The sequence below is a fragment of the Drosophila ficusphila genome, unplaced genomic scaffold (assembly GCF_018152265.1).
Source record: "Drosophila ficusphila isolate 14025-0441.05 unplaced genomic scaffold, ASM1815226v1 contig_855, whole genome shotgun sequence".
Classification (NCBI taxonomy): Eukaryota; Metazoa; Arthropoda; class Insecta; order Diptera; family Drosophilidae; genus Drosophila; species Drosophila ficusphila.
In genome coordinates this window covers 1,199,823-1,305,833 of record NW_025064807.1, presented here as the reverse complement: position 1 = coordinate 1,305,833, position 106,011 = coordinate 1,199,823, and the positions used below count along the sequence as shown (strand labels likewise).

Sequence of the window (106,011 nt, the reverse complement as noted above, 5' to 3'; positions counted from 1 at the left end):
GTGGCTTTTGCGAATTGAACTTATTTATAAAATTTGGATTACTTTATTTATTTATTTATTGTAGATAATGAAAATAAAAGGGAACAACTGTAGCTGGTAATTGAGGTGCAGTAAGAAAATTATGATGACGTAAAAATGGAAATGTCCATGAGTTGCCTTTAGGCTTTGTTAGTTTGATAATAATACCATAAGTGCAAATATGTTAATAGCTTCAAATCTTAGAGTCACGGAACATGGCTTATAAAACACAGTCTGCTTTTTTAAATAATTGTAATTTATTTGAATTTTTTTTTGATTATTCCTCTAATTGAGCATTGGGTATCACCTTTTATAAATAGATATTATCATCATACTAGGGTGTTGGCGATTGCAAGCCTCATTTTAATTTTCTTTCCTAGTAATTGATCTGGGTTTTGCTTTAGTTCATATGCAAATACATTTCTGCCCTACGTTTTTCAGCTCCAGATGTTCGTTTGTCAACAGGTTTTTGGTCGGAGATGAACTGGAAGCCTCCGCGGTTTTGTCTTATTTATGGTCTGTGGCTGGTTCTACTAATAGCGCATAAATCTTATTAATGATCTCTGTCAAGTGAGCGAAGAAAACTCACCAGATCTGCATCCATACACTGCGTTTCACTTCTCGGTTCTAAGTCGGGAATTCTCGTTTCTCAGTTCCCTGGTGTTGATGATGGACATCAGCTTTCAGCGCTACCGTCAATCAGTCGGGCTGACAAAAAGTATTACCCTTTTCTTAGGAAATGTACAAAGCGATTCACACTATAATACCCTTAAGTTCGAAAAAAAGGAACATTACATATATTAAAATATTTCGTGTAAGCTATTTATTTAAAAAGATGTACATTGAAGCTTATAAAATAATACAAAAATCATTAATTTTTTTCTGAAAGAATATAATACATACATGCATAATAGAAATAGGTATATAATTATGTGTAGTAAGAGCTTAAATTTAGTTTTACTTAACTTAAATATATTTAAGAAACATTCAGCTTTAATTTAGTTTTAATAAAACAGTATTCTGATAGTTTTGTCAGCGTATTCTTTCATCGTTATAACTAGTTTGCAATCCATTTCACACTTTGTTGTGCAACACTTGAATGCTCCCGCCCTTCCAGAAAAGGGGCGTGGCCCGTGGGCGTAGCTGACTTCGCACCAGGCCAATAATCTTGAATAGGTCTGAAGAATTTTCGCTGTCTACTCTCTTTTCAGTCAACACCAATCGCAAATATACGACAGAGACGGCGCCCTCCACCCACTGCCCTGCTTTTCCAACAACAGGCCCCCTTCTCAAAAACCATTTCCCTGCCGCTGTCTGAATTTGGGATTTTTACCGTCGACACCCACGAATGAAATTTTGCATATTAGTATGTGTCGCATGAAATCAGATTCAGCTTCCATTTATACATATTTTTTGGTAATTCCTTATAAAAAAAAAAAAACAGAAGCTTTCTGTTTATTGTTTTCTGCTTTCTAATAAAGTTCTTGTTATCGTTGTCTAGTTTTTTTTTTACAAAAGCCATTAATTTTTGAATCTAACCCAAGCTTATGGAACCAATCAACGCTGTTTTAAGTAACAAGTAAAAAAATGGCAAATGCTGAATGCCTAAGCTTATTTTGCCGAGGAAAGATAATGACATAATTCCGTTGAACAGAGCGATCGTTTACTTATCAGCATTTTCCCCTGAGTTTAGTCGGTTTGTTCCAGTTTCCAGTGTGCGGTTTTTGTGTCTTTCGATCAGCCCACAGAATTGACAATTAGTGAAAGTGGAAAATGTCTGCGTGCATTTGTGGCTCTGTTGTTTGTTTACACCAAATATCTCTAAATGCCTTTTATGGCTCCATCGAGACCTTTCGGCCTTAAACGTGTGAATATTTGAGAAATATAATCTTAATAGTAAACAGTTTGCCTGCTGTTTTTAAAGGTATTCTTAAGTAATTTATATGGGACTTGGTTATACTTAACAAAGTAAATACACTGTTTGAATGAAGTTGTGCCCATAGTTTTTGTAGCTATTATATAGAAACTATTTCATTGACTTATGTGTTTTATGTGTATTGTTTATAGATTTCATATATTTACTTAATCGGTTTGCAGTTATTGCTGAACAGAATTTATTAATTCAATGTGTAGACAATAAACAAATTATCAGAGCTCCTAGAGCGCCACCCAATTTTCTTCATGTTCGATAAGGCTTTGCAAGTTGTGGCCACTGTAAATTGCGTGGGTGCCTTATGCAGCTAAAAAGGTAGCGATAAAGAGGGAATTCACAGACTTCTCGGCCAGCTGGCCTACTGAATCGAAACTGTGCCAGCGAATTGCAAGTAAATCAAACGCAGTGTACGAATATTTGGCAGCGAAACCAATCGAAACACGAGACAAGACGGCGGCAAGCGGCAACCTAAAAATAAATGCCATGACGGAGTCGACACTCAGATCAGACATGTGTACATACTATATATGCATACTATACTTTACCATATATGCAGCGGGAAGGGGGCGTGGCGGACAACGTGCCACAAGTTGCCAAGTTATTTTTTATAGCGTCTGGCAATTGGCGATGATGCAAGGCGGCGCATCTTTTCATGGTTTTATTTTACGACTATATTATTTGGCTGCAGTTCTTGTGGCTATTTTTTTATGACATTTTCTGCGGCTTTTTATGCGTGGGCTCTCATTGATATTAATTGCTCGGTTTTCCTTTGGCAAACAGCGCAAGTGTTTATTTGGCTTATGTCTTCCGGCCAAAATGGTAGAGAATATTAAATTGGTTTGTTCTTATGTTCTGGCTTACAGATGTGGTATATATCAACCTCGAATATATTTTATATAATATTAATAATATTTTTTAACATTATATTGAACTGATGTAAAAGACTGGGGTTACATTATGGTTTTATGTTTATTTGAATTGTTCTTTGTTTATAAATAAACGAAATTTTTGTACTTTATTAGTACTTTCACTTACTTTATTTCAAATATAGTAAAGGGCACACAAAGTTCCATCTCCAAATGAAAAGTGCATGCGTTATAAACTAGATATTTTCTGCCACATTTTGCGGGCACTTCATCTTTTGGCTTTGTGGCAGATGCCGGGGACATAAAGAACCAAAACTGTGTTAGTGTTTTTATTTTCGCATATGCATATATATTTCCTTTTATTTGGGGGCGCCAAGCCAAAGCCAATTTGGCGACAGTTGCTTGATGTCAGTTTTCCCATTTTCCACCCCTTGGCAATTTTCCCATCCTTATTTCGTGGGAGGCAACAAGTGTCTACATATTTCTTTTTTTTTTTTGTCTTGGCTGCTTTGCATTCGATGATTAATGCTGTTTATTTTTGGTGACTTGGCCAAGAGAATTTGCGGTTTTCAACTGGGTCAATTTGGCATGATATATATCATTCTCTAGCTCTCGATTTCTCAGCTGCAAGTTCAAAGCTCTCTAGCGACCCGGATGCAAGTGCATTAACAGATGCACAATGTTTGCAGCAAAATCTCGACCCAGACTCAAAAAAGATTCAAATCAAAGGCGCGCCCTACTATTTTTTATGTATTTCTGAGTCTTGAACTTTCTCTCGGTCTTCTCAATAGATTCTTTCTTTGCCCTACGATTCCACAATTGATTTGTTTTTATTCTATGACCCATATTCAAATGTGTAAGTGAAATAATTCATTAGGTCTTATAAAAATCAAGAAACTGAGTACTAATTTTGAATTTAATGCATATCAAGTACCAAATAAAAAAAAAACTAGATCATAATTTTTATGATTAAATATATATTCCATTTTGTCTTTCTGCTTCTTGTCTTTTTTTGACTCCTCTTAATCGCTCTTTAATTCTAGCACAATTAAGTTGTGTTTTTTGTTCTCTTTGTTCGTCCTGATAAGTTTATTATTGTTTGTCTGCCCAAATTGCCTTGGGTTTAGTTCTCCTGAGAAGTGGGCCCAGTAATTGCCTTTTTTTCTTTGAAGGACGCCTCAAGATATGCTTTGATTATTCCCGACTTATTTTGCTTATCAGCGGAAAAAATCCATGTTTTCTTCAGCCCTGAAAATATTATGTACATATAGGTACATATATATTATATTATCCCTTATTTTTCCCTTACAAATACTCATTGCGATAGCATTAATCTCTCAAATAATAAAAGAAAAATCTCGGCTTTCATTAAAGCAAAATAAATATTAATAATAGCTATTCCTTAAATAACTTTATAACAAATAAATATTTTCCGTTCAGTGTCGAAATATGAGGTCATCTACTCAATGACAAAAAAAATGTAGTTCCATGTTGTGTATATTATACAAGTTAACACCGGCCAAGCGCGGCAGTAACGTGAGAATAAAGGAGCAGTGACCGCACGCTAGCTGCCTCAACAATTGCTGCCGCTACCCCTTCCCATCGCCGCGGGCAATCGAATATCATCCGAAGTTTAGCTACACGTTAGCCCAAATATTCGGATGCGCTGCTATCAGCAGCGCGACAACGGAAGAGCACTGACCGATCGTTAGCTGCCTCGGCAACCGCTCTGCCAGCGTTATGAAGTCAACAAGTCACGCGAATTATATTTTAAGATTACTTCTATTTCAATTTTACCCCCGAGGCGGCAAGTCATCGATTTGTGAACTAATAAAAGAATTGTAACGTTAAAGCGCTTATTGTTTGATTTTAAAAGTAAACTCGTACGAATAAAGATTGAAGTTGTAGAAGGAAGGACGAAGGCATCAAGGACCAGAGTTACAAAGATGCAGAGTACTCCCCCACTGGCCATGACTGGCCATAACTTACATATTGGTAGTTCCTTTTGATTTCGGCCCATGCTGATAAGCGCATGGACATTGATACAAATACATATTTTTAAAAAAGGAAATTGGACTTTCTTTTGAATTTTCAAAAAATAACTCCCGATGCCTATTGGGTGGGAAAATGAGTATCAAATTATATCGACATTTTTATGATTAAATATAGGTATATATTACAAAGGTTGTCTAATGTAAATATCGCTCTGTTTTTTGTCATTTTTAGAATCCTCTTAAATGCTTCTCTATCCTTACACAATGAAGTTGTGTTTGTTTCCTTTCTTTGTCCTGATAAGTTTGTAATTTTTTGTTTGCCCAAATCGCCTTGGCTTTAATTATCTTGAGAACTGGGCCAGTAATAGCCTTCTTTCTTCCGTGAACGCCTCAAGATTTGAATTTCCCCGACTTTTTTCGCTTATAAGCGGAAAAAATTCATGTTTTTTTCAGTCGTGAAAATATTATGTATAATAAAATTATTTTTTTTATTTTGAAGCGATTTTTGTTCTTGTACGTCAATTTTTTTTGCCTGTTTTTTGAATTGCCAAAAAATACTATCGGATGCTCTTTGAGTTGGAAAACAAGTACATATCTGAAAATTAAGAGATACTGATACTGGTTGATTGAATAAATCTATGATGGATCAGGCCTTCTCAAACTGTTTAATTAGTTCGACTAGTTGGTCTTACCTGCGAATTAAAGACAATTTTCCGATTGCACAATCATATTATTACCGGTTGACCTCAGCGGTTAACATTCGGTTACCTCATCTGCATATGTGGCCCGCTCTCTCGATTACGAAATCTCAGACAACGGATTTTCGCATACATTTTTTCTAAGTTTTTTTCCTTTAATTTTGTGCATACAAATTGTTTAGTTGTTTTGCTAGCCCAAAGCGCCTTTAAAAAATATGTAAGAAAACTAGAAAAGGTACAAAAAAAAGAGAGGGAAGTAGCAGCATCAAAATATGAGTTTTATGCAAATTGCCTGGCAAATTTGTGATATTTGTGTCTGCGAGCGGTTTTCCTTTTGTCCTATCCTACACACTCGCCCATTTTTCTTTTTCCGCCGCCTCCCCCTCCTTCCCCTTGACCCCCTTGTAAAAACCCGGGCTACCACTTGTATTTTTCCGTTTTGCGGTTATTGTAAACCAATTTGCTTATGTGATTTGTCTTTTCTTCAGAAGGTTTTTCTCCTCCGACTCCTGTCTCTCTCTCTCAAACTTTATTACCCCTTCGGGTTGTGGGTTTGTGGGAAAGGTGAAAAGGGGAAAGCAAAAAGGGGAGGGGAAGGGGGAGAAAGGTGCTTAATAGCCCCAGTGTGATGTGTTGGCCATGGAAAGGTATGAGGTGTAGATCCTGACATTTGACGGAAATGTGGGTAACGTTACCTCATCTCTTCTTCTGGTTTTTCTTTTGGTTTTTTGCGGTTTGGTTTACAGTGAAACAGCAAAGATAAAAAAATGAGCCAAAAGCTCACTGTTCTAAAATTGCGTAATTTTTACAAAATTAAGACTCGAAACTATAAAAAAAAAGTTGGACATCGCAAAACGTTAAAAAACGGACCCTCATGTCTTCTTCTAGTTTTAATTTTGTTTTTTTTTTGCGGCTTACATTAAAAGAAAAGTGATAATAATATTGAGTAAAAAGCTCATTTTCTTAAGTGTGGCGTAATTTTAATAAAATAAAGTAAGACAGCTAAGTGTTTGAAAGCGGAAATGAGCGTTGATAGCATTTTAATTAAAACATGACTAGTGGTTTTAAATTCCTTTGCTAGTTTTATGACTTTAGCTGTGAGTATGATATTGGTGCATGACAGGATTTCATCTTTAAAAGGGCAACACTGATTCCGCAGAATGAGTAATCATTCGGTTCTTTCAAGTGTTGGTCTGTCAAGTGACTCACCGAGTCCCAATACTCCAATTTGCACGCTTTGTAATTGAATTGGTCTTGCGAAATTCCCCTTATGTTTGTCACTGCGTTTGCAGGTTTATAATTGCCGAATATTAATTTCGCATATTTATATGAATCCATAAGATCAGCATTTGGCTTTGAATTAATCTCGTTTTTTTGTGTTACAATTTCTGAGAATTTGAAGAGTGTACTTAAACACCTTTTGATTAAGATTTTTAGTCGGAATTTAATAATATTTTTAAAACCTTTTCTGAGAACTGAAAGTGATTTGTATTACTCATATCGTCTTACATCTTATATCAAAAATATTTAACACACACCGAAAATTTTAAGCTCTTAACGTCTTGCCTTTCCACACATATATTTTTCTTGAACAATTACCCATAAATGTGAGCCAAAAAAGAGGTTTTGACCTATGATATCGAAAGGCACATACAAACATACATTTAGGTGCACATATGCGTCGAAATTCAATTAAATCTGCAACGATGCCGAATTTCAATTTCGATTTTTGGTTTTTCGTCGTGTTATTTACAAGCTTTCAATTCAAATTCGATATTCGATAAATGACAAGGGGGCAAAAGCACAGAGCCACAGTGAACACAGACTGCAGATCGCAGATCGCAGAGCCAGAAACAAGCGCCAATGGCCAAGAGATTGCATCAGACATCCACATATCTCCTGGTAAGAAAAACAGGGGAGGAGCAGAGGGGGGTTGAGTCAGGGGGCCCGAGATTATGGGTACTCACATTCAAGACCAAATCAATGTCGAAGTCGCTTGGGAGCGAGTCTTGGCCTTTGGGGCGTTGTGCGGCTGGCAATTAAATTGCAAATAATAATTTTTATTACCAACTTGACGGCGACGACTGCGGTGGAAGACTCTCCATCTGCGACTGGGTTTGTGGCTTCAAATGAAATGGAAATCAATTGGCAAGAAACAAACGCGAAAGATGGGACAAATGCAGATCGAATCCTAGGTTACCTTTCAATGGTAAATGAATGGCAAAATAGTTAGTTTGTGAAAATATTCTTTTCAAACTATGGACATGAAATTAAATGGAAGATTTGACAATCTGAAGTAGGAAACAAGATCAATAACTTATTTGAGTAAATCGTAGAATTAATGGTTTTTATCATACCCATGTTTAGAATAATTTTATACTACAGGTACTTCTCCCGAATTCACATTAAGTGTACCTACAATTTCAATAAGAATTTCTTTGCTTAACTAAATTTTATAACTAGTCTAAAAAATTAAAAGCAGATTTAAGAAGAGTACAGAAAGGAGGGGCCAATATGCCATGTTAATTGAGCCGACTTTTGACGCTTTTGCGGGGGCGATTGGGTCGTTCGAGTTCGATGTCGATGTCGATGTCGATGCTGTGGGTAGATCTTAATAATTGGCCATTGGCTTTCCCATCTAGCAGTAAACCTACAAAATCTGCCCATTAAATCGAACCAAGAGCGTTCAATGACCCACGGATCCTCAGCTCCTTCCATACCAACAATCCTGTCAGTGTGTGGGTGTCATGAAAATGAAAATGGGGCGAAAGGTTGTTAAATGATTAAGAGGCGTTGCATTAGCAACAATCCTTTGGACTCCCCGATCTGCCGCCTCCTTTTTCTTGGGTGTCAGACGGAGACGACGGTGCATTAGAAAGTTCGTGGGAAGTCTTTTCAAGTGGTTTGCCGACACGGGAAAAGGGAGAGTGAAGAGGGAAGAGGGGGGAAGACTGCAGGAAAAAGGAGTGAAAATTAGGGTAGACGGAGGAAAAGGGAGGCTGAAGAAGTGGACCGGGTCTGGCAGAAAGTTTTCGCAGTCAGTGTGAAATGGTTTTCATAAAGGAAGTAAACCGAACCCTAGCGCACATATGCAAAACTTAAAAGGTGGTAATGAAAAGTGCTAATATACATACTAACATACTAGCATATACACTGGAGAAAGAATCTAGAAGTTAGATGACTTGAGAGGATTTTTTGTATCTTAAGATAATTGTTATCGTTAATAATTAATGACATTCTTATAAATATATCCTTTTTTTTTGTATAGAAGTACTTTGAATTATTCTTCATACATTTTATTATTTAATACTAAAGTTACCCAATATTTTAAATTTCAAATGGTATTCTCTTAAATTTGTTTATTCGATTTTTTCTGTGCATGTTTGTGTGTTTGTATATGCACATTTTATGTTAATTGAAGCAATGCGTCGATGGCAATTTCCTTGCATTTCTCCGCCTGCTTTCCTGCGTCCCCTTCAACTCCCCATTTTGCCATTTCCCATCTGCATTTCCCACTTTTAGTTATGTCAACTGTGAAAAGCGCGTGTGAATCCGGGAGAGTTTTCCCGGAAAAAATTACGTTTAAATAATTAAACAAATGAGACTGGCGACTAGCTGCTGGGGAATTTTTAAGAAGGCGAAAAACAAGACGAGAACGAATTTGGTTCCAATACGTTTATTGCTGCTGCCAGCTGCTTCGAGGTTCGATCGGTTTATAATCTCCCGAGAGCAGCATATCATTTCGCATAGCCACGAACAGAAAAGCTTATCAGCTAGATCGGCTATGCTCAAGCTTGAGTGCAACTGATAAGCTTTTGTACATTGGTTTAAGGTGATTTGTTTACATTCTGGCTGCATATATTCAATTCATTCTTTCTTTCAACTATCCTTAAAACTAACAATAAAACTAAATCTACTGCTCCAACATTCCGGCCCCGTTGAAGGCCTCCGGCGCTTTAACCTCCTCGTTAGGAGCGTTGCTTACTGGCAGCAATGCCAGCTTGTGGATGGCGCGCTTGATGACGCCTCCTGACGTCCGTACCTCCGCCACACGCACTCTTCCGTCCTCACCGCCTGTTGTTGCCACCACGCGGCCTGTGAGCCATCTTTGCGGGGGCATGTTGTCCTCGTGCACGAGCACCAGGCACCCGACCTCCAGATCGCGGCCCTCGACGCACCACTTGTTGCGATGCTGCAGGCTGGCGATGTAGTCCCTGGACCAGCTGGCCCAAAACTGCTGCTTGAGATCGGACAGCATTCGCCACCGCCTCAAATATCCGCAACTGGCCTTGCTGGAGATTCCGTCTGTGCCGGACTCTTGCGGCAGCGTGATCAGAGGCTGTCCGATAAGCAGATGTCCTGGAGTCAGGGCCTCTCCATCGTTGGGATCGTTGCCTGGCGACGCGATTGGTCGAGAATTGAGCAGCGCCTCTACCTCGACCAGATGGGTGCTGAGCTCGTCCGCTGTCAGCTTGGCGTTGCCGACTCCTCGCAGCAGCCGGTGTTTGGCGGCCTTGACTGCTGCCTCCCACAGTCCTCCGAAGTGTGGTGACCTCGGCGGTATGAAACACCACTCGACGCCTCTCTGAGCCGCGTATCCTCTCAACTGTTCCTGACTGCGGTGGAACGCTGCGCTCAGATCCTTGAGCACGTTGCTCGCTCCCACGAAGTTCGTGGCGTTGTCGCTGTACATCTTCTGAGGCAGCCCTCTCCTCCCGACGAACCTTTTAAAAACGGATAAGAAGCTGTCAGTTGATAAATCTACAACGAGCTCAAGGTGAACAGCCTTTGACGAAAAACACACGAAAACGGCAACATAAGTCTTGATAGGAGGTTTACCGCGGATCTTTAGTGACACATAAAATGGTCCGCAAAAGTCTACCCCGCAAACCAAAAAGGGGCGTGCTATCTTGACCCTATCGGCTGGCAAATTGCCCATTATCTGACCCATTAGCACTGGTTTGTATTTGAAACAGTGGACACAGCTACGGACAACTTTTGTGCACGCTTCTCGCGCATTGATAAGCCATATCTGCTGCCTCGAAAGTGATACCATCACTTTGACACCAGCATGGTAATGAGTACGATGCAGGTCTCGAAGAAACAGCGAAACAAATTCTGATTTTGAGGACAGTAACAGTGGAAATTTGGCATCATACGGTATTGGTGCATTTAACAACCTTCCCCCAACTCGGATTAATTGAAGTGTTACGCCTTCTAGTTCGCTTGTGTGTAAGAACGGATTTAGACGTTGGAGATGTGGGCTTAAAGTTTCAGATTTCTCTAACTTGACATATTCTAAACCAAAATCAGCTCTTTGATATATTTGGACCATTCTTAGAAACGATAACTTCAGTTCGTTGGCCGAAATAACAATATCGCGATTATTTTTCTTCCCTTGAATAAATCGATTCACATATGCCATAATCCGCAGGAGTTTATTGAATGACGAACATCTTCCAACAAGCTCAATGAAGACATTCGGTTGATTTGTTGTGACGGAACATACTGTCACGCTTTTCTTGTTCTCGGACAACTGTAACTCCGGTGAAACTTCAGTTTGATGAGAACGAGGCCACTCGTTAGGATGTCGGAGTAAAAATTCTGGTCCATTTTCCCATAGCGTACATTTTAAACCCTCTATATCTGTCCCTCGTGATACTAAATCGGCTGGATTATCTTCCGTGGGCACATGACGCCAGACAACATTCTCTGAGAGCTCTTGAATTTCAGAAACTCTATTCGCGACAAATGTACCTAGAGTGGACGGATCCCTCTTTAGCCAGTATAAAGTCACTTGGGAATCCGACCAGAAGTTGATGCTTTCAAACTCTAATTTGTTAAGCAAGGGAAATACTTGAGCCCATAATTTGGCAAGCAGATGCGCTGCACACAGCTCGAGCCTTGGAATCGATTTGGTTTTGAGGGGAGACACTCTCGACTTGGCGGTCAGCAGTCTCGACAAACTTTTTGTCCCAGCCACGGTACGAATATAAATGCAACAGCCATAGGCGTGGCTTGATGCATCAGCAAATCCGTGGATTTGAACACTGTCATAGGAAGACAAACAAATGTATCGAGGAATGGATATCCGGTCAATTTCTAATAAATTTTGTTTGAATTCATTCCAACTGGTATGTAAATTCATAGGAACCGATTCGTCCCAATCCAGTTTTTGTCGCCACAGTTCCTGAAGCAAGATTTTAGCTCTCGTGATCAGCGGGCACAACAATCCCAAGGGATCAAACAAACGGGCTGTGACGGATAAAATGTTGCGTTTAGTTGGTGGTAGGGACTGAAACGAATCCTCCAAACTATAATGAAAGGCATCACTCTGAGGGTTCCATCTCATCCCAAGCGTTTTCACAGACTCGGAAGTGTTGAACATAAGCGATTTTTCCGATCCCTGGTTAGTCATCAAACTTGGGTGATTTGTTGCCCATTTGGCCAGCTGGAAGCCACCTAACTCTAACACCTTGATCACTTCTTTGCGAATGACTTCCAACTCTTCTAAACTGTTTGCTCCTGTGAGCATATCGTCTACATAGAAGTCGCTTGAAATTACCTCTGCTGCGACAGGATGTGACTCAGAGTAAATTTTTGCCAATTCAAAGAGGCAACGAATGGCCAAAAACGGAGCAGAGGCTGTTCCATAAGTGACAGTGTTGAGGCGATAAGTTTGTAGAGCTTGCGTCGACTTTTCCCTCCACACGATAAGTTGGAAACTTCTGTCTTCATTGGCAATGTTAACTTGCCTATACATCTTCGAGATGTCAGCAGTCAAGGCATACTTGTGTAATCGAAATCTTGCCAAAATAGCGTAAAGCTCCCTCTGAATCGTTGCACCCACCATTAAAGTCTCATTTAATGAGATCGAGGTTGACGTTTTACTTGAAGCGTCAAAAACAACTCGCAACTTTGTGGTGCTACTATCAGGTCTCAGGACACATTGATGTGGAATGTAATAGTGTTGTCCTGGAGGAGGTGTTGGAAGCAGCGACATATGCCCAAGGTTAAGATACTCTTTCATAAACTCTTGATACATGTCATGTAACTCGCAATTATTTGCAAGCTTGCGCTCCAACGCAAGAAATCTGCGCCTTGCCGTTTCGAAGGATAAGCCTAAAACACTTGGATTTGTCTTAAATGGCAACTTTACCTCGAAACGACCTGACGAAAGCCTGTGTACTGTTTTCTCAAAGTGCTGCTCGCAAGCTACTTGTTCAGCTGTATACACAGCCTTCGATCTCTCCGGGACGTGTTCCAATTCCCAAAAACGTTCTACAAGAGAGTCGAGAGAACTTATATTTTCACTACCAGTGACGCTGCATACTTGAGCATTATTCGATACGCGTTGAGTGTACTTTCCCGAAACAATCCATCCTAAGAGAGTTTTCTGGATTGAGGGATATTCTGAACCCAATTTTATTTGGCCTACGCTGAGAAGTTCGAAAAAGGATTCTGCCCCAATTAGTAAGTCTACTTTTGCGGGCTTGTGAAAACGAGGGTCCGCTAATTCAATATTTGCTGGAATTTTCCACTGTGCACAATTGACTTCGTTATCTGGTTGATATGATGAAATGGAGCTTAATACCCAAAAATCAGTAGCGAAACTATGAGCATTGACGCGAGAATGAATCGACGTGTGGACTTTGTGCCGTACTACCGAGTCGTTCTTCCCTACAGTGGTGACATTCAAATAGGATTCTTTCCTGCGTAACCGCAAACGCTGTGCTAAGTCCTCGGCCATAAAGTTTATTTGAGACCCTGAGTCTAACAGAGCTCGTGCTAATTGAAACTGTCCAAATCTATCCCGCACCTTAACGACAGCCGTAGCAAGAATAACTTGGTCACTACTTGCAACATGACAAGAATGGGCTTGATTGGGATGATCAAATGCTACTGAAGATGCTTGGGCTTGCACTTGAGGAAGTGATCCCGAAGAAGTTGGTTGCTGCTCTACTCCGTATCTGTGAAGAAGTGTGTTATGAGGTTTGGAGCAAACGCGACACTTTACTGCTTTGCACTTCTTGACTGGATGACCTGGATTCAGACAATTAATACACAACCGATTGTGTTTTGTAAAATCGAACCGTTGGATCACTGACAAAGCCATGAAAGGTTGACAACTGCCTAAACTATGGTTTGTCGCTGAGCAATATCGACATTTTGATTCAGGTCTGCGATCTGTTTGTGTGCATGAGAAGGACGATTTGGAATATCCTCTATTGGAACCTTGGTTAGGCTTCCCTTTACTTTTGGTTGACTCTTCAGCAGCCAAATGTTGGTATCGCCGATTCAACAGAGTCGCACAATCAGACCACGTCGGCAACGTATTATAATCTAGCTGTTCCTCAAATCTGGATTTTGTTGTGTGATCTACTTTGGACATTGCTATGTGAATAAAAATTGCGTTGTTTATTTCTTTTTCACTACCCAGAGACTGTAACGATGCATAGAGGGCCGATATTTCATCTATAAGAGACCTCAAGCCTGATGCAGAGGGTTTTGATACTTGCGGGAGGTCAAACAGCTGAGAAATCGTGTCAAAAAAGATCAAACATTTATTGTCGTACACGTTTTTTAGACTAGCCAATGCCTTCTCATAATTTAGATCCGAAATTTGAAAAGCTTTCACAGTACCTAATGCATCATCTGTTAAACATGTTAGCAGATGGTTAAATTTCTCTATGTTTGTTAGAGATGGGTCGTTGTGAACTAAACTCTCAAAAAGACTTATAAAATTTTTGTAGTCGGAATGTTTTCCACTAAATTTCGGTAGATTCATTTTTGGTAACTGAGACGAATGACGATAACCACCTATATCACTTTGACTAAGTCTCTGAGGCTCGAATTCTCTCATTGCGGACCGATATAACGCTTTCGTAATTATGCACATCTCCTCAACAGACGCTCTTAAATCATTCACTGGATTTAGCACATCGATATCTCCTTGGATATCCATCAATTTCTCGCAATATGTTTCGAGAAGTTGCATTCGGTATTCCATTTGAAACCTATCGAATGAAATGGTTTTTTCCTCGAATGACGTTCTCATACGTTGAATATCACTCATCACCCTGCCGTGTTTTTGTAGGAACTGTTGGCTGTATACAGTTTGAAAGCCACTGCCGCTGAAACTGGCGCTAAAAATTAACTGATGCGTTGTTTTACATACATATGTACAGCATAGAAGCCACTGACACTTATATATAGCAGACAAATAACTGCTCTGCAACTGCACAAAAGGGAATCGAAAATTGGCGGCGAAACGCTGGTATGTTTGTACATATGTATGTAGATATAGCTGCACTTTTGCGGTTGCACCGTATGTATATAACGCACATAGAATTTTCAAATTTTCGTAGAATTTAAAACACCATAAGTTTTGTCAAAGGCAGTTCACTTTTTTATTAATCATTTGGAAGTTTGGGTATATTTGGGGGTTTAATAATATTTCCAATATAAGTACATAGGTGCCAAGAATTAATACCATGCTCACAAATTTTAATTTTTGGCACTGAATACCTGGTTGTTGTTAGGCATAATTTTCCAAGCACTTTCCTTTCAAGTCCAAACTGCGATCGCCAACAATTAAACCGAATTCCACCAGCTAGAATTTCCGCCAACAATTTACAAAAAACTAAACAAGTGCCGAGACGACGAGAGTGCACTGTTTTTTGTTTAATTTTTCCGACGCGAAAATTAATGCAAAACTAGCCGTTGTCCCTGCTCGGGCGCCAATGTGAATCCGGGAGAGTTTTCCCGGAAAAAATTACGTTTAAATAATTAAACAAATGAGACTGGCGACTAGCTGCTGGGGAATTTTTAAGAAGGCGAAAAACAAGACGAGAACGAATTTGGTTCCAATACGTTTATTGCTGCTGCCAGCTGCTTCGAGGTTCGATCGGTTTATAATCTCCCGAGAGCAGCATATCATTTCGCATAGCCACGAACAGAAAAGCTTATCAGCTAGATCGGCTATGCTCAAGCTTGAGTGCAACTGATAAGCTTTTTGTACATTGGTTTAAGGTGATTTGTTTACATTCTGGCTGCATATATTCAATTCATTCTTTCTTTCAACTATCCTTAAAACTAACAATAAAACTAAATCTACTGCTCCAACAGCGCGCTTGGAAAAGTGGAAAATCTTGAACCATTTCGCAAGAAGAACCGAAAACTTTTATTTCTGTATGGTTCACGTTTGTGTGTGGGCGTAGACCGAAATGAACTCGGGGAAAATGTGGGCTTGGTTCACATGCAGAATGAAGTGTGAAAAACTAAGAGGCCGGAGAAGTGTTCTTCACTGACGTATGGATAAAATGGGATTTTAATTAATAAATTCGAAAACCTGGGGGTTCAGTTTATGATAAAATTAAATTAGAGGTATTCTTTTATCTGATTTTATATATTTTATGGTCGGAAAAAATAGATATCTGATATCATTTCGTTTTTTAAGGAAGCAGTAAAATAAATTCTTTTATTTCTTATATGCATTTGAAATGCTGAACCCTCGCAAACAACTTTTTCTACCCATTTGGCAATCAATATGAGTCCGAAATTTATTGCCTTGCATATTTGGCCAACATACTTAATCGCCGCTTAAGTGTAATTGAGCCGAACAAACATGGAACACAACGAGACTCCCAAAACAACTAATCAATTATGATCAGGCCAAAGGCCCAAGTTGGAACATAACCGCTGCCACGCCCCTTTGACGCCCCGTGCGCCGCTTAAGTGAAGAAGAAGAGAGCGTTGCATCGATTCCCAAGTGGAACATTATCGAAACGATATATGAGCCAAACGAGCCGCACAATTTCCGGGGCTAATAATAAATATCAATAAGCCAAAAATTTATTACCAACTAACCGCAGAATTTGCAAAGGCTTCTGTGCATCTTCTGCCAACGAACTTCATCATTTCTTCCGCCTCTTTCTCTTGGCACTTGCCCTCTCTTTCGGCTGCTATCTTGCCTCTCTGTTTCTCCTGCCAAAGTTCCCTCTTTATCGCCTGCGGTGCCAACAAATCCCTTTGATTAATTCTAATAGCCTCAGATGTTCAGGCTCGACATCATTTCTTTCGTTTAATACTCAATTTGGTGTTGTCCTCTCCATCGTCACCCCTCTCGTTTGCTCCCTTGCCGTCTCTTTCCCGCCTATGTACCCCTATCTCCCTCACTCCTTTACAAGGCGTCAAGTTGTTTGCGTTTCTGTTCTGTGACTAATATGCAAACAAGCGAGCAAAACAGCAACAGCGGCACAAACTTGGCCAATAACTTAACTTGGCTCAAATGCTGCCTCCTGCCACATGCCACTCCCCCGCCCCCATTCGCACACACACACAGACACACTCTAACATGTCATAAGCAGTCTGGGCCAACATTTACGCACCCTCCGAAAAACAGAAAAAATAACTTAGAGCACTGAAACTTTGGATACACTTTGTTATTGGAAAACTATACATAGTTTGTTCAAAAGCGTTATTTTAAAACAAATTAAAAAAAGTGCAAAGATGTCAAAATTAATTTAACAAAAGCCTGATAATGTTTGTATATTTTAGTATCAAATAAAAAATTTGAAATATATGTTTAAAAAGATGTCAGTGAAATCGATATCTAATACTAATAAAAATAAAAAATAGCATCATATATGAACAAAAAATTAAGTTTCAGAATGCATTTAAAAATACCTTTTTAATATGATGTTACTAAGAATAAAATTTTTTTTTTTTTTTTAAGAAGCAATCAATCAATATAAATAAAAAATAGCATCATATATAAACAAAAAATTAAGTTTCAAAATACATTTAAAAATACCTTTTTAATATGATGTTACTAAGAATAATAATTTTTTTTTTTATGTTTTTTTTAAGATGATATCAACTAATATTGTATATATGTACGTTTATTTTTTATCGAAATACCCCCTGCGAGGGCATTAAAAGTGAGAGAAGTTCGGAGAACAAGTCCAAGAGCGTCGGGACCATAAAGATAAGATTAGCACACGATTCGCAACGTTCGCAGCTGTTGTTAGCATCTCGAGAAGTTCGAGTTCGATTGCTTTGTTTTGGGATTGCATTCAGCAGGAGAAATGTTAGCACACCGCAAATCAATGAAAGTTGTTTACGGAGCAGCACGAAAAATTCTGTACAGCTGTGTAACAATTTCTGTTTCTATAAACGTTATTGGTGAACTTCCATTTTTCCTTGACTGTACTTTATTGCTCATTTTAATGAAATTCGTTCTGTTGGATTTTATCTGCGACTCGTTTCGGTTTTCTCCTTTTTTCGCTGCGTTGAGTCAGGTTCATACTCTGAAATTTACCTCATTCTTTATTTTCGTTCGTGCCCCACATGCGTAACCCATCATAATGCCGCATATCAAGATACATTTGTATCTCGTGGAGCTCTGGTGCCTGTGTAAATATTTTTTACGAGCCCTTTTCCTTTTTCGCCTGTGTATCAATGGCTTTCGAGGAGTTGCCAGGATAATCGCGGGCTTTTATGAAGCCTTCTTCCTTTTTGCGTGCGGGTGCTTCGAATGTGCCTTTTGATGTGTGAAGCGTGCTTGGGCACTGGGGTCGATGGTATTTATGGGCCTAAGGTCAATGCTGAATAACCCGGCACGATCTGAAGACCCACACACACACTCTCCGAATATTTGGGACTATAAGCCAAGGTCGAGTATGAATGCGTAAGAAAACAAAGGATAGAGATTTAAGATTTTTCGAATAAATGGTAAAATGGTAATTGGGGAACATATCTGGAATCTTGATTTTCTTTTGGTAAAGTATATTTCTTAGTTGAACTGCTTTAAATCCGGATTATGTCCAAGTATTTAAATTATATTTTAAGAAACGTATTACCTAACAAATCAAAATATATACAATTTAGAACAGGAAAATAGTAAATAAAAAAACTATTCTTATTGCAAATTAATTTAGTGTTGATGCTTACGTGACTTGCTGCTTCAACGGCTTTATCATAATCAACAAATTTATTGGAGTTTGCTTAAATTACCGAAAAAATGAGTTTCGCCTATCAATAATGACCACAACAGCAATTAACCGCCATTAAAAATGCGGTCTGAAAAAATACTTAGTTGCAATTTACGCATAGACGCTTTTTCCACGCAATTAAAATCGGGCTCATAAATGCAAATTTGAAAATTGCATTAATGCTTAATTCTTTGCAAATGTTTGCAAATTCGCGATAGCAAAGGCGAAACAAAAAGTAATAAAAACAGAGCAGTTAAAAAAATGTGCACATAAATAAGCCGAAAACCTGCAGTGGCACATGTGTTTACATTTTGAATGGGATCGGAAATCTGTCCGAAAAAATAATTTGGTAATGCGGGAGATATTGATTTATGTACATCCACACTTGAAACAGGGGAAAAACTGCATTGTAGTTACAATTAAATTCAATAAAACGCAAAAGTACATGTAAAAACGAAACAGGATGGACTAAATTTTTCATTTTTTCAGTATTTAGTAATTTTTATGACTTTCTAGATTTTTGTTCACAGAGCTGTTTAACCGGAATTGATTATGATCATTATTATTAAGTGCAGTATTTCCTATTACTGCAACAACAATTTTTAAAACACTTTAGATTAGATTAAACATTGTATCTGTACAGATTATATATACTTAAATAGTATAATTTAATTAAATTCAATAAATGTCTGGTTTTTATTGACCATCTGCAATTTAAACCTTTAAATTATGTTCTGCTGTAATTTATCTATGCAATCCATTTATTTTGCACATATTGCCTCAGCAATTTCCCTTTCCTATTCGTCATATAGTCATTATGTCGGATCATATCGCGTTGGCAGTTTTAACCAGGAAATTAAATGCAATTTGGCGAGGACTTAAACGTTGGACGGCTCTTTATGTTAACTTCACCGGCCTGTGTATCTGTGTGTGCGTGCGGGAGTATCTGTGTGTGGATGAGTGAGAGAGTTTCAGTTAAAGCGGTGCGGAATTTTCCGTTTGTTGGAATATCCTGGTGGGAAAATGGAGGGATGTCACCCACTTGAAATTTTCTGTGTGTGTGTGAGGTGGGAATTAATTATGCAGGCATATCATGGCTACTCCTTTCTCTGTCCCTCTTTCCCTCCCTGCCTTCCTCATTTCCTCCTTTTCCGCACACATACAAGCTGCCTGACGTACACACACATACATACCCGTACCCACACTTAAACAGTTGTGTCCTTTCCGTGTGCGGTTTTAATTTGTGAGCCCGTGCCCGTGCATTTTGCCTGATCCTTTTCCTTTCCGCTGTTTGCCATTGCAATTTCCCCATGCCACGCCCACTCGCGCCCATCGCTTGTTGCTGGCTGGGAATTTTAGTTGCTTTTTTGCTTCAGCAGTATTTGCATTTCCATGTGATTTCACTTGGCTAGCAGAAATCGATGAATGGAGCGTTTGGAAAGGAGACTTCTGGAAAAAAGAGCTTTAAGGCTCCAAAATATTTGACAGACCAGTGGCGGATACAGGGGGCATAGGGCGATCGCCCCCTCAGCTTCTGAAAAAGGTGCTTCACTGGCGTGAACTTCGGAAACCTGCGTGTTACAGCGTGTCGCCAGTCCTTCCTTGCCCTACTTCTTCCCTTGTCTATCGCTCCTCCTAAGACTAACTAGCTTAGCATTGCTACATACGCATTCCGAAATCAGTATTCACATCGAGAGAGTTATAGAAAAGTTTTTAAAAAGAGGGAAAAGAATAATGGAATTCGCCATTTAGATTAAAATTAATTAATTTATTTGTACAGAGTGTTTTGAATAAAACTGCGTATAATTTTTGATTATTTGCCACCTGCTACTTGCATTGTTTAAAAAAATTTTGATCGCCCCCCAGGCAGATACCTGTATCCGCCCCTGTGACAGACAGCATTCATTGCAGTTTTAAGTCACTTAATTCATAGTGATATCACATTTTGAAAGCAAAAAAAATTATGGATTATTGAATTGTATTAAATTTCCTCATTTAATTTATTATAATAAAACAATTGAGCTATTTGTTAATTTTAAGTGTGTCAGTTATTTTTATTTTTGATCTGTTTCCATTTTATATCCATTTCTTACAACAAAAACTGGCTAGAAATCGCTAAGTCGACAGATCTTTGACGTTTCAACTAAGTGAGCTTATCTCCACTGCGGTTCCCTCGGCCACCGCTAGGTGGCGCTATCATGCTCATTGGACCTTCTGGGTGCACTCCACTTATAAATTCTATAAATTTTAGATCATAATGTGACCAGCACCCATCCCGCTGTGTGTCTGTGTGTGCGAAAATTACATCTGGGTGGCGGTGCAGGTGGGTGGCAAATGGGTGGCAAGTGGGTCAAAAGCCGAGCAACTATTTGTTATGCAGTTTCATTAGTACAAACTTTTCAGCTTAGACGCTGTCATTAGCACAAAATTGGCTCCCAAAATGAGTCCACAGGTTGTAATCGACAGGTTTTTAATGAGCAATTAGAAGGCTAGGTCAACAGAGATTTCCACGAGGAAACCATTTTAAACTAAGAGATAAGAAAGTATCATAAAAGTATTTGTTTGCAGATAATTTACATATTTGAATTAAAATTATAGTAATTGTATTTGTTTACTTTTCAGTACTTTATATATTTGTCTATGCTCATAAATAAATATTTTTAGACAACTCTTGCTTTTTATTGCCTTTAAAAGATATTACCATCAACTCATTAGCTGCAGTTTTTGCTTTCCCCGTTTGACTTTCCCTGTCTGGAAATCATTACACCAACTCCTTTAGCGCCAGTCTGCTAATTAACACTCATTCCATAACCCTCCTCCGATAGTAAAAATCATTAATTTTCCATTGTTGGACTTTGTTTTTGTTCACTTTCATATTTATTTGGATTTTTGCATAGTAATAATATGTTTCATTTATTAGTAATGGTTTGTTTTTCAGCTTAACGCTTACATTCGTTTTTTATACATTAAAATTTATGCTAAAAGTTGTAAATAAAATCATTGTGAAATGTAATCTTTCGTATATTCTGCTTGGTATCTTGTCGTAGCTTCTATAAACAATTACACAGATTTATTGAAATATTCATGCCAAATTTAACGTTGCATTGAGATTGCGTTTCTATATGCGTATGCTTATTTGAGATTGGGGTGCGAACTTGAATAAATATTTTACCTTGAGCAAATAGATTGCCCATAAACTATGGCAAACATGTGATAAAGTAGGGTAAATAAAAATGAGGCACTGGTCATTCAACGGCATTTGGTGTCTGGCTAATGGTAAATAAATTCACAATAATTAAAGCCCCAAAATTCCCACAGAAATAATTAATTGAGCTCATCGATCGCCAGCAGGCAAATATCATTAAAATGCAAATGCGACATGCAATATGGGAATAATTTCTCTGTCGCCAAATAATTTTGCGCCATAATCCGTGCCAAGTACATTTAAATTGGGTGCCTCCTAAATGTAGGTTTAATCTAAAATATATATATACAGTGCTCAATATCGGAACTGTTTAGTTCAACTTAAACTTAAGGGTGTGCACGAAGCAAATGATAATGAAATTTCGTTTAAAATCGGTTTTCCTCAAGATGTACTTATGCAATATTTAAGATTTTGTTAGTGTGTCTTAACTTTTCTATCAAATGCAGGAAAAAAGCAATATACTTTGTGGGCTAGTTGACGTTTTAACGGTTTATACATTTATCGCGCTATTTTTATGGGTTAATTTCTATATTTTGGGTTGTCCGCTTAAATGCCTTTGCTTTCGTGAATTGAATGGCGGAATTTACATACGATTAAACACTCGTGGCAATGGAAAAACAAAATTAAAATTTGACTAGAAATTAAATATGAAAATTTAATTTTGTTTTTTTTTTTGGGTGGTTTCTTTGTTAAAACTTAGCTTAAATAACATGAATAATATATTTGCTCGTAAATATATAGGTAAGTTATATATTTAAAATGTAATTTTAATGATTTGTTTTTGTTTTCTCGTTCGTGTGTTTATTATAATTAAATAACATAACATTATTTAGTTAAAACTAAAAACGCAGTCAATTTATATATTTGGAATTTCATTTAGCATACGCATAAAATACACATAATTTATTCGGGTTTGCTTACGGATTTGTATATTAAAACATTAATGAACAGTGCTACAGTTTCATATTGTTTTATGTGTTTTCCATTTGAGTAAAACATGCGCAAAAAAGTCTTGTTTCCTTTTTTTAGATATAGATTTTCATAAGTGACAATTTTTTTGCAGCTTATCGGATTGAGGATAAGCAGTATTGTGGTCTTAATACAATCTAATACACAATCAGCTGATATAAGTGTATCTTAGGCTAGGTCGATTTTTGGCAAGCTTAAAATAAATTATATGTTTTAAGAAAGTTCTTAATTGGTATTTGCTATGTTTGGTATTCTAGTTTTAATTTAAAACTGGAAAAATAGGTTTGTAATGAAAGGAAAATTTATTTTAATTATTTTCTGAACCAAAAAGAGTTGAGAGAATATTTTAAAGTTTTTAAAATGCCTTCTACTAATCGACCCATCCTCGTGTATAAATAGATTCTGCTTCGTTCTACTTTCGTATTGTTTTGTATAGGATATGCAACTAAATTCACGTCTCTCTTTTCGCTTTTACTCTAGACAGGAAGTGCGAGTTTTCCTCGTTTTCCTTTCTGTCTGGATTTGAGTTTGCCACAGACTGAATAATACTTTTCCCGGTTTCGCTAGCTCTTCCCCTGTGAGATGGATAGCTTATGACATGGCATTATAGGCGGGTTGTTCGTGTTGTTTGGGACAGCGACCGTGTTTATCCATGTAGGGACCAAATTCACAGGTGGGCGGTTTGCAGCGACCCTGTTGTATGCACCTAATTGTTTTGGAGAATTTAAATAAATCAGGATAGGGATTGTCATATTTTTGGGATTTTCGAACCACTCACTTTCTATCATTCATGGCGAAGTGCTCATTTCCCCTCTTTAACCAATCGCAATCGTAGTTTCCGGAACTGCAATCGCATCTGCATTGGCCGTCGTCCTGCAGGATCTTCTCGAAGCTCCGCGGACAGGTGCAACTCAGTATGGTGGCCCGCACCACCGACTGGCCGTAATTGGCCATGGCCGTCTCCTCGTTGAAATTCGATCGCTCGATGCAATGGCACTCCGTGTGATTCACAAAGGTTCGCTTCTCGATGACGCTGCGATGCTTGGGACTTTTCACCTGCGGGAAATCGGAAAATGGTTAAATCCTTAATTAAATGCCAAAAGCATATCATATCACACACATTCCCCTCCCTCAACCCACTCCACTTAATTATGGCGTTCAGAATTTGCATACGGCACTTGCATAATTGACCCCCGAACTCCATGACGTGTTTGCATGGGGCACATGCCAGATATATAGTAACATATATAAATTTGAATCTGGCAGCAGGGAGTTGACAGTTTGCTAAGCTGACTGCTCATCAAACTTGTTGTCATTGTTGCCTTGGCTCGTTGTCGTTCGGTTATTGCTACAGCTCTTGTAATTCTTAAATGAGTTGTCAGTTGTCAGCGCAGTGGCTTAGGTAATTATGAATGGGATTTAAATGCCAGTTATAGATTCGAAAATTTGTAAAAAAGAAAAAATAGCGGGGCTTACAGTAGAAACGTAAATAAAATGAAGAAATTTTTTTCTATGATTTGATCAGGAACTTTATATGTTTTTTCTTCAATTTTACTGCAGTGACTTAATTGTAATCAGCTTTAATATTTTTTCTTGAACTAATGCCATAAGCTATTTAATATTAATTTTTTTTTTTTTTTTTTCTTATTATTTATTTAGTGCAGAATCTGTACAGCAAATTAAAGTACTTAACAACACAGGTGTCACCAATGACTTTACAGTTCTAAATGATTTTAATGATTTTCTTCTTAAAAAAGAAATGTTCAGAACTTTTTATTGTAACAAACATTATTATAAAATTAAGTGCTTAACTTCATGCTTAACCATTGCGATTGTAATAAATTTGTATAAAAGTGATAAATTTTTTCCTTGCACAACATTGTGCCGTAGGTGCTTTAATCTGTGTAATAGCTTATTAGTATTCATTAAAGCTCCCTTTCCCCTTGGGAAAGCCCCTTTTTTGCTTTGGTTGGACGCCACTGACCGAGCGCCATTAACAGACCACAAAACTTCTACAGCTGCTGAGGCTTGGGATTGGATTGGGTTCGGGCTCCAACCCGCTCATCTCCCCCACCACCCCTCGTGTCCTCAATTTGCTGGCTGGTCTGTGGTCCACATTTCGCTTTCCTCCCCCCGTTTTCCCCACCCGAAATTGTGGGTCTTGTTGCATGACAAGTGCAAAATGATGAAATGCGTATGAATTGCATAAATTAAGTTGAATTCGTTTAATTAAAATAACAAGTTGGCCATTAATCAATCCCTGGCCACTCATCCAGTGAATTTCTTCGTATGTAAGGAGCGGACAATCAAAAAAGGAAACAAGGACAAAATGCCCAGAATGTGGCAAAAAATTGTGGAGAAAATGCTGTGAAGCATTCGAATTTTGATTGGACGCATCAAAGCAGAATGAACTAACAAACACAATAGGTTGACAAAACCCTGAAATGGGAAAATTTACTCGCTCGTTTCAGGTATTTATGAAAATGCTTCAAATTGGGTTTTTAGTTCGGTTCGCTGCGGTTCGTGTTGTGTAGTTTTTTGGCTTGTGGTGCGGTTTTGGCCGGTGGAAATGCCTATGCAAATGCATCTCAACCTGCACCAAATTAAAAAACTTTTTTCCCCAACCCGCTGCTCGCCTAAAAGTTTCTTGCTGTTCTTGTGTTTGGAGAGGCATGAAATTCCTTGAGAAGCGGGCGTTTTTCCTTACTAAGAGCAACAATAATTGCCGGAAACGGAAGTGCCAAGTGCTGGTGTTGTTATTTTACTTTGGCCAAACCACAATTGTGCAAAAAATTGCACTAAAGTGCTTCTCCTTTTTCTCCTTCGTTCAGTAAATATGCAAATCTCAGCCTACACACTGAAAAATAAAAAGAACTAAAAACTTGGTTATAATAAATATTTTCAGTCTTCAAACTAACTAACTACTAAAGTGTAAAGTAAATCATAAAAAATATAACTTTAGTTTAGTTATGCTTTATTTATAATTTATTTTTTGTTTTAATTTTCCCCTATAGAGAATGTGAAATTATAAATTGTAATATTTTAAATGTAAGTGCATCGTGCTGTATAACAATATTGTTTATCAGTGCTTTGGGAGGGGTTTTGGCGGAGGCTTACTTTCCAAGATGGCCTCTCTAATTGAGGTTGGGTCTTTATGCATGAAAATGCATTCATAAACCCCTTTTTGCCATTCTCTCCATTTCTCCCGAGACTGTGCGTGTGTGTCCGCTAGTTTCCCTGTGTGTGTGTGACCCAAGCAATTAGTCAGTTATTGCTCGGTTTGCCAGGGATTTTCCGAGTGGACAAAGGGGGAGGGGAAGGTGCGATTAAGCCAACTCAGTGGCGTGTTAGCATAAAATGTTTTTCCTAAATTTGCATCACATTTCTAGAGGCCTTCTTTGTTGTCAATTTGTTTAAAACAGTGCAACATTTTGAGAAATTGAGTCGAAAAGAATGGCACGCAGATTATTTTCTAAGTCTTTGAAGAGGAATTAAAATAAGTGTTGAATTAAAATTTGTGCCAAAATTTTCATGAATTCTTTTAAGATTGAATAATAAGATAATTTGCAAGTGAGTGAGACTAAAAAAAATTATAATATTATTTAGGTTTGAATACAACTTACTAAACCACTTCAAATGACCCTATTTAGTTGCTCAGTTTAAGCTTTAGCACACACAGATTCACAACATTACTAGAGTATATGTAGTTTTAACACATAAATGCTCACGTTTTTGATAAAAAACCAACCCCACATTTAAGACACCTTTTCCAACATTTTATTTTTGCATAAATCCAAAGAAGCGAGAAGTGGCAACTGTCATTTAGGTTGCTGATAAAGTTTCAGCAATTAGAGACGTTAAATAGGGGTAGATGGAGTATAAAAAGGTCGCATTGGGATTATGGAATGTGAAATCAGTTGACTAGAAAGAAAATATCTATTTTTGAACAATCAGTTATGGTAATGGTACAACAACAAAACTTAACAAGAATAGATGAATGCTTTGGCGAGCCGAAGCTTATATACCCTTGTAGTCATCACAAAAGTCGAACAAAATGCGTAAAGGCTCAAGAACATTGAAGTAATGGCGATTTTTCTATTTATTTTTTCATATTTTCACAGATTGTTCCTATGGCAGCTATATGATATAGTCGACCGGCTATCATGAAATTTATTAAAAATTTTATTTATACAAAATTAACGATAGAAAATTACTATAAGAGGCATGCCACTTTATGTCTGCCTGGTACTTCATAATTCGCTTGATAATATTAATTCGATAATATTTGTTCCGTTATTTTTTTTATGTCTTCTATGGAAGCTATCCGATATAGTCGGATAGCCCCTGCAAGGGTATACAAACTGGAACCTAATGGACGAAGAATAAATTACAAGGACTTAACTAAAAAAAAAAGTTTTCCTTTTGCTGATAAAATCTGTTCTTTCTGTATGCATTTGGTATCTGAGGGAGCTTTACTTTGGACCTTTTACCATCCATTTCAGGGCACTCACATCATAGCAGCATTAGGAAGCTTTTCCTACAGTATGGGAAACTGCTGCTTACCTCTTGCACCTGATTCCACCTGTTTACGTGCCCGTAATTGCATTTTCCACCGCATTTTACTCGACCTTCTCCTTTTTCAGAACGTGCATTTCTGCTTGGGAAAATTGCATTACGCAGTTCGGAAACCGGCATGGGAAGTGTCGCGAAAAGGGGACTTTTCCCGCCTTCTCACCCAAACTTTCATAACGAAAATCACTAGTTTCTCCTGTTACCAGGCTTTTCCCGTTCGCTTAACTCATGCCAGGCTTATTATGCACACGCCTTAAGCTGGCCACATTTTGTGGCAAATTAATTAAATCACCGAAGTTCACGATGGCTTTTAATATGGATGTCTATGCACAGTGAAGAAAATATGGCAGTATAACATAATATAGTAATATGGGGCACAAATATGGCTAGTTATTATAAATATTAATAAAAAAATTCTTGTCATCTGTTGACAGAAACTTAATCTGTACCTTTATTCTAAGGAAAACCATATTGCTATTTTTTTTAATATTACAAAAAGGAATATATCAAATAATACCAGTTATATCAATAAAAATATTTATAAAAAATTCTTTGCAATCTGTTGAGTATATCCATATCCTGCACCCTTTATCTTAGAAAAGGCAATAAAGTTATATTTAAAATATATTAAGAAAAAGTACATTTGTTTTTTTCTGCGTATGGAGGACATAGATGAAGAGTTGGCCATGGAGTTGGCCATTTGCCTGTCAGCCAATTGACTTTTACTTTGGCTTTGGTTTGCTAAACAAGCAAAAGTTTTGCCGGGTGTGTGTGTTTTTATTATTGCTGCTCGTGGGCGTTGGCTTTCACGTTTAGGAGGCCTTTGATTTCTGCCTTGGCTTTTCTAGTCCCCCCGACTCTTCTGCCAGTCCCACCCAACTGCCCCCGCCCCCTTTTTCTTCCTTTCAACTTGGGTGAAAGTGGAGGGCATTGAACCCGAAAAAGAGAATCCAGGAGGCGAAGAAAGGAGAGGAGACCGCCTCATAAATCTCACAACGCTTGCAACATGTGCCATAGTGTTAGTGTTTGTGTGTGTGTGTTGCGGTGTGTTTGGGGGGACAGAAGGGCGGGAGTGGGAGGCCATTGCCCTCTGCAGACTGCCACAATGCAGAACAACCCACGCCCGCTTCCTTCGCAGAAGCCTTCTCCCAAATGCAAAATTTGCGCAACATAAATTATGTTTTGTTAAAATGTTTACGCTTTTTTATCGTGCTGCTGTTGTTGGTTGCATCCTCAGCCCGGTTATCGCTCCTTGGCCCTCCTACGCCCCCATCTACCTTAACATTTTTTTCTGCACAGGAAAAAAAAGGTAACCAGTAAAAAAAAGTATATAGACACAAATATAAATAAAGATTAATAAAAAAAATAAAAATAATAATTGTTTCCTTTATCTGAAAGTTCCAAAAACTTTTTCATAAACGTTTTGTTAGGAATACAATCTATAAATGAATTGTTTGTATACATACATTGCTGACTATTTAAATACCTTAAATTTCTAAGAAACCATTGTTCTGTACGGAAATTCTTAACATATTTTTTGTTCTTTAAGTAAACCCAATAAAAAGCAATTTTAAATGCGTACAAATTATTAGGGAACATTGTTCTGTCCAAGCTATTGTTATAAATATTCAATTTATAGTCATTTTAACCTGTATATATTTTTGTGGCACAACTTTTCTCGCAGTGCATCGCCTCCTGTTCAGCTCTCCAGCTGTGTGTGTCTGCGTGTGTTTGCCCTGCCACTTGACACCTCTCAATGACAAACCGCTGAGTTGCTCCCTCCTGGCAGATTCTCCTCCATTCTTCGTCTCTTCTGCAGACTGTCCTGCTTCTTCTTCCTGTTCGGCTTCTTCTTCTTTAGAAGCAGATATTTTTTTTGCATATGTGTGTGTTTTTAAGCTTTAGGACTACCAACAGCTTTGGACACATAGCTTCAGCTTCAGTTTCCTGCTTTTGCTCCTGGGCAGACATATTTTTTTGCTCTATTTTTGAGGGGTAGTTAAAGGGCAAAGGGGATGGAAAGTGTGTGAAAATGGGAGGAAGCAGGGAATAGGAGTGGAAAGGCCAACAATGACGGACACGAGAGTTCCTTGGGGCCATACACTTTGCCGCCAACCGATTCCACTGAGCTTATCATGAAGTTTGCTCATGCCAAAAAAGAACAAGTTTATTTTAGGGATTTCCCAAAAACTATTTGCATATTTAAACTGGCCTAAAAGCCGACTTACTAGGTTCATAATTTCAGGAAACAAAAGCTGCTTTTAAATACTTTGTGCTTCCTTAAATGCTTTTAAAAATAAACTTATGAATTAATATAATATCGTTTTGTCTTGTTTTTCAGTAACCTCTTATTAAGTTTACCTACAAGTTGATTAAAACCTCTCATACCTATTGCTATTATGTATAAGACCTATACTTAATGATGCTCACAATTCACTTTCTTGGCTAATTTTGCCCCTCAAAACTTTGCTTTTAATCTAAATTCCAACTCCTTTATCCGCTTATCTATCTAGAATTTCCCATGTGTTTTTGCTCGAGTGCTGAAAATGTTAAATTGCCCTACAATAATTTGTGTGGTTTTGCCCAAGTTTTATTGGATAATTAAGTGGGGTGAGTTAACTCAACTCCTGCGACGCCCTTCTGCCAAATTTTGGTTCATGTGTGGGCGTGTTTGACTTGTTCTTAAGCATTTTGCGGTTATGTGTGCCCCAGACTATGGGCCATCTTCCGCCTCGGAGTGTGTGAACATAAATCTTGCAAGTGGAAACTTTTTGCGGCGAGCGCAGCATAAATATTTGAAAATTAAAAGCCATCCTCGCAGCCCAGAGTTACGAGTTCCCTTGCCAGCCTCTAATAAAAAAGTTGCAGCTGCAAAAACGCCGCCGCAAGAGTAAAATTTATGAAAGTTCTGCGAAGAAAGTACGGGGAAAATAAACACCCCACAAAGTCACTCATAATGGAAAACTAAACCAATACAGGCGAAACTATTTACGAAAATTGGCTTTATACCACCCTCAAAAAACCTTGGGATTTTTCTTAACAATTTATAAATTCTTTGAAATGTATGTATGATAACTATTTCATACTATAATAAATTATACTTTTTAGGTTCGTTAGGCAAGCATTTTACATTTATTTTGTTTGCATCTTTGTTTGAATTGAAACTAGGTTATTATTCAGCCAATAAATCTTGCAAACTTAATTACATCATACACCAATTATTTACTTTAAGCTACCAACCAACCATCAGATCGTCAAATATCCAATCTGAAGCGTATTAAAATTAAGCAAAATTAATTTCCTCCCTCAGAGCGGAGAACAAATGCTTAATTACATTCTCGATTTCAACATGTATTGAAAGCTCGTTACGTAACAAAAAGGCAGCCAGAACAATGAACGGCGAACGCAGCGGCAACAACGAGCAAACAATAATCATATCATGAGGCATAAATCACCAAACAAATTGAATTATCATTGCGTCATTAAAAAGCCATTTCAACCGAAAGCCGAAGCTCGAAAAAAGAAGTACTACGAGGAGTAAAAAAAATAAATAAAATGAAAATAAAGGTGAAACGATATAATTATGTTGCAATATGGCGCCCTCAAGCATGACCTACGCCCACAACAACAACAAAATAATAACAACAACGTCAATTACCATCGAAGGTAGGATCACACGAGCGAGATAGAATCATTCAGAAAGAGGGAGACAGGGACAGAGCATCGGTACTTAAAAGTCATGAAACGCAAGCAAAGCGCACACGTTCGCTTTCAAAAACCTTAAGCCCAATTACAATGAATGCGCTCATGTCAGAATGAAAATCGCTTTTCATTTGTTTTTTTTGTTGTTGTTGTTGTTGTTGCTGTTGCTGCACCCAAGCGCAACATTTGAATGAAAATCATTTTCATGGGGGGACAAGGGCGTGGTTTTTTGAAGGGAGTCAATGAAAAACTCATATGATAGGCTTAAAGAACTCATGTTGAAGAACATGTAAAAGATTTTGGTTTCAAAATCAGAACAAAAATATTTTAAAATTATTTAATCCAACAATTGAAAGATTTTCTGAAACACATTTTTACACTGCATTTATAAGTATATTAAAAATAAAGACATCTCCCACAAAATTTTAATTGCAACAGTGATAACACCTTACCAACTTACACATGATAAGAACTGTAAACTAAAATCCGATGTAAGTGTTCTTTCAAAAACTAAAAAGTTGCAATATTTTTCTACCATATTGTATGTTCATTTAAAAACTGAAAGAATTTAAAATATTTCTATTGTACGTATATATGCTTACAAAATAAAAATGTATTTCAACGTCAAACAAACTCTTCCAACCCTTTTTAAAATCTGTCAATTTGTAGAATTGTTTTATTTTTGTTAATTCTACTCACGAAGAAGTGCAGCTCGACGTTGTGGGTGCTCTTGGCGGCGCAGATCTGGCTTCTGCTCGGACAACAACCACTGTCCTCGCTGCAGCGGTGCAGGATGGTACAGTGGGGCGAGTAGATCTTCGAGGGGTCCTGCTGGACCAGCTGACAGCGCCGCTGGGGCACCCGGCAGGTGGCCTCCTTCAACACCTGGTTCATGTGGGCGTGGGCGAGGGCTGAGAGGGGGTTGGAGGGGATGGAAATTCAGAGGAGTTAGCATTAGATGACCTGTATCCCCAGGGGAATTGGGGGGATTAGCTCACCTCTTTCCGCTTTCAGCTTTTGAGCGTGCAGACGACGCGCTTTGAGTGCCGCCTCGGGGGATCCCAGCTGCTCCTCCTTCCGCTGACTTAGTTTTCCAGCCACGTAGTTGCGTGAGTAAATGTTCTCCGCATCCTGGAACGAGAAACAAGGTTTGCCTGCTTTAGTTATGCTAATTGATGGTTTTGTTTTGGGCTTCATTTTCATGACATTCCCCCATTTCTGTCTAGCCACCATATCGCCATATCGTCACTCACATTACGCATACGCCACCGGTGCCGTTGCCATAAAAGTCGCTCACATTAATAAAGCCCCCATTTGGGCCGTGTGATGACAATTTGTCACCGTTTTTATTGTCCATACAGGCAGGAAATAATGGGAAGGGGGAGGGAAAACACAGATTGAGGTAGCATGCCAGTGTAACATAAACGAGAAGTTGGTACCTCACAAACTGAAAGGCCAGCCGAAGTTCATAAACTAAGAATTCATGTGCACGCAGACGGCACAGAAAGCAACAGTCATATTAACAACAGCCACAGGAATGGCACAAAAATAAAAGGTATGGATATGACTGAAAATTACTCTACCTTCGAAGGGAATATATGGGTGATTCCATATCAGATTTACAGTCGATATTGAGAAATTCGATGAGATATTTTTTTCTTGCTCTTTATCGAAAATAAATCGACACGTATTTTTTATATGGCTCAGAAAATTTTTTTGACAAAGTTATGATTTTTTGAACTTTTGATGAACTGCCCTTTTTTTGATGACAGTCGCGTTTTCCAGCCCCAATAACTTGAAAACCGTACGTCGCAGGAAAAAATATATAGGAAGTAAAAATTTCATCCTTCCTTCTTCTTTGCAAAACTTTCGTGAAAAAATTTTTTAAACAATTTTTCACCACAAAAAGTTCAAATGTTTATAACAAATTAATTTTTTCCAACTTGGACCATTTTGATTTTTTTTTTCACAGTAAGGCCTTCAAATTCTTCTGATGAACATACTAAAGTTTCAGAATGGTATCAAAATTAGTTTTTGAGTTATAGAATTAAATAGCATTAAAAATTCATTTTATTGACCCTTACTATGCGCGCGCGAAGCGAATTGACGCTCGTTAGAGTCGTTGGTCGGCGCACGCCCTGAGACCGAGCGCGCGGACCGTGCATGATAATCTTTAAAATTCTGTAACTCAAAAACTAATTTTGATACCATTCTGAAACTTTAGTATGTTCATCAGAAGAATTTGAAGGCCTTACTGTGAAAAAAAAAAAAATTAATGGTCCAAGTTGGAGAAAAATTAATTTGTTATAAACATTTGAACTTTTGTGGTGAAAAATTGTTTAAAAAAATTTTTTCACGAAAGTTTTGCAAAGAAGAAGGAAGGATGAAATTTTTACTTCCTATATATTTTTTTCCTGCGACGTACGGTTTTCAAGTTATTGGGGCTGGAAAACGCGACTGTCATCAAAAAAAGGGCAGTTCATCAAAAGTTCAAAAATCATAACTTTGTCAAAAAAATTTTCTGAGCCATATAAAAAATACGTGTCGATTTATTTTCTATAAAGAGCAAGAAAAAAAATATCTCATCGAATTTCTCAATATCGACTGTAAATCTGATATGGAATCACCCATATATAAATAGTATTACAAGTTAAATGGAAAAATTTATACTTTTCAACGAAAAGAAAAGATTTTATTAAATATTTCTTGAAATCTATTTTAAGAGTGCAATTTTTTTATTAAAATTTAAGCATTTGTGAAGTGGGTTTAAGTGGTTAAAATATACTTTTTGGCTTTATTTTGGCTTCAAGTTAAAATTCCATTGTTTTAAAGCTTAAACTCCTTCCATAAGCCTCGCCATCAAATCGCTCTACCTTGACCTAAAGTGCAGAACAATGGGAACATGAAACAAATTGGCATTCAGGGCAATAAATACGACTGCGAGAACAATAGAGAAGAAATTGTCGGACATGGACATGGACATATAGCAACATAGCGATGCCCGGGGAAGAAGGAAGTCAACCTGGTCGAGAGTCAGAAACAGAACCAAAAAACCAGGCCCAGTCAACCACGAATTGGAAGCGAGACGGAGTGAAGTAAAAATGTTGACCAATGCGCACAATTGGCAATTTGTGAAGTTAAGCGAAATTAATGAGTTGGCTGCGGCCATAGCTCTTGCACAACAACAAAACCAAAATAAAAAAGCACATATATAAATGTGCAAAGATATATGGCAGTGTTGGTGAGAGCGAAAAATCGTAAATTGTGCAAGTGTGGGTGGGCCAAATGGCTAAATAAAAGGCCAACGTCCCGGAGTTTGAGGGCCTGTTCATTAGTCACACATTGAGGATATATATACTATTCATGTATATATGTGGTTCTAGGTGCTCAAGAGCAATTGGCATAAATCTTCGTCGCGCGGGCATTTGTGCGTTGTATTGCGTGTACAATCCCATTCTCATTTTCATTTGGAGGCTTAGCATTTCTGGTCCATTTGCTCTTGGCCGAAAACAATGGCTCTTTGATGTTGGTCAATGATTTTTAGCGGTTTAACCTTGAGGCTTATGAATGGGCCCCCCATTGTTGTTGCGTTTCGATGGATAAAGATGGTTGGGGAAACCCTGACAAGAATGTGGCGTTAATGCCCACTTCAATGGACCTTTGGCCTTTGCTTTACGGCCAGGTAGATTCCAATCTGCCCATTGGGTAGCATTAAAAGTTAATGCAACTTGATTGAAAAGCTTTGGGGAAATTCCTGCAAGTAAGTATCCACTTATTTGTAATGGTTAGTCGTCAAATACAATGTTATTTTTTTTGAATATCAAAGCTATCTTCAGTGTTATTATGTTGAGTATGAATATAAATGAGGAACTATTTCAGGTTTAACTGTTTGATTGTCAAGAATCAAAAAAAAAACTTGAATGATAGTTACAAAGTAAAAATACTTTTCCGCATTTCAATATCTTTTTAAATTTATCGCGTGAAAATAAGAAGTAAAAAAAATCCTCTACAGCTTTCTAGAATCCCAAGTGCTCCCTTAAAATCGTCAAACACCCAAGCGTCTGAATTTTTATCTCATTTCGCAAATTGCACTTGCAAAAATGATTTCGCTTGACCCGTATACTTCCGTTTTTCCTTCACTCCCCCTCAAAATCCTGGCGCATTGCAATTTAATTTATGTTTTTCCAGCTTCCTTTTCCCGCTGTTTTCCCCGCTTTCCCGCCCAACTGTTTACGACACTTCAGTCTGTGACGTCGGCTGAGACTTTATCACCTTTCGGTTCTCTCCTCGTTTGTCAACTTTATTCAATTTTGAAAACTGCACTGGCAGTCCAAAGGAGATTCGGAGCAAGGGGATATCCTACAAGCTGCCTTCACTTTCATCAAACTTCTGGCATTTGACGCCGCGCTGGCTGCTTATTAAAAACTCAAACGCCCCTCGAGGAGAGCTTCTATGCTTCTTTCATCCGCACTCCTCGTCTTTCCCCGCCGGCAGACACTTGGCTGTCGAGTTGAGTGCTGAAATATTGCAGGCTCCGTGGGGAATCCCCCCGATTCCCAGGCCATTCCTGTCTGGTTTGCTCCGTCTGCTGCTGTTTGTCATATTCCATTCCGGCGGCGAGTGGAATTTGGATGGGACGAGTGCCGATGAGATGGGTGCACCGAAAGAATTTATAAATCAAGCATTTATCAATTATTTTTCCAAAAGGAAAGTTGAACACAATAAAAAAAACCAAAGATGTATTTATGCTTACATCTGTCAGTTTATAATTATGGCGATACTTGTGTTCTATAATTTCCTCCAGAAACCTTTACCAAATTAAACTATTTCTAATATTTTTCTATTTAAAAAACTTTATTATTTTTGAACTAAAATCAAAAAATATTTAAAATTAAATTCCACCGTATAAATATAATTTATAAATAATCAACACTTCGTGATTAAAAAATTAGAACTGCACTTAATATTTTAAGATCAGATTAAAATAAATAGTTATTTATTGCACCTAACTCAAGTTATTTAGTTAACAAAGAGGTCCACGAATTTCTGCCTGTGTAGTTTCGCAAAGTGGAGCAGGAGAAGTATCCTTGATATCATATCAAAGTTGAATGCTTTTATTTATTAGCGGCATGCAAAATTGAGTCGGCGAACACAGCGGGAAATATGTGCTAGCAGAATGAAAATTCCGGCGTGAAGTGATTTGAAAAATGTTAGAAATTGAAATGTTCTCCACCATTTCGTGCTGCATACTTTCGGGGTACTCTTGTCAAATTGCGCATACGCCGCGTGTGACCCGGCGAATAATTTAAAAATATATTTGCATACGAAACTCGAATGAAAGTTGGCCAGATAAAAGGCGACTCAAAACCGGAAAGAAAAGTTTTGCATTGAAAAGTTTTTTGTGATGGAAAAGTGCACATACGGTATGCACCCGCAAAAAGGTTTTGGTTCGCTTGGGTAATTGTTGTTTACTCAACTAGTCTTCTCTTTCACCTGCCAACTAGCTGTCTCTTTCTACGGATTGTTAGCCGTTTTTGCTCTGATGCGTTTTGTTGCATATAAATTGTATTTGTTGAACTTTATAATGGCAATGAAGTTGATGTTTTTACGAAGCAATTTGCTTCAACTTTTCTCTGTCTCTGACTCCCTCTTTCTATTTCTGGTTTTCTTTCTCTTTCCCTCGTGTTTTTCTTATTGCTCTGCTATTCGCACTCAACTTCTGCCAAGTTTTCTTTTGAGGCTGGTCTCATAAATTTTTATTATGAATGCACATATTTTTCCAGGCTTCTGTTGCAATCTCTACCTCTCCCTCTCCCTCTCCCTCTTTATCTCTGTTCTTGTCTCTTTCGCACTGGATATAGCTGTCTCTTTTGTGGTGTGGCGTCTGCGGTGCAAATATGTGGCTCAGTTGGTGGCCGAGTTTGGTGCGGTTAATGTGCATTTGGCAGCTATTTTGACTTTCCACCATAAATTTTACCACCTAAAATCGAACTCTGGTGTGGCATAAATTAAATTGCTGAAAGCGATGCTTTTAAATACATATGTCAATTGAATTTCTTAGATGCAATATTGCCTGCTTAATTCAATAATAATTTGCAGTCTTTGCGAGCATTTATAATTTAATTAAAACATTCCCACTCCTTCGCTAGAACACACATCCTCGTCGTGTAATTTGCTTTATATACGAATTTAACCTTATTTATGTTGTGCCTGGCTCAGCATTTACGCAAATTTCCCAGGTGCCTTATTTTTCATTCACCAGCAACAAGCATTCTCGTAAAATCCAACAAGCCGAGTGTGCAGCTTAAAGTCCTTTAAGGCCAATGGCGAATGAATTATAAATGATAAACCGACCGAACGGTGGCAACCTTTAACAGTTTCACCTCAGATCTTTTGGGGCTCCTGAATCGTTTTCCAGCGATATGACCCTTGAGGGGGATATATATTTTACATATGTATGCACACGTTATATTTTGTTGCACATTCTTTCATCCTTTGGTCATTTCGGGTGTGTTTGTACTCACTACTGAGCTGTGCAGTTGGTTGGATAAGTTTGCAATCGAAATAAGGAACATTTTTCTGTAGGTTACTATAGGTTCACACAAATAAAATAAAAAGTGAATTTTTATCAGTAGAAGGATAAAAGTGTTGAGTAATTATGTTTCTTTAAAGTTTGTGTTATTACGTTTAAAGCAATTATTCAATTTATAAAACTAACTTGATATGAATAACATTTAAAAATTCTATTTTAGTATGTCCATAAAATCTTTATAATACAAAAATATGTATATGTTAATTATTATCGATTATTTAACGGTTTTATCGCCTATATATTAAAAAAAATTAAAATATTTTTTTCCCCAAGTTTTGAACTTATTTAAAGCCTTTTTATATGAAAACAGCTTAGATAAGATACCTTTAAAAGCTGAAAATATTTTTTTTTTCAGGGAACATACTAGACTTTGGTTAACCCCATTTCTTTCACGAAAGTGATGTAATTTCCCTGCGTCCCTGTCATTAAGCATGTTAATGTTGACCACGCCCATATGTGTACGTGTGCGGGGGCGGAAGGTCAGGTCAGCAGGGAAAGGGAGGAGGAGGAGGTGGGGGAGGGGGAGGGAGGGGGAGCTGGCGCGCTGTAGGACTGTCAGTTTGCTTGTCAGCTGCAGTAACGGAAAGCAACAACAAGGTGGCCCTTTGTTGAACATGGAAACCTGCATTACAATGCAACCTGCTGGGCACCCAACCCCTCCTCTCCCCTCCTCCTCTCTTCTTCTTCATTACCAACGCCCCGCCCCCAATTTGACCCCCTATCCAAATGAAGTTTGGCACACCCTGCTGCCATTGGGTAGTAACTGACCCTCGGACAGGAAATCCTCATGCTGACCCCGCACATCCATCGAACAATGGATGCCCACAATTTTATGCGTCTTTTTGTGGGTGGTAATGAGGTGAGGGTTCTGAATGTGGAACATCGGCGGGTTTAATCCATTCGGTTTTGGTAAGGGGAATCGAGAGATCCATCTGTTTGCGGACTTTCACTCACTGCAACTGTCTATCTGTCCGTTTGACTGACAGGAGTGTTTGTTTTGGGGCAGGCAAACATGTATCAAAGGGGTCAAACGGGCAGCTGAGAAGGATACCCCACAAATAATCAGGAGAAAAAGTGGCCGAGTTAAGGGCTTCTGACAGCTGTCAGTCAATGAGTCTGTCCGAATTAAACTAAAGATATGTCGGATATACAACACTATGCTTTACTAGCATTTGCATGTGTTTCAAAAGGCTATCGTTTTAATTGGAAGCAAGTTGTGGAAGTTATGGACATGCATTTGAATTAATACGAGTAGTTTTAATTGGATAAAGATTATACAACGTCTACGGGAAATTGTTGCAAATTGTAATATAGAATGTACAATTTAATTAATAAAAAAAATAAAATATGTTGATTGAAATATTTAATAATTTATTTAGAGTAATTGGTAAGTTATATAAGTAGTAAGCTGCAAGCTGCCAGAAAGATGTAAAAATTATTAAAGATTTTTGAACTCTTTAACTTCGTTGAAAAGTGCAGCCTTCTTGAGCAGACAGCACTTGAAACTCTCATTAATTAGCCGGCATTCCTGTTGGCAAAGAAAACCCCAACAAACCGGGACAACATTAATGCCGGCCAGCCGCAAAGCACCTTAACCCCCTGGTGCCCCCGTCGCAGTTAACCCAACTATTTTGCAATTCAAAGCTGCAAAAAACCACAGCGAGCGCCAAAAGTTTACTTTGCATGGAGATAAAACCACAGAAATACTTGCCAACAACTGCCTGCAATCTCGTGCAATGTCCCCTCTCCACCTTCTCCCCGACCACTTCCTCGGAAAATTTCGACCTGGACATGTCCGAGGGGCTTGGGGCTTTTCCAGGATACACGAGCGGAGTCGAGGGAAACTTACATGCAGCCAAAAAGTGTCAAATTTATGAACGGCTTGCTAAACAAATTTCGGAGCTGCAGCGGCAAGGATGCGGGGAACGGGGTTAAATCGAGGCCAAAGTTTAAAGCCTGCTTCTGGGCGTTAAAAAAAGTGGCCGAAAAAAGTTTCGACCCGGTCAGCAGTATACGAAAAAAACCGCAAACTGCGAGAGAAAGGAGTGTGGCCAAAAACCGAAAATGAATTTTCAGTGTTGCCAACTTTCTGCGGGGTGGCACCGGATGGGCGGTTGGTGGGCGTGGCAAAGTTACGCATATTATTTGTGCAACAACGCAACTCTGGAACTCGTAAACCGAATGCTGGCCCTAAACGTACGCCATAAATTCATTTAGCAAGGCAACACTGCCCATAAATTTCGACGCTATCGATTGCAGCGGAAATCCGAGTGGTGAGGAGGTGGAAAAGGGGGTGGGGAAAAGGACCAGCAAAGCAGCTGCAAAAAAATGAAATAAAAAATACAAGCTGCAAAGGCAACCAAAGCCAAATGCCGAAGGCGATAAAATAGTTTATGTTCTGTGCTTATGGTTTTCATAGGGAAATGTAGAGCATATCTGTTGAAAGCGAAAACTTGCCAGCAGAAATTATGTAAATTCTACTCATTATGAACTAAGAAATTTTGTTTAAAATTATTCAAATTATATTCGCAGATTTCAGCTCACAAAAATGTAGTTTTTTAAAATTGTATTTTTCTATTTTCAAGTATTTACTGGAGGATTTTGGTTTTAGGGTAAATTAAGTTTTCCATTTACTAACTCTGTTAATTTTTATTTTCACTACTTTCCGCATCCTTCCCTTTTAATAATTTTCCCCAATAAACTAGATTTATGTTCTGGCGGCCAATTGAGCAAAGCCAAATGGGGATTTTTCATATTTGGCCGAAACATAGCAAAAAAGAAAATCATAAACAAAATTAACCGAAACAAAAAGTATAAGTTCAAGCGGAAGCGGAAATGCGAGTGCCATTTGATAGAGAAATTTATTGCGAAAAAGTGGGGGAGAAGCTCCATTTAAAATTCCTCGTTTATAATGAATGTGGTAGCAATTAAATTCCAGGGAAAATAACAAAAAACCATTGAAGGTGCGACAGATGTCTCCAATTTAAATTGCCACTTCGAGTTTGAGTCCCAGTCTCATTATGACCTTTTTTGGGTTGCCGGCAAAACTTAATATTAATGACTTGCTGGGAAATTAATTTCTTCACTTGACTTTCACTCGTCAAAGGAGGGAATGGGATGTTGGCCCGCCGCCTTCAGTTTCCCGATCCCATTTCCAAGTCGGTCTTTTTTCTTTTCCTCAACCCCAAGTGGGTCAACATTGATTTCCGTCAGTTGATGGCCAAAGAAGCTGTCCAGCAGTTGGAAGCAGTAGCAGCAGCAGCAGCTCATAAATATTCCAAGCGGCACGCGCTCCTTGCCAAACAACCTTCCCGATCCCCCGTTTCCATCCCCCTTGTGGCACCTCCCCCTCCCCTTCATCCCCCCCTTTTGATCCACGCCTTAAAAAGTGGCAAGACGAGGCGACAAAGTTGTTCAGCATCGATATGTTGAATTGCAAGGGGGAAGGGAGAAAATATAACGAGACGCCTGCACAACTGCAGAATCTGCAGCATTGATTGAAAATAAATAAATTCGTTCAGTTGATGGTCAAGACGGGCAAGTAAAATAAAAATGAAATGATAAATAAGTTTCCGAGAGACCAGGGAATCAAGGAACTGGGACTGAGAAACGGAGAACACAACGCAATCGTTCATAAGAAATAATTTCAATGAGTTGTTTGTGTTTACAACAGAGAATGAAAGTACTGTGAATAAAATTAAGATGAAATTCTTTGAAAAATATCAGAAGAAATGGAAATTGTATATAAAACAAACGAATTATTCTGAGATAAAATTCACTAGAAATTGGCATTAATAAATAGTCACAAAATTGTAAGTAAGTAGCCACTTCTTAAAAACTCGAATCATAAACTTCATTTTAAAATTGTATCAACAATGCAATTAATAGCAGTGTTTTTCATTATTCTCAATTTCTGAAATTTCCAGCAAAGTACACCTTCTGTGTTTGTTCATTAAATGATATTTCATTTTGTGTAATGCCTGGAAAATGATGTCCTTGCATGTGAAAATTGCTTCTCTTAGCACCTTTCTCCTTCTCCTCTTTCCCTTAAGTAATCTTAAGTAATTTTTCTTATTTCCCATTTGGTTTTGTTCAGTTTTCACAACTTTGCGCTTTTTAAACTCATTGAGGTTCTTCCTCCCCGCAAATATAAATAGGGGAGAGTGGGGTAATGTCGTCAGTGGGGCAAAGTCGTCACTCGCTATTATCTTAAAAAATATAAGGGCTACCAACCCAATTTTTTTAGCGTAAGTGTATTGCACTATTCCTACATTACCGACGGAGTTTGGTAGAATTATAGGTTATGTATAATTATTTATTCATCAGAAAGTGTTTCGGAGCCTCAAAAGTAATTTTTCTCCGGCGCAGAACTGTTTTTCTTCCAAGTACATTTTCGATCAAAGAAGTATAAAGGTAAGTTATTATTGTTGAGAAATGTTTGGCGAACACGAGATGGTAGGTTGTGTAACAGCTGATTCGAGTTTCGATTTGTTATTCATGTTTTTATCAAAAAATGTCGCGTGGGGCATTGTCGTCACTCAACGGGTGGGGCAAAGTCGTCACTGTATTATCTCAGACTGAAATACAAACTCTTATCAATTTATTATTGTTTTGTGATTGTTTATGTAAAGTATTAAATATAAAATATAATTTCTCCAAAATGTTCTTCAAACAAAAATAAAATTCTAAAAAAGGGGTCGCCCAAAGAAAAATCTTTAAGAAATTCTGATTTTTGCTTTCTATCCTTCACTTAGATCTGAATGTGTCAAATTTTTGCAAAAAATATAGTGTTCCACTTTTTTATATGTATAAATATCAATAAATGTGTGTTTGACTAGTTGAAATAGTTTTGTGCACATGGGTACCTATATTTGCATTCATTATTCTATGTGACGACTTTGCCCCAGGGGGTGACGACTTTGCCCCACGATTTTTCAATTTTCCAATTTTGCCTTCTTTCAGATAACAGTTTCGTATTAATAAACAAATGAGAGGATGTCCGAAATACTTACTGCATTTTATAGCCAGATCTTTTCCGAATCCAACCATGTATATTACATGATAAAAATAAGTTATTTTATCAACAAATTTCGCAATTAAAAAAAAAGTGACGACAATGCCCCACTCTCCCCTACATATAAAATATGACATAAATGCCTCTCACATTTCGACACTCTCAACAAAAACGATACACCTTCGCCTAAGTGTTTGGCATTCATATTTAATGCCAGTTTATGGAAGTTATCAACCGCCTTTGAGACGTTGCAATTTATTGATTTCGTTCTTGTTTTATTTAATTTCTTACTCCTCCATCATTTTATCGGGCCGTGACAGGCTTTTTGGCTTAAATAAATGATGATGCTGCCGATGTTGAAGGGCTTAAGATTCACGACTGAGGGAGCATTAACATTCTGAAAGTTTCCCAAGAATTTTGCGGGCACTTTTGGAATTTCGAATGGAGTGGGTGGGCTAAAGTCAAAATCAATTGACTTTGGTTTTGTATTTAAGGTTCATTGGCTTGTCCTTTCGCTCGATTTTTAGAGCTTTAAATTTATTGTTTCCCTCTTGACTTTCTCTGTTTCCTCCTTCGGGTTTTTCGATAATTTTCGGTTAAGTAATTTCATTGACAACGGAAAACTTTCCATTGGTGGTGGCTAAAAGGGATCTATTTTTTAAAATCCCTTTTATCCGTAATCTTCCCTAATTGTTGTCAACAGTTCTGGGGACGAAACTTCTTTGGAAGTTGCTTATCAGTTCTTCTCGAGAGGAATATACATCCCCTGTTTATCGTACATTAAACCCCGTGGCCAAGTGCTAAGTCTGTTTACCCTATCATTTTCCCAGCGCCAGCACTTTGAACTCTTTCTGAGGTTTGCTCTGTGAAATTTTCTTTCAGTTTTCCTTCCCGGGCGATGCTGTTACCCTTTTCCCCGCTTCTCAGAGATGTTTGCTGCCCGTAATTGAATGCCCCCGCAGTCTTACAATTATCTGCTGCTCGGTGAATGCAACTTGCATCCCCCCCACTTCTCACTTCCCCGCCCTTTTCCATTTTCCCCTTGTAGTTGCCGCTTTTCCCGCTCTAATGGGGGCTAATGAACTGCGGCTGCGGATTGGGTGGGGAAATTCCATGGAGGGGGAGGAAACCAAGAGCAGGTAGAATTTGGTGCTCACAAATCTAATTAGTAAAGTGATGATGATACCCTCAGTTCCATTTCATTGTATCCTTCCCTGATCAGTACAAATAATAGTGAAATAAAAATAGTTTTTCACATTGTATAATCAATCCACAAATCAAAAGCTTTTACAATAATATTGGTGCTTATTACAAACAAACAATCATATTAAACAACATAAATATCATCGTATTAAAACAATATTTACTGTGTAAACAAAACAACAGAGCAAACTGACTTAAAAAACTTCTATATTTATTTGCAACACGTTCATTTTCAGTCTTTAACAACTGCTCACCTCAGCTAAATAACGAAAAGCTGCCATAAAGGAAAATAAAATAAAGCAATTAAAATTCCATGCTGGCAGCAATAAAATCTGCCACACATCCATAAGCATTTAATTATTAATCTTTGTTGCACAAATGTTTGCATTAAATTAAAATGGCAAGCGGCTGCATAAAATTTATAGAACCATTTTCAAATAAATGGAAAGCCGTTACGAGGTTTTTGCGGATCGCAAATTGAATTTGATGTTCAGATATTCGGACGACATTTAAATATTTGTTTCAAATATTTTCGCATACATATTTATACATTTTTTTGTGCGCATTTATTGTCAGGCATATTTGCATTTACATAGAACCAATAAAATCCGATTGTTTCGACGGGCTTTGGTTTTTTTTGCGGACTAAATAAATGGCATTTACTGGTATCTATGCGTATTTAGGTTCAATGTGGTCTGTTGACGGGTCATTTGGGTTGCTCCCTTCAGGAAAAACAAAGCCACAACAACACAAACATTGACCCACATTTCAATTTATTTTATTTGCTGCGGGTGTCGTTGTGGCGCACTCGTGATTTGTGCGAGAAAAACACAAATGAAAGTCATAAATTTCAGCCCAACATGGTTGGGGCCTGTCCCTTTTCCAACGTATTTTTCCAACTATTTCCCGCAAAAATATATGTGGGTCACAGGGTAAGTAATGTAAGTAGTAAAGTAGTCGTAGGATGTGGCCATCGAGCCCCAAAGACATTCGCCAGTCAAATCAGCGTCAAGTTCGCGAGGCAACGTTTCAATTAAACTAAGTTCGCGGCAAATGATTCAGACTGTACGACTGTCGGCAGACGGGAGCCAGACAAGTCACGTTTCTTTTCCAGCGCCAAGAGCTATATATGGAAATGAATCGGTCGGGGATCTATACCCTATATGGAAGTGGGCCGAACGTGAGTTTTCCATTGCGTTTGATTCGGCTTTAAAGAGCGGAAGTGTTTACCAGTATGTTTTGGGTATAAACAAGAAACTTTAAATTTGAAATGGGGTTTTTAAAAATATTTGGTTAATAAAAAACACTTGATTACAATTTTAAAAACTGCTTATATAAAACAAATCTAATTTAATATAATTACATATAATTTATATATATTATTTTTCTATTATCCTTCATTTTAGCGAATTGTATTTTATTTACTTTGTTCATAATGTGTTTTTTGATTTTGTTAATATTTTAAACATATCAAAATTTTATTAAAATAATATATCCATATATTTTATGCAATAAGCTTGTTTTGCAAAGAATTTCAATTTTTAAATTCTGGTAGTTTAGATATACAAAAATATTTTTTTGTTAATAGATTCCTCTCTCAGTTTGTTGCCAGAGTAAATATTTTAAGTACTGAATATGTCTGGCAATCAACGTTCTTAAATTTATTCCAGAAAGCTGTTTTGCCTAGGGCATTAAATTTTCACCATAGATTTCCCCCTAATTTTCCGATGATTTTGCATGGCAGTCGACGCCAGTTTTTAATTGAATATTCAAAGCACAGACTTGGCATCGGCATGGCGCATATCGAATTGACGGACAGGTCTCTGGTGGGTGCGACACTCCCGATGACAGCCGGGGGTTCCAATGGCTGGAGAGGGGAATGGGGGATCCATCGCAAAATAAATAGAGATCCGTTCTCTATTCAGTGTGTAAATATTTGCAAAGCGATTGCAGATGCATTCGGAGATGGGGAATGCAACTGGGGATCTTGTTGTCGATTGCTGTTGTTGATGGTTGACCAACAAATTGGTCACGATCGCTAAGCAAGACGCCTATTGTAATTGCTCGGAATCGGAATGGGAATCTGAATCGTTTGCAGGTCAACCACCCGGGAGACTCCACAGATGCATTCACAACTGACTCTGTGCACACAGACGATCGACGCGATGATGATGATGATATTGATGGGGGCGTATGTGGCAAGTTCAATGCAACGGAAGTGCCGGCAATTGTCAGGAGTGGTTTTAGTGCGGCTTCGGTGTGGTTTCAGTTCAATTTGCGTGTCTATATTTTACATGACACATAAAGACAGATCGACTGGCAGAGACAAAGCACTTGTATAAAAATGGACAAGCTTGTAGCAGCTTTAAAATGATTTCATGTGACAAACAACTTTTGAATAAAATGCTTAGAGCTGGCAGTCAGATGAGGGATATTAAATTAAAGCAGCTTATAAAAATATTTTGGCTAGGTTTTTTCGCTTATATAAAATGAAAGAATTTTGAGATATATATTTAAAATATGCTATATAAATGCTCATAGCATATAGCTTATTATTATATATGGTAAATTATAAAAATTATAATTGATTTTCATATACTTTTATCTTATCCTAATGACTTTGTAAACAAACTCCGACCAGTTAACTATCTAAATTATTTAGAGAGGCCTAGGTATTAATTTTTTGTTGCTTTCTGCATTACAATTTTCATGGCACACATACGCTAGTACACACTATTATTTTGACCGCAAGTGTTTACTTAAAAACCGCCATGTGGGTGGCTTTCATGTTGGTGGCGGTACTTACACGGCCATCGTTGTCTTCTAATGTCTTTGCAGCACTTACCTGCAACGAAAAGAGGAAGAGGAAAATTATTGCAGTTGCACTCGAGTTGGGCTCAGAAGTTTGGGCCCGTGGGCGGATCGAAACAAAGTTGCAATTGTCTAAGTCGGAGTTCTGTAACATTTCTGCCACTTGCTAATGTGAGGCAGCCATTCAACCATTCCGACATTCGGGGGCAGGCCAAAGTTTCCACTCTTTTATGGGAGGGTATAAAAATAGTAACTGCCAGTAGTTAAGCCCATAGACAAAACAGTGTTGCTAAACAAGCCTCGGGGAGTGTTTTGCCTACATTAAATATAAATTGGAAGCGGATGGCGGGAGTGCAGGAAGTACTTGAAAAAGTCTACTTGGAAATAAGATTACGAGGGTCATGAGGGTAACTTTGAACATATTGAACAGACCGATTTAGGCTGAAAAAGTAATGAATATTTAAAGGTTTTAAATTGCTTTAACGCTTAAGTCAATCTTTTATATGTCAGCAAAAAAAAAAAAAATTTGAGATAGTAGAAATAGATAGATCAAAGTCTATTGAAGTCGCAGAATTACATTTGCTCATTACGATTTATAAAGAAGGTAAATAGGTTTAATTTCTAAGTTAATGTGTTGCTTTTTATTATTTCGAAATGTTTCGTTTATGCTTCAGAATTTAGTGTGTACAATTCGTTTTAATTTGGTGTGCAATATCATGCGTTTTAAAGAAGTATTTTTTTTTATACCATTTATTCCCGTTGCAACTCAAATATTGCAAATAATCCGTTGCATATATCATAAAAAACTCCAGACTTGTAAAACTTTATTGCCAATGAGGGTTTCTCCCCTTGCTTTTTATTCTACACAAATCTCCTCGCAATCATAATCAGCAAATATGCAAACTGTTCCGAAACCAAACAACAAATCGCATGTGGGTGTGCCTTTCTACCCATCTCTTTCTATCCCCCCTTCAGCTATCTCTTTTTAATGGTGCGTGTGCGTTGTTGCTGCAACCTGCAACTTGTTGAGTCACTCGGGTGTTTAGTATTCAAGTGTCGGCCCCCAATGGATAACGAGCCATCAATCATGGGTCGAACTACCAGCAAACCAGCAAACCATCTAACAAAATCAAGCGAGACCTGTCTGCCTCAATGGCAACTTGTTGCCGAGGGGCAGCAACAATGTTGCACGCAGGATCTAAATGATGATTAGATTAAAAAAAGATGAAAGATTAAAAAATTTTTTAGCCCAATAGCATACACAACAAATTATGAAAATTTTGAGGAAGTGAAGGTTTTGTAATCAACAGAAAGTCATATGAATATATGTTACTTTATTTTACTCACTAAGTTATCCATCAATCACAAGACTATTACATTCTTTAATCGCTACCATCGATATTATCGTTTTCATGCCAGCTCTAATTTATGGATTTCAGCCTTATGACAAGTGAAAAGGCCTTCCGATCTCCCCTCCAAAGTCAATGTAATGTATAAAATTAAATTGGCAAAAGACTTCCCATGGCTATCAGGCTAAATGTATATATTTTTTGTGTTGCATGTTGCTTGGGTGCAACTTTCACACAAAAAATTCCGCTGACAAGCATTTAATCTCCTTTTGTCAGACACAAAAAACCCATTTTTCGGTGGGTGGTCCGCAGACTTGCCTTAATTTAATTAGTGCAAAGAAAAGATTGCCACAGTGCGCAATTGAAATAGTTTTCAATCAGCAAAAAGTCAATTAATACGCTATAAACGCCACCAACACATGTCGCTCCAATTTTCGCTTGGTTTTTCCCGCTAAATGATTTTTAATTGCTCAGACAATCGCGAAGCAGCTGGCAAAAAAAGAAACCCAGACAATTGGTAAACTACGAAATGGACAAAAATAGTTGAGTTGGCTAATTGCACAGCAGATTTTTTTCCAAGTTGATTTATTTTAGTTAAGATACAATTGCAATGTCTTTGTTTGTAGCTGTAGAGCTTTGCAGTTTTGTAACCGTTTTGTATTCTTCTCAGAGTATAAAATCAATAAAGATTACTTGAAAAATATATTTATATTTATTCGTTTATGCCACAAACATTCTAAGCATATGGATATCCAATTTGTGACAATTGCACATTTAACTTGATGTCTTTTTTAGCTTGGTTTTTTGAGGGCTTTTCCACAGCGTCGTTTTAATAACTTTAAATTGAGTGACTCCTACGGTTTTTCCCAGCTTTGTTAAGCAAATTGTTCCCTCAATTTAGGAGTCATTGGTGTCAACTGCTGTTGAATAATTCTTCTTTAAAATATTCAAAATTCGTTTAGAAAGTGCGTGCCAAGAAACGCCTCCAATTTTTTTAACCGGGTGCCAAGCCCCGAAATCGCATTCAATTATTCCCTTCACACCAAACGAATTATGCAAACAACCAGGGCTATTAAAGTCAGTCAAGTGAACACCCTACTTCTCTCTCCCCAATTTTCTCTAGAGAAACCAGAACAGGATTCAAGTCCCAGGAAGAGATATTACCACCACTCCGATGTTTCTCCATGTGGAGAAGTGGGCACGCGACAATTAGCACATCGTTGACATATGTGTGACAAATGCAGAGAAATGGGGAAAAAGAGGGAGGGGGTAGGAGAAAGAAAGAGAAGGGTGGGAGAATCAGGGAAAAAGAGACAGAGACATAGAGAAAAACCCACTGTGTGTGCGTGTCGCTTTGCCGAGAAATGGAGCATTTTATGCTCCAATAAAAATAATTAAGTGGCGTAATTGATAATGACTTTTTCCCTTCGTTGTTCATTTTGTTTGCTGTGCCTTTTATTTTTTATGTCATAATTTTGTGAATTTATGGCATCACTTTTGAAGGCGGCACCAGTGTTTTTTGTTTCTTTATTATTTTTGTGCGGCGTCAGAAGCGTGACAATTTTATAATCGATTTTGATAAGCGAAAATTGATGTAAATGAGCTCTCAGCTAATTGCGAGTGTTTGTCGCTGGTGTTGAGTGGAAATGCAAGTGATAGGAGCATTTTTCAAAATGTCACCCAAGATCAGAGTGATGCAAGTGCAATTTAAAGTGACGAACAAATTGTTGGTCAATTAAAAAAAGTTTGAAGTATGAAGTCGGTTAAATGATTACAAATAGCTTTGAAAGTTTTGTTGCAATAAAAAGTTTTTAAAAACATTTTCGATACTTCATAATTAATTCCTTTGATGTTTTTTAATTTAAAATTTTTTTGATATCCAGCAATAGTATTTAGTACTATTTAATTAAAATTAAAAATTGCAATTCTAAAGCTTTAAAAACTTAAATTTCAATTGTGAACACCAGATACCGATCGCTGCATCTGAAGCCTGTCGGCAGTTTAAGCCTTTTGCACGCACTGTGTGCTTTTAATTTATGTTGTGTTGGCCAGAAATCTTTATTTACGCTCCCAATATTGGCAACTTCAACAAGCTCGTAGATCACTTTAATGGCATTCGGTTTGTGCACTCCGTCTCGTTCTGAGCCCCATTGTCCATCTCTTTCCTCGAGTTCTTGCTCAAAGAGTCCCGTCTCTTTCTTTTTGCTTTTTAGCCATCAATGGAGGCCGCCCGTTTCACTTTGGTAGGCGGTCGAGTGGTGGGCGTAGGGAGGTGGGGGCGTGGCAAAAGTTCAACGGTTCGATGGAGCACTTGATACTTTTTATGTCCTCGTTGTCATTGCAAGTTGCACGTTGCACTCTCCGCTTGTCAATGGCAGAGCTTGAACAAGTTTTTTTCTTTTGCCAGCGCTTTTTATCCATTATTCGATTTTTTTTCGAACTTGACTTAGTCGGTGTGTGCACAACTGTACAACAAACAGGAATCATGTTGGGAATTGTTGATGCACTCGAGATACTCGAACTTGCAAAAAGGAAAAGTGAATCAGGATGCCAGCCGGGCGGAAATCCAACTAAATCAATGTTGAAGACTCAATGAAGTCGAACAGAAATGAGGTAAAATTGTAAGAAGTGTTGAAGTCGAATCGATAGAACATTCTGTTGATAGTTTACAAAGATGCTGAATAGTATGTATTAACAAATAAAAGTGATGATACTTGTGGAAATAAAATATGTATACTATTTGTAGGGAAATAATTTTTTTATACTACTGTTAAGCGGCTTTGTTTGCCTATAGCAATTAAAGTTAATTTCATTTGACAAATGAAATGCAATCTAATAGAAAATTAATTTTCCTCCAATTTGCATTTCTTATTAATCAAATCAGTTTAAATACCTATTAACAAACAATGCGGCACCAAAACAAAGCAAATTGCAGCCAAACCATTTATATGCCGACAGCAAGTCTTGTTTTAGGCTTTAAAGACCACGACATAATTTATTGATAATTTCCAATATATAAATCTCGCGGCTTTTCCCTCCCCAAACGGAAGGTCAAACGGACAAACGCTAATTAGCAACGCCCACTTTCGGTTTCGATTGGATCTATTTCAAAATGTATCTGGCGAGTGCATAGCTTTTCCAGTGCCCACTCACAATTCGATTTCATGTTTGTTTCCACTCCTATTGATTGGAAATACTTGTGCTCAACTCAGGTTTGTGACAAGTGCTGCATGTGGCACGCTTATTTCTGCTTTTTGTTTGGTTTTATTCGTCTTGTAGGCTCTTTGAAAGAAAATCCCCTTCAATGTCGTGAAATCTCCCAGTGTATCGAATTTTTCAAGATGAATGTGCTTGCACTGGTTCATAAAATCGGTTAAGGTTGTTGTGCTATTCAAGTGGCTTACGATTGGCTTTTTTCAGCTGGTACTTTTTAAACTACTCTCAAAATACATTTTCCTGACCTTGCATGAACTATACTTGAATTAGAAGCGTTTTTCTAATTATTAAAAACCGAAACTTGGGTGGCTAATTAATAAATTTATTGGCAAAACGACAACGAAACGAAAAATAATGCGTGCGCTCGATCGAACTCAATTTCAACGAATGCTCTATTCTCCACAATCATACTTAAGCCTAGCTTACCGAAGGTTGGCGAAGACGGAGCGAACTCGCAGAGAGCGAACAAAAGCTTTATTGCGCTCCCGCCTTCGCCCTAAACTAACTTACAGTAAACTTCAAATTCAATTCAATAAGACTTATTTTAACAATTCAAAAATAAAAAGAAAACGAAAAACTGGCTTCAGCCAACACCGGCCCCGTTGAAGGCCCGTCCGGCTTCAACATATTGGAAGCGGCGCCAATTTATGGATGGCCCGCTTAAAAATTCCTCCTCCGCTGGTCCTCACTTCGACGACCCTGACCATGCCGTCCTCTCCTGCGTGAGTGGCGATGATCCTCCCTATCAGCCATTGTTGAGGCGGCAGGTTGTCCTCGGCGACGACGACCAGTTGTCCTTCCTGGATGTTGGGCTGCTCCTGGTGCCACTTGCCCCGAATTTGCAGGCCCAGCACATAATCCAGGGACCATCGCCGCCAGAACATTTGCCTGGCTGACGAGACAAGTTGCCATCGCCGCAAGCAACTGAGACCCGCCTGGTCCGGGGTCCGGAGTGCTGGGATGGGGAATAGCGGCCCGCCTGTCAGCAGGTGCCCTGGTGTTAGCGCTTCTCCGTCGCTGGGATCGTTGGATAGCGCGCCTAGCGGCCGGGAGTTCATCGCCGCCTCGATCCCGACGAGCACCGTCTCCAGCTCTTCTGCGGTTAGGAGCGCGCTGCCCACCGCTCGTAGGAGTAGGTGCTTTGCAGTTTTCACACCTGCCTCCCAAAGCCCGCCCATGTGCGGAGCCCGAGGCGGTGTGAATGCAAACTCGCATCCGCTTCTTGACGCGAATTCTCGAATGGCGTCTGCCTCCTTCTCTATGCGCTCCCGAAGGCCCTGGAAGTGGCGACTCGCTCCGACGAAGTTCGTCGCGTTGTCGCAGTGGACTGTGCGAGGGCATCCTCGGCGCCCAACGAACCTTTGGAAAGCCAATAAGAAGGAGTTAGTGGTTAAGTCTGACACAATTTCTAAATGAACCGCTTTGGACGCAAAACACACAAAAAGCGCTATGTAGGACTTATACGGAGGCCTTCCACGAATTTTCAATGTCGTATAGACGGGGCCACAAAAATCAACGCCACAGATACTAAATGGGCGGAGAGCACGGAGACGATCTGCGGGTAAATTTCCCATAATTTGCGTCATTAGTCGAGGCTTGCATTTAAAGCAGCGAATACATGATCGAACTATTTGACTGCAGACCTCCTGAGCGTTTACGATCCAAATACGCTGTCGAAGGAGACTCACAAGTGCTCGTGGCCCGACATGAAAATTGGTTAGATGCAAATGCCGGACATAGCTCTGCACAAATTGGGAGCATTTTGTCAACAGCAGGGGAAACTTGGCATCGTACGTTATAGGAGCATTTGCTAATCGCCCCCCAACTCGCAACAACGAAAAATTACACCAAGTGCCTGAGTCTTCATGAATGAATGGGTTCAATCGTTGAAGACTTGGGCCAACTCTGGAGTTCTTCCGAACTTTTTCAAGAACTTCGTGATACTCGTGTTTCTGGATGGTCTCGACAATTTTTAAGAAGGCTTCGTTGTACTCATTCGGAGACAGAGTTTTTTCAAAAACTATACTCTTGTCTCTGCATTTCCTTATAAAGCGGAACATGTAACCGAACACTCTAAGCAGCTTGAGGTGTGACGAAAATCCCTCGATGACATCTACCAGTTCCGACTTCCGTACCGTGGCGGCCATCGTTACCACAGTCTTCCTTGATTCTTCAATTAGGACCTTTTCATCAAGAACGAAATGTGAATTTTTGGGCCAGGTCTCTTCTCCATTCTTCAAAAAGGATGGTCCCGTAAACCAGATTGAATCGCTAATTTCCTCTATGTCACAACCTCTTGATACAATATCTGCTGGGTTCTGGTTAGTTGGGACATGCCGCCACGTAGCTTCTCCTGACCACTCCTGAATCTCCGCTACCCTATTCGAGACGAATATCGACAAAGAAGACGGATGGGATCGAATCCAATGCAACGTAACTTCCGAGTCTGACCAATAGACTATCCGTTCGATAGGGACCTTTAATAGGGGTTTGATTCTGTGACAGAGATCTGCGAGAAGGTGAGCGGCACATAACTCAAGCCTTGGGAGCGTTTTAGTCTTGAGCGGCGCTACTTTAGATTTTGACGTCAGTAATGACAGTTTAATACCTTCTGCAGTTTTGCTACGAATATAGACGCAAGCTCCATAAGCTCTCATGGATGCGTCGGCAAAGGCATGCAATTGAACCGGTGACATCGGATCGGTGTGCACATACCGCGGAATTGTTATCTCTTCCAAACGAGACAATGTATTTTTCAACTTATTCCACGCAGTTTCCAAATGCACAGGAATCGACTCATCCCAATCCAACTTGTTCAGCCAGAGTTCCTGCAATAGGATTTTTCCTCTGATTACGATAGGACTAAGCAAGCCGAGGGGGTCGAACAGCTTCGATGTCACCGATAGTATGTTCCGCTTTGTCGCTCTGAGACCCATGACGGAATTGTCAATTTCAAACTTGAAAGAATCTTCGTTAGGCAACCTCGATATGCCTAACGCCTTCGTCGACTCTGAATCCGAGATCGGTATGGATTTAACTGTGCTCTCAGATGCGGTGACCTCAGGTGAGTTCGAAAACCACTTTGTCAATTCAAACCCGGCGGTTTGAAGAACCTGAGACACTTCAGACCTAATAGATCTGAGCTCCTCGACGCATGCAGCACCAGTTAGCATATCATCGACGTAAAAGTCGGATCCAATCACTTCAGCAGCTCTAGGGAATGAAAGTTTGGCAGATTCACTCAACCTTTTTGAACACCGAATCGCTAGATATGGAGCTGGACCAGTTCCATATGTTACGGTGTTGAGCTGGTATAATCTCAAGGATTCTGAGGGGTCTCTTCTCCACACTATGAGTTGAAATGGCCTATCCGCTTCATTTACCATTACTTGGCGATACATTTTTTTAACATCGGCTGTCAGAGCAAACCTGTGCAGCCGGAAGCGGAGCAGTGTGGAGTATAACTCATCTTGGATAGTTGGGCCTACCATCAAGATATCATTTAGGGACACCTGAGATGACGTTTTGCAAGAGGCGTCAAACACGACACGCAACTTAGTAGACGTACTCTGGGGCCTAAGGACACACTGATGCGGAATAACATAATGTGGAGTCAAAGGAACTCTATTGTCTGTAGGACCCATATGACCTAACGCGAGGTATTCTTCCATGAATTCGAGATACATTTTCTTTAATTCAGGATCTCGCGACAACCTTCTTTCGAGCGACAGAAATCTCCTTTTTGCAACCTCGAATGAGTTGCCCAATCCAGTGGGATCAGATTTAAACGGCAATCTAACTTCAAACCGACCTGATGGCAAAACCTGAGTGGTCTTTCTATAGTGTTCTTCACACAACTTATGCTCAGGTGATAGAATTTTCTTTATAGATGGCATTTCTTCCAGTGACCAAAACTTTTGTAGTGTGCTATCAATCGATACTAATAGCTCTTCACTACAACTGAAACTATTCACAACATCTCTTGGGGCAGACGCCTTGTATCTGCCTGAAACAACCCATCCAAGTAGGGTCTTTTGAAGAGTTGGATAGTCAGGACCTTGCTTAATTTGACCAACAGCTAAAAGCTCGAAAAATGATTCTGCTCCTATCAACATATCTATTCTTTGTGGCTTGTAGAAATAGGGGTCTGCTAATGGTACGTTCTTTGGAATTTTCCAGTCACTGATATTCACAGACTGGTCCGGATGATATCCGGATATCGATTTCAAAATCCAAAAATCGAACGAAAATTCACTACCATTTATTCGCGACTTCACCACTGTGTGTACCTTTTTCTTAACTTGAGAATTGGATTCGCCAATACCAAGTAAGTTGATACACGATTCCTCTTTACGGATCTGTAAGCGGCGAGCAAGGTCTTCTGTAACGAAATTGGCTTGAGACCCAGAGTCAAGAAGGGCTCGAGCCAAAATGTATTCACCGCTTTTCGTGCGGACACTTACGATCGACGTGGCCAAAATCACCCTGTCCAACGATGTCGCATGCATAACATGTGACGTGGAAGGCTGATCCTGACTTTTAGAGGGAGACAGACTCTCTTGGGGTGGTGGCAACGCTAAACTATTCTCGGAGACGGTATACCTGTGCAGTAAAACGTGATGCGAGCGACCACAAACTCGACATTTACTACTCTTGCATTTGGAAACCGTATGACCCTTTCGCAGACAATTTATGCACAAAGACGCAGATTTAACAAAATCGAACCTTTGCATTACTGACAGCCGACCAAACGGACTGCAGTTCGCTAGGACATGGTCTCCAGCATTGCAATAGCTACAACTTTGCACGGACTTAGTGTTGGTCGAAGAACACGAAAACGAGCTTCGATTATGTTTGCTCGGAATTAATTTATCTTGCTTTGGTTTTGATGTTTCCTCAGCAGATAAATGCTGATATCGGCGATTCAACATCTTCTCACAATCGGACCAAAGCGGCAAAGTTTCATAATCGAGCTGTTCTTCCCATTTTTGTTTAGTCACTGGGTCTACTCTGTTCAAGACGAGATAAATCAACATTGCATTGGATATTTTTGTATCATCTCCTATCGATAACAACGATCCATAAATTGATGAAACGGTATCGATAAGGCTTCTTAAGGAAGACGCTGATTGGTGCGTAATTTTTGGAAGCGTGAACAATGTTGAGATATTATTCATAAAAATCAAGCATTCGTTATCGTAGACTTTTTTTAAGGCTGGCCATAGCCTTCTCATAATTGCTCGCGGTGACTTGATAAGCCTTAATAGTCCCTAAGGCTTCACCGGAGAGACACGAAATTAGGTGGTTAAATTTCTCGATAACTGGAATGCTGTCGTCTTGATGAACGAGAGTTTCAAAAAGGCTGATGAAATTTTTAAACTCCGAATATTTGCCGCTGAACTTTGGCAAGGCCAAATTCGGAAGTCGAGCTCGAGTTGGGGCTACAGAAGCTGATCCGGAAATTTTTGGATCGCTTGCTGTCTTCAAGGCCGACAAAAGCGACATTAATTTTGCCTTGGTAACAATTGATAGCTCCTCCAACTCATCTCTAAATTCATCGCCATCATCTATATCTTCTATCTCTTCTTGCAATAGATTTGCCTTATTAATTGCAGCGTTTAACGTATCTAATCTACATTTCAATTCTTCTTCTTTAATCGCGATCGCGCCAGAATCGAGTCGATCACTTAATCGGCGAATGCTTTTTACTCGATTTTGTAACTTGGCTTTCAAGTCTTCAAGCAGGTTACTTTTTGGCTTTTCTTGGCTCATTTTTGAATTAAATTATCAAAAACCAAATTTATTAAAGTAAATTATTAAAGGACCAAGTGTTAAAAAATTAAATTAAATTAATTTTCGAATTAAACCACAAAAAATTAATAATTTATAAAATATTAAATTTGTTCGAAAAAAAAATTATTAAATAATTATTATTATTAAATAATTATTTAGAGGCGAGAAACAACGAAAATAATTTTTAAATTGAATATCGAGGCACGAAGTATCAAAATTAATAGTGGGTGCAAACGACGGCGAAAAACAATATACCCGACCGAATGCGGGGTAGCGCGTCACTTGACGGTCCGTTAACCTGTAGCGCGCCCAAATGACAAGAACCCAACAACAACAACAACGCTGCTAGCGGCGACCAAGCGAAAGCGAAAACGAAAAAAGTTTACCGCTGCAGCTGCTTGTATATAAGGGCTTATTTATTTGTGTATAACGGCTCAGATTAACTTCCCAACTATTAACTTGCGAGGTTTTAACGATAATTAAAAACAAGGGGGGCGACAGTGATTGCAATAATTTAACACAATTTAACAAAAGTTGCATCCAAATTGGTTCAAATAGTATATATCAATTTAGCACTTGTAAATATATTAGGTATTTATATATATATAATGGCTGTAATATTTGCTACTCTTTGAAATTATTAAAATTGTTTAAATTTTATTTTGCATGCAATCTAGCTCTACTATTTTGTACATATGTGCCAAGAATTGAAAGCGAGGTGCAATTTTTCAGCACTAGACAATTAACGAATATTTCTAGTTTTTTGTCAAACTCAGCTTTCAATTTTTTTGCACAAATACCTTTGGTTCTTCGTTTGGATCTTTCAATCCAGCTGCCACTTTCCTTTTGCAACTCGAACAATCGCAGGGCATCCCTCGTCGGTGGCAGAAACGTCGAATTAGGGTATTTAATTTCGCGACCGGCACGATTAAATTTATATCTGGAGCTTAATATTTTCTTTAAAAACACACGTCGCGGGCAACTTTGTTTTTCACACGCAGTTTGGATTTCTGTGCAACTTTCTGTATCAAAAAAACACAAGAACAAATCACTTGCACTTTTATGTTATTTGTGTCACTGTCACTTTTAAAAAATTTGTTGCCTTTTATTTAATTAATTAGTCCACCCGGGGGCGCCATGAAAAATTAGAAGCGTTTTTCTAATTATTAAAAACCGAAACTTGGGTGGCTAATTAATAAATTTATTTTGGCAAAACGACAACGAAACGAAAAATAATGCGTGCGCTCGATCGAACTCAATTTCAACGAATGCTCTATTCTCCACAATCATACTTAAGCCTAGCTTACCGAAGGTTGGCGAAGACGGAGCGAACTCGCAGAGAGCGAACAAAAGCTTTATTGCGCTCCCGCCTTCGCCCTAAACTAACTTACAGTAAACTTCAAATTCAATTCAATAAGACTTATTTTAACAATTCAAAAAATAAAAAGAAAACGAAAAACTGGCTTCAGCCAACAATTAATATGGAAAAAAATTTGAATATTATTTAAATATGTGGAATAGAGGGAAATGGAAAATTATTATGTATTCTAATTTATTTTGTCCCTAACCTTTTCAAAAAAAGTTCACTTCTCTGACAGCTGCACGCTACAAGCCCTGATCTCATTCTTTTTTTTTTGATTCCCTACCCTATTATTATCAAATCAAAAGTCAATGATACTCCACTCGAATGATGTTCGTGTCCCGCAGCCACTTAGACCACGGAATTCATCATCATGGGAGCTGGTGACCTTTACGTATCGACACTCATCTCATCACCATAAACCGAAGCACGAACTCTGAACTCTCGTGCCCTCCGTTCCACTCCTTTGATCAATTAGAGGGCTTAAGACCTGCACTTGGATCATGTCAAATGCACTTCAAGCACTCTAAAAAAAAATTAGAAGTACTTAGATATAAAAAAAAATATTAAGTAGGTAAGAAAATTTAACTTCCTCTAAAACATCATTTGTTTTAAGAATAACTTTATAAGCTAATCACAAAAGTGAACTTATGAGAAACTTTAAAGTAAGAAAATAATTTTTTAAAACTTTTTCAGCTCTTTTTTTTTAGTGCAACCTAAAGTATCGCCTCTAAAACCGAGAGGAAATACTAAAAAGGGGAGCCAAGGGGATTTCTATTGGAGGCACGAAACGGGGGAAAAGCGGGAAAACTCTTTGCAAGAGCTGAAAGGGAGGAGATTTACGGGCGCCGTCTATAATTTTTTTGAAGACACTGTGTGTGTGACACACTTCAAGTTGTCAGCATTTGATGGCTTACGGTGGGCACTCCATGCCACCCCCATTTCCATTTCCCCTCCAATCTCCCCCCTTCAGACCCAATTAAGCAATTTGTGGTCGACCATCACATGAAACACGCACACTGACCATTGGCATTTGAAAGACCAAAAATCTCTAATCTTGACCAGCTTTTTATATGCCTTTTATAGCCAGGAAAAATTATATTCCAATTTTACTGGCGATAATAAAAACAATTTTCACTTTAGGTCGCAACACCAGTTGACATTTTCCATTATTTGACAGTTTTTTATGCGATCGTTTGACTTCTGTGGCTAAGCATGAAAGCGAAGGTTTTTACGACCGTTTATTAGATAAGTAATAGTTGTGGATATAAATGCTTTTTATGGAGCTTTTAATGGGGTGGGAAAATGGGTCAGAGATCTCGAGAGATATGAAATTTGATAGAGCTGTAAACCGATTTGGATATGGAATCATAATTGATAGAATTGGGTTAATAATTGGGTGGGGCATCTCAAGGGAAAGTTGTTGGGAGTCAAATTATGATGAAGCTTTATAAACATTTTGTTTATATGATAAACTTACATTTGAAAGATAACAGTATAATCAAAATATCATAAGTTTTTATTGCAAATAAAAAAAAATTTAATTTTCCATTAACGTTCCCTTTTATTACTTTATCTACTTCCTTTGTTATAGATTTCCCATATTTTATTTGCACCCTATACATTCCAAACTTTACGCGATTTCCCGACATTTATGGGCTAAGTAACCCCCTTAACCAAATCCACTCAGCCACTTTGGCGATTCGAGCTAAAAACTTCAACCTGCTCCTGGCACTCTGAAGTCTGCTCAAAATTTATGGTTGGTTCTACTTAGCACAAGTCAAAAGCGTAGCTGTCATAAATTTGCCCAAAATATGACCTGCAAATAGCTGCGGGGTGGATGATAATTTATTGAGGAGGGGGCGGGTGGTCGGCTTGGCTAGATGATTTAATTAAGCTGAGAATCAAAAACACGAACTAGGCGCCAAGAGCTAAAGTAGGGAAAAATACGCGGAGCAGAATAACAAGTTTATCTGACAGATACAAGACAAGAAGTCAACATGTGGTGGTGAGTTCAGTTCAGTGCAGGCCACCCATCAACGGGCTGTCAGTTAGTCATCTTGTGGATCATCGCCACTATCTGGTTTATGGCTCGCCTTTTGCAGCAGACATAAATTCAGTTAGCTGCGCTGCATACGAAAATACGAAATATCTTGCGGATAGTATCTTTCTTGCTCGAATCGTTAGGGGGCAACATTGTGCGGTCGACTAAACGCTCGACTGCAGAAATGAATGTTGGAATGCCTGACTGAATGACTGAATGGCTGGCTGAATGACTCAATGCGTGTGCACTTGGCAATTGCCACTGTAGGGGCTTTGCTCCCCATTCCTCTTTTCCACACTCCACTCTTCAATCCGAGTATCTGTGCATCTTTCGGATGCAATCTGTAAATCGCCGTTGGGAATTCAAACATTGTTTTCCCACTCTCGCCCTCTCTCTTTCGACCGCCCGCATATTCAATCAGTTTATGTCAGTCGGTAGATTTGACGAGGGCTTCTATTTTCATTTTTCGTTTTTGTCGCTCTTCGGTAGTCAATTAAATTTTCCCCGAAATTCAATAACCAAAACCAATGGCGTTTAGAAAAGGGCAACTTGTCACCGCAAAGTCTGTTTTAGTCAGGGAAATTTGGGGAAGAAATTCAAAACGGCAGGAAAATTCTTGGAATTCGAGAAAATATTTGAAATTCCCTTTATGTGTTTATTAGGAATGCTTTTAATTAATAAAATTTTGGTAAATTAAATGACTCCTAATGCCTAACTAAACGAAACATTTTGGTTGAGTAGATATGAAATTAAATATTGTTACCAAAAATAAGTATAAGTATATATGTATAAAATATACTTTTATACAAATATTTTGCTCTTAAAGCTAAACTTATACTTTTTTTGGCAACTAGATTAATATCTTTTAATACAGAAGGAGTCATTTAAACCTTTGTTTAATTATCCGAAAACATTTTTTGCATTTGCTTTTTGGTAAATTATTCCTTATTCAGCAAGTTGTTATGCTCATTAATAATATTATTTTCCAACTCAGTTACCTTTCTCCAATTTGCATGAGTCCTTGCCCGGGAAAAGGTCTTTGAATATTTTCTAGAAATTGTCTCCTCAACTAGAAGAATTGGAGAACCCTTGGCGATGACTGATGTTTCGATTCTCGATTGGCTTCATTTGGTTGCTCAACATGCACATTGTTCGGCTTCATTAACTTTTGCTCGACGATTGAGACATTTGCACTCGGTTGGAACTTTCGAAGAGCTATCGTCAGCTGGGCATATTTAATGGATTGCCAAAAGATTTTTTCCTACATTTTCTGGGTGAAGTTTTCCCCTGAAGTTTCCCCCTGACCTTTTTGTTTTTCCTCCTTTCCGGTGGGTAAAATCTTGTGCTCTTACTTTTATACTTGTATTTTCGATTGCTGGCTCGGATTTCTTGCCTCTGTTGTTTACTCGGTCAAAAAGCTTTGTTTATAATTTCTAGAACAGTACAATTGCTTTCCACCTCAAGTGTTTATTGCAAGTAAAAAGTGCCAAGTGCCACTTGCACTTGGAAACAAATGCTGCAGTAACGTAAATGCATCGGAATGGAAATAAAAGTTGGGGAAATCGAACTTGGGGCATTGAACTCAAGTCGATTTTAAAAGAACATACTTGTTTCAAGGTGAAATTCTCAGACTAAGGTAAACAACAAAGGGAAAAACAACAAAGGTCTGGTATTAATATTTTCTGTATCAAAACAAAACAACTGTAAGCCAATAAATATTTTGAGGAATAATTATTAGTGATTTATAAACACTGAAATGACTGAAAAACAAAATTTGCTTATTTGACTTTAATGGGATAATGTTTGGCTCTTCGTACACATGTCTAATTTTATTACATTTTTAATGGAAATTATAATAAATTGCATCAACTTTTCATTTTACATGCTTAATTTTGTTTTCTTTCTTTGCTTTAAATTATAATATCACTGTTATCCATATTTTGCATCTTTATTTCATTCCCAATTTCTAAACTCTTTTATAGGGGAACCCAAATCAATCTTCTTCATTTTTGAATTTTATTATCTGATGTCACCGCTTCAAAGGCCGAACCATTTCTGTGTTTATACAAAAAATTGTACAATTATTTCCACCCTGTCCTCCGCTGTTGAACAACATTTTGATGATGTTTTCGATGTGTAAACACGAATCAATTGGTGCGGGGACCAAAACAAATTTGTATGTGTTCGTTGCCAAAGAAAGCAAAGAAAGGCCTACAAAGCGAGTTGCAAACGTCAAGACCACACAGCCGAAAAGACCAACATTTGAGGCGACTCCAACTTGATTAATGGCCCAATCCAGCAAAAGAGGGTAAAGAAAAGTGTACATATAATATCTTTTGGGGAAATTGAAAAGCCAATCGCATTGAAGAAATTTTTTAGGGGCTTGTATTGATATTGCCGGCAAAACAAAACAGCTACAAACAAATGATGTGCCAGAGATGCCGCTCAAATTCGACAAGGCAATCAAAATGAAGTTACCTCCAATTCAGAGGAGTCATTAATCACGAGGAGTCCGAGAAGAAAGAAGAAAGAAGACGAGGCACCCAGTAATTGGAGTAGAAGAAAGCAGTGTAAAAAGCGAAAATACAAAAACGATTTAAAATAAATTAATAGTGGTAAGAACTCGAAGAAGGGTTATTTATTCATTGGGGGCAATGGTGTTAGGCCAGTTCCAATGTTTAATTAGTTTGCAGAACAAAAGATAGAAGAGAGGATATATGCAACTCCGCTTGGCTTTTGTTGTCTTCGCAAAGTGTCGGAAAGTTCAGTTTAATTAAAGCCCCAAGCCAACTTGATACTGTGTGTATGGCAGATAGTGCAAAGCAGTTGATATGTATCACAGTAATCACTGCCTAAATGCATATTCAATATAGTTTATAACATGTTTACAACATGTTGTTTTTAAAACATTTTGAAATTAATCAACCGCTTAAATTTATGTAGCCAAAATAGTTGGAGACCATCAAAACGTAAAAAAATATTTGTTACTTGTTTTTATTGACAACTATTTATTTTTGTTTTATATACATCTTTTCAAATATACAATTTTTAATAAAAAAATCTTTTTTTGCAATGAATTCCTTATTTGATTACAATTGCCATTTAAAACGAAAACTACTGAAAAATTAAGCATAATCCGAATATCTGAGGATGCACTTTAATCCATAATAAAAACCAAAGCCTTTCTGTTCAAAAGCAGTGTAAACATTTTGGCCATCATTGGCTTCTGCACCATGGAATAAAACCAAAGGGAAATGCTAAGTGGGTGGAGTGGAGGAGCCAGCCTCTTTTAGGCCAGACTGTTTGAAGCCTTCCACAATAAATACAAGCAACTCAACGGAGCAGGAGTTCTCCTTCTCAACCGGCGAATAATTAAAATTGTAGGCAAACCTAAAAAATACACAAAAGCCTGGCGCAAAATAAACCAACAGAATATGGCATGAAATTTGTGTGGAAAACATAAACACAAATTAAATGCAAAGCGAGCGCAATGGGTAAAATAGCGAAAAATAAAAAACGAGGACGCCAAATAAAATAGCGAAAACAAAAATGTAATTCTGCTCTTGCCAAGCACGAAACAAGAAAAGTGGAAAATCATAAAGAAAAAGAAGGAAAACGAAGGACGTGGGTAAGTTGCTAAGGCCGCCGGCGAATTTTTTGTGGCGAAACGATGGGCCGGTGGGCGTGGTCGTCACACAAATTTTTAGTTAATTAAAACTAAAAGTGAAAATGCGCAAATTGCGGGTAATAAAAGCGCTTAAGGCGACACAAGGGACACCAGCGGGAAAATGGTGAAAATGAGTGGAGGCCAAAAGAAGCGGGCAGCGATGACAAAATGCAAATAACGATACACAGAATACATAGAAAATATAACAGTGGGAGGAAAACAATGAATGAAAAAGTAAAGGTTAAGTTTAAACAAACATTTAAACATATTTATTTTAATATTAAAAATAAAGTAAATAACAAATTAAGTATTACAGATTTAGTTCAGTAAAAGCAAAACTAAACAAAAAACCCTCTAGCTGCTCAAGAAAATTTAATTTTACCAGTGCAAAAACGAAACTCAACCTACTCAAATAAATAGGAAAATATGCAGGTTGCTTTAAGCGCAAGAAAAAAGAGCTAAACAACTAAGACAAGTACGAGACAAAAAGCAAATGCAATCTACAATGCTAACACAAAAATTGGGTGAACAACTGTGGAAAAAAAAACAATACAAAATAAGAAAAAATAATTTTTTGGTCTGGAAAACGGGCTGCATAAATGAGGATGAAGAAGCTGCACAGGAAAAACCTGTGCGAAAACTAATGCCATTCCACAAAAGAGATGGAGAAATGCGTATATATGGGGCTTGGGGGTAGAAAGGCGGGGCTTCGCATTGTTTATTCGCTGAAAAGCTGGACAGCTGGGCACAACACAATGGTTGGGGGAAATGGGGAAAACTGGGAAAATGTGCAAAATGAGGCGCCGCAAAAAAACAAGCCGACTATTTAACAAAAGGCGGAATGCAGGCAAAAACTCTGGGGTCCACAAAAACGCGGGCTTTGTTGTGTTTAAGGTGACAAAGAATTAGCAGGACTATAAAGGATGCCCTCTCACAAAAGGAAGGGAAAAAGCCTTTTAGTACAGAGATGATAAACGATCGAGTTGAACAGGGGTTGCTATATACAAAATTATATTTTAGAATCGTACGATTTAAGGCGTCTTATTAAAAACACGTTTAATTATATTGTGCAAAATATAAATCCTTCTCACTAAAGCTCAACTTTTTAAAGGAACTTTTTTTAACTTACAATTCTCATCCCAGCAAAGACAATACTCTACCAAATTCCTATGGAAATTCAAAAATATTTTTTTATCATCTCATTGTATTTTTATATACATATTTATATCTCATACATTTTCGTTTCTCTAAAGTGGAAAATCTTGACAGAGAAGTTGAGCCATGCAAATTTTCCATTTGTTCCTTGCAACGCTTTTCGCTGACCATCTGAACAAAAATGTGAAAAGCGTGCAATGCTAACAAAATGCAGATTAAGTCAACAACTTTGGGGTTGCGAAATTGGGTGGACTTTTTCTGATGTTGGATTTTCTTGGCTTTAAGCAGAATAGATAGTATTTTCAAGATAGTAACCGCAACGGCAGAGAAGAGTTTTCGGGATGTATTTTTTAAATTGGTTTGCATGCAGTTTTTCTCATTTCTTTTATTTTCTTTTCCTTTCCCTTCAGCTTTTTCATTTCAGTTTTATACAGTTTTTCCATCTCGCTTTCTTTTGAATGACAATTAGGTGCAAATGAGTGAAAACGCATGGCGCATGGGAATCTGTGGAAATCCTAGCCACTTCACCGTTAGAATGATTCCTATGGGAAGGTAATCTCCCTTCTTCATTTCCATTTCCCTCAACTCTCTCACTATTTTTCAGCTTTTCCTAAAAAAAAATAGACCAGATTTTCCTCGCATTTCCATGTTTATTTCAATTGCACTTGTCGGCCCAAAAAAAAGAGGGGTAGCCACATAACAAATTTCCTAAAAATAAAATATTGCGGAGGAGAACAACACTGGTAGTGGAAATTATGAAAAATGCCAAGTAAAGTGGCTGAACCGAAAAAAAATCATCATTAAAAATTAGCTGCACTAATTCGTGAAAATTGGGTCACAAACTCTAGGAAAAGAGGGCGTTAGCGGGGCCTGCATTTGGCAAATGGGGGCGTGGCAAAGGGGGCCAAGTCAATGAAGCCACAAACATTTAATTGTTTTAATGCTTTGAATTAATTGAATGTGCAAGAGGCAGTGCCTCCAATTTTCCCCACAGAAGCTGCAGCTGCGTTTGTTTACGCCCGCCAAAATGTTTGAAGTGGCTCCCGAGGAAAATCCGGTGGTGTGGAGAAGGGGGATGGGGAGGGGAAGTAGGTGGAAAATCCGGAGGGAGGGCAGTGGGTGCCGCCAGTGAAGCAGAACGAATTCGAGCTAATAGACTGATTGCAAAAGTTGAAGCAACCGCACAGGAAAAACAGGGGGAAAAGGGGGAGGTGATGGGGAAATGTGCCATGGAAATGGGGAATACGTTAGAGAAGTGAAAGTGTTGGAAATCGATTTGAAAAGCAAATAAAATTGACTGCTGGATGTTTAAGCCAAAGGCGCCAAATTAAAGCGGGTGGGAAAACAGAAGAAAATTGAGAAAAACTTTAGAGGGAGTAGAGTAAATATAAGTACTTTTGAGTAGCAGAGAAAATCGAGAAGTCCAAGATAAAAGAGGGTCCACACATGCTTTTATAATTAGATGCAATAATTGTTTATGCCCCAAATGTAAGTTAGCACGTCATTAGAACTGCAGAGGAAATCCAGAAAAATGAGATTTCAAATCTTAATGCAAAGAGAACACAAAATCGATAATAATACTCTAATTGTTTCAATGGTAAATCCCATAAAGCTTTTACTGAATTATGAGTGTGCCTTTCTTGTTTCAGATAATGGATTACACATGAATTACAATTCGGATTAAAGAAGTACATTAGATTAAATTTATTCGGGCATGTATGGAAATTTACAATCAGTGATTGCTGAAAAAAGCTTCTTAGAAACATCGATATTAGAAAATGTATCTTAAGGGAAGTTCATTGGAAACATAATTTATTAGATCAGAATACTTAGAAGCATCCAGAAACAGATAACTATATTAGTATGTTTTTCTAAATAATTTATATCGCTTTATTTATTTAACCCATTAATTCCCAATAAGGTTCTAGAATCTTCACAATTGACAAACAAAATAATTAACCCTGCACAAGTTCACTTGATGTCGTCACAAATTCTGAACAAATATCATTGAAAGCTCAATTCCAACTCACTGATCATTTCGACACCTTTTGCTTACTCATCGTTCAAACTCTGTTGCCAACTGCAGAAGTACTCAATAAGAAAACTGAGAGAAGACAGTGTTGGAATTTCCCAATTAATACGCATTTAATTGGTAAACACTTAGCATTGCCACGGGGATCGATCGCATAAATCTCAATTGAATCTGAACAATTACCCAGGGCAATTAATAATCACAAAAAACAGCCTAATCGACTCGAAAGATCTGAAAGAACGTGCCGGGCAGTCACAATTAAAACGAATTAATTTGTATGCCAAGTGGCAAATTCTGCGGGCACTGAGACAACAAAAAAAAAAGGAAAAGAAAGGCAGTGAGGAATCCGAATCGAGGTTCTGCAATTGAAATGAAAAGTGCAAATCGCTTGGCAAAACCGAAACTTGTAAAAATGTTGATACATTAGAAATCTGGGTGAAGTTTTTTTCGATGTCAACCTGTCTAGGAGATGTCAGCGAAGCGATTTATTGCACTATGCTCTAATCAAATTATGCAGAACTTGTTGCTTTACATTAGTACACAATGCATAGTGAATCCAATTAGATAAATGAACACATGGTTTTCTATTGTCTAATTAACTTAGAGAATGGTTGATTGATCTCGAATGCTAATTTTCATCTCATAAATGGAATGCTTGTTGCTATTTGCTCAATTAGATTTCATTTATATTAAATCAATCACATTGGCATTCAATGATTACAATTCTATTTATTCAATTAGTGGTTAGGTAAACAATAATAAGTTGGAATACTAAGGTAACCGACAAATGCTAAGGAAAATATTTTCATTACAATATCAACTCAACAACGATGATAAATTAAATGTGTTTTAATACAATTAATTTTTATAATCTGAAATCTTTATTTTAAAGAATATTTTGTGTTTAAAAGCATGTAAACTCCTTAAGCACCCATTAAGGGGGAAATACAATTAGAAGGCCTGAAATGAGGGCTATCTTTGGGAGTGGATTGCAAGTAGGGTGTTAAATGAATCTTAGCGATTCTTTTTGCATGTTATTAGGTAATTATTGAGCAATAAAAATCAGTCAAGTTTTTTGAAAAATATTGTAATTAAGCCCATTTATGATCAATAATGTGGAGTCGTGTTTTTAGGAAAGGACTTTGCGCCGTGCAGTCTCCAGGTCCAGGATCACGACTTAAACAAAAAACAGCAACTGGGCTTTAAACTTAAAGGTACAGCGCACACCATGAATTATTCCATATTTGAAAAAAATTATTTTTCCATTAAAAAATTTGAAGTTAAAAAAAATTTCAAAAATAACGTTTTTTTTTCGACTTTGTTTGTAAAAAAAACATGTTATAACAAACAAATATGAAAAACTGTTATATTCATGGTGTGGAGAATTTAATTTCAAACATAATGCAAAAAACCGCATTCGATTAAAATAAAATCTCTGACCTGTACATTGCACGGCGACTTTGAAAACACGACTTTTCAGGAGAAGCGTTTAAAGTTTACTTTTGTGCATGTCCGCCATATGACACACCCTCACTAAATTGTGTATAACTTTGAAAATAAGGACCGGACGGCTTTATGCTTTTAAAGGCTTATTCTCAGACATATTTAGAGTACATTACCCCAAAAAAAAAATTTTCGAAAAAAAAAATTTCTAATTGTATTTCCCCCCTTAAGATTTCCAGATATTGTTTGCCTGATTTCCCAGAATCCTTCTTCGATTGCCAAATAACTTCCTGCTTTGTGTCTGTGCCATTAAACCCAATTCCCCCGGATTCACTTACATCATTATCCGCCGATTTGGCATCGATGCGTTCCGTTGTTGCCGCAGTCGTTGCCATTGTTGTTGTCGTTGTCAGCAGTTGTCGCTGCTGTTGTCGCTGCTGTTGCCGCTCGGCCAGCAACTGCAATTGATGTTGCTCCTTCTGCCGCCGATGTGCAATTTCGATTTGCTGCCACTGGCGCGGGGAGAAGGTGAAGGTGCCCCCACCATCGCCAACTTGAATGGTGTGCAACTCGAGATCTTCGTTATCGTACTCGTTGTAGTGGATTCTGCGCTTGGCCAAAATCTTGGCCTTGTCATCGGCCAAGCTCGGTGTCTGTCTAATGGGCTTCTTGGCCAGTTCCCTGGGCTGAGATTTATGCTGATGATGACGCACTGGCCGGGTCTGTGGCATCTCTTGCTGTTGCTGTTGCAGATGCTGTTGCAATTGCAGCTGCAACTGCTGCTCCCACGCCATCTGATGTTGCTGCTGCCGCAGATGATGTTGCTCGTGCCTCAGCCGCAGCTCCTCCTGCGGATTCTTTCGCCTTGTGGCTGAACTTTTATCACGTTCTGGTCTGAAGTCATCAGACAACACCTCCTGCCAGCCATTATTCTGGACATTAGCCTGGGCCTCCAGCCGTAGAAAATTTAGGAAAATCAAGGCTAGCTGCAGGGTATTTAACTGCATTTTGTTTAAGCACTTTTCCCGGAGTTTTTTAATTGATTGCGAGTGTTTTAATTAATCGCCTTTCCACTCCTTGTATTTTTACATTGGCTCTAAATCTTTTGTAATTTTCTTTTCTACTTCAGTTAACAATAGATTTTTTTGGATCGTAAAAGAATTGCAGCTGCCTTGATTAATTGGGCAGCTCTAATTAATTGTTTAGACTTCTTGTAATTTTTCTATGCTTCACTTTACAAATCTCCACGAACGAATCTTTTCAAAAAATGTTGAAATATTTCCACAGAATCTTGGGGCTTTTCGTGGCTTGTTTAAAACATTTTGCGGTTGTTGTTAATGTGACAAGCGTGGCATAAATCATAAGCTAACCGAAAAGTGTGTCACGCATTTTTTGTGAATGAAAAAAGCCGCTTTGTGAATCATTTGGCTTTAATTGGAGGCCAAGAGAACACGAACACGCGGACGCAGAGGAAATCGGCTAGACAAACAATTGATTGCCAAATGCCAAGTAATTTTTTTTCGGTTTTTGGAGCAAGTTCAAGAAGTTTTTGTTGTTGGGGGAGGCAGGTCGGAAAACTCAGAAACACCCGTGCAGCCTGTTGGCCATTTCGCAATCCACAAAAGATACAAATAATCGGATACAAGTGCGCAACAGACGCACTCACAGATACAGATACACACGGACACAGATACAGATACACGCACACGACACTTGAGATAGCGAACCGAACCGCCGACCAGAGTGATAGACCGTTGAATGCTTAGCAGTCGAGGCGTTCCGTTGAAAATTTTCGAAAAACGAGAAAATGCCGCCGTGGCAACAAATGTTGCGCCGGCTTTTACACTGGCAACATTTCCCCTCAATCCGCCGTGTGGATTGTAAACAGTGAACAGCTGACCGGCTGGCAGCAACACAAACAGAGAGAGCACTGCGCACGTGTGAGTGCAGCAGCAGCAGCAGCAGCAACTAGCAACATTTGTTGCTGCTGCATCTGCAACATCTGCCGCCTTCGTGGGCGAATCCGCGCAGCATGTTGCCACATTCACGTGCCGAAAAATTGCATTTTTTGATTGTTTGTTCAACTAATTAGTCGATTGCAGCGAACTAGTTTTCTTCGGGAGATTAACATTCCTGAGCAGCGGGAAATCGTACTTATAATGGATTCTGGAGAAATCTTTGATGTGCATAGGGAGTCGGATTGTCCAGCAGAGCAGGTGCAACCATTAAAGTGCAATCAGCCCAACAAATAGAAGAACGGCACCCGAATTTAATTATCAATAATTGCTGGCTACTCTTAAAGTAAATAATTTGAGTTTAAGTTGCTCCATTCCAAACAATAAATTAGTGTTGGGTCTTTGATCAAATTTATAATGTGAAACACAATGCAATTTCTTTGAACAATTTATTTTAATACTAATTTAACTATGAGAATTTGGCAGTTGATTTTAGCGAAAAAAGAAACCGATAAAATATGTTTTAAATTATTGTGGAAAGCCTCAAATTTTTTATGTGCAGTGGAAAGTGGGCAATATTTAAAAAACTTGATAAACATAAATTTATACCAAAACATTTAATGTAAGTTCAGTTCCAGACTGTGGTTAAATCTAATTACATATGTAGTTAAACCTGAGATACTATTAATTTTCCTTCCCCCTGAAGCTTTCCAAAGATATTTCCTGTGTTTAGCAGCATAATTCACAGGAATTAGTTCGGGCATTCCATTGTCACCTTGGAACCCCCAGGGAGCGGCAACTTGGCACCTCGGCACTCTGGGATTTTGGCACCTGCCGCTTTGCCAGATGCCTGGGATTAGGTCTCGGTCACGTTGATGACGACCCTCCCATTGTGAGATGCACTTCGCCCAGTGGTTGTTGGTGTCGGCAAGTGGGCCTGCTGGATGATTGATGGACTCCACGAGGGCATTCCAGCTGGCAAACTGCGGGCACGCATCATAATCCCCAGAATTCACCTGTCCACCGTACACTGTCCTCCTCCTCCTTCCCCTCCTCCGGGAATATCATGCTGATGGTGATGGTGATGGAGAGGTGGAATCAGAGGTGTTGCCCACTTGCACTTAATTGCATGTTTGGTCAGGCGAATCAACGCCCAGACCAGAAAACCGCCAAAGTCAAAGCCGAAAAACGCCCCTGGAATGCGCAGCCCACAATGGCGCTCTTCGGATGACTCGCCGATCATCTGCACTGAGAAAAATCGGGATAAGGCAGTCTTAAATCATCATGCTGTCAAATCAACTCTCATTTCATTTGATGCAGTTCTAACATAGAACTTTTTTAAATTAATTAACATTTTTTTTGTTGCAATTATTTGCAACTATTTTGTATTTTAAAAAATATATATAATTGCCTGATCTTTTTGTTGGAATGGCATTTAAGATATAAAACAGCGAAGTAAGTTATCACAATTTTTGCATTATCAAATAACTCGAATTACTTTCTCAGTTGTTTATGCCCCATAGAAAACTTTAATTTACAATTTATGGTTACACCTTTTTTGATTTTCTCTCAGTGCAATCCCTCCGAAAAGGGGGCAACCCCCGCTGAGTGGCGATGGCGGCCAGCGTGGAAATTTATGTGGCCAGTTGGCCACGGCTAGAAGAGCTTCTGGCTGAAAGGGGAAGCGTTTCTGGGGAGGGGGGATGGACGGTATTGCTGTTATTGCTCCGCTCCTGCTGTTGCTGCATAATTGATAAATGTTTACAAATTATTATGTTGCACATACAGCAGAGGAGCCAGCAGCAGCAGCAGCAGCAACAACAACACCATGGAGCCCACCCAGGCGTAGATGCCCCACCCAAACCCCTTTACACCGTGGAAACTCGTGTGGTGATTTTTTTGTGCTTGGGGAGCTGGTGAAAGCACCCGGAGAATTTGTTTCACTTCACTCTATATTACTTTTTAATACTCTGACAAGGAGTAACACCAAAAGTGTGCAAGGCAATCAACAACTCAGAAGCTTGATTTATTACGATATATAGTAAGTCCTATAATTTAAAACCTTACGAAATATATTAAATAATAATATTAAATTTTAAAACAGGTTTAACTGTTTTAAAGGTAAATATATTTCCCTTTAATAAAAAATAAAATATATTTTCCCAAAATTTATACATTTTATAACCAATTACATGTAACATGCAGTTAAAAGTTTTAAGAAGAGTATATTTTCTTTACATCGAAAGGTTTTTCCCTTATCTGTTCCCTGTTTTTTTATTTTCCTACGGCCATGTTGCTGTTTTTCTCACGACGAGGCGCCAACTGCATTTTCATTAAATGTTTGTTGGAGCCGCTAATTAAAATGAATCCACGTAGACAGGGCGGCAGAAACGGAAGGCACAAAGGTAAAAGGGAGTCTGTTCCATTAGCTGCGGCTCCTATTGTGTAATGGATCGGGGGATATATTTATAACCGAATGAAATCGTTGGCGAAATCATTCCCCATCGCAGGATGGCTTTCCACATTGCCCTTGGCATTAGCTTTGTTTTACTTTGGAGCAGATCTTTTTTTGTGGCGTTTCCATTCAAATTTACCGCATTCAATTTGCCTAAGTTGCCATTCGGATTTCGGAGGCGAATTGCAGGGGCAGCAGCTGCCGAAAGAAATGAAATCGAATTCAATACAAAATGCAAATGAGGCAGAGGGAACCGCAAACGAGAAATGGCATGAGAAATGAGATGCCACCGAAATCATAAAAATCAAATTTGAAATTGATAGGGAGATAGGATGATGGGGAGAAATGAATCCAAAGGCAGGAGAGATAACTCAATTTGAAACCGAAACCAAATCGAGAACAAAGTCATCCCCTAATTGAGATGGAATGTGTATATTAAAGGTTTCCACTTTCTGACAGCCACTTCCGGGTAATTATTGAAAATAGTTTGCCCACCAACAGTGCGGATCTACGACACTTTTCCATCGTTTTTCCAGGGGGAAACAAACTTTTCAATGCGCTAAACCGCTTAGCCCGAAAATGATGATGATGAGGGGAAATCCAAATTGACTCAAGATAAAACTGCCAAGGCCCAAGGCCAAAAACACTAACAAAAAAGTAAAACAAAACAGAGAAAAAAGGGTATCTAACCCCAGTTAAAGAGCAACGCAATTTCCGGTCGCCCCCCGGGGTCAAAGACAGAGATAGCAACAAAGTGAGACAGATTGCTAGACAGAGAACGAGAGGGGAGCACATAGACATTCACATTCACATCCAGTCAGCATTCAAATATTTGTCATCATCAAATGACATCTGTTTGTCGTTGCTTTTTGGTTGAAAGGCCGCCCCCGAAAGTTCGTGTAGTCAAAGGTCAGGGTTTGATATACGAGAACAGTGCGTTTCATAGCTATAGGGTGGCAAAGTTAGGATGTTGTGGGATATTTGGGGAACAAACTTGTCATAACAACAAGTAAGGTGAACAGCAGTAAATAAAGTTATGTGTGAGTTTTCCCTGAAGCTAATGTTACCATTAATATGGTTTATTCTATGTATATTAATTAATAGTAAGAAACATTTTTTTAAGAAACTAAAACCTTTATGCTTTTTTTGAGAAAAATTGTATTTAAAGTATTAAATATGAAATGGAGCATAAAAGTAAATTTATGTAAATTTAAAATCATTTAGCATAGATAATTTCTTCGTTAACAATAGAAGTCAATCGGAGCACAATAAAGAATTTGCATAAATCCCACGGGTGAACTGCCACGCCCCCTTCTCCACTTAAGGCGTAAAGTTAGAAAGGTGAAAGGTGCGCGGAGATAAAATGGAGATGGAGCGATGGAGATTCAAAAGTATTTTTAACGAGTTGCCAAGTTTCCAAGAAGCTGCATCAGTTTTCAATGGAAAATGCAGCAGCGGAAAATGTAAATAGCTAACAAGAAAATACAATAAAAGCAAACTCAGGCTAAAAATCCAGCAGCATTTCGAGATTCCCCGATTCTCCAAAAAAAAAAAAAGAAATACCAGAAGACCCAATGACATAGTTTGCATGCTCCAAGAAGCAGGAAGCGTTTAAGGGGAAACCCCGATGGGCGGGGGGAAATCCCAGAGGGGGAGGCTATTAAAGCGGCATTTGCAGCGTGTTGAAAGGCGTTGAAGCTGCAATTAGCCGTGGAGGTTTTCCAGTGTGTGGGGAAAACAAGTCGACGGAGAGCAGGTTGCGTGTGGACCACAAAAATAGAAATGCTCCCATCTATCTTTGGGGTACACTGAAGGAGAAAGGAAACTGGTGGCAATTGTGAGGGGTACATTATATGTATAGAATATTCTTTACTGCGTAATTGAAATAGAAAAGATCTTCCCATGGTTGTGACCCTGACCTAAGAGGTTTATGACGGGATGTGCGATAATTCGGAGCCATATTTGAAAGCAGATTCTATTTTGTTATCACAAGCGGAAACCGCAAAAACCTTGCAATAATTCGGAGCATTATTTGGAAGCAGATTCTATTTTGTTATCACATTAGACCGGGAACCGCATTTTTGCCAAATAATTAATTAGTCGCAATAATGAGATAATTAAATTCCTATTTAAATGCAAGCGGTGCCTAAAGTTATAAGGAAACCATTAAAAATGGCAAGATTTTTTCTGTAAAAAACAAACTTGATCCAAATATAAGTATATAGGCAAAATAATGAAATATACATTTCCGTAGGGATTTTCCTTTCAAATAGGATTAACAATAATTAGAAATTAGTTTCAACTTATAATAATGGCTTATCTGGTTCATTGAAATTAGATATTATTACTTAGAAATTCTTACAAAACTATTTTCCCTATTCGTGAGTTCACAGCTAGAAGCTTGTCAGATTCCAACTCTGCATTAAGTTATTAAGTAGCTTGCTGCCATTGAAATCAAACACCAGACGCAGAGCATTTTCCTAGTTTCCACCAGCTGGCACTGCAATCTTCGGAATTTCCCTCCCACTTCGCACCAGCGAAGCCCAATAATGTTGTAGATCCTACTATCTCCATCCGCCATAAACATTATAGTCTGTTGGCCATCAGATATGCGTTTGTGCTGAAGGAGGTAAGTCCTTTGTGTGTTTACGCTCGTGTTGGCTATAAACAATTTGAACCAATTCCAGTTAATGGTCGAACTAACGATGCCAACGTGCGCCTTGTTAGTCAAAGCTTACTTTCGAGAATATTCTCGGCATATTTCTATAATCATCGGACTGCAGACGTGCCAAAGCAGCGGCAATTGAAAGGCTCCTAACCAAATACTCCTTGTTAACCCTGGTGGCAGTTTCTCCGCCCACCTAATTAGGTGCATCAACAAATGGCGGACGAGATTAGACGGCTGACGTGGGCGTGCTCACAAAATTCGATCCGCACGAGACCCCGAGATCCCAACACCAAATACCGAATACCAAATACTGAAAACCGAAAACCGAATCCCAGCGGGCATTGTCTAACTAATTGGATTAAAGTTGATGCCTGACCTGACACAATGGACCGCTCGACGAGCGAACCAAGTCCGGTTCCCAGGTAGGATCCCCTGCATCGCAAAACAGGATACAAAAGCAACAAAGGCCACAAGTATATGCATTTTGAACTGCCACTCCGAAACTCGTTCGTTCTCGCTTTTGTATCTCGGCCAGCAATCAATGTAAACAGCCAAACCCACAAATAACAATGCCATTTCGGCCAAGTCATTTCGGTTTTCACTTGCTTCCATACCCTCCGGATACCATTTTGTACTTTTACGATGATGATTTCACGTCGCCGATAACAGAACAAAACGCTAGAGTGTTTGAGCAAAGGTCGAATATTTTCCTAATCGTTTTGAGTGCATTTAAAATGAAATTAAATGAAAATAAGAAAGGATCCGAAGCTCATATACTCTTGCCGTTAGAACTTAAGTCTATAAAAATACTAGACTGGTTCAAAATCTATGGTATCAAATTTTATTTTTATTATTGCAATAAGGTGTACTTTATAGGTACTCTCGAGATATATTGAATATTTCATTCATTTTGTATTTTTTTATAGCAGCTATTTAATATGTTGGTTGAATTTGAATGGAAATAATACGCCTGTAAGGGTATAATTAAATTCAGGATGAAAATGGATTACAACCGGAGTAGTTTCGTCAAGTGGCAGAGATTTGACCCTCTTTAAGTTGTTTCCTATTGTAGTTAGATGAATGGTTTTTCCTAAAAGATTTATATTTTGGCCTTAAAAATGAACCATTATTTTGTGGTCCTTTAAGAGATGAATAGTTTTGAATTGGACATAAGTATGCCCAAAATAATATTCATTTAAAATTAAAGATTACCGATTATTTTATTTATATTATTCTTATTACTTTCAATTATACTACTTGTATGTTTTTAAAGTCAAGTTAACACCTTAACCTTTCCAGATCTTTTTTTACTTAAAACTTCGTAAGCAAAATGAAAACTTATGCCGAAAAATAATATATGTGTTTTTCTGGCAGACAAGTTTTATTTCTTTTTTTTTGTTGGGGATGCGGAACAACAAACGTCAGGAGCAGCAGCTGTAGCTGAATTTTGAGGTCCTGGCAACGACTTCTTTCAATTTCAATTTCAGTTTCGGGTCTGCCGCAGCAGCGTTTTGCTCAACTTAATTGTGTGAAAAACTTTTCTTACGCTCGACATGAACAACATGAACGGCGGCAAAGTGTTTTCCGCTTTTCCCCCGGCCGGGAAAAGTGTACGACAGCCGCAAGAAAGCGAAAGTTAAAATTATTTAATATGATGACAGTTAAGAGAAGAATAAAAACAAAGTTTCGAAAAAGGAGAGTGTAGGAAAGGAAACGCTGACTGGCAGACACTAACAGCAATTGGATTTGGAATGAATAATGTTTTAAAATATGCGAAAGAAACTTAATTTAGATTTGGATAGTATTGATATATCATTGAAGAAACGTTTATTAATTTTCATCGATCTCTTTTCGTGGAAAGTGGAAACTTTTTTTGCTTGCCGGTAAAATTCTTTATTAAAAACATTCGTAAGTTTGGAAAAAATGAACTGCAAGCATTGATCAACTTTTTAGGAAAGAAGAAAAAATCGATTTAATTTGTTTACCAATTCACAAAGGCGGTAAAGCTGAATGTATTTAAAACGAGCGGGAGAACTCATTTGAAAATTTAGTGAAACCCACTGAAAACCCAAACAAACTTTGACAATAGAATTTTCCTGCGGATAATAAGAAAGATACGATGCGGGATGAAAATAGAAGAAGAACTGTGGGTGGTTAAGATTCATCCCAAAGACAACGAGACTTTTATGATGACACTTTCGTGCAAAGGATGATGATGAGGAAAACTTGCACAGCAGTCGCATGCAGAAAAAATCACAAAAAAAAAAAACGCACACACGCAGATACTCAGACGTGAAAGGAATCGCTCTTGAAAAAGGACTCAATGAGGCGAAAGGAAGGGAAAGAAGGCTAAAACGCAGGGAAAAGCGAAAACTGCAAGCTGCGTTTTAGACAAGAGGCGGAAAATGTGTGTGCTCAAGTCTTTCGAGTGGCATAACAAATTAAAAAAAAAAACAGATGATCGGAATGGAAAAATAACCCATAACTGGAGTGGCAATGCTTTTTTACTTTTTACTGACACCACAATAAAACGCTCGTGGCTAAAATCGCGTGTGCTTTATCTATCAACTGCGCGATTTTCCAGCATTTCGTGAAGGTTTTTAATTGGAATCGGCTTTAAAGGCTCCTTGGCTTGGACCAACTGCGGTCACCATTTCTTCCTAATCACTGACTAAACAATTAATCAACCGAAAACCAAAGTTTCACCGAAGTGGAGTGGACTGTTGGAAAACTCAACGCCCAAGAAAATGACATTTTCGAGGTGCACGTCAACACGATGGTCGAGCAAAAACGGCAGCGCACAAGTTGATTAATGAGCTGTGATGCTAGGAGACCCACCAGTGGGAAATGGCGGGAAAATTAGAGGGGAAATGGGGTGGGGAGAATGGAAAGTGTGGGGGCGGTGCAACGACACCCCGTAACCGAAGCAGTAAGTTAAGCAGTTTTAAAAGGGAAATGTCAGCTGAAGGATTTGTTACTGGTGACTGGGGAAATGGGCGTCTTGATTACGTGAGCTCAGCTGAGCTGGGAAATGGTGGAATGGGGGGTGCAAAGGGGGGAGGAAAGTGCAAAGGAAAAGCTCATCCAAGAGATTTACTGAAGGGAAATAGTTACTGAATGAGAACACCAGGGGATCTGAACTAATTAAAACGACTAATGCCAGGGGTATGGTAATCAAATTTAAAGGAGAATTATAGTATAAACGATTTTAATTATTTTTTCAGCAAAGACTTTTATAAGTTCTGAATATTGAACTTGTTAAGTTGGTTTATTAATGTTTAAGTAAAAGAACTCTTCATAGTTTAGTTCTTATCAAGGTTTGGAAAATAAATTATATTACCAAGTTCACATAAGTATTTTAAATTCCTCGCAGACTTTCTGCAAAATACTTTTTGTCAACCAAACAAGTTGTTTTAAATTTCGCAGAATTTGGCCCTGAAAATAGCTTAATTTCCAAAGCAAACGCACCCACGCAGACATCAATCACCCATCAGATATCACCCATCAATCGAACGGCAACCTAATCAACTACGGAAATTCAGTTTCCCTCGATGTTGCGTGTGTGTCGAATGGAGTTTTCCCACCCAATATAACCCCATATGAGATTAAGCTGCTCCCGACTGAATAACAAATTGAAATGATAAACCAATACCCGAAAACGAAAGCTGGGAAATATTTTTCCACTCTCTCGCAGAAAATTACACAAATCAAGTTACAAATCAACTCGCAATCACAACTGCAGTCGCAGTGACTGCATTAAAATCACTTGCGAAATAACAAAATTCCATCTCGATTTTCCATTCCCTCAGCGAATGCGCATTCGAATGCGATTGCAATTGAAATTTAATTTTGAAAGATATTTTCTAGTAGAATTTTTTCCGCATGGCTTTTTGCCGTTGACCTCGGGACACGCCTACCGCCGCCCACTTGGAAAACGCTTTTCACCCAAATCAGTGCAGCTGAACATACTTTTCGAGAGCGTGTTCTATGTTTTTACGGATATTTCGCAACGGGTTTCGTGGCTGGTTGAGATTGAAATGTAATCAAAAATTGCGAATTCTGCGAAAACTGAACTGCAAAGTGCGTCCTGCGGGTTTTCCTTCTGCGCTTTCCCATTTTTTGTTCCGAGTGCGTGCATCAGACAGATTGTTTTGAGGGTTTTTCCTGTGGCCTACAGATAAATTGTATTTATAAACGCTGAGCAAGAGGTGGATGTTTTAAATTGTACCATATTGTAAGGGTAAAAAGAATTATTTTTGAAAAGCTTATTATGTATTTATTTAAGAATTATTTAAGAATTTAAGTTATACTTCATTTATATTCAGATTAAGTAAACTATATAGTTTTTCTCTCATAAAAGTAAGTTTAATTGAACTTCAAGCTACCAACATCGAATCGAAAACTAACATTCGTCGCTGGCAACACATGTAAGGTTAATTTGATCCACTGTTTAGGGATTTCGCCAGCAAATGGCGTAGGAAATTAATTAGGGCAAACTGAAACAAGACACGAACTGGCATTTCCACGCAGGGAAATGCACCAGCACACACACACTTACACACCCTCTTATAAAGGGGGAGGTCGGAAAATACCACTCTTTGGAGCCGAAAAGCGAGCACAGCTGCATACTAATAAGCTTCCACGAGGACTCGTGTGTGCTGGCTTCAACCTCACCTGCTGCTTGCCACTTTTCCCAGCCCTCTGATCCTTTGGTCAGACACGTGCCACGCCTACAATTCGGGGCTGGGAAAAGCTGTCAAGCTGACGTCGGTACGAGCATTATGACGGCATTTACACATCAGCTTCAGCTTCAGCGTCGTCTTGGTCAGCATTTGAGGATTAGGAGGAGTACCCAAGGGCCAAGGACTGAAAGTCCACGCACTCAGAACCCGGAACCCAGAATCCAGGATTCAGAATCCCTGAGCTTGTAAGCCGCAGCAAACGGCTTTGGCATTATACGTTCACGAATAGGAAGTTATTTATACAGATCAAAATTTCAGTATATTAAATGTTTTCTACTTAACTACTAATTATTTCCATTAACCATTTAAAGATTTTTATGGAAATCTCAATTACAAACAACATAACTAGACACAAAAACTCTTTCAAAACTTACTAATATTTTTAAGAAACATTTTAGATTTCCCATTTTCCACAGTGCCAAACTCACTGGACTGACTAAACTGACCCTTCTCCGACTGAACATTCCTGGCGAAGCTTTAAAATGTTTGTGTCGGCTATGCAAATAAATCCAAGTCGTGGCCAAAAACTCAATTTCGGGCAGCTAGTGCAGCAGCTGCTACTTCGGCGTGTAACCCGCTTTTGAAACCCCCCTTCGAAACCCCCTTTTTTTTGGGGTTTTGGGGTATGTCAAACCCCCGCCTGGGAGGACATATGGCGACAAACAGCGGGCACCGTTTTCTATTTTGTTTGCCTGCAAACACGCAGAGAAGAGCGAGCCCAACACCAAGGACAAAGGACGAGAGTCGAAGAACGAAGGCTGCTGAGCATGCACTAGACCCATTTCGTGAATGCATGTGGATGTGGATGAGGATGTGGAAGGAGCCCACCCAAACTGAATTGCACTTGGGCAAAAACAAAATACAAGCCATGAAAATTGTATTTTGAAAAGCAAGATTTGGTATGAAAATACAGATACGCTTCAACTAAATTAAATAACATGCGATATTAAGCTCCTAATTAAATTGGGCAAAAAGGTTAAATTGTATTTCAATTTGTTTAATTCAAAAAAAAACAAACTTTAAAGGAATACTTTATATTTAACCTATAACCTTAGTTCACAGCATAAAAATATTTATATTAAGGGAGCCTAGCTGATCCCAAAAAATATTTCATTGTGTTGAAATGTTGTACAAGAAATTACTAATCACATTTTATTTAATTAAAATATTGTCACTTTTTACTAAATTATTATTAGAAAAAAACATCCTTTACACTTTTCAAAAAAAAAAAGTTTTTAAACTTAAATTTCAACTACTTAATCACTTGCCAATCTAAGCCCGACATCTAACTCCATGATTCGCTGGCAAAAAAAAGTATATAGTTAACTCTAGCATCCATCAGAACTCAATCCCCTTGATAAAGTCATCATACCCTTGTCCGACAAGGCCACAAAAAATAACGCACACTACGTGAGGGAGCTGCGATTCTGAATATCTAAGAGTTTGAAGGCGAAAATTCCCCGAAAAAACAGGACAATTTCCCCCAACCAGAGTGTTTTCGCCCCCAATTTTTTGATGCTGCCGGAATATTTTCCCTGAAATTCGTTTTTCTGCACTCTGCACACGCTTTTCTGCATTGGGATAGGTCCTGGAATCGGGAAAAGGAAAAGGGACAGCAGTTTCGGGGTTTTGGCTGGTTTGCCTGGTTTGCCTGGCTGCGCGCCCTAAATGGATTTAGCTTGTCCCGATCGCAAAATTCGTTCGTGGCTCTTCTTTTTTCTTTCTGTGACGCCGAAAATGGGAAATGTGTTCATTTGCATGTGCCACATGTGTCCCGGAGCTGTGTGTGCATGAAATGCAATAAAAATGGTCGCCAGATCTGGTGTTAATTCGCAAATTCAATTGTCAAATCATTGGCAATTGGCAAATAAATTTAATTCTCTTAACGCCATGGAACTGACAATGAAGAACCGCCTGATGAATCAGAGGCACATAAAATACGACCTGTCACGTGCCATTACGATATATATATTTATTTGATTCAAGGTGTCTGAACGGAGTGACAGAAGTCAACGACGTGGCACAAAAGCACACAATGCACTGGCAAATAAAGGGTAATAAATCAACATTTATGAAGAAAACTATATTCACAGCTGGTTTAAAATATATATTAATAATATTAATATTGTAAATGAGGTTAAGCAGAAGTGTCATTCATAAATCACCTCGAATTAAAACTGTATACGATTGCCTACAATTTTGAAATAAAATATAAAAGAAAGGCTTGAAAAAAAAAACTTCGCAATAGAAATTATTTTTTTAATATTTGAGCCCATTACTCTTTCTGAACAGATTTTTTTAGTGATAAATATTTCTTCACCAAACTATCAAAAATATATTTAAAGCTGCACAGAATTTTATAATAATAACAATATTGTTTTTGACTGCAAGTAAGTTGAAGCATTAACAAATTGCCAAAAGTAACAGCAAACAATTTTCCCTTATAGTATGAAACAAATATTTTGCACCACGAGTTGATGTTAAATATAAAATAAGCTTTTATCTGAAACAATTTTTCTAAGTGTGGCAGGACGTACAGCGCAGAACCGGAAGACCGGACGGATATTTCTGGTCTGGTCAAATTTCTGGTCGGTCACATAGTGTTGGCAGCATTTGCGGTCACTTGATGGACAGTCTATGCACATTTGGTCTGCTTTTTGCCACCCGCCGCAAAAGTGTTCGGAATGAACGTTGGCAGTATAGGGTTAAGTGGGCGAGCCAGGAAATGGGGGGCGAAAATGGCCGCAAGTTCGTCAACATGGGCAAATATTTGCAGATATCCAAACGATGTCGCACGTCTGCCGCAGTTGCTGTTACTGCTGCAACTTCGGTTACTGCTGCTGCTGCTGCTGTTGCTGCAGTGGATGTTGATTGTTGGTCAAGTGGTCAAAAGCCAACAATTGGTCACGATCACTTTGCCTTTATTGTTTTCGTTACCATTGCGCCCTGTCCGTCCTGCTTTTATTGGTTTTTTCCCGGGCGATGTCTCTCCTTTGTTTTTCCACTTGCGGCAGTTCGTGTTGCTGATTTGACGTGACTAATGGGTCGTTAGGCATATGTCCACTCGGCCAGAGGAGGAGCTAACAGGTGGACAGGACGGGACGGGGAGTTGCGGGGTGAAAAGTCATGCTCGGGCTGGAGTTTTCCCCTTTTCCACTTCTTAACAAGTTACAAATTGCGTAGCTCGCTCCGCTGCCAGTTGGCCAGGCAAAAAGTAGATGGTGCAAAACACAAGTTGATTAGAATGCAAACCTTAAAAGTGGTCAAGGTTGCAGAAAGTGGATTCTTACTAGTTTTTACACTTCAGTTCGTATGGAAAAGATTTGAATAATAAAACCAAAATATGAATGCAGTTTTGTTTTAAAATACTTAATCTATTACAACAGATTTTCCTGACTTCTGAATGGAAAAATAATTGTTTATATTAATTTAAGATATTTTGTCAAGCTCGTATAATTAAGTAACAAAATATATCTCTAATAAAATTCCAATATCAACGTCTGTTTGGAAATACATAATTTGGCAAAATACTAATTGGAAACACTTCTTGTTCACTTTGGCTTACCAGTTACGAGTTTAAATGCAAATCGTTGCCATTCCCCGAAACCGATTTGGAAAATGTCACCGCAGAACTCACCTGCAACGAGACATAAAAATGAGATAAGAATTAGCTAAATATTTGACATAATTCACCGGCAAACACTCAATGGGGCAAATAGACAAATCGCAACTGCATTCCGATCGGGGGAGACATAATCAACAGCCATATCCATCACCATTAGCATCACCTTTGTCATTTCCATGCCCCGGCCGAGATTAGCTATGGAAATTTGGCATCTGTCTGTGGCTTTTCTTTATCTCATAGTTGTTTTTTTTTCTATTTGCATATGACATCATCAAAGTGGCAACAGCAGCCGAAGATTTGTGCAAAACAAACAAACGCGCCAGCGGAATGCAAAAGCCAACAAAAGCGGAGCCGGAGCGAAAATCTTGTTGCAGCCACCGCCTGTCAAATGATTTGCAACTTTGTGCAAATTCGTTTGCCAGTCGACCAACCCCTTCCCCCTTTGCCCCACCACTCCCCCCCACCCCCTCGACCTTCGGCAGTTATTAGTTGCCAGTCGACGTCTGTCTGACAGCCACGAACCAAACTCGAGCCACGTAGAGCGGAGATTTTAACTAGAAGACGCTGGCGAAGACCACGGACCTCAGACCAAAAACCAAAACCAAAAACCACGGAGCTGCGACTGCAGACTGCCGGGCATTTGCAACTGCCCGCGGTGGACACGAAGGCCACGACCAGTCTATAAAAAATGTAAAAAATCTCCCAGCGAAAGGGAATATATAAATACCCTTTTGGAAAGAAAATTGAAAAAGATAGGTAAAAATAAACCATCGTGGAAAGTACAGAAATGGGAAAAAGTGCAAGCAAAATTAGTTGAATGGGGTGAAATTTTATTTAAATTTTATTGGTTTGAAAAATATTTTTAAATAATTTTTGGACTCCTTAAACCAATTTAAATATACAGAAAGTATTATTATTGTTATTATTTTTGGAGGTTATTAAAATAAAGTAGTTTCCTTAAACCAATTTAAATATACAGAAAGTATTATTATTGTTATTATTTTTGGAGGTTATTAAAATAAAGTAGTTTATAGTGGAACTAAATGAATACCCCTAAAAATAATGCGATAAAATATCTGAAAATTTTGATTTATTTCTTTTTGCAACCAACTTTAGCATGGGATTGAAAACTCCTTATCAAGCGTAGCTTTATGCCTTCATACCTTTTGTTAGAGTATGATAAAAAAAATTGATTTGATGTCTGCGGGATTTGTTAGCCATCGACTCTAGAATCCAGTCATCCGCCTCCCGCTGCACAGCACCCATTTCGGTTGATTTGCCGGCGATTTAGACGTTGATGAAGTGATTAACCAAGCCAACAAGCATTTGGCTTTTTGATAGCGTTTAGTTTATGAGCCGACCTCGAGGGTCTCGGCCCGATGCTCCAGCGATTTCCGATTTGCGGTTGATGAAGCGTACACCGGTGAGCAGCAGGTGCAGGTGGGGCATGTGGCATGGGGCATGGCGATAGATACGGATTCAGTATGCAAATTGTGGCATCGCGAGTAGCCAGGTAGGTAGGTATAATGACTGATGAAACCGCCATTGATTTATGGACAGCAGTTCTGAAAACCAAAGCGCACTTGAGGCGATTCTACAGCAAACAGCTAAATTAAAGTTCAGGCTTCTGTTCACATTAATGCTTTGTTATTTTTAAAAATTTCTAGAAATAGAGTATACCAACACACGTTTGTATAATTTTTATTCATGACCAAACTAAAAATATTTAAATTTTCCAAACATTCATAACATTTAAATCAAAAAGCATTTTCGGTTTTATTAGTTGCCCAACATAATTTATTAATCACTGAAATTTGGTTCGTTGCACAACACTTATAAAAATCTCTCCTCACTGTCGTTTAAAAATACGTTTAATTATTATTAGACCCCCGATAACCTTGACTTTGTTCCCTCGATTAGCCTCCCCTGCCAGAAATAAAAGTTTAGAAATTTGTAATGAAATCAGGGGCAATAAATTCAAGTTGGATTAGCTTGGAAGAGCTCTTAAAAATACTCAAATGTTCTGCTTAATGGTGTCACAAATCTCGAAAGCCTCTTTGACTTCCCCCAAAACAAATCTTGTTGGGTTTTTTATATTGAAAAGCGAAAGTGTTAAAGTGTCTGCCAGTCAAAGGCCCCACCCATCATGAAAGGCAGTTACAAGCCCTGATATATAAAACACCTTCCAAACGTGAAGTTAATGTTCGTTGGTCTGGTTTTAAGACCTCACGAGTGCATTGTTTCCAATCGGAATCCAATAAAATTGAAATAAAATTGTGTAATAAAAGGAAATCGCTTATAAATGCTGAAAATGAAATATTGATGAAACTCACCGAAGCACTGTTCGCATGTCAATCGAAGAAAACTAAAGAAACCGAACAGACAGACGCTGAATCTCGTTTCTCATGCATAATGCAAACGGAGTGCAACCGGAGACATTGGAAATTTCTAACAATTTAACGGACACGAAAAAAGAGAAGAAATTAATCATATAAAAGACACCAGGGGATCTGCTACTGGGCTTTCAATATGCCAATCGAATCAATTAGACGATTTATTGACGATGGCCTGGCATTGGCATTCAATTGGCCGTCTTCGTTGTCTTTCAACAATTTCAAATGTCATAAATTGACGCGCCTGCAAAAGAGATTTACGTGGCGGAAAATAAGCACCATAAAAAATGAACTTATGCAATTTTTTAAAGTGATATTAATCCTTTCCTTTTGATAAAGTAGCATATAGCAGTTTACTACTTGTTACCCAAGTTAAATTAATTCTATTTTATTTTCCGCAGTGCAAACAATTCAGCCGCAACCCGCGACCTCAGCGATCAATCGAATGCCGAAGCCAACCAAAAATTGAGTCATTATCATCGTCATCATTGGCCGCAAACATTAATTAAAACGCATTCAAATGCAGATTTTTGTCAACCTGCCAAATGCCAGAATGTGGGACCCCCCATCATGAATTTTTAGTCGCATTGTTTGAAATTCCACATTCCATATTCAACATTCGACTATGAGTGCAGTGGATTCCACTCTTGTCAGGGCCCAAAATTATGCTTATTGATTTAGCTGTCAAAAAGTGCATGACATTTTTCGTTTTCTTTTTTTGAAATTTGGTTATTTTTATGTGCCACTCGCTAGCGAACAGACAACTTTAGTAATGCCAAATGAGTTGAGATATACATTGGGCTCGAATGTGTTTTTAATTCAACAATCGGTGATTAATCACGCTGATGTGCAAGTCACTGCATAAATTTGTCATCGATTTGAGAAGTGTCAACTTAGGTGATATTTAAGCACTGTACTTAGGCAAATCGTTTATTTTACATATGAGTTTCAAAAGAAATGCAAATAGTAAGGTTTTTGTGGCTTAAATCACATAAGTCATGAATACAATAATGATATTCTAGGTAAATAGTGCTTTACAAATACAAATTTATAATAATATGAAGATTTGTGACATAATAATAACCGAAATTGTATTTAGTTAATGTTGATGGAAGAAGATTTGTGACATAATAATAACCGAAATTGTATTTAGTTAATGTTGATGGACTAACTGACAATATATAAAACTTAAATGATATGACAATCAAACCATCATAGTTTTTCTTTATTTTATTGTTTACTTGATTTATTTAGTTTTATTTATTATTATATTACTTTTGTTGTTATTTCCAAAAAGTGATACAATATGTTTCTTATTCCTGTTCCACTGTACATGCATCAAAAATTGTGTGACACTTGTTAGTAACACACACGCACACACACACACCTCGAGCACATTTGGGTGGGTGTGTGTTGTCGTTGGCCGGAGTTTTTCCTTGCCTTGGCTTCATAATCGCGGCTCTTATACTTTATACATGGCTGTAATGGGTTTGCAATTTGCAGCGACTTTTTGACACACATACACATACCAGGCAAAGTCGCTCACAGATACTAACACACACCCTCAAACGGATGAAGGGTCTCCAGAGTGGCATGACTGACTCGAAAGATTTATGTTGAATTTTTAATGACCAGCCGGGCAATGCATCAACTTCAATATACGTACGCTTTGAATGAAGACATTTGCCAGGCCACCTTTGACCTTTACTGCCCCGATTTACGATTGTATGAGAGTGTGTATGCGTGGAAAAGATTACACCAGGCACCTAAAGCGATTACAACCTGTACAGGTGGACAATACCGCACAGCAGGTGACAGCGAAAGGTTCCAGATCTTCGAAACCCGAATTTTATTTCCCTTTTAGCGTCCACTTTTGATTTATTTGCCAGCGCTTGATGAATTAGAATGCACAACTCACGCCGACACACACAAATGGATTTCAGATACAATTGTATCTTTTTGTACCAGAACTACAGTCAAACTACTCTAAATCAAAGCATCTTCTGAAAATATTTATGGGTTTGTTTATTGATGTTTTATAAGCATTTTTGTAGTAAAATAAATCTTATTGTACAAATTCCTTAAAAAAATCTATATAAATTATTTTAAATTTTCTTAGCACCTAAATATGCTCTTAAACTTGCTAAGAAATTTTGTAACACAACGTTATAGTTTTCCTGTAAAAATGTTATTGCATAAATCAAATGAAGACACAACATATAAATGTAGCCATTTCAGTTAAACTTAAATGAACTTGTCTGTACTTGGCAACAAAAATGATTTACTATTTTTCAAGTTTGTTTTTTGGGTCATTTTTTGTATGTGCTTTAGTTTTCAGTTTTCAGTTTCAGTTTACAGTTCAATAGTTCGGTTTAGTTACAGTTTTTCTTTATTTGGATTAGGCATTGAATAACAGGCATGACCGTGACTCTTTCCTCTATCGGCTAAACCTTTTTTCATGAACCGGACAACACGACTTTCAATTTGTCTTTGGCGGTTTATTTCGGTGGGAAAAGAGGGGGAAAAAAGGGGAAATGGGGGAAAAGGGGTTACGTGGAGGCGGAAATTGTAGGGCAAGCATTTCGCAATGGACTTGCAGCAAACACGTCAACAAAAATATTTTCGTTTGCTGGTCTTGATTTATCGTCAACTCGACTCTTTGACAAGCGTGTTATGCCCAGCCGTTTATTATTTTGTCACTCGCAAGTGCTGCGTGAAATAAAGTTTAATTTCCTATTTGGGTTGGGTTTTCATGGCTATTAGATTACAAGAATTACACGAAAGTAAGCTTGCTTTAAAAGTGTTACTGGTAATAAACTGTGAAAACTGAACAAAATATAAATAAAAGGGGTGGCCTTGACATGAGATATGATTTATAAGAGCTGAACTTTTTGAAATCAGATCTTTGAAATCCAAAAGTTGGAGGGTCAGAACAGTTATTCAATTATGAAGTTTAAAGTTAATTACTTTCAATAATAAATCAGATCCTTGAATTCCATAATTTGGAGGGTCAAAATCGTTTATAATTTTTGAAATTTAAAGTTAATTACTTTCAACAATAAATCTTTTCACAATGTCACTCGCAATTAATATAATTGTTATTATTTATGAGGGTGGTGATCAATTAAATTACATTTTAAAGATTTAACCCTTAGTAAATTGAAACATAAATCGGTGTTAATTATCTGGGTAACTTTTTTTAAGCCATTTAACATCATAGGGGTTAAAGCTCGCAGACCGAATATATTTTTACATAACACAAACTCCCATAAGCAGATTCAAAAGAATTTTTGACTCCACTGAAATTCTCTTTCACCACTTCAATAAAGTTTATTTCTGACACTTCGATTTGGGTCAGACTTATAAAGTTATATGGCAATTGCATCTGGCTGAGCTCCATCCACAAACCCATTGGCTGTAACCATAAACTAAAACTCCCGCGGAGCATTCTAAAATTCCTCGTCACGTAATAAAATATTTATGCCTTTGGTCGCGGCTTAAATCATGCCAAACGTGATCGCGGATCGTAATAGGGTTCTAACTGTAAACGCACCAAGCGAATAATCCATCCATCCACCTTGACCCCAAAAGAAGCCATGGGTTAAAACGGCGGATCAGCCTTGCATTTCAATGAATTACAATGAATTCTTCGCCGAGCTCATCATCGAAATCAATCACAAAGTCGGCATCTCATCACATGTGTCTTCGGTTAGTAACTAAAAAGCCCACTGACACACAGAAAGAGATGGGGATACACAAGCGGAAAGAGACAGCAATAAAGTGCTTGGGTTCAGTGGAGCTAACAAAGGCAAACTGCGAGTGCATTCAACAGATACAGATACAAAGATACACATCGTTCTGCCTCTGACAAACCGTTTTCTGTCAGATTAACTAACAAACTGCTTTCGTCGCTCCTTAAATTTCCCTTCCGCCCCTGGTCTATATGTATATTAACAGTTGCGGTAAGAAAAATAGAACCACCATGATTTTGAATGTAAGATAAATGGAACTATTAAGAAAATTCTTCAACAAAATCGGATTCCGAAAGTGTCGTAATTAAAATAAACGTACTGATTTTAAAAAAATTTAACTTTCCTATACATAAACATTAAAAAACAAAACAATATAAAAAGGAAACCCTTTTCAAAAAGTCGCAGGAATAGGAAGATTATAACTTTTGTGATCTCTTTAACAATATATTTATTTACTTTTAATCATTACGAAACACCATACTTTAGTTACATTAAAAATTCGTATATATACTGAACAGTGTAACCTAAAAATACTTCAAATTTGAACATAAACAATTGAAAGTATCTTTTATACTATCTTAACTTATTTGCCAACCTCAACTGTAAGTGTGTGTAGTATGATTTATAAAGTGACGAAGCCGCTAACAGATTTTGCGGCATTCCAAGAATTTCCAGCGCAGCATGTGTGGCACAAAAGAAACATTTAAGCCGAAAAAAAGGTGGGGGAGTGGAGAAGAAGGGGCATAAGGCCCCTGCACATATGTAATCTTAACAGTCTAATAAAGTCACTGAAACTCCCAACTCCCCACAAGTCAGCCGGCAAAAAGACAACAGCAGCATTGCCAATTAGTCGCGAGAATTTATATTGCTTTTTTCGGTTTCCGAAGAGAGTGGGAAAATAATTTCTGGAAATTTATATTAGAAGCTGCTATAAATTATGGGGAAAAGCAGCGAGGACCGAGACACTAGCCAGCTTAAGAAGTACACCAAAAACCGAAAAAAAACCAAAGCGAAAATCCAAATGCGAAGCAATCTGGAGACAATAAGCACAAGTTGTGCAATGGAAAATGTCCAAAGAAGGCAGTGGCGAATGAACGGAACTTCAATGGCCGAAAGAGAAGCAGTCAAGTATTTTTCTATGGGAAGAGCGGAAAATTCCTACCAAATGATACACTCACAGCTCCTCGGGGAACGAAAACAACTAATGAATGCCCCTGGCTGGAGAAAAAACAGCAGCAGCAGCAGCAAAAAGGAGAAAAATATATAAAACATTGCAAAATAGGAGAGAGCTGGGAATAAATTGCACTGCCAATAACAGGCCAAAAAGGAAAACGTATGAAATGTGAGTGGAAATTAGCTGAAAAATGTCATCGGCAGCAAAAGCCAAGAGAAATAACTAAAAATAATAATCAAGAAATTTTTGATACATCCTAGAGCGAGTAATTACTGAAGCAAAAAAAGCAAACAACAACTGAAAATGTCAGAAAGATCTTTGGTGCAGCAAAAATGTTGATTAAAATTTCTGTGCTTCAAAAATAGGAATCAGAAGGATTTAAAAAAAAAAATTAACTAGCAAAAACACAAATGATTATTAAACCACCATTTCTGACTTAAACCCATTTGCAGTTTTCTAGTTTGTAATTATAAAAAGTAAACTTTTGCATATTCAAATTGCATTGAGTAATAATATGAATACGAAACATCTATAAGATTGCTAAACCAATTGCTTTTCTAGTAAATTATAATATTTTATTATTTACTTTTTTAATTTAAAACTATGTTATATTTCTTTTATAATTTCTTTAATTTCGTGTTCAACATCCACTCTTAACCACTCTTCAACTTACTCAAACTTTTGCCAAAGAACTTGTTCTACAACTGCCTCTTTTGAGTGGTGTTTGAGTGCCCTCCCCTCATGTTATCAATGAGTCTCCATAATTGTTACCACCTTGTGGGCCTCGTTTTTCCCCGCTGCTTTCGAGCTTCAAGGTCGTTGCAACCGCAGCGACAACCTTCAGCCACATCGGCATCCGCGGGTGGTAAGCGATGAACTCTCGCTGTGCGTGTGTGGTTTCAGTTGTCATTCCTTTAACCGCTTCTGACATTTCTCCGCACAGAGGCTAAGCTCACTGTGTGGGTTCTTCTTGTCTCCTGTGAAGGTCTGGTAAGTGCAAAAAAATGCCAAGTTGGAGGAAAAGGAAGCAACAGTGGCAGGAAGAAAAACAAGCAAGCTGGCTGTATAGAAAAACACACCCACAAAAGATGGCTAAAAGCTTACAAAACAACAAGTGCAACAACAGCGGAAAAGCTGAAAAGAAGTAACAGCATTTGTGGCTGTAACACAAAAAGAAATGTGTGAAATGGCTTCAAAGAAATATGTTGTTCAATTTTGGAACATTTTTCTGTGCAATATATAAATTATAAAATATTGCTTTGAATATTCTGCTTTGATGTAGATAAATAAGTGAGGCTTCCAAAAGAGCAATGTAAATTTTATTTAATACCAAAGAACAAAAAAAACTTCTTTATAAAAATAGTTAATTAAGTACGCAAAAAGAAAGTAATCTACTCGATTTCCTTTAATGTTCACGCAACCCGGTATGTTAATTAAAAATCAATCAAAATGATCTCAGTAAAGAGCTCATTAATGAACAGACAGACCGAATATAAAATGTACTTCCAAACCGAAACAAAATAAATAAAAAATAAAAACGTTGCCAATTAAATGGAAGGTAAGTTGGGCAAATTGCATTGAGTCAGTGGCATGTTAACACGGCAGGAAAATTCAGGATTCACCGGAGCGTGGCAGAGAACACCCATTTAGCATGTCATAGGTCGAGAAAGAAAAAAAAAACAAATAAGAAGGAAGGATGCAGTACATCCGGATAAGGGAAGTGGGAATGGCAAAGGTTGAAGGCACAAGGAACACACAACCCAAAGAGTAGCCGTCGTCATCCGCAGACATGTGTTAATTGTATTGTTCTGGGGAGAGCAGGAAAATGTTGTGGGGAAAACTGTACGAAAATGCGAGGAAAATGGGGACGTGGCGCCTTGTTATTTTGATGGCTCAGCGCCAATTCACCTGTCGTCCCACCTCTCACCTCCCCTTCGGCAAAACCCCCTCGTTTGTTGTTTAACTTTTGTTTTTTTTCTGTGTTGTTTTACACGCAGCTGCTCTTTGTTGTTGGGCTTCGGTAATTATTGTTGCTCTTATTAAGCGCGTTGTTTTAGCCGATTGTTTATTTAGCTGTTAACAATATTTCGAGTGCATTTTACATTTACATTTTTAACACTCGCACTTGTCAACCCTTGGTGTTCGTTTAATTCGCATTCAAATTTTTGATTATGTTTCAAATTACCCTTTTTCATGCGCATTAATTCAGATTGAGATCGCAATGTTTTAGTAGGAATTAATAGCGAAAACATTTAAGTGTGTGCATTCAACCGCGAAATGTGTATAATGTAGAATATTAGGATAATAAGTTGTTATGAATAAGCAAATACCCATTTGTTTATGTTGCTTAAAATTAAACGATTTGTGTTTGGTGATGCAGAAACCACTTATGAATATGTACTGCTAAAAATAAAATTAATTAGTTTTGGCTGGCCTTGAGAGAAATGTGTTAATGAGAAGAATGTATTAAAAAAAATGTAGAATTATCAGAAAACGTGATAATTAAAAGCTCTCAAATGACCTATTTCCCGCTACAAAAATAAAAATTTTTTAATAGTGAATTACAGTTAATTAAATTAAGAAAATGTGTCAATAAAATAGGAATTTGCTGCTTAGAAATTCAAATTACCTAAAGAGGGAATTCAAGTAATTTAAATTCAAACCGTTTTTGTTAAACTTGGGTTTTCCCCCACTTTTTAAGATGTTTCTTACTCGATTTTAATTTGGGTCTCAATCCAGTTTTATTTTACGACATCGATGGCCCAAGGACATTAACGCGAATGCTCATCTCAGTGACAGCTAAACTCAATTTACCTGCAGTAAAGTCAAAACGCTGTCCCAATAAAAACAAACAGAGAGCACTAAAAAAACAAACTAAACTACATCAGTATACTCCGGTTATTTTCATTTACCCGACGGGACCGACGAGCATTATTTGCTTTGGGGCTCATTTAATTGGTCCTTTTTTAAGAGGTAATTACACCAGGAAAAGTGGGCGGAAAATACGGTGACCTCATGTTGAGGGTATCAAAGAGACACATGAAAATGCAATTAAGAGTGGACCAAAAACCCAGAACCTCTGTCAACAATCAACTCAAAGCAAACAGAATGCAATGACAGCCAAAAAGTGTAAATCAAATGCAACAAACTAATTGTTATTGTTCGAATTTGTTGGAAATGTTGGTACATTTTGTTGATTTTTGTTTTGGGTTTCTTGCTGGTTTCAATTAGCCAAGCCGCAATGGTGAATGGCGAATGGTCAGCCAAAAAGTGCCAAGTTGGCTAAAGGCAGCTGCTATCCTTTCCCCCTCCCCCTTTACCCCTCTCCACCCCCTCCAAACCAAACCCCCCTTGGCCTTTCGCACATTGTGTAAATATTTGACATGAGCACCAAAACACGGAGCAAACCCAAATGTCTGTTTTTGTTGTAAGCCAAAATGCAAACGGCATTAGCCATGGTCAGTGCGTTATTTCGAGCTGAATAATGCCTATGCACTGTAAGGAATATATGTTACACAGGTGTAGGTAAGAATTTATGGTAAAATGGTTGTACTATTAAAAGTGTGGGTATCAGAAATTGCAAATGATATTTTATAAACTGTCAGCCAAAGCTTACTGATAATAAGAAATGCCTATTCAAAACAATAAAAAAAAAGTTTCGGAAGAACAGTAATTGTTCTTATCAAAATACACAAAAAGTACACACAATTGGGACTTGTAAATAATCGAAATAGAACAACACAAATGAAAACAAAACCAGTAATTACAAAATTTAAAAGCTAAAGTTGTTGAAATATTTTTTTTATAGAACCATTATTAAAGTAACTCTATATATTTATATTCTTTTCTATCATATCTACATACTTCCCTCAGTGCACCTTTACATCTATATGTTTTACCGGCATTTTCGATCTCCGACATCAAATGACAATCAATCGTGAAAGCGAAACGCAAGCTGGCCCCAAAAATCCGTCGGTCATTTGTGGCCACAGACACTATTTTTCCCGCAGTTTATAAACAGAATCTGTTATCAGGGGTTCCTACGGCACAGACTCTTTATATAGCCCCCCTACACACATAATGGAGCAATGTCAGAGGAGCAACAACAACAATGGCTAATGACATCATGGAATCGGTAGTCGGTGGAATCGGTAGAGAGCTGCGTACTTATCAGTTAGCCGAGAACAAAGGGGGCAATGCCAGACCGAGACTCACCTCATTTTCAATGTTCCTGATGAGCGGGGTGTTCCTGCTCTTCTCCCGCATCGCCAGTAACTCCTTCTGGTGCTTCTGCTGCTTGAGATGGTGTTCGTGCTCGATCTTGTTCCACTGCTCGTTGGAGAAGCCCTCCTCCGACTCCGAATCGGAGTCCTCCATCGAGTACTCCTCCTCGCCGGCGTTGCTCTTCAAATTGGCATCGATTAATTGCAGTTTCGGCCTTTCAGTTCGTATTAACGGCTTTGTTGTTGTGGTCGAAGTGGTGGTCTTGGGGCTACTTGTGGTGTGGGGCTTCTGGACCAGCTCTTTTTCCTTGTCTTGTTTGAACAGCCAATCGAAGATGTTGCGCTTGCCAGCGAACTTATCATGCGGATTGGCCACTCCGGGATGTCTGTTATTATTGTGATTATTATTATTCGCAGCTACATCCAATTCATCCGACTGATCGTAGGCATTATAATCTGTATCTTTAATTCCAATGTGTGGCATTTTCTGGGCAAACAGAGAGTATCTGGGCATTTGGCGGGCCAATTCCTCATCGACAGCATTCAAATCCTCGTCATCGTCGTACTCGTAATCATCGTTGTCCTCGTCGTCGTCCTCATCACTATCCTCGTCCGAGGAGCTCAGGTCCACCTCCTGTCGCCAGTTGGGTCCTCGGGTGGATCGTGGCTCAGCCCACGAGGGGAAGATGCCCTCCCTGTCGAAGTAGCGAGTGTGGTTCGAGATCAGGCCACGTCGCGTGGTCGTGGGTGCATCGGTGGTCACCAAACTTCTGGCGGTGCTGGTGGCAATGGTCATGCGATGTTGCTGGTGTCGCAGCGAGGGAAACACCCTCTGCTCCCAGCTCAAGTGGTGGCGATTGTGGTGGCGCAAGTGGTGCTGCTGCATAGGCAGCTGTGGATCCAATCCCCCTTAGATCCACCCACCTCGGAGTCCACGAGCGAAGGTGGTTGGCGGTTGCCCCCCTCCAACTCGGCTCGCAAGTGCTGCTCGTGCCGCAAGTGATGATGGTGCTGCTGCTGCGCCTCCAATTGCTGCGCCTCCTGCAGCTGCTGCAGCCGCTGCTGCTGATGGGCACTTCGATGAGGAGCCACTGTGGTTATTATCGGGGTTCCCTTCAGATCACTGCTGTTGGCCCAACTGAGGGGCATTAGCATCAGAATTAGCCAATACATTTTGAAGATCATTCGGCTTCCCCGCGGGGAACTCATTGTTTTTTTTATTGGCGCTTTTCTAGAAATTGTTCTCCTCTTTGTTTTTATATCTTTCACTCGCGTTTATTGTGCGCTTTTCTTTGTCGTTTGTTTTGAGTTAAAGCATTTTCTTTTGTCTCACAATTCGCAATTTATACTGGCGCTTATATTTCGACACTTGTTGACAATTTAATATTTCGTTATTTTTTTCGCTTTTCAGGAATTTTAATTGCTCATCACTGAAATTAAATCGCTTATTTTTTGTAAATGGAAGTTTAATTGTTCTCGTTAAAATTTTTTATGCTTTGTTTCTGTTTTTGTGACTTTTAGACTTTATGTGGAAATTTAAATTGTTTATTATACCAATTAGGGATGTTTTTTGATAGGTTATTTTGATAAAATGTTAACTATTGTTTTTTGCGATAATATCTGGTCTTGATTTCGTTGGCTTTTAATATTTTTGTTTAAGTTTTAAAATTTTGTTTTATAGTTGCTCTTTTTGAGATTCTTAAAAACTTTAATATTTATTTTTAAAAATTGTTGGCCTTTAACATTCGTTGTTAATTATTAAAAACATTTAAATGAGTTTTATACTTTGTAAAATTTTTTATTGTGACGAGTTTTGTTTTACTCTAAAAATTACCACTTTATAACTCTTGACACTTTACATAAAAATTTTGTTTTAAATATTTATCTCTCGTTTTGATCTTTTGGCAACTTGTTCACCAACTTTGATTAATGGCTATTATATTTTTTTGGCTCAAACCAATTACCGCAAACACAAATAAATCTGCCACAGAATCCGCGCGGCTTTTGACGCGATGCCAGAGGCAAGAAAAACACACCCACCAATCCACTCACGCACTTCCGAGTATTTGAGTATATATCCCCGGAATACATCTACATATATGCGGTGTGTCGGCTTGTTTGTGCAACGATTTTTGTTTGTTTTGATTGCCAGGGCCAGATGGCGGAGTTCCTTTAAAGGTAGAAGCACTGCCCTTCTGCTCCGGAAAATGGTAAATGGTAGATGTTAAATGCTAAATGGTAACTTTGGGTCGCGAGGCTCCACGGAGGGGCGGACAAATCCACAGTTCCCGACGTTCAGATAACGACTGACTCACGGGATCTCGAATGGATTTCAGTCACGGGCAGATGCGCCCGCCGGAAAATGTTGAGAGCAGGGCAACACCGGCAACACGTTACATTGGCAACCAATGTTGCAATCCACAATCCACAAGAGAGCAACGCATCTATTCGCAACATGATGCCAGCAACATTTGCCCCACAAGAGAACCAGACTAACTACGACAAAATCTATCACCAATCTGGCTGATCAGCCGGGAAATTCGTTGGCTTAACCAGTTTAAGGAGCAGAATTTAATTTCAGTTGGACATTGTGCATGTCGCATCATAAAGTAAAATGTCAGCAATCTCCCACACAATCTTCAGTTTTCACAGGCGGAAATTGTGCACTTTGGAGAAATTTTAAAAAATAAGAAATAAATTAAGCAATAAAAATCGAATATATATATTTATCAAACAAGATTAAAAGTAAGTTAAAAATAAGATTAAATGTTCATATACCTACATTTATGGATGGTTTATTATATTATATACATATGCAAACAAAAAACACAATTTAGATTATTTTTACTTATGTTGTTTTAATTCATTTATAATTTGTTATTATTTAGGTTGTGGAATAATATCTCACATTTTTCCTCTAGTGTAGCAACCATCTTCACATGAAACCACATCAAGAGCTTCAACAGTACGCCCATGGTAAATTTTCCTCTGCCGCCTGAGAACTTCTTCTCAAGTTCTCGAAATCTGAAAATTGTTGTGCGTTGGCTGCTGATTTTCTGCTCCATGTGTGGGCAGTTGCACAGACATCCATTACATAATAATAATAATGAGATGGTGATTTATTTCCACCTTCACCGCACATCTTCTGTCTTTTTTTTTTTTTTTGTTGAAGCACAAAATGTGTGATTTCCAGGAATCCAGACTTTAATATCCTTGAACATCGGCAGTAGCAATCAAGAACAAATTTTCCAACTAATTGCCATTAAACAAAACGCGTATAAAAACGAAAAAGGTTTCCACCCGTGAGTCACCGATTTTGGAGGAAGCAAACTTCTTAGCATGATCATAAAAAAGTGGCCCGTCCTAAGACTGATCGATGATAAAAACGAACAGAAAAGAAGGGTTGAGGCCACAAATGAAGACTTAAGAGAACATTTTATGATTCTCTAACCATTTTTTCTTCGTGGAAAATTGATTTTCCTTGCTGGGCGTGCAAATAGGATTTGTCAGCCGATCAATAAAAGATTCGTGGCTTTCCCACTAAATCATAGATTCTAAGATAGCTGATTATAGCGAATTATCACTGATAGATAGTAGTAGTGAATTAGTTCTTTAATGTTCTTTAGAGTCCCTCCCTATAGTTATATTCTCTCCCTGTTTGATCTTTAAATACTTTCCCCTCCCTTTTTATTGTGGCATTTCTTGTTTGGTTTTTCTAAGCTCCAAGGCAAACAAGTTTCGTTTTCTTTCGTTTGAAGATTGTAAAGATTGTTATATCATTGTTGGGTGTATACATTGTGTGTTTTCTTGGGGTGAGTTTCGGTAGGTGATAAGCTATAAAGCTGGTCGTGCGATTCGCTCATAAAAACTATATATGTGTTGAATTTCACGCTCAATTTGAAGTTTTATTTGGTATGAACCATTTGAGATTTAGAAAAGGGAATGTAACGTGCTCAAGTAACTTAAATAATTATGTTAAGTGTTTTTGGGTTTTACAAAAAAGGAGAAACCTTATTATGTTATTTTGTGAATACATTGATACATTTTGCTAAACATTTGCGGAACATTCCTAAATTAAAGGTTTTCACAAATAATAAATATGAATGCCTTTAAAGTTTAAACCCAAAACCAAATTGCTTGAGTTAATAGTTTTGTTTTGGGATTCGCTTACCGAATTCCTGTAAACTTTAGCCACACCATTTAACTGGAATTATAAGCCCCATATCCAATTATGAGCTGGATTTTCTGCAACATTTTCAGGCAACACGTAGGAATCCACAACCCCTTCTCGGGCTTAGCCCCTAAGCCAAGTTAAGCCAACTAATTATTTTGCAACGTTCTCAACTTCTCAACAAGTTTTCAACGACGACTCCCCCCGAAAACTAAATCCACGCTGCACCAAGAGGCAATTTAATAATCATGAGGCAATTCACACTGCACTTCACTTCAACTACTCACGCCCCCAGTTTGAACCCTCCTGTCAGAACTAATAAAATCATTTGCCAGTGCTCGATAAAGCGTTAAAAAATCATCAAGTTGCTAATTAGGTTGACTAAAATGCTTCAGCGAACACTACACAGTGGGTTAAGGCATTAAAGGCCACTTGAATTCCGCCTCCCATTTAACCCATGCAAAACTTTTCCACCCAAGATGCTCTTTCTTGTTTCTTGTCTCCTCTTTAACTTTTTCTTAATTTCTGTAGCCTGCAAAAGTTTTGCAAACTGTGAAACAAATAAAAATAATCTTTTAATTTAATTTGGCCGACATCCAGAAGGTAAACAATTAAATCACTTTCAAAACAATTAAATTATATTGGCTTGAAGACAGATTTACTTATTTATGAACATGATGAAAAGTAACTCGGTTTTTAAATACTAGATTACTAAGTACTAAAAGTAAATAATAAACAATATTATAAATCAAAACAAAGTTTTTATTTTCCAATCCCATATTAATGTCAGCTTTTGTCCAAAGGGTACAAAATAAATAAAGGGAAACAAATCAACAAATTAAAACTGCTGAAACTTTTTCTTTTCACTTCTTTGATAGCGACAAAATTAGAAAAATTTAATCGCATTTGCGCAAAGGGAAAAATTCATTACCCTTTGGGGGCCAGACAGTAATTAGCATTTCCCGATCGACCTAATCAATCAAGCTGCGGGGGCGGTAAGGGGGGCGGGGCAGCAGGTTAAATGCCAATAAACTTCCAGGAAAAACAATAACAGAGCAAAAAGTACAGAAAAGTCAAGAGCGATAAACAAAGTGGAGCAAAAGCATGGGAAATGGCGGAAAAGCGGGGAAATGCTGGGAAAAATAGCTGGCAGTGAGTGGGTGTGGCAACTTTTGGCTCAAATTGTTTTCGCCGTTGTTGCTGTGATTGTAATGGATGAATTTCCTTGGCTTAGCTGCTGGGCAATCCATAAGATACAGATACAAGACCGAGAGTCGGGCCAAGAAGAACATGGAGTTATTTTCTTGGGGGCGTCGTGTTTCGGGGGCGTGTCTCCGACAATTTTCAAGTTGATATCTTCACCAAGTGGGCCAATGTGTGCAGGAATCCGGCAAGAGGAGAGTCCCGAACAAACAGACCAAATAAGCGATTGCCGGGGGAATGAAACGGCCAACAAACTAAAGGAAACAAAATTGGAGAAAAAGCTGGGAGCAAGGGATTAACAAAATACTTTGTGCTCCAGCAAACTAAAAAGGAATTTGTAAGTTAGATTGTCTACCTTAATGGCATCAATTTGAACGGAAGATGAAGTGTTTTACTTTGCTTGTTGACCGAAAAAATATCTGTTTACCATACCAAATAACCACCTTTTAATGAGTGAAGTAATTTAAAATAATTTTAATTAAAGTAAAGAAACTAAGATGTCTGATATGGTGGAATAATATTTAGTAAATATATTAGTTTTTATTAACTTGACTTATTTAAATAGCAACCTTTTACACTTGCTTTTGAATTGCAGAAAAAGAAAAAAATATTTCTAGGAACATTTTAAAAAATAGATCGCTTTAATGGAATCCCCATTGCTTTATTCTTGCAACCTTCCTGCTTGCCACTTTTAGTTGCCTATCTGTCTTCACCTGGCACACTTTGTTGCCACTTTTATGACAAATATAACCCCGAAAGAATACCAAAGCGCACAATGTTGCCTCAACTCGCAACTGCCACGCCCACTCTGCACCACCCACATGCGACAAGAAACTCGGATATATACATGTGTACGTTGGATATATATATACATATATATATATATACGTATATCTCCTTCGGGAGATAGCCTGAGACAAATGCCTTTGCCATTGAAGACGAGTTGCCATCATTGGTGGTGTCGGTGTTCCTCTCGTCCATCGTCTCTTTTGCCTCGTTAAAATCTGTGAAAAAATATGTCTGGCTTTCCGTTATACAGGGCGATATCTGTAGGGTTACAATTTCCTCTTTTTTTTAGTGGCAGGTCCTGCAGTTGCTGTTGTTGTTGTTGGCTTGTTAACAACACCGGGAGGCAGACACTTCCTTCAGCTTCCGCAGCTCCTTCTGAAGCACTAAAAAAAATAATAATTATTTTTTTTTCAATATTCACAATACATTTTTGAAAGGTTTTATAGCGTTTAGTAATTTTCAAATAAAGTTTTTTTTGTAATCGGGTATTAAAAAAATAAGCACAACGTCAGTCACTTCTTCCTGATGACACCATATTTTTTCGCAGTGCAAGTTTAACGCGTTTCTTATCCCTTTGTCTTGTCGCGTGTTTTGGCCCTATCCCCTCCTGCTACCCGTGTTCTATTACCATTCTTTTTTTTTGCGCGTTACTTTCTGGGTTATAGGCCCCTTTTGTTTGCCGAGAAAAGAAGGCGCCGCTTTGTGTCTGCTAAAATGTTTTTCTCTTTTTATCTCCTGGCTCAAGCTGAACTGTTTAGCGCTGGTGGAGGCGGATGGAATAGTGAACAGACCATACAATATGCGGCCATTGATGATGATGATGGCGCAGATGAATGGGAATGAGGATGGTGCCCCGTACTAAACAGAAGTGCTGGCCACCAAGGCAAACAATTCTGCACTCTTTAAGTGACTCTTAAAAGGGGCAAGTAACGGGCATGGGAAACCTTGGAAATACTCAAATATTATCTGTAGACCTCTGGCGATGAGTCACAAGAGGAACCATCATAAAAATGGTTATCAACAAGTGTAAATGTCCTAGGAAACCAAAGGGAGTATACCAAAAATATACATGGACTTCCCTTCAAAACATTTAAACTAAAAAAAGAAAAACGTTCGGGAAAAGAATGGACAAACTTTGTTTCCAAGTTAAAACCACAAATTTAGCTCATGGTTAAATTCATGGCAATCGCCATGAAGAAAATAATTTAAGCAACCATAAAATAACTTTACCCCTCTAAAGGAACCCATCAAAGACAAATTTAGCTTAAATCAGACTTTGTAAGCTCTTAAGCCAAAAACTTTGCGATGGCGAAAAACTGAACCTTAAAGTGCTTCAGTCTTTCCGTGGCAACTTTGAAGTTGGACTTCGACGCACTTGTTGCCACACGAAGTAGTCAAAGATTGGGAGTTTTTAAAAGGAAGAAAGGCGAGGTCTCAAAAAGAAACTAGACACGTTGGTGGGAACAAATAACCTCCAGCTATAAACGACCCAAAAATGAACATAATAAAAACCGAAGGAATCGTTCAAATGAACACACACAGAATTCAAGAATTCTCGCATCTTAAAAGAATTTTAAAACAGTTGGGAAAAACGGAGGAGAAAGTCAGGATAGCTCGGTTGGCTCAGCTGTGTGCGCCGTAGCTCAAGGTCAAAGTAAACACACACCCAGTGGGTGGTAAAAGGAGTGGAAAGGTGGGACAAAAAAATAAAGGTGGATAACAGCAAGCTGGTTCAGCTTTTTGGGGCCTTTTCGCCTGTTTGTGCATGCAAATAAATATAAAATTTTTATGAATGAACACGTATGATGAAAGAGCAGCGAGGCCCAGGGACCCAACGCACTCGACCTACAATGGGAATAAAAAAACAAAGGCAGTTGGGTATTCGAACTATTTCTGTAAAGCTAGATTAGAATTCTCAACGTTGAGTAAATATTTTAAAATTTAAGTTTATGAATTCTTTATAACTAAAATACTTTTATTATTCAGAATACTGCGCATATTACCAGATCCCAAATATGCGTACCTACATATGTATGTATGTACAGTTTGTTATTTATACAACTTATTTAAAATATTACAATTTACAATCAGCTTAACAGAACTCCATACAATTTTGAGAAATATTCAAAATATTTTTTAATTTGTTGCTTATCACTTTAAAAATTTTGTAAAATAATTTGTTGTTCCCTAGAAGCTTTATTAATAAAGTTACTTAGCAATTCTGCACTTATATCCCACATATGCGAGTATCCACAGTGCGAGGTCCTGTTTTACAGGATATTCCCCCCACCACCCCTTTGGCCGGCCAACGGCAAACTACCTCCCTGGAGGCCACCTCAGTACTGACATGGTTTCGTTTAACCAGGCCAGAACGGAAAATCTGTTAAAGGTAGCAGCCAAAACCAAACCAAACGAAGCCGAAAACTGAAACCGAAACTGAAACTGAAACGGAAACCCGGCGAAACGAAAGCAGAGGGTCTGGGAAATAAAGGGAAAAAGGCGGGCAAAAGCGGCTATTGCAAATACTTGTACAAGTTGGCATGTTCCCTCGGTGCTCGCGTTTTGCCAGTAAAATGTTTCTATTTTTATCACCATTACGAGATGGAAAACACCCCTCATCTCCCACCACCCGCACCGATTTCCCAGCTTGATCTTTTCCCCATAGCCCCCTCACCTCCCCTTTCCACTCCTCCTCCAATCCCCTTAACCCACCGAACTCCCCGCCCTTTGACTGCATTTGCATGTGAAACAAGCAGATAAATTCAGACATGCAAACGCCATAAATTTTTGCGATGCGAGTAGCAGTAGTAACACAGTAGCAGTAACACGCCAAAGCGGCTAAATACTCAGAAAAATAATTTACAAAACTATTTTTTTTATATTCAATTTTAAAATTGAGTTTCTGTACCCTTAACAATATTGTCTAATTTAACTAGTGGAACATTTGGGTAATTATCTAGATGGACAAATTATTTAGGAACTAATAAACGAAAACCTAAAAAGTTTTAGAAGTAAATTTGAAAAAAATTTAAATTTCCATTTTAAAATCTTGCTTGACAATTTGCATATTTGGAAAGGCAAGGTTAAATATTAATAAATAATTAATAATAAATAATATTCATATTAATACTTATTAGATGTCAATATGTATGGTTATATTAACATCTAAATGAAATTTAATAGGATAGTGGATGTTATACAATATCAAAAGAGAAAATACAATAATAATAATTATATTACATACATATTTTAAAGATTTGTTGTCGCTATTAGATAAATACAAGGTATTAAACACAGTTTTGCTTTGTTTATTTACTTTTTAAAGAAAGCAGCAAAAGTCATGAAAACATTTATATAAAAATATTTGATATCCTTATCTTGGTTTTTCTGTAAGTGCAGCGACAAGGAAAAAGTGAGGGACCGCCGCAGTGGCGTCATTTAAAATCGAAAATTTCACATATTTTTGCATGAAATTTGCATGCTGCAGCGCCAGAGGAAACAGGAAGAGGTCTGAGATGTGCGGCAAAGATGCAGCTTCAGATGCATCCCCATTTTTCGTGTCCACATTGCGATACAGTTGCAGATACATATAGAGCCGGCATTATGTAGATGGCAGCTCCATACATCTTGTTGCTTAAAATGCTGCCTTAAATTTCGGCCAGCGAGAACTTTTCAACTTTTTGATAGAAAATTGAAAAAGTTTCGAGACCGAAAACGGGGGCGTGTAAATCGAAATTCCAAGATGAGACATGACAGCATGTGGCAAGAACTGGAAGGAAAACCAAAGGATGGTGCTCCTGAGGGGCAGCTGATACCCGTGATTAGAAACGAGGCACGTTCCCCTTGGAAAAAACGAATAGAGACCGCCAACGTGGACAAGATTTATGGCCTGCGATTGGTTTCCAGTTATTAGAAGTGGAAGTAGTGCAAAGCGTTGCCGTTGCATAAATCAAATTCATTTGCCAACTGTTTTCACTCGCAGCCAAATCTGCCAGTTTCCATGGGGCCTTGGCAAATGGAGCAGTCAAGTGATTAGCAATCGTCAACGGCCAACAGGTAACAGGTATCAGGTATCAGGTAACTGGTAACAAACACTGCGACTGGCTTGATTGAAATGTCCAACTGCCAGTGGTCGACATGGTGATTTTGTCACTTTTCCCCCCTTTCTATTAGCCGGAGATACTGGACAGTTGGCCGTCCATTGAAGATCAAGTCGTCAAGCGGTTTGCA

General features: G+C 38.3%; 2 protein-coding genes across 2 annotated transcripts; both read right to left on the bottom strand.

The window, feature by feature from the left end:
* Positions 1–9,090: 9,090 nt before the first annotated feature.
* Positions 9,091–15,496, bottom strand: LOC122320857. Its single transcript, XM_043209390.1, has 2 exons — positions 15,038–15,496; positions 9,091–10,233 (listed from the first exon to the last, which is right to left on the bottom strand). The coding sequence occupies exon 2, from the start codon at positions 10,200–10,202 to the stop codon at positions 9,423–9,425; it is 780 nt and encodes a 259-aa protein (XP_043065325.1). The 5' UTR covers positions 10,203–10,233; positions 15,038–15,496; the 3' UTR covers positions 9,091–9,422.
* Positions 15,497–21,358: 5,862 nt separating this feature from the next.
* LOC108100088 lies at positions 21,359–97,343 on the bottom strand. The gene is given in 6 exon segments (XM_043209340.1): positions 21,359–23,384; positions 23,457–23,734; positions 31,652–31,863; positions 31,951–32,083; positions 95,611–96,524; positions 96,527–97,343. Coding segments are annotated over 6 exon segments (1,953 nt in total). The 5' UTR covers positions 96,828–97,343; the 3' UTR covers positions 21,359–23,269.
* Positions 97,344–106,011: the final 8,668 nt, after the last annotated feature.

What these genes read in the sequence shown, in the direction of transcription:
- LOC122320857 (XM_043209390.1), bottom strand. Translation starts at nt 10,202, where the DNA reads ATGTACAGCGACAACGCCACGAACTTCGTGGGAGCGAGCAACGTGCTC.